Source organism: Hibiscus syriacus, unplaced genomic scaffold, assembly GCF_006381635.1.
Source record: "Hibiscus syriacus cultivar Baekdansim isolate YM2019G1 unplaced genomic scaffold, ASM638163v2 tig00110328_pilon, whole genome shotgun sequence".
Taxonomy (NCBI): domain Eukaryota; kingdom Viridiplantae; phylum Streptophyta; class Magnoliopsida; order Malvales; family Malvaceae; genus Hibiscus; species Hibiscus syriacus.
Window position 1 is genome coordinate 7,870,189 of NW_024062685.1, and position 144,179 is coordinate 8,014,367.

At 34.4% G+C, this 144,179-nt stretch overlaps 14 protein-coding genes, 1 long non-coding RNA gene and 1 pseudogene across 16 annotated transcripts; 9 read left to right on the forward strand and 7 right to left on the reverse strand.

Annotated features, from left to right (window-relative positions):
- Window positions 1-6,810: 6,810 nt before the first annotated feature.
- On the reverse strand, window positions 6,811-11,630 carry LOC120118367 (probable WRKY transcription factor 75). Its single transcript, XM_039138410.1, has 2 exons — window positions 11,335-11,630; window positions 6,811-7,018 (listed from the first exon to the last, which is right to left on the reverse strand). The coding sequence occupies exons 1-2, from the start codon at window positions 11,628-11,630 to the stop codon at window positions 6,811-6,813; spliced, it is 504 nt and encodes a 167-aa protein (XP_038994341.1).
- A 10,780-nt stretch (window positions 11,631-22,410) lies between these two features.
- LOC120118769 (transcription factor TCP20-like) lies at window positions 22,411-23,778 on the forward strand. The gene is made up of 2 exons (XM_039138753.1): window positions 22,411-23,466; window positions 23,572-23,778. The coding sequence occupies exon 1, from the start codon at window positions 22,470-22,472 to the stop codon at window positions 23,325-23,327; it is 858 nt and encodes a 285-aa protein (XP_038994684.1). The 5' UTR covers window positions 22,411-22,469; the 3' UTR covers window positions 23,328-23,466; window positions 23,572-23,778.
- A 77-nt stretch (window positions 23,779-23,855) lies between these two features.
- LOC120118368 lies at window positions 23,856-24,969 on the reverse strand. Its single transcript, XM_039138411.1, is given in 4 exon segments — window positions 23,856-23,914; window positions 24,146-24,286; window positions 24,447-24,587; window positions 24,963-24,969. Coding segments are annotated over 4 exon segments (348 nt in total).
- Window positions 24,970-42,727: 17,758 nt separating this feature from the next.
- Window positions 42,728-45,909, forward strand: LOC120118643 (mitochondrial phosphate carrier protein 3, mitochondrial-like). Its single transcript, XM_039138657.1, has 6 exons — window positions 42,728-43,157; window positions 44,390-44,751; window positions 44,840-44,883; window positions 45,074-45,288; window positions 45,373-45,497; window positions 45,591-45,909. The coding sequence occupies exons 1-6, from the start codon at window positions 42,828-42,830 to the stop codon at window positions 45,643-45,645; spliced, it is 1,131 nt and encodes a 376-aa protein (XP_038994588.1). The 5' UTR covers window positions 42,728-42,827; the 3' UTR covers window positions 45,646-45,909.
- An 8,315-nt stretch (window positions 45,910-54,224) lies between these two features.
- LOC120118369 lies at window positions 54,225-57,372 on the reverse strand (annotated as a pseudogene).
- Window positions 57,373-70,605: 13,233 nt separating this feature from the next.
- LOC120118370 (acidic leucine-rich nuclear phosphoprotein 32 family member B-like) lies at window positions 70,606-71,165 on the forward strand. Its single transcript, XM_039138412.1, has 2 exons — window positions 70,606-70,688; window positions 70,808-71,165. Exons 1-2 carry the CDS (start codon window positions 70,606-70,608, stop codon window positions 71,163-71,165), a joined length of 441 nt encoding a protein of 146 aa, XP_038994343.1.
- A 1,847-nt stretch (window positions 71,166-73,012) lies between these two features.
- On the reverse strand, window positions 73,013-74,727 carry LOC120118777. The gene is made up of 3 exons (XR_005515785.1): window positions 74,673-74,727; window positions 73,739-73,828; window positions 73,013-73,093 (listed from the first exon to the last, which is right to left on the reverse strand). It is a non-coding gene; the product is annotated as an uncharacterized LOC120118777 (long non-coding RNA).
- A 6,222-nt stretch (window positions 74,728-80,949) lies between these two features.
- LOC120118644 (protein AUXIN SIGNALING F-BOX 2-like) lies at window positions 80,950-83,705 on the forward strand. The gene is made up of 3 exons (XM_039138658.1): window positions 80,950-81,806; window positions 82,202-82,697; window positions 82,792-83,705. Exons 1-3 carry the CDS (start codon window positions 81,325-81,327, stop codon window positions 83,560-83,562), a joined length of 1,749 nt encoding a protein of 582 aa, XP_038994589.1. The 5' UTR covers window positions 80,950-81,324; the 3' UTR covers window positions 83,563-83,705.
- Window positions 83,706-84,686: 981 nt separating this feature from the next.
- LOC120118645 (GEM-like protein 5) lies at window positions 84,687-85,875 on the forward strand. The gene is made up of 2 exons (XM_039138659.1): window positions 84,687-85,174; window positions 85,257-85,875. Exons 1-2 carry the CDS (start codon window positions 84,766-84,768, stop codon window positions 85,730-85,732), a joined length of 885 nt encoding a protein of 294 aa, XP_038994590.1. The 5' UTR covers window positions 84,687-84,765; the 3' UTR covers window positions 85,733-85,875.
- Window positions 85,876-101,566: 15,691 nt separating this feature from the next.
- On the forward strand, window positions 101,567-109,369 carry LOC120118646 (histone-lysine N-methyltransferase, H3 lysine-9 specific SUVH4-like). Its single transcript, XM_039138660.1, has 15 exons — window positions 101,567-102,130; window positions 102,295-102,360; window positions 102,577-102,645; window positions 103,143-103,197; window positions 103,328-103,437; window positions 103,985-104,161; window positions 105,646-105,744; window positions 106,529-106,627; window positions 107,027-107,076; window positions 107,159-107,247; window positions 107,792-107,951; window positions 108,095-108,200; window positions 108,301-108,483; window positions 108,737-108,973; window positions 109,241-109,369. Exons 1-15 carry the CDS (start codon window positions 101,582-101,584, stop codon window positions 109,352-109,354), a joined length of 2,163 nt encoding a protein of 720 aa, XP_038994591.1. The 5' UTR covers window positions 101,567-101,581; the 3' UTR covers window positions 109,355-109,369.
- Window positions 109,370-110,339: 970 nt separating this feature from the next.
- Window positions 110,340-112,885, forward strand: LOC120118686 (putative pentatricopeptide repeat-containing protein At2g01510). The gene has a single exon (XM_039138696.1). The coding sequence runs from the start codon at window positions 110,374-110,376 to the stop codon at window positions 112,828-112,830; it is 2,457 nt and encodes an 818-aa protein (XP_038994627.1). The 5' UTR covers window positions 110,340-110,373; the 3' UTR covers window positions 112,831-112,885.
- Window positions 112,886-113,799: 914 nt separating this feature from the next.
- On the reverse strand, window positions 113,800-115,685 carry LOC120118649 (protein PXR1-like). The gene is made up of 2 exons (XM_039138665.1): window positions 115,635-115,685; window positions 113,800-114,593 (listed from the first exon to the last, which is right to left on the reverse strand). The coding sequence occupies exon 2, from the start codon at window positions 114,563-114,565 to the stop codon at window positions 113,975-113,977; it is 591 nt and encodes a 196-aa protein (XP_038994596.1). The 5' UTR covers window positions 114,566-114,593; window positions 115,635-115,685; the 3' UTR covers window positions 113,800-113,974.
- An 83-nt stretch (window positions 115,686-115,768) lies between these two features.
- On the reverse strand, window positions 115,769-119,451 carry LOC120118648 (aspartokinase 2, chloroplastic-like). Of its 2 annotated transcripts, none has more exons than XM_039138663.1 (13): window positions 118,976-119,451; window positions 118,785-118,867; window positions 118,623-118,663; window positions 118,288-118,442; window positions 117,845-117,994; window positions 117,644-117,739; window positions 117,271-117,387; window positions 116,960-117,079; window positions 116,789-116,881; window positions 116,585-116,701; window positions 116,344-116,460; window positions 116,004-116,066; window positions 115,769-115,911 (listed from the first exon to the last, which is right to left on the reverse strand). In XM_039138663.1, exons 1-13 carry the CDS (start codon window positions 119,366-119,368, stop codon window positions 115,795-115,797), a joined length of 1,662 nt encoding a protein of 553 aa, XP_038994594.1. In that variant the 5' UTR covers window positions 119,369-119,451; the 3' UTR covers window positions 115,769-115,794. The 2 variants fall into 2 exon arrangements, with proteins under 2 accessions (XP_038994594.1, XP_038994593.1); XM_039138662.1 differs by having other exon boundaries at window positions 116,579-116,701; window positions 118,976-119,449.
- Window positions 119,452-120,762: 1,311 nt separating this feature from the next.
- Window positions 120,763-121,317, forward strand: LOC120118650 (protein COFACTOR ASSEMBLY OF COMPLEX C SUBUNIT B CCB1, chloroplastic-like). The gene has a single exon (XM_039138666.1). It carries the CDS (start codon window positions 120,766-120,768, stop codon window positions 121,273-121,275), a length of 510 nt encoding a protein of 169 aa, XP_038994597.1. The 5' UTR covers window positions 120,763-120,765; the 3' UTR covers window positions 121,276-121,317.
- A 6,065-nt stretch (window positions 121,318-127,382) lies between these two features.
- LOC120118766 (short-chain dehydrogenase reductase 2a-like) lies at window positions 127,383-129,193 on the reverse strand. The gene is made up of 3 exons (XM_039138752.1): window positions 129,055-129,193; window positions 128,904-128,978; window positions 127,383-128,330 (listed from the first exon to the last, which is right to left on the reverse strand). Exons 1-3 carry the CDS (start codon window positions 129,072-129,074, stop codon window positions 127,532-127,534), a joined length of 894 nt encoding a protein of 297 aa, XP_038994683.1. The 5' UTR covers window positions 129,075-129,193; the 3' UTR covers window positions 127,383-127,531.
- A 6,903-nt stretch (window positions 129,194-136,096) lies between these two features.
- LOC120118679 lies at window positions 136,097-139,527 on the forward strand. The gene is made up of 2 exons (XM_039138688.1): window positions 136,097-136,809; window positions 138,655-139,527. Exons 1-2 carry the CDS (start codon window positions 136,243-136,245, stop codon window positions 139,378-139,380), a joined length of 1,293 nt encoding a protein of 430 aa, XP_038994619.1. The 5' UTR covers window positions 136,097-136,242; the 3' UTR covers window positions 139,381-139,527.
- The last annotated feature ends 4,652 nt before the right edge of the window (window positions 139,528-144,179 follow it).

A 144,179-nucleotide genomic window follows, 5' to 3' on the forward strand; every position in this document is an offset into this window, starting at 1 on the left:
ATCACTTTATTAGCCCATGTACACTAGTGAGAACTTAAGGTATGTGAGTACATTGAGGTTGTGCACACATATGCTGTCACCACAGCTCGATCAATGTCCCGAAGGACCAGTTCATAGATTCCGAAGAACCTAGGTAATCAGTCCATATGTCCCGAAGAACATAGGTAAACAGTCCATATGTCCCGAAGAACATAGGTAAACAGTCCATATGTCCCGAAGAACATAGATAAACAGTCCATATGTCCCAAAGAACATAGGTAAACAGTCAATATGTCCTGAAGAACATAGGTAAACCCTCGACCCTTGGCATGCCAACTATACCCTAGCTCTCATATCACATAACATGGGCATTATCATTTAACAGTTCACATTACTTGTCATTTCTCTTCTGTCACATACCACATGTATGTGTAACCATGTATTCCATATCATATATCTTATAATAGATTCTTATATCATCATTTGTTTCCTTCCTACCTATTCACTAACATGTAATGCAAGCAAGATGTATTAATACATACATGTAATCACATAACTTATATCATATCATTTCTCTTATAAACACATATCTCTTCTTTTCTGTCACGTATCACATATACGAGTAATCATTGATCTTATAATCCCATGTTCCTTCTCTTCTGTCACATACCCTATGTATGTGTAAACATATATCTCATAAACATATATTTATGAATCTCATATCGTATCACATATTCACATAAACATGTAATCCACTTTCACATATCACTTAACATATTTTCTAATATGATCACATAACTCATATTATCTATCTCATGTCATATTCTCATGTATTTACTTAATTTAGTTTCACATAACTTGTCACATAGGCATGTATTCTCATATATTATAATTTCATATAGTTCAATATCACATATCACATATACATGTAATCATGTACTCATACACACATAAGCATCATATCATTCACAAATCAAATAACATTTTAGGAGTCACTTCTTACCATAGTAACTCCATCACTGGCTCATCACAAGCCAATGTTTATTCGATAACATAAGTACAATTAAATTGCACTCACCTTGGTCTCACTAGTCAATTCCAATCTCTTATCTTTCTCTTGATCAATCTTACTTGTCAAATGTTCCGGAATTGCTTTACGCGCAGAATCTACATAAATGTACATTTTGAGGCAATCGTTAGATACCTACACCTTGTAATTGGATACTAGCAACTTAAACAAACTTATTAAACCAATATTCACATTTTTCCTTTAGGGGGGAATCGGTTCCCTCCTGTGGGGGTATCGGTTCCCCCTTGACATTCTGGAATTATGTTGTTTGAGAGGGTATCGGTACCCCTTTGAATGGGTACTGATTCCCCTTAACCCAGAAATCATTTTTCAGCAAGAAATTTACTTCATTTCCTCTCAAACACTTCATATATCATCCCCTTTTTCATTCTTAACTCTAGTACACATACTTAAACCAATCTATATTCATTTATTTCATCTTAAACCTCAAAATCCTATCTTCCATATGTAATTCAATAATTACATCAATTTTGCAACATGTTTCAAATCCAATTCTATTACTTCATATCTCTTACTTAGATTGATGACAAGTCAAATTCCTTCTCAAAATTCACTTACTAACTCTTTTCCAGAATTTCCTTAAGAAACTCATTTTCTTTAATCTTTCATAACTTCTTTATCTTTTGATTTTAGGACAACTTAAGCTTTCCATAAGCTTAAGTATTACCTAATGATCAAAACCCACTCTTAAAATTAACAAATAATCAGCTAACAAAGAATCTTACCTTTGCAAGCTTGGCTCTTTCTTTCTCTCGTACATGAAGAAGAAGAAGAAGATGAAGATAATATCTCTTCATCCTTATCCCCTCTAACATATATATCCTTATCATATTTATTTTTAATTCATTAATTAGTTAAATGACCATTTTGTCCTCTACTTTATTTGATAATTACTAACAACTTTTAGGATTTATTTCCAGATAAATCATTGAACTAATCCATTCTTCTACTTTAATCACCAAATTCTGAAACTTTACCATTTAATCACTAACCCATAGTTTGGGATGTTACAATAGTAGTCTGATAAGCAAAAATATAAACAATTGAGGCAACGACATACAAAACCGGATCACTCAAACGGCCCCGAGCACAAAACATTAAGGAGAAAAACTTGAAGAAGATCCAAAACGAACAAATGAAAAATCTTTCTCCCCTTAACAACAATCTCATCCAACATAGATATTCGATAACCAATGGATCGTCATGGACAAACGAACAAAGAAACCAGACATTAGGAAAACAACCAACCATGAAATCATGTAGAATAACATACCTAGAAGAAGACCAATAAAAGAAACATTCATTGCAAATCCCAAAATACCGGTAGCCATGATATGCTTTACCAGAAAAAGGGCAAAGAAAAAATATTATTATTAAAATATGCTAAACTACAATTGAAAGCTAATAAAAGTAGATATGAATTAACCGAGAAGAGGAACAAAAGGACAAGAAGGTGGCCGTAGAAGGCCACCACCGGTGCCTAAAAGTTGGAAAGGTGTGTAACCGAGACGGTCAGGGAAAAATAATTGCGACATGGATGCAAACATGTTTGATTATGTCGAAAAAGAGAGCTAAATTTCTACCTGAAAATTGCAAGGTGAAACAGCTTCAGCAATGATGATGCATGATTTGATGATTACGAAGCAAGTTATAGCTTTATAAAATGAGGGTCCTCTCCAGCTAATGTTCTTTAGCCATTTCTTTTTTAAAAAAATTAGGTGTAATAGAAGGAAATCAAACTTTCTCTTTCTGTATGAAATTATGCAAATTTCTTTACAAACAGCTCATTCTTTTTCCTATATAAGGCATAGATTTGGAAACCCTAACCAATCTATATTTTATTATAGTAAAGCACCACCTTCTGATATAATACCTTTTCTTCTTTCCTTTTTTCTTTCCTGCTTCATTGATCATCAATGGTGAGACTCTGCGCTTCTGGCTGCAAGATGCTCGGTGCTTGAGTTGAGAATTCGATGTTGGCACGGTTCAGTCGGATCAAATCTCTCATCACGACTGAGCCATTTAGTCTGATTGAGCCGTGCCAATATCACATTTGGCCGTATATATATGATATCACCAACAATGAAACTATGGTTTTAATTCTTTTTCTTCTCGTTATTTTAGTAATTCATTGAAAGTGGTTTCTCAGTTCACTCATTGTGTATCATCTGAAGCATGCCATAAATCTTGTTGAATTAGCATTCAAATGCTGCACTATATCAAAACAAATCCATGCCGTTGATTCTTATATCATATCTAAGGCATTCAATCTTCATAATTTGATAGCACCCCTTCGATCCATAACTGCTTCCATGAATGGTTGTTCTAGTCGATTAATTAGTTGTCTTTATAAATATTACAAATTCGAATTTAATTTAATTTTTGATTACTTTAAATAATATTCCTGAATTTTTGGGTGGAAAACGACAATATTTAATTATTTACTATCAAGAAAAACTATTTTTCATGTTTTAAAACAGTCAGTTATTACTTCAATTGAAATAAAAATATTACTATCCCACTCGAAAATTTATTATTAACTCCAAATTCAAATGCATAAATAAAAATAAAATAAAAATAAAACAAATTAAATTTATTTTTTAAAAAATTATTTTATCAATATATTCGTAAAATTTGGCTAATAGAAAATTCATTTTTCTAGTCGAATTTACCTTGATCCAAGTTAAAAGGGTATTCGTTATTTTTCCTTAACGCTTTCTAATACTTTTTTATTCTTTGGTGCCAAGCTTTTTCCTATTTTTGGTCTATGAATGCCTAGAATTAGGGGTGATTAATGAGTTGAGCAGTTCAAACTCGACTCGATCAAAATTTAATAAAAATACTCGGATTGATTTGACTTGAGACCTTAACAAGCTGAGTCAAGTAAAATCTAACTCGACTCGATAAGTTGGCGAGCAAATTTTTTTACAATTTTTTAGTAGTTATTTTAAAAATTATTTCATTCAAAAATTACTAATTTATTAATAGATTTTATTAATAGATAATAAAAACATGATAAATGGCTAATCTATTAATTTATGGTATTAGTAAATTTTACCTATAGTTAGAAAAATAAGATAAACATTTTAGTGAATTTAACGAGCAACGAGGTGAGCAACGGACTTAACGAGCAAAGAACTTAATGAGCACGAGTCGAGAAACAATTTTTTTAACGAGCACGATTCGAACAACAAAATTTTTTAACGAACGCAACTCGCTCGATAAGCACCCCTACCTAGAATTGTTTTACCAGCTTATACTCACCATAACTTCTTTAATATCGATTGTTATTCAACAATTTTAAACTTACAAGATTATTGAACAACTTTAAACTTACAAGATTAATTAATTGTGATGAGTGTTTTGATCGATGTTGGTTTGATCGGGCTTTCTTCAGGCATCTCAATTTCTTCAATCGAAAGTGCGTAGTTGGTTTGATCGATGTTGTGATCTACAACTGAGGAGGAGAATCGGCTTATAACAAATTTAATTCCCTAAGAACAATATTAGCGGGGTACGTTAAGGGAAATCAAGATTGGGTTCGATTCTCATTGAGACACCATAATCCGAGAACAGGCTTTTCCCGTTCCTAACCAGCATTGGCGTTAATATCGATAGTCGATATTAATCCAAACAAGGGCTATTTTTCAAGGATTGACTTTGGAAATCAGTTCCCTATAGAGAAGAGTAAGTTACAAGGATTGAGCCTTGTAGATTGTAACTGACAAGTATCCGAAGTAAAATCTATTTCAGTGATCGAGACGGATTGAGACGAAGCGAAGCTAGAAGTTATATCTCATCTTTATTATTTCTTTACAATTTATTTCTTCTATTTTTTATTTTTTATTATTGATTTTGATTTAATTTAATTTATCTAGTTTACCTTATTATTCAAAGCCTTCCATCTTTTTAATTTTCTTGGTTTACATATTTCTTGGTTAAAGATCAATTCAGATTGAAATTAGAAATTTTCTAATCCTTGTGGACCAACACTCTCCTTCTCTATATCACATTCTTAACATAATTATTCGAGAAAAAAGAATGATTATTTGACAATTACGAGGTTTGTCAACTTGTCTCATTGAGTATATAATTTTTATAAGGGATAGTGATGAGGTTTTGCTTTATAATTTTTTTTATTTTTTGATTTTAGAATGACTTATAGAACCATTTTACTTTAGGGTTTTAGCCCTATTTCTCTCTCTCTCTTTATCTCTTGTGCCTCCGTTAGTATCTTCTCCATCTTTGTGACTAATGGTAACACTAATCTTAATGTTTGTCGTCGACCATCATTATTCATTAATTTTATTTTATTATATCATCATTGTTTTTTATAATAATTATGCTTTTATGACACGTTTTTCTGCCTTTATGGCACGTTTTCGGTAATTTGGCTATTATCTTTGTTTATTTTTTTCAAGGTTATATTTGACATTGTCACGACTGATCAAGATTATGTTTTGTTATCATAATAATCTTTCTTGCTTTGGAGCCTTGGATTAGATTTGGATATGAAATTTCCATTAACTCTTGGATAATTTTCTCACGTCAATTGATTTTGATTTGCAGTTGATCGGTTATCTTTTTATAGCTTGATCTCTTTTGTGGTTTGCTTTATGATACTATCATATCTGTTCGTATCTACTTTTTATTTGAGTTTATTTGGTTAGGTTTTTTTAACATTTTCCTTTTATGATTTTGAGTAACTAGTTTTGCGTGTTAATGATTATAAGAAAATATTATTATTATGTGTTTAGTTTATGGTTATGATTGTAAACATTAATTTTAATTTTAATATTTTTTATTTTTAATAAAACTAACTGCTTGTATCTCGTTAAAAAAAGAGACAAGAGACGAGCAATATAACAGGCAGCAAATTACCCTGTGAATATGACTGAAATGCAATACAAAGTTAGAAAAAGTAGTGAACTTGTAGAATATGATTGATAAGTTCTAAAAAGAAACAAATGATTGTATTAATCTTATTGAATTGGTGATGTAATCCATAACTCAAACCTTGGCTTAACTGAACGGAGGATCAGAATGACAATATTATGCTCTAAAAAGTGATAATGGTGTTAATGAATAGTCTCGATGGTGTTCTGCTCATAATGACAATGAGAGTACTGAATAGCTTTGACGACGCCATGTTCATGATTTTAATGACGAGGATAAGCCTCACCTATGTTCCTCTTGTGGTAGACGTAGTTCTCGAATCTAATACTCAAAAAAAGTTCATTCATCTCGTTGGACGGGCTCTTCGTAATATATTTTTAATAGTCTAGTGTGATTACAAGATAATATCTATCTAAAATATTTCTTAATTATTAATAACGCACACACAACTTCTAGAGAGAGAACAACACTTGGATTCGGTGACTGAGGTATACACTCAAACTTTTTGAAGTACTAAACCTTATTTTAATGACACACGCAGGCTGCAAAAACTTGATGAGATAGAAGTCTTTGCAAGAGAAAATGGAGAAATGTCTCCAACATGTCTAAACAACCCATTGCCCAACAGAAAAAGAAATGATCCTTTTATCACATGTCTAAATGATCAGCAGCCATTATGCATTTCTCTCTCATTGCCTAATGAGCTAATTAAGTACAAGAAAGAAAGAAAAACAAAAGAACATTTCTATGGTTACAACTATGGTTACAACTTTATTGTTTCATATAGACGGGTTACATTCAAGAATGTCGGCATGTCCCTTAACTAAGCCATCCAACATTTTCATCTACATATATATATGTGGATGATGATGGTCTTCAAAAGGGGTGTAAATCTGCATTTGATTCAAGATATGTTCAAAATTGTCGGTTGGCTTTTGTATAGGATGAGTGTGCATTCCTTCGTAGGTGGTGACTACCACACCTTCATCTTTGCTTAGACGTTGGACTTGCTTCTTTACATTACATCCTTCATGTGTGCATCGATAATAGCTTCTGTACATATACATGCGAAATTACTCATAACATTAGTTGAGCTCAAACCCCCTGCCTTTAGAAATCTTACAATATTATATATATAATGCTGATGACATACTTTTTTTGGATAAATAAATTTTATTACCCAAAGAAAGCAGTAGCTGCTACAAAAATAACCGATCACAAAAATAATGTACAATCAACTTACAACAAGGAAAGATCGGTTTAATCTATACCCCAAGAGCTACAAAGGAAAGAGTTAATTTTATCATTCCTATTGATAGTTTTTCCCCTTAATTTGATTAAAACAACTTCTTTGATGTAAATGAAGAGGTCTTCAACAGTTCTTGTTCGGTTTTGGAAGATTCTTCGGTTGCGTTCCTCCCACATAACATAGATTGAAGCACACCAAGCAATTTTTAAAATTGTTACAATGAGAGACTTGCCTTTCCAGGTGTTTATAGCCCAAGTAACCATGTCTTCCCAAGCTGAAACAATTTTCTTAATCCCATTATGTGAAAATATTGCTTCCCATAGATAAGAAGCAGTTGAGCAATCGAAGAACAAGTGGGAACGAGTTTCCATTGATGAATTACATAGAGTGCAGTCCACGGAAATAGTAATCCCCATACGTTGAAGTCATTCTCGAGTAGGAAGACGGTCTTGGAGAGCCATCCAAGCAATAATGCTATGCTTCGGAATATGAAGTGGGAACCAAATCAAGGATTGCCAGGAAGCTTTATCCCCATTAATTCTGATTTCTTTCCAGATTTCCCTTATGGTAGAGGATCTGTTTGAAATGGCAGGAAGAGTTTCATCACGTAGCTTGAGCAATCGATTAAAACTCCAACTGAATTTCGAGCCTCCCTCAATATGCCAGAAACTACACTCCTTTAAAACATTGTTGTTGATCCAAGCAACCCATAATGATCCTTCTCCAGCAAGAATGTTTTTGATAAGTTTAATCATGCAAGCTCGGTTCCAGCATTTAAGATTTTTCAGACCCAGACCACCCTCGGATTTAAGTTGCCAGATTTTATCCCAACTGACTCTCGCACCAGTAGCTGCAGAATCGGTTCCTTTCCAGAAGAAACGGGAGCATAATTGGTCAATTTTGTTGATAACAGCTTGGGGCAAAAGAAGCTATCTGCACCAATAGTTTGCTATACTAAACAGGACAGCTCTAATAAGCTCAAGTCTGCCAGCAAAACTGAGATGTTTTCCAGACCAAAGGTTAAGTCTGGATTTAATGCTCTGAATAATGTTATCACAGTCTTTCACTGCGAGTTTTCTAGTAATAAGAGGAATTCCTAGATAATGAACAGGCAAGCATCCAAGATTAAAACCAGTAAGGTGTTTGATGGTGTTGGCAGTTCTGGTTGAAATGCCAGCAGTAAAGAAATCGCACTTTGAAGCATTGAGATTCAAACCAGAAAATTCATAGAATTTTTTAAGAACAGAGGTTACACCTGCAACTGACTCCACATTTCCTTTACAGAATATCAATAAATCATCAGCAAAGGATAGATGAGTAAGACCTATTTGTTTACATTTAGGATGGTAATTGAACAGACCTCTAGCAGCAGATGACTGGAAAGTACATTCAGAGATATAACAAAGAGAATAGGTGATAGGGGGTCACCTTGTCTAATTCCTCTTGCACCTTTGAAGAACCCAATTAAAATACCATTAAAAGATATTGAATATCTTGGTTTAGTGAAGCATGCTTCAATCCAGCCAATGAATTTATTAGGGAGATCTAAAGCCTTCAAGACATCAATGATAAAGTTCCAATGGAGTGTGTCAAAAGCTTTTTGAAGGTCAATTTTCATTGTACATCTAGGGGATATGTTTTTCTCCCATAACCTTTAACCACTTCTTGAGCCAGAAGTGTGTTGTCAACAATGCTTCTACCTTTAATGAAGGCAGTTTGATTAAGTGAAACCATTCCTGGGATAAGGCTTGACAGTCTTTTGACAATAATCTTGGTGATGGCCTTGTAAATGACTGAGCAACAAGAGATTGGTCTGAAATCTTTGACTTTGCTTGGATTAGGCATTTTAGGAATCAAGGCAATGGTAGTTGCATTAAAGGCAGGGAGAAGAGAAGAGTTCTGGAAAAAATATTTGATAGCATTGATCATATCCTCACCTACAATGGACCAAGCAAATTTGAAAAAATATGGAGTGTAACCATCAGGTCCCGGAGCCTTCTCATTGCCCTGGCTAAAAATAGCTTCTTTGATTTCTTCTGAAGTAATATCTTGACAAGGCCAGAAGCAGAATCATGAGGAAGAGAGTAATTAAGAATATCTTTTAGAAGCTTCTGATTAATGTTCTTAACCCTAGGATCTGATTTCCCAATCAGATCAGTGAAGAAAGATAAGACTTCCGCAGCCATGGAGTCAAAGGATTCAAGTCTTGTCCCATGGTCATCAATAAGCATTCAAATAGTGTCCTTCTTATTTTTAATAGCCACAACAGAGTGGAAAAATTTGAACATTTGTCACCTTCCTTGATCCATTGCACCTTTGCTTTTAGCTTCAGAAACATTAATTCAGCTTCCTCAAGGGAGGATAATTCCTTTTGGATTTGTAGTTCTTTATCAAAGAGTTCCTCTCCCTTTAGTGAAAGAAGTTGATGGTGTTCAAGCTCGAGTCTTTTTTGTTTAACTCGGGAAGAGATATCACTGTAGCAGGAGTTGTTTAAATTTTTAAGGCTCGACTTGGTTTGCTTGAGTTCGAGGAAAAGAATCTTCATGGGATTACCAAAGAAAGTCTTATGCCAGGATCTTTCAACCTCGTTCAAAAAATTTGAGTGAAGCGTCCAAAAATTGAAGAATTTGAATGGTTTTGGACGGTTAGTGGGGTGTCTTTATAGAGCCATGTGATGGCCATACAATGATCCGAGACTCGAGGGGGGAGAAATTCAACAGAAGATTTAGGGATGGAGTTAACCCAGTTGGTGTTGATGAAGACCCTGTCACGCTTCCTTGCAAGGTAAGTTTAAGCTTGTTTGTTACTCCAAGTGAATAATGGACCTATGAAAGGGTGATCACGGAGATCTAAGTCTTGAGTTATATCTTGGAATTCTTTCATTTCAGAGGTTGAGGCTGGACAGTGAAGATCAAAGTCAGAGCTCTCATTAGGAATGATGGTAATGTTAAAATCACCTCCCAATATCCAAGGAAGGTGGCCAATCTTTCTATCCAAGTCTTGCATCTGGTGCCAAAGTTGCCTTCTAATGATGCCATCATTACTTCCATAAACAGCTGTGATGACAAAAGGAATTCCACAATACTCTCCTTTGACTGTTAAGGTTTGATCAGTAACTTGAATGATAGTTAAGTCAATACTTTTCTTCCAAAGAACCCAAATTCTACCATTAACAGCACATTCATAATTAGAACAGACTTTCCAATTGGCTAATTTGGAGTCAATGATGTTCTTGGAATTTTGAACTTTAACTCTAGTTTCAAGTAAGCAGAGGATATCTACATTATTTTGAGAAGCCCTAAGGAGCACTTTATTCTGTTTTAGAGGATTATTGAATCCTCTAATATTCCAGAAAGTAATGATCATTGGGATAACAATCCCTTAGAGGACCTTCACCCTCAGCTATTGAACTCTTGGATTGGTCCACTTTTTCCTTCCTTTTGCTTTTGAGTTCTTTGACTATTTCAGCTACTCCCTTAGAAGCAATGCGTGACTTCTTTTGACTGCCTTCGATAATAGGTAAATTTTCATCAACCGAATTGAGAGCCTCAAACCTATTTTTTGATCCTGCTAAAATTGCTTTGTCTTTTATAGGCCTTCCTCTGCCTCGTTTGGGAGAAGAGTTAGGTAGTTTCACTGATGACATACTTATAAAAATAAAGATAAACGCAAACACATATTATTGGAAATACAAAAAAAACAAATTATATGAGAATTTAAAATTTTTAGAGGATGATTATTATCACCAACCCTTGAATCAACCATGTAGACACACGTACAAATATATTCCATAGACACGATTCTCTATTTCCTATTAGGTCCATTCAAAAAAATATTTCCTATTAGGGCTACATGGTTTCCTCTTCATCTCTTTGCTATATAGGTATTATAAGCTCTTAGCTTAATTTGTAACTTATCTTTTTGCTTTAAATGATTATACAAGCACATTTGACCACCTAATTATCTTCATATAAAAAGGGAAAACCCTAGACAAAAACTTGTATGTGTATATGGAAATAAATTAAGATTTTAAGAAAACCCTAGATTAAGGCAAAAACATGATAAACTACTAAATGATCATATGCATAGTTGCTCTTAGAATTAGGGGGGAAACACAAACCTTGGGAATTTGTTGTTCTTAACAGCTTTCTGCCCATATTTTCTCCAACGATATCCATCGTCAAGTATATCAACTTGGCTCCTCGTTTGAAAAGCATACCTGGGCTTCCTTATCTTCTTATCCTTATCTCCTGGTTTCTTAACCAAGTCTAAGATCTTAGACCCCAAGAACCCATCAAAGGAATTCCGACGAAAGTTGCTAGAAACATGAGAATCAGGCGCCATGTTTAATGGTAAAGGCTGAGCTGCTTCTGCAGGTGGGTCCGACGTAGGAAAGAACATTTGATAACTCTCCATATATATTATAAACACCGGTACTGCTTATATCTGTGAAGAAGAAGATGGATCAGAGAAAGTCTGTCTGCGAAGAAGAAGATGGAACGTATTGTTTGGGGAAGATGAAGGAAAGAAGAAGAAAAATGCATAGTCATATATATATGGGATTGCTGCTGAGCAGACTATATATAAAATATAGTAAATAGGCGGCACGACAATTTTTCTTTAGAAAGATAGCAGATATTGTGGAAAATTGTGGCGGCTTCATCATTAGGATTTAGGACAAAGATTAAAAAAATTGGTTGAGAAAATAGCAAACCAAGAGAGTACGTTAATTAAGATTTGTTTTAGTTAGAATCACATTATTGTTTTAATTTAATAGATTATAGATAAATTAGACAAAAATATACAGTAAGGATTTTCTCGTAAAATATTTATAAAACAAAATTTATTATTATTATTATTATTAGTATAAATTATGTTATTTGGACTCAAATAAATATATTTAAGATTAAAATTATAAATATTTTGATAATAATCGTGAATATTATTAAAGCTGATGAAAATGCTAGGGTTGTGATGGATAATGTTTTTTCTATTTTTTCCTTTTTCTTTTTCTCTGTTTTTTTTATTAATATATTTCAAAAAACCAAACAATATTGTCGATATTTACTTCAAATATTAGGTATATAATTTTTAAAAAAATTATATTAACCTTAGAGCAAAGTGTCTATTTTTAAGATTACACCAATCAAAATGATTATATATATAATATAAAATCATCCATGATATGGTCAAATTTTATTTTATTTATCTTATTTTATTTTTCCGTCAATACTAACCATTTGTTTTTACAATAGTATTATTACTTTCCGACGTTAGTTACTGTAATCTCTTTTATGTGTGAATAATATTATCACGTGTATTTATTTTTAGAAAAAGGACCTTTCATCTTTGGTTGTGTGTGAAAACTTTTGTTCCATCTATGTATTTTATATTGAAAATTTATTTTCGCTCTTTTAAATTTTATAAGTTTAAGTTCGTCCCCTAACTTAAATTCATGCATCTATCCCGACTTATAATATAGGCAAAAATACATTTAAGGCCCTCTATTTTTGAAAAAAATTAATGGTCGTCGAATTATTTTCTCACCTAATATGGTCAATCAACTCAAAAACATACCAATATGACCTTTTGGCCAATGTTTTTCATTGTTGACCTTACAGTGTTGACGTGGCAATTCACGATACTGATGTGGGTTTATGGTGGATGACGTGACAGATGGACTAAATTGTTTCTTTGATTTATTCGATGGCCAAATTAAGTTTTTTTGTTCAGGGACTTGTTTAATTTTTAAATTAAAAATTATCTTAAATTTAAAATTTAAAAATTTAAAAAATATAAAATAATAAAAATTAAATTACTAAAAAAATGTATATATATATAAGGATATATTAAAAATACTATTATTTTTTTAAATGAATATATATATAGTAAAATTAAAAAATAAAAAATATTCAAAAATAAAAATAAATTAAAAATCATAATATATGTATGTAATATATAATAATATCATTAACACTTATACAAAGTATGGGTGTTCAAATTTCAGTTAAAACTGATTTAACCAATTAATAGAAAATATACAGATTAATATATAATATGTATTATTTATAAATTTTGGTTAATCCAAATTAATCAAAATTATTAAATATTTAATATATATATATATATAACTTAGTCTTAAGAGTGTTTAAACTTCGGTTTTAATCAAATAATCAAAAATATAAAATATTTAATTCAAAATATATATTATTTATAAATTTCTAGTCTAACAACCGATTTTGGATCGTTGGTTATTTTTAAAAAAATACGGTTCAGTTAATGGTTAATGAGAAAAAAATTTGGTTGATGCAATTTTGGAAGTTCGGTTCGGTCGATTAACTGAATCGAGGGATTGAACACCCCCTAATAAAAATTATTATGGCTAAATTAGTTGAGATTTAAAAATTTTGTATTAAAATATAAATAGATTTGTGTACTGATACAAGTAACTTACGAAATTTGTAAATTTCGATTAATCTAGTCAAAGTACTTTATATAAGTGCTAATGATATGACAATATATTACATGTATACATTATGTATAATATATGTTTTTAGAAATATTTTTATTTTAATAATTTATAATTTTATATGTTATGATATATATTTAATTTTTCTAATTTTAATAGAATTTTTAGTTTTTTAAAAATATATTTAATTTTTTTAGTAATTCAATATTTTTTTAGAATTTTTTTATATTTAATTTTTTAAATATTTGAATAATTTTATATTTTAATTTTAAAATATAAGATAATTTTTATTTTTTAAAAATAGGCCCTAAACTTTTTAGAAAAATCAATTTGGCTCTCGAACAAGACCAAAAAACCAATTTATCTCATTTATTGTGTCATTAATTACTGCGGACTACCACATTAACACTGTGAACTGTCACATCAGCATCGTGAACCACCATATCAATATCATAACGGTCAACGACATAAAACGTTAATAAAAAGGTCATATTTAGTATGTTTTTTTAGTTAAAAGACCACATTAGGTAAAAGTAATAATTCAAATGTCATATTAATTTTTTTTTTTTTAAATTGCATTGGCCTCGTACAACTTTTTTACTAATATAATACATTCTTTGCTTTTTTTCTTTCATTTGGGGTGATGGGTGCCATGTCGTTGCAGTGATTGTGAGACTGAGCCGCCGCCTCGGTTTCCAGGAACTTGCTCAAATTAGCACGAAAATCATAATGCAAGAGACTTGGCCTTTAAAATTTTGGAATAAAGGCATGGAAAATCCAATGAGAGGATTCTCCACCCAAATCAGTGTTTTGTTTTGATGGAACGAGTAGTGACTATATCCTTAGAATTTGGTAAAATTTATGGAAAGTAAACAAGGCAAAGTCATTCCCACTTTTCCATATGTTTCCTCAACTTAAGACAAGATAATGACCCCCTACACTGTGTCTTCATGATATTAACATTCCCTCTCCTTTGCTTGAAAGAGAACAAGATGGTCAAGGAACCACCAATATCACACTCTACGGACATAAATTTTGACCGCTTTTCATTCATATCATAGTAGTGTCTATGTAACATCCACCGACTTCAGCGATACAAAATTATTAATGTTTTAAAGAAAAAAAACTCGAATTCGAGTCGTCGTATTTGTTAGGTATGTGTCCGTTATCAATAAGTTAAGAAACATTAAGCATATATTATATTACAATCATACCCGAGTTTCTATGAATGAATTTCTTCAAAAAGGAATTGAAAATGTTGAGATTGGTTTCTTGTCTAATTTCCACACCTTCCATACCAAATTCATTAGAATGGTTGGGGAGCTTATTTAGGACTTCTTAGTTCTTTTAAGGTATACAGACTGTTTGGGAATTGACTGTTCGTAAATTTATATATAACACTCTAAATTTGATCCGATATAAATAATAACTCTAAACTATTATATTAAATCGTCAAAATGATAATTAAAATAAAAGTTCTTTTGTTTTTAATTATCATTAATATGGTTGAATATTAGATATCCAAAATAATAATATTCATAATCATTGCAAATCGTTTATACAAAACCATAACTCCTTGATATATAGTGTAAATTAAAATATAAATCAATGTTATGGGTTCGGATTTTGGAGATTGAGTATGGAGCAAATTAGGTCGAGAGGGTCAAGTCTATAACGAGTCTTTATAAAATTCGATTTGGATTAATCGATCAATAGATTGAATACAAATTGCTATTTCAAACAATATATAAATCAAAATAATGGTGAAGTTATAAACCAATTACAAATAAGGGTGTGTTTGTTTCATGTAAATGATTTTACGGAAAATGTTTTCCGTGTTTTTAAGTGTTTGATTCGAGTAAAATAAAAAGTCAATGTAAAACAAATCACTAGTCAACTGAAAAAACACGCTGAACCGGTAATAGTAAAAGTTGAACTTACTGTGAAATCTGATAAGCTTGTTTAATGTCCTCAGTTTTGGAAAACTGGTGAAGTTTCTTTTGAATGGTAGTCGTTTGTGCTGGTCTTGAATTCCATGAAGCAGCTGCCATTGTTGAATGAGTTTAAACCCATCTAGAAACTTTTCATCTTAAGTACAAGAAAATTAAGAATAAACGAAAAAAGGACAAGGAAGTTTTTGAACTTTCAACCTGCCCCCAACAGCCGAGTAAATGAGTAATTTGACGATACGTCGTTAGAATTTGATCTAATTTAATTTGATTGAAAGTAGAAAAATTATTCTATTTTATGTTTACTAAGAGTAGGAAACATAGTCAGATTATATTTCTCGAAATGCATGTTCTCTGTATAATCAAACAACAATTCCTATACTTAAATACTAGTGATCATGGTTAGAATAAAAATTGTTCATAGAGATTCTTCTTATATTCTTTTATTTTCGATATTGGTGAAAAAAATTTATTTTGTCTGTGATTTTTCTCGAAATATTTTTTTCACGTAAAATCTTGATGTTTAATTTATTGTACAATCACTATACATGTTATCTTCTAGTGTATGTATAGGGTGTAAGTGGGGCACGTATTTGTAAGTTAATATTGTTTCCTCTTCGAAAAAGCACTTGAATTCAATTTGGTCATTATCAAGCTCAAGTTACTCAAATTGTCAAACTATTTAATCTTATATATATCTTAATACTTGTCCTAGATAGTTCCTTAACCTAGCTAAGTAATCTTATCTAAATTAGAACTCTAATTAAAATATAAATAGTTAAGTTTTGAAGACAAATATGATAATTAAAATTATTTTTCAGCTAGATTCAAGTAATTGTTATTTTGATGAATTCAACTTGAATTTTAAGAATCGAACTTTGAACTTTTAATTTTAAGTCCTCAAGGCTCAAGCTTCTTAAAGCAAAAGCCAGCGGCCTAGTTTGGTATTCATTGAATTGGCCCAATTTATGATCATAAAGAGCAAACCCATAAACACACACATATAGATGTGTTAGAACTTTATTAATTTTGTTGGTTTAACTTCTACGTCTCTACACGAACTAAGTGATCTCCGTGGTAAATGAATTGTTGTTTTTCTTGAGAACCCGGGTTCAAGCACCATAAATGTTAAGGGTATGAGCGTTCATTGTCAAAAGATTGAGAGTTGTGTTTAAATAAATATTATATCGTACTTACCCCAAATTAAAAAAAAAAACTTCCACATCTCTTTTGTCGTCATATTCATTAATTTTGTTGCTCTTCTTTTATTTATTCAGTTTCAGTGAGTTGTGGAAACATGTTTTATGTCTATTGCAGTCGCGGAAGATAATGGAGACGACGCAGCCATGACTCCCTCAAAATTTGAAAAATTATAGTTTAGATTTTTAAATTTTTAAAAATATTTAATTTGGTTCCCACAATTTTTTTAAAAATTTCATGTTAATTTTAAAATTTTGTTAATATTCTTAATTAAGTTCCTCCCATAATTTTTAAAACTTCTCATTAAGTCTCTCAAAATATCAAAAATTTTAGTTATACCCCAATTTTTTTTTTTTGAAAAAAAAAATATAAATTGAACCCTTCAAATTTTTTGAAAATTTTAAGCCTATAAATTTTTAAAAATTTAATTTGTCCCCCAAATTATATCACCAAGTTCCGCCACTTGTCTATTGGGAGTGGTAAATGAAAACACACTTCCAAATTTATTATTATTATTTTGAAATTTTGAACTCACTTTTTGGTATTATGTTCTAAAGTGAACACGAATCTTCAAATCACTCTAAGTAAGACCTGACCACTCTCGTTCAGCTCAGTTCAATTTCGAACGTTCGTCTTGGGATACGTGAAAGTGTTGTTTAGTGAATTAATGGTCTATTTTTGTTTAGATAAATGGTTACCGTATTCATTGAGTGGTGTGTTATTTTTAGTTCATCATTCCGCAAGACCTAGTACTACTAATCGTGGAAAAGTGTTAGACTTAGTTGGTGTTTATTAGCTTCTATAGGTGTGTTCTCTTAACCTATTTATTAAATTTAATATTTTATGTTATTATGTCGTATAATGCTATTTGTACGCATGCTCGTATTTTAATTATATATGTTTGCAATAAGTTTGATTTCTTATTAATGTTGCATCATTTTTATTTATACATTGATGCATTTCTATCATCTGCATGAAATCCTTTATGGAGGGCAAAATTCTTGTCTTGTTTTTATATGGGATCCTCTTTGGAGGGGTCCCTATCTCGATTTTTGTATTTTGATTTGGGTACCTCTTCAAAGGGTAACATTCTCATCTTGTTTATCTGGGACGAAAGATAATGGTGTAGAATTTCTATCATAATATTTCTGTAATGAACTGTTAATTATTGTTGTATGTGATTTGATTTACACATCATATCTTATATGAAGTATCTAATATTTTTTTATCGATGCCTTTTGTACTTAAAGGACACATTGAGTTGTATAGTTCACTCTTTTAGTTTATCTTTTTAGAATCTCTGACTTTTAGGATTATGAACGGTACTTTGAGGATTGTCTAGTAGCACATTTCTTTTTTTAGACTTTGTATGTACGTTTTCAGACTCTATTATATTTTTTCTGTTAATTTTTATTATATACTTTTATGGGAATTTCAGGAATATTATATTTTTATCAGTTTTGGATTTTAAACTCTTATTATGATATATTTTATGAACTCTTATTTTGTATTATAGGTTTATACTGATTTTCTGACAATGCATGTTACAATATGAAATTTCAAGATTTTTGTTGATCTGAATTAACGTGGTCTCTGAGATTCAATCGTAACGTCTGAGCCAAATCTAGGAGGTTACATACATTTTATGATTATCGATGACTATCTCCATGGTAAAATATAATTATGCTTGTATCTAATTATTTAGGATAGCGAAATTCAATGAAGAAACAAGCTAGAAGACAACAACAAAAAAGGTTATCACCATTGAAAGAAGGATTTAGAAGAGAGAGAGAGAGAGAGAGATATTCTACAAAGTTTTGAGTACTCAAAGCAATAATGCATGGGAAAACCACATTTCAATTGTTAAAAGTTCTTTGTTTTAAAGGGGAAGTTATACCGTGTGGTAGCCTTAATATACGGCTAAGGAAAGGCGTTATCAATTTTATTATTATTTTTTTAACAAAACCGGTAAAAAGTTATCTAAAACATTATTATTTCTACCTAAAACATTAATGTTTTTTAACATTTCCGGTAAAGTGCTCAATAATAATAAAACCGGTAGAAATAATAATGTTTCCAATAATTTTTTATCGGTTTTGTTAAAAAAATAATAACAAAACCAATAGCGTCTTTCCTTAGCCGTATATTAAGGTTGTCGCACGTGAAACTTTCCATGTTTTAAAGCTGAAAACTGATAAAACATGACTCATGACCGTACAATTCCGTTAATGTTAGATAAGATGGTGAAACTGTCGTTTTGATGTCAAAATAAATTTCTTCTTCTCAGTTAATAAATAAAGGAAATACGTAGTAAAGAGAAGTAATGGTGGATCTTCAGGGACTTAAAAAATTCCAAATTTATGTTTGAATGGCTTAAACCAGGCGATAAGTAGTAAAAGGGGTTTTGGTAAAAAAAGGATTACATAATAAAAAGGGATTTAAAGAAAAATAAAGAGAATAAAAATCGAAGGTTGAAAATGAATATGGTAAAAACATAATACTTTGTCTATAAGGGCAATCCTCGTGACTCTATTTGTATACCGAATACCCAAGACAATCTTTGATTCCGGCTTCAGAAATTGATCTGATCAACGACAATTTTCGTAGATCAATAATTGTTTAAGTTCGTGAAGACCGATTTAGATTGTTGTTTCAATAACTACTAATTCCGATCGCAATTCCCTTTTGGCAAGGCAATCTCGCCAAGTGTGTTCCCAAGAAGTCAAATGTGCTTTCAATAAGCCGATCTTCTTCCCACACATTTAATCGCAACAACATATTGGTCAATATTTGATTTTGAAAACTGTTTTGATTTTGAAAACAAGCGCATAGATTGAGAGAGATATTCCGAAGTTATTAATGTGCTTTTCAATTCTCACATTGGAATTGAGTCATCGCTTCAACTCTCGGCTTATGAGAAATTAGCTTAACATGACAAAAATCATAATTAGCATGTTTAAAAATAAAAATGAAAACGAAAACTTGAAAAGAAAAGAGAAAACTTTATAAAACTATAAATAGGAAGAAGAGTAAATTCTGAGTTGTCTGTTTAGGCTTACCCCTAAGAGGGTATTTATAGCCTCTAAAACCCTAAAGATAAACATAGAAATTAAAAAAAATCCTAAAGATAATTCTAAATGTTTTCTAAATTCAAACTTTAAAATTTAAAAATAAATTCTCCTAAGATATATCTGCTCGTCCACCTTCCAGAAAGCACTGACTAGATCTTTTAGAAAATTGCTACTGACTGGACCTTCTAGAAACTACCACGTCAGACCGTGTCATGTCCAGAGTTGTGCCCATGTCTCCAGTCGTGATCAAATAATAAAAAAAATATAGAATGCGCCCGTTTTACTGCTAATTCTGAAAAGTAAGATCCTGCACGAAAATAAGCATAACACAACTAAATCAACAATAATAAATCTATAAGATCAAAGATTTAACAAGCAAATAATATCGTTTTAGAACACTCATCAGATGGATGTGTTGGCTTTGCATCATGCTGCTGCCAAATCTAAACCTAAAGCTGGATCAACACCCTTTAGTAGAATTGATTATTTTTACTCGAATAAATGACAAACATATACACTCTCCCCGGTGGATCTATTATTACGCGAGGATATGTAGTATATTTTATACTATTAATATATATATATATATATATATATTCATCTTCAAAAATATTTTTAAACTCGTTGGTATACACTCTTTTCCTGCATTGTTCTGTTTTAAAAAGTGAGATTTCAATATCATATTTATCATGATTCTAATCATGTTTATACAATTTTCCATCATATTGTATCAAATTCTTTTATATTTTCCATGTTTGAGTTCATGTTTTGATTTACCACAAGGATTTGTTTTGTTTTTTTTACTCCACATCAAAACAAAAGCAAACAACCTATTCCCCTTGTCTCCATGATGGGAAGCACACGTGATAAACAATGCAATAACGCACCAACTCCCACCACAATCATCATCACTACACAGCCATCAAACCTAAGCTTTTAAGTTCTCAGCGAAAAAGAAAATGAACATTTCCCTTGTTTGTTCAATGGCTCACCACGAAATCGTCTTAAAGTTGCTTCCTAATCAAGTTTGGGAGAATAATTAGAAAAATGATTATGTGTCGTAATATTTTTTTACGTTCGCTTTTAAGTTTTTATCGATTTGAAGTTAAACAAACTAAATCTAATTCATGTTTTTTATTTAAATTTTTATTAATTTTTTATCAGTTTTGAAATTAGAAAAGTGGTATAAAAATAGTATTTTTCTTCAAATAAAACCAACGCCAGCGTTTGCAGGTCTTATTGTGCATTTGGTTGTTTGGGTTAGATATGGTTAAATGAAATCTTATATGCAATCACTACATGCATATAGACTTATATTTTAGACATAAGAAATCGCTTTCAAAGCAAGAATTGAAAACAATACACCCCTTTAAGAAATTAGACTTCTGGGTATCAGAAAAAGAAAAAAGAAATTGGACATCTTTTTCATGGGAGAAATTCAAGGGAATCCCTGTCTTTTTCTCGAGTTGTCAATTGGCTCCACTCAATCTAAAGGGCTAAATTACTTTGACAAACGTACCTTTATCACTTTATGATCATATCATATCCCTTAGCTTAAACATAGAATGCATCCCTTTCTCTTTATAGAAATTATTCTTATGCTAATATTTTTTTTTGGAATTGTTTTCTGTTCAGAATTTTCTAAAACATAGGCAATGCACCCACAATTTGCAAACGTAACTATTTAAACTTGGATCGTCAAAAGAGAACAACATTTCATGTTATCACTGAGATCACTTAATAAGTTATTCTACTAATACTTTTATCAAAGAATCAACATTTTCTTATAATTCAGTTCCATTTTCTTAATCCCGAGTTAAAGGATGTTCTTATAGATAAAGCACACAGCTCCATGTTTGGTGTCAAAGATTATAAAGCGACTTTTTTTTTGAAGATGGTCCATGAACTATCAAAGACTGAGGAAAAAGTTAAAATTTTCTGGATTCAGGGTCCCACCGGAATTGATGGAAGCATCATCAAATCCTTCAGTTGTAACTGCATCTGCAAGATTTTTTTTTTGGCAAATAATGTAACTGAAACCAAAGAACAAGCTTCCTACAGCCTTTCACTTTTGAGGGGTGGCTATTCCCATGATTAATTTATCGTAAAAATATTTGTTTATAGAGTGGATTAGAAGCAAACGGCCTCTTTATCCAGACCCAGTTACCAGTTGTCAAGTAATCATTCAGCCACGTCCACCGTTGAGTCTCTTACAAGAGATGACACCAATGGATTGCAAATGTAGGGGGGGGGGAGGTAATCCATCAATATATGGGAACATGCCATATGGGGATGTGTGTTTATGTGTTTTGAGGTGAAATTGGCAGTTAAAGTTGCTGTCATGTCACAAATGTTAGTCAAAATCCCTCCATTATAGTGAAGAAAAAGGGTAAGAAACAAAAGACAGGCTATATAAGAGAGGTAGGAGAAAAAATTGGCATCTTGTATGATCAATAGTAAAAATTTCGACAGTTTAGTGTGGTTTGGGATTTCAATATACTAATTTTTCAGGTCACCTTCTTCAATCAAAGAGTAGTCCACCAGCCTTTTACCTGTTCATGCCTTCATGGATAGCGAGGGCTCCAAGCATGTTCCACATGAAGTGCCCAATTTCAAACAGCAACATCCTCAAGGCATGGGAGATAACAAGGCAGCTGAAATCCAGGATTCCCAGATTGTTATTTCAGATAAGGAAGGGAAGAAACAACAGTTGTCCCCAAAGAGAAGTCCTAAGAAGGACAGGCATACCAAAGTTGAAGGAAGAGGTAGAAGGATAAGGATACCTGCTTTATGTGCAGCAAGGATTTTCCAGTTGACCAGGGAGTTGGGTCACAAATCCGATGGGGAAACAATAAAATGGCTGTTACAACAAGCCGAACCGTCGATAATCGCCGCCACAGGAAGCGGAACGATGCCGGCATCAGCTTTGGCAGCTGCTGGACTCTTCGTTTCGCAGCAAGGGGCGTCTCTATCGGCAGGGTTGCACCAGAGGATTGAAGATTTAGGGGGGTCCAGTGGGACCAGTTGGGAAATGGTTGGGGGCAATTCGGGACCCCACCATGTGGGAACAGGGTTATGGTCCCCGGTCAGTAGTAATGGTTTTCAGTCATCATCTGGTCCATCTACAACAAATTTAGGCACTGAAAGTAGTAACTATCTGCAAAAGCTTGGGTTTCCTGGTTTTGACTTGCCTGCAGCTACTAACATGGGTCAGATGAATTTCTCCTCAATCTTGGGTGTGGCTAACCAGCAGCTACCTGGTTTGGAACTTGGGTTGTCTCAAGAGGGTCATGTTGGGATGCTAAATCCTCAAGCTTTGAGCCAGATTTATCTGCAGATTGGGCAGGCTAGGATGCACCAGCAGCAACAACCCTCTCCTAGGGATGATTCCCAAGGATCCGACCACTACAGTTATAAACTTTGAGGGCAAGATTAAAAGAAGTAGCATTTCTGATATAGTAAGGCTTTTTTCTTGTAATTTTCTCTCTCAGAGACTAGAATGGTTATTCATTTGGCTCCCCTTCTTCTCTCTACACTGCATCATCCAACTTTCCATCACAGAGGTGCTTTTCTTGATTCTTGTCTTCTGTTGAACTTACACTCTCCAATGTCTAGAGAGAAGTATTAATATGTCTTGTGCCTTGTTGCTTTTTCTATGGAATGTGAAGGTGGAGACTGGAGAGCTTTTCACGGCCCGGTAGCTCGGTTTTCGGCCTAACTTCTTGTTTGATTCAGAGGTGTGTTCATTATGATGTAAGGAAAAAACTAATGGGGAGGCAATAGGGTTTTTTTTTCAAACTAAACGTACAAATTTACTGCCATCCATGTCTAGTTTCTTCTTAGAATCAATTAAGTAAGAATTCTCTTTTCCTCGAAAGAATATGTTGCTGCACATAACATGGCCAATTACTAGTAACCTCGGACTACCAGAGGCTTGCATGTTTACTAACATCTAAGAACCTGATTCTCTTTTCATCAATTCCAAGTTGTTTCCCTTTGCAAGTTTGTTGCCTATATGCATTGCTTTAAGCATTGACATCACCTTCTAATAATGTGAGAATGATTGCGCTTTAAACCAATGCTTGATAGATTGATTAGAAGAAACTGCAGACAATTTATAGTCATTCTTTGGAGTTACCAATTACCTATGCCAACAAAAGATTGAGGGACTGGAATGGAAAAAGATAAAAACTATGCACAACCTCCATTGAACAATTTGCCTAGAAAAGGATAAAAAACTACCCTTTTGAAACTCAACAACATCCTCTCCATCTGCAAATTCTCGGTTAGATTGTTCTTCAGGTTTTGTCATGAAAACCATATTGCATTGTTCTGTTAGTCCCAGATCATCAGCTTACTAGTACAGATATTCGAAGTCGGATATGCACGATCGTAATCGGAATCATCAACGAAATATTCATGACAAGTACCGAAAGCCTCCCATATAGGATCATTAGAGGCTTACAGGACAATGATGAATACCCAAAATGAGGGAGATTTTGAGATTTACACCTCAACGAGCATACTTATGTGCTAAAACAACTGTATGACCTGTTTAGCTCTCCCAACATGTTTACGAGTTCTTGTTTCCAGTCGGTAGAAATATCAACATTTCGGCATGAGGATTTAGATTTATCAGATTCCTGGAGAAGGGTCGTCATGGCTTTCATTTTCTTGTCCAAGTCTGCAAAATAGTTGATAAAGGACGATTTAGTTTAATGCATGTGGGATCAAGTTTATGCAGATATATAGACCTAGCGGCTGTTATCACTAGCACAGAGAGAAAAGAGGATATTCATGATTTTTACTGACCTGATATAGTTTGAGGCCATTGAATTGGTAGAGGATATTATTCGTTTTTCTTTAGATTCTCAAATAATTATGGGTAATTTTTATTCATACATTTATCAGAAATTTGGATTAATAAATAAATTTGTTGATTAATAGTTGTTTTTATAATAGAAATTTTAAGTCGGATGTAATTTAATATTTGATCTATTGATTGTTTAAATAAAATTTGTTAGCACTTATAATTTATTTTACTTGTAAATACTTATACCGGTCATTTACTATTGATTTCAGATTTAAAATTGTTTTAAGAAAATGATTATATATTTATTTTAATCTATTTAATTTAATAAATTTAATTTTTAGTTATAAAATTTTATTGGTAGAAAATAAATATAACAAAATTTAAAGAAACAACAAAATCAAATCAAGGACATAGAGTGGGGTGTTCGTGCACTAGCCAATGGACCAAATCTGTCACTGAATATACATATGATTAAATGTTATTTTATTTGTGAAAATTAAAGAATTTGAAATTTAGGATCCTTCAAACTAGGAATTAAAAGGAAAAGAGAAAATAACCTCAGTTGCCGAAAATGTCTTATAATATACGATTTTAACAATTTTTTTTTTGGATTTGCGAAAATGACCAACAAATTCGCAACACGAACTCCAATTTCGTAACGCGAATATGTAAATCGCATTGCGATTTTCCAAATTCACGTTGCGATCTTCCAAATTCGCAACGTGAATCTGTAAATCACAACGCGAATTTGTAAATCGTAACACAGAAGTCAAATTCGCAACGCGATAGTCAAATTCGCAACGCGATAGTCAAATTCACAACGCGAATCTGTAAATCGCAACACAGAAGTCAAATTTGCAACATAGAAGTCAAATTCGCAACGCGGTGGTCAAATTCGCAACACTGAATTTCAAATTCGCAACGCAAAAGTCAAATTCACAACGCGAATTTTATTTTATTTTCGAATTCGAAACACAATATTAATTTTGCAACACAAATGTAAACAGTATTATCGCAAATCATAAACTAAAACCCTAAATCACAATTCAGTCTCATCTCCATCTCTCACTCTCTATGGCGAAATCCGTCCCCATCTCCGACGAAATCCGTCCCCATCTCCGGCGAAATTCGTCTATCCCTCACAACCATTCACGGTCAGAAATGGAAAATCAACCACCGAGGGTTAGTTTTTTAATCTCTTATTTTTATTTTGAAATTTTTGTATTATTATTAGATTTTTCTTATATTAATGATAAATTTACTGGTAATTTAAATAATATTAAGATTAATCATTTCATTGAGATTGCTTAGTAAATTCATTCGGTTGCTGCCAATACTACTAAACTGTTTAGTCTTTAACCCTGTGAAGTTAGTAATTGTCTTTGTTTTGTCTTTTTGTTGAATAAATACAATTCATTCAAGTTTCAATTGCAGAAGAATAGTTTTTTAAACTTAAATTCGCAACACGAAAATGAAAATCGCAACACCAAAATCGCAACGCGAAAATGAAAATCGCAACGCGAAATCGCGTTGCGATTTTCATTTTCGCGTTGCGAATTTAAGTTTCAGAAACTACTCTTATTCTGCAAATTGAAACTTGAATGAATTGCATTACTTCAACAAAAAGACAAAACAAAGACAAATACTAACTTCAGAGTGTTGCTAATTTAAGTTTCAAGAATAAACTACTATTCTTTATATTGTCCTTGAACCTGCACTAAACCTATATGTTGTCCTTTTAAATGTTTATATAAGTGCTTACTTTTGGAATGTTATTTGATGCATTTTGTGAACTATGATGGAATAATGACTTGGGTGAATACCGTGCTAGTTTGAAACATATTTGACTTTGTTTTCACTGTTTAATATCATGTATGTTTATAGTGTATAATTTGTAGTTTTTGGTATATCTAACTTGGTATGTTTATTGTTTTTGTAGAAATTTTTTTCGGTTGCATTGACCTTAAGGAATAAATTAAGCCTAGCCACTAAAATTGCATCGACGTTTACACCTCTACAAAGAAAATTGTTTGAGGATACTTGCTTCGGGCCATGGCTGAAAGTACAACATACGGGTGGAGATGCTATGTTGACACATTTGTTTCTTCATACCATGACTAACGATCTACTCGAGAGGATATAACGTGATGATGAAGAGATATGGTTTCATTTTCCTTCGGCACCGGCGTATACTTGTTTTGGGAGGGAGGAGTTTTGCTTAATCACTGGTCTACACTTCGGACACGATGAAGTAACCCGGTACACTAGTCATATCTCCCGCCCATCATGGTTATCTCGGGTTTTTCCTGAGTTGGCAAAGTCGAAGCTGAGTTTACACGTCGACAACTTGAAGAGATTATTTGTTAAAGATGGTTTTACTCGGATTGATGACCTTGATGTTGTCCGAGTATGCCATTTATTACTTTTGCATGCCGGCTTTTTAGGCAAAGAGGGCAGACAACCTATTTCTGAGGACCTAATATTATTGGTAGAGGACCTAAATGCATGGAACCTATTTCCGTAGGGTTCATATCTATGAAAAGCTACCTGGAAGAAGTTGTCGTCTGCCTTTAAGGACCGAAAACGATTGTGGGGCGATGGTTCTAAATACACTTTGACAGACTTTACTTGGGCCTTTAAGGTAAGAATTTTTATATAATGTTTCCAAATTTATAATTAATTAATTATTTAACAATTACTGATGTTTGTGTATTATATTGTTTGTAGATTTGGATATTTGAGACTTTTCCCAGCATGCGAACATATGCGATAAAAAATTCAAATGATATTCCTAGGGCTATTACCTGGAAGAGGATCCGCATGTTAGATTTAAAAGAGTTACGACCATATACGTCGATTAATAATATAAGTTAACACACAAATACTACCATATAGTTAAACAAGTTATTACTAGTACACGTTTAACTTTGTTTGAGCTTTTATATTATTAGAAGGCTAACTATCCATTACAGAGGCTGACACCCATAGAGGCTGAGCATGCCACTGATTGGTGGCAAGCTAGTAAGCGGTTTTTTGATGGGACGGGTGATGAGCACCCCCCACTTCGAGAGCCATCACCTGATCAGGCCGATTCTACAGCTCGACACCCGGAGCCATCACCTGATCAAGCCTCTTCTCTACCTCCACCATCACCTATTCCATCACATCATCGAGCTTCTTCTCCACTATCACCTCATGATAGGCGACCGGCAAAGAGGCCACGGCATTTATCTCCCTGTTCTCCACCTCTACGGGATAAGTTAGGGGAGTTACGTGATGAATTCGGTGCTTTGCGTCATGAGGTCGGTACTTTATGTGAAGACAATGGTGCATGGCGTGATGAGGTACAATCTTTACGTGGTGAGGTGGATGTTTTACGCGATGACAATGGTGCACTACGTGATGAGGTATCTACTTTACGGGATGAGGTATCCGCTCTATATGAGATTGTTTCATCGTTGCAAAATGAGGTTCATACTCTACGCAATGAGGTAAATTTGTTTAATACTATACTAAAAATGCAAATAACATTTTTTGGCATTATTTATTTATTTATTTACTGATTTATGCATTAATTTATTTTCAGCGGCCTGATAAGGTAGATGCTTTACGTCGGATTTTTCTTGCACGACGGGTTTCACGCATCAAACGTCATACACGTGCCATTACATCTCTTTTCACCCCACTAGTGTCAAGACTCCGTAAGAAGAATCCTGATTCATCTATCATCGTTCAAGAGGCCCCTCCCACCGATCAAGAGGCCCCTGTCATTGTTCAATGGGTCCCTCCCACCATTCAAGAGCCCGATTCACAACACGTCATTTGTCGACATATTGATAAACCCCCTCCTGTGCCCGATATGATGGATGTGTGTTGACTTTCGTATGAGTTACCGACCAGTACTATTCCTCAGCAGGAGAGAGAAACACTACCGGACACAATTACGGATAATACCCTTTGGGCTAAGACCGCAGTTGATTTTTATCTACATGAGCAGAGCCAGGGGTGTTATTCTGACATATGCAAGCTCGACGATGTTCTGTATTTGTTTCTTGATCGGTCTTGGTGGGGTATTTTTATTAGGGGTTGAAGATAGTGACTATTTCGAAGGGGGGTCAGTCTTATATTCTTCTTATATTGCATTTTGATTAATTTTTTTTTAATTTATTAATAAATTCACTAATATATGTATTTTTTTTTATAAAACAGCATAATGATGCATGGGTGTCACATCTTCTAGTAATAAGGAAATTGAAGAAAATAAAAAATACTCGATAGACTATTATGCCGACGTCTTTTCACGTAGCTCACTTGAAGGATCCGAGAGATTCTTCATATACGTTGGCTAATGGAAAAGCTAAACTTTATCATTCATGGTGGGAGGACGATAAGGTTAGTATTTATTTTTTGAATATTTTAAAGGTGTTCATAAATTTTATTTGATGTGCGCAATTATTTATGATTGCAGGTGTTTATCCCTGTTTTGGAACGTCGTCATTGGCTTCTCGTTGAGCTTCAACTCCCATCCATGAAGATAATGGTATATGACAACATGTTGAATTACATACCATTGTTTTATTTGAGAGATATTATTACAAAGGGATGGAGCGCTCATTTGGCTAAATACTTGGATGCGATTGATTATTGGACTAATTCTGGAAACAAGAAGCCAAAAAAGTTCGAAGTTACAATGATCAGAGACGAGACTGCGCCACAATAAACACAATGAGCCATAGGGGATTGTGGTCCTCTCGTATGCATGTGCTTGGAATGCCTGACGACAGGAAGTAAACATTTTCTACCACCCCACAGATAGAGATAGAGGTGCAGTAGGCTTGTGGTTTCGGCATTTTATGGCTAGAGCGATATATGAGAGACGTTTCTTACCTGCATCCGCGTGCTGAAAGTGTGCATAAATAATTGGTAAGTTTGAGCAAGTGTTGTTAACATATATACTCTTTAATTGGTTTGAAAATATTTGGTTAAGTACCTAGAATTCAGTAATTTGCTGTTTGTTGGTTTTAGATGTGTAGAAAGTGTTGTTTGAGCAAATGTTTGGTTTCTGCAGGTTAATCCTGAAGTGAGCTGCGTGAAATTGATGTGCATAAACAACAGTCTGGGGTACATTTTTTTGCTTGTTTAATTGAATTTTACATTGAAAGTTGATTTGTTTAATTGATGAGGAAATAAGAATTATTTTTTGATTGTTTAATTGATTTGTAAAAGTTGATTTGTTTAATTTGATGTGCAAATAAGAATTATTTTTTTGCTTGTTTAATTTATTTGTAAAAGTTGATTTGTTGTTTTAAATTCAATCTGCATTATGTTGAAGGAAAAAAAGACTTGTTGAAGGTACAAATTCGCAACGCGAAATAAGCATTGCGATAGTCAAATTCGCAACACGAAAGTTAAATTCATAACGCGAAATAAGCTTTGCGAAAGTCAAATTCGCAACGTAAAAGTCAAATTCGAGTTGCGATTTTGGTTTACGATTTTGCGTTGCGAATTTGACTTTCGCGTTGCGAAATCAAGGAAAACACCTTCAAAAACAGACAACAATCTGATAAGTGATAACAACTGAACATATCATAGCAATGTTCAAACTCAAGTTACTAATGAATGTCTAACTGAAAATGTATGCATTCATACATAAAATATACATAATATAACGTTTGCATTTAAAAATCACCTAAGTTAATAAGTCCCAAAAGGTGAAGCCGTTGTGATTAGGATGATTTTGATTGCGATTTTGATTTCCTTTTGCTTGCCACCATATGAGCTTTGGATTTTGATGAGGATCCATATTTTGGTAAAGGAAAAGATGATTGTGATGGCACTGGTGATCCACATGTCAACCTTGTATGACCACTTTCCTTGCACCGACTACATGTCGATATCCTCTTCTCTTCACACTTAGACGGTATACGATCGTGATTTTTTGGTCGGCCAGGTAGCCTGCTGTCCATGACTGGTGGCAAAACTGTTTGTAAGTCATCTGGTATGCCCCACTCAGAAGGATGTGGAATAGGGTAGACAATCTCGGCATAAGTCTGTCGATATACTTCTGTAGTGTAGCAATCCATAGCGTATGCGCTTGAATCATCTTGGTTTAGATGAAGAGCAACTTTTAAAACATGGCCACACAGATAACCAATGTTTGCCATTTCTTACAACTACATGTCTTTGCATTTAGATCGACAAGCCCATTTAAGTTATTATCCAATACTTCAAAAAAGTGTTTGAACTGGTTCAATTCTCCATGACGTTGACTTCACAACACGTTTTGTTATCTTTTTTTTCAGTCCATGGTGTAACCCGTTCCAATGTTCCCGTAAATTTAAATAAATATACTTATAAAATATATGATAAGTTTAAAGAAAGAAATAATACCTGCATGGTTTCTTTTCTTGTAGTACCACTGTTGAATAGGGGCTCAAAAAACTCCATTAACATAGTAATGGGTAATTTCCGGGAATGACGACTTAGAGCGTTGATTGATTCCGCACTATTAGACGTCATGAAACCATCTTGCTCCAAGTGATGTACTCTTGACCATCTTCAAAACCCACATCTTCTAGTGTTTGAGCACATTGAGGCAAAACACGTCTTAAACAATTTATATGCTTATTAAAATCCACTTACCGATAAGCTTTACAACCTTCCAATATGGCCATTTGTGATTTTTTACCAGCAACCTTGATTTTGAGATTCTGTACAAATGAACACCACAAAGTCATGAAAAGTATTGGGAAACACCTTCTAACAGCGTTGTCAATTGAGTTTGCCCTATCGGATATGATAGTCAGACTGGTAATAGGACATATGCAATCCCTAAGATGCCCCATAAACCATATCCATGAATCAGAGGTTTTAGATTTGCTAACCCCGTAAGCTATTGCCAGTATCCCATTGTTAGCATCCATGACTACTGCTAATAAGTTTACTCCAAGGTATCGACCTTTCAAATGTGCTCCGTCAACTATATAAAATTGGGTGCATGCAAGTAATAAACGAACGAATCTACAAAATCATATACACTAGAAATATAATCATTTAAATGTGAAATGCATGCAACTAACAAAAATGAGTCAACAAAATTATAATGATTTACTAACTGCGGTACCAATGGCGATAAACAGCATCTCAAAGCGTCCATCTCTATCTGTTTTGATATGAGTACCGACCCATGATTTTTCAGCTTTTAAATTGTGACAATAAGCCGGCAGTTGGCAAACGACTTTTGGCAACCCCCCAACAATTCAAGGCATAACATTTAACTCTCCAAGCTGAGAATATGAGATACTAATCTTAAACCGAGCATTCATGTCAGTCATAATTTCATGTCCTGATATACCATTCCATTAAAAACATTAACTCAGCCCAGAAAACCCCCAACACCTTTTTGTTTGCCTGTCTATGGTGAGGAAAAACTTGGGTTCTTGAACATGTATGTTTTCAAATAAAGTCCTAACTTGAAACATTCGCAATCTTTTATCCTCTTTGCAATCATAAGCCACGTACAGTTTTTCAATCATACACTTTGTTTCATTCTTCCGGTATCTGAAGTAATTCTGGCATATTCCAGTTATACTCTTGTGGCATTTTCTTCTTTTTCTTTTCTTCGAGGACTTCTTCTTCTTCTTCTTTAGGAGAATTACAGAATGGATGTTCAACATGTTCATTCACAGTCGTAACTTTCCTCATTATCATCAACAACATCTTCCTCAGCACGGCTGTTTCATCATCAAAATTCGGGTATTAACCAAGATCAAAATCATTACATGCAGGGTCTGTTTCTTCTTCTGAAACATCATCAAAATCCGAGTATTGACCAAGATCAAAGTCCGGGTATTGACCAAGATCAAATTTGGAATACGGACTAGTACTCACAATTTTTTCTGTTGGCTCATAATCGTCTAACTGGTCAATACGAAAACCGAAATTTGGTGCTGAAAGTTGATTGGGATTTGGATTAGGAAAAGGTTGTGGGTTTTAGATTGTGTTTGATATTGTGTTTGGTATTGGAAATGTGGTGACAAAAATTTTTGGTGATGAAATTATGGTGGAACCATTAAATTTTGAGGTTGATAACAACGTTGCACATTGTGAGCACCATAAACTGGGGTTGAAGAACTTAGTGATTACTACCCCTACTGACCCACTTCACTACTTCTAGGTTCAACAACATACAATGTAACATCATCTTCTTACAAAACACTAACGTAAGAAATGAATCGTTCAACATCTTCATTGTCGGTTAACAAATAAACTTTACCTTTTCTCTGATAAGATAGCCTAAATCCACTTAGAGGCTCTAAATTCAATTTCTTTGCAACACGTAACATTAGAGTTTCATAAGTTAACTTTTTTAATGACAGTTTTAGTTGAAGATTCATGGGTAAAGGCACATATTGTAAAACACCATGAACATTCTCTCATGGCCCTCTAAAACACAAATCTATCCAAACATGATCAACATTAGATGATTTCATTCTACAAATTGTAAATTAATTTACTACACAAACGAGCTATAAACTACATATCATCACTAACTTAGAGGAAAACATACCTTTATTAAATTGATAGTTGATAATTTGGGAGAGAAATCATTGAAAATTATATAGAAATAAAATTATGTAAAAAAATTAGAGATGGGGCAGGATATCGTTGGATATAGGAACGGATGTCGCCGGAGAGAGTGATAGATGGAGAGAATGAGTTACGATTTAGGGATTTAGGTTATGAGTTGTTGTTGTTGCGTAGTTATATACCCAAAACATTTGTGTTCCGAAACTAAAACATGTTGCGAAATTAAATTCGTGTTGCGAATTCGAAAATCGAGTTAGAATTTAAAATTCATTTTCGAATTTGAAATTCAGTGTTGCGAATTTGACCATCGCGTTGCGAATTTGACTTCTGTGTTGCGATTTACAGATTCGATTTGCGAATTTGGAAGATCGCACCGCGGATTTGGAAAATCGCAATGCGATTTACATACTCGCGTTGCGAATTTGAAAACTGGTTGCGAAATTGGAGTTCGCGTTGCGAATTTGTTTGTCATTTTTGCAAATCCAAAAAAATTTAGTTAAAATCGTATATTATAAGGCATCTTCGGTCACTGAGGTTATTTCTCAAAGGAAAATAGTATTTGTATAGGAGATTTAGTGTTTCGTCCTATTGGATTGATTAATTGTTTAATTAATTATATAATTTAATATTTATCATGATTTTTATTATAATAATATTTAAACACGGATATAAAATTAAAATTTATATTATAACTAACGTTAATAACATCTAATTATTGTTAATGAATTCGTCAAATAATCTCGATGATAAAGAGAATGTTATTCTTCTTAAAGGTTCTAGGTTCGAGTAGCTATATCTGTAATATGTATGTTGTCACCTTATAATCACGCCAGTGACGGAACATCGTGGGGACGAAGAGTCTTGGCCTCCACCAATTATTTTTTTAAGTATTAATTAATATTAAAAAATATTTTTTAAATTGTTTTACCAATTCCCTTTAATTAAAAAATTATTTATGAAAAATTAAAAAATATTTTAACCCGTTATAATAAATTTCTAATTTTGCCCCTAAATCATCATAACTATTAAACACATTCATATAATTGTATTGTGTTTATATCACATTTTATTTCATCATTAATTATTTTCTCATGTGTTTATATTAATTTTTAAATTTATTTTATATAATTTATCAATTATTAAATCTAAATTTAGTATAAAAATTAATTAACTAGGATGATTATAAGTGATGAAATATGTTTTAAAAACTCCTAACTATTTGACAATGAATTAGCCGTAGTTATGAATATAATTAATATAGGGTAAAATACACAAATAGTCCCTAAACTTTTAGGGTGTTTGCGTGTTGGTCACCCAACTTTTAAAACTTGCAATACAATCACTAAACTTTTAGCTTGTTTTTAGAAAGGTTCCAGACGTTACCTCACGTTAGTTTTATATGACGTGGTATGTTACCTTAACCCTTCTCCTCCTTCTCCTCCTTTTTCCTCTTCAGAAATTTTGAAGGTGCTTTCTAAGTTCCTAATCCACCATTCTCTTTCCTACTCGATACGGTGTCGATTTCTACAACATTGATCTAGTTTCCATGTAGTTAAAAGTAGACCGAAGATCGATCCCGTGATATCTTTGATTTTCAGTTCAGTTAGCTCATATATAATCATGTTAAGGTATACTTGTATATATGCGTTCAATGCATTTGATTTAGCTAAACTAACTAGTTAACATAATCATGTTATAGGCTAAGCTACCTGGAACTTTCATTTTCGTTAAGAAAATCTCTATTTAACATTTGCTTTGTTATATTATTAAAGGTTATATTAAACTCATTTGTAATATTAGCAACTAATCTTCTTTCATATCAAGCTCGTAATTCGACAATCATGATTATTGCGAACACTGTTTCATTACAGCATCCACATAAAACATTAGCCGAATCATTCGTCATACCGCATATGTATCTCTCTCCATTGGTTAGAAGCTTCTCTTTTGCCACTGTTCATAAGAATTGCTTTCATCTTTCAGACCCCTTCAGTCTCCATCTTCTCTTCCAAACCTTCGCCTCCTCGCTTCCATTCATTTCATGATACCCGAGCATAAGAATCAGATATGCCGGACCATTTCCGGGTACATTTATCGGGACTAGCTCACTCGTCTGGGGGTCGAATACTTGTAGTATGCAAAATAACAGCTTGGTCATGGTAGTTAGAAAAGTCGTTCCAATCCTCCAAGCACATGAAAAGCTTTAAAAACAAAGTATACCATTGTTGGATTCCCCAACTTCGACACATCGGCAAGCCTTTTGTCCCTCTTATGCCGGTTTGCGTGCATGTCTTGTTATTCATAAGAAGCTTTGCTAGCCCGAAATGGGATATTTTCGTAGTGACTCATCCAATAGTATATTAGAAGAAGAAGAAGGTAACGTGTCATATAAAACTAACGGGAGATAACGTCAGAAACCTTCCTGAAAACGAACTAAAAGTTTGACGATTGTATTGCAAGTTTTAAAAGATGAGTGACCAAAATGCAAGCATCCTAAAAGTTTGGTAACTATTTATGTACTTTACCCTTAATATTAATATGGTTCATAATCTTAAATTAGTTTTTCGAAGTACAACTACCTAGACCGTATACTAATACTGTTCAAAACAGTAATTGCTTGTTCAAATTGTGAAATATTTAATTAAACGACCGAGTAGGGGGGCTTTCAAATATATGTGATGGAATATGCCATTGTTAGTTGTTACTTATGTGTCCTACCACGGGAATATGCCAATATGCCATTGTGATTTACGTGTATTACATATAATAGTACTATTCGGTATTCCAGGATATTTAGTTTTTTTTAAATGTTAGAGATTAAGTTAATTTTAATTTTAAATTTAAATATTATTTGTAACAGAATAAAAGTGGGTGTATACATTATTAATTAATTATTTAAACTTAATTTAATAAATTTAAATATTTACGATTCTAATTTTATTATTTATAAATAAGGAATTTAAATATGCAAACCCTCATGTGGTGTTTGGTTCGCTGCAATCTCTTGGAATTAGGGGAATTGGAATCCAATTCACCACTGTAACCCCCTTAGACCGATGCGGGTAGCCCGATCCTATCTGGAGTGTCACATTAGGGCCACCGGAGCGACTTTACCGTAAAAATAGCGGAAATTTTAAAACTTTTCTTAAAACATGTCAAATCATAAAATGATTTAATTATTATTCAGAAATAAAACAGGTTTTTCAAACTCATATATAAAACAAAATAGAATTACATGCACCCTAATCACATGTACCATACTCTGCAAGCAACGCCGGAAGAACTCCCTTACTGATGTTGATAATTATATTGGTACAATTCTTTTAACCTGCAATAGTGAGTAATAAAGTGAGCTTCGGAAAGCTCAGTAATACAGAACTACCAGATAATGCTACATGACATGAAGATAAATGGAAAGCCATATAATTTCCTTATTGAATCAGACGTATACCCGTTGTGGAATAATTTGGGGTTCCATCAGTAGTTCATCAAGTTGAAGCCAAGAAGATCACAGTTCATAGGAAGCATTCAAAGTATGACATTTTCAGGAGATCGAATAGGATGACTAGTGTGTTCTAATCAAAACCATTGAAAACATATAAATCTTTTAAAACCATAGTTGAACCCCCAACCAAACTCCATTATACAGTTCCCCATAACTGCATCCGTAGGGATTGCCCTCAGCACACAGCAAAAAGGGGAGCCAACATAAGGATATACCTTGGATCTACCCAAGGACATCCTTAGATACGTAGGGTTACCTTAAGCACACAGCTAAGAGAACCAACCTAAGGATATACCTTGGGGCCTACCCAAGATATCCTTAGGTCTGTAGGGTTACCTTATGCACACAACAAAGGGAACCAACCTAAGGATATACCTTGGGACCTACCCAAGATATCCTTAGGTCCGTAGGGTTACCTTATGCACACAGCAAAGGGAACCAACCTAAGGATTTGCCTTGGGGGCTACCCAAGATATCCTTAGGTCCGTAATGACTTACAGCCGGATCAAGGTTGTGCATCTATACTCCAGATTCCTATCCATATAAAAATCCACTAAAAATCAGTTTTATCCGTAAATCGTAATACCTAGATCGTGATCCAGTAATATGTCATATATGTGATTATGAAATAAATCGTAAATCAAATTTCCACCTGTACACCATAAGTAGTCAAATGATTAACCCAAGGGAGTACCTTGGGCCTGAAAGCCTACCCAAAGATCCCCTTAGGTCCGTAAGAAATTTCCAGCTTGATCAGAGTTGTACCTCCAGTCTACCCATATAATATCCCAGTACAATAGTTCGAGTATAACCAGTGAAACATAAAACCATAATTCATAAACCAGTAGTTTATGTGATTCCATAAATAAGAAACAATTATATTTTCGATAAAACCATAATCATAAACCACTTACCATGTTGTCATGGTTCATAAACCAGTAAATCGATACTTGTACCAAACTCATTTCAAAACATATAAAACTGTCATGTAATTCATTTGGAACACACTAGAGTATCCACGTATATTTTTCAGAGGCATTTATCGTTATCAATAAGGACAACATGAAACTCAAGCAATTTGATAGATTCCAGGAACAAGGTTCTATTGAGGAGAATCGATTACTAACTGATCTAGCCAGACATTTAAGGTTGATACTTTAGAATCCCACTATATTTTCGGGTGCATCAGGAAAGTGTTCCAGAATGCCCAGAGTGATTTGAGCTAATAAAGGAGAAACGAAGCTTCAAGACATTTACAATCCATGTTAATCGATCGGTTCATCAAACAATTCGAACTGAACAATCTCTCAGAACTAATGCATGTCGACTCGTCAATTTATTGCCTTTTCAGAGTATTTACTCTTTAATACCAACAATTCTTGTCCATAAATCATTTTCGTAATCATCGCTGAATATATCTTCCAATAGTCTTTATTTCATTTCCATATTTCAACGATATCAGGAAATACATACATACTTGATTCATGTTTTATGACCCATAAGGATAATTCATCATGTAAGTTCAACAGTGTTCCCAAACTCAACCAATCACCTATTTAATCCTCAATCATTGATTACTCATTTCGTTTATCATTCAAGTCTATCCTGGTTACTTCAGAGCTTTCCAGATAATCCAGACATTCTGAATTTCAGATACATATTGTACTTTCGTTTAATTTAATTTGGTCTTCGTGGTTGATTTGTCTAACAAATATCCATTTCTTATTATCGAATGCGACCTAGAGTTGAGTTGAGCTGAGTACTTTCAAAATTATCATCGAACCACACTTGAGAAGACGAACACGCATTCAAGTAACATATATACATTTCAGGTACTGGCATGTACACTAGCATTGATTGCTCGGCTAATATGTGATCCATAACTTTTAAGAGCAGTACCACATCCATGTTTATTTGGATTCCTTAATTAATCCAACACTTCTATTAATCATTCTTGAGCTTGGTAATATTCTTGAGTCTTTTTCATTACAGGGGTATTTTGGTTATTTTACAGATCCGGTGTATTTCAATTCTTTCCTTCCATTTGTCTTATTATTTAACTCCAACTTATCATTTATTCCAGACCTTTCAAATAATTATGACAAAAGAGCACCCTCGATAATTTATTCTTAACTCGGAGATTTTCAGGTCAATTGTCTTCTCAGAAGTTACCAACAGGTTATCAGAAATTTTTTGTACAAAGACAGGATCTTAACAATTAAATCCGTAATTCATTGCGTTAAGTACAAATCCTCAAAGTACTTTTTCATTCAGGGTCAACTCAAGCTATTTTTACCTTTCAAGGGTATTTTCATAATTTCTTAATCAGATGATTTTGGTATTAACTCTTAATGAGCATACTTATAATTTAGAGATCCTATGGTTAGTTGTTTCCTCGAACATTCACTGATCTTGAAATGATTCCTTAACAGACTTCTAGTATCTTGCATAAACCCTCTTAGGGTTAAAAACCGGTTATCCATAATTTCTAAGTAAAACTAACATTTCTTATGCACATCAATATATTTATCAGATCAATATATCTTTTAGATTTATTAATCCACTTCCAATGACAATTCTTGTCATTTTCCAATATAAGGGTAATTTCGTAATTTTACTTAATCAAAATATTCTCATAATTTCCCATCCAAGTACCTTTAACATGTAACCTTTGATGATATAAAATATAAGTTACTAATACATGGTTGATTTCTTTATCACTAATCACAAACTTGTAATTTAATTCTAACAATTCCTCAATCTCTTATATTAGTATTCGATTCGTATTCAGTTACAGAATTTCTACCACATTCATATCGAGTGAATAAATTATTCAACTCCACAAAAGTGACCAACATTATCTTATTCATGCTTTTACCAATATCAACATGTTCCATAAAGCATAAAGAGGTAGTAAAGTATTACCTCGATTTCTATGACATACTGATCGACCATAAAAATTCCATTCGAACGCCCTCGATCTTGAAATGATCTTCCAATATTTCCTCGGGTCCATACCAACAGAAATTACATCAAAACGGAGCTTAATTCTGAAAAACGGATCGAATCGGATGATAAATCAATGAAAATAGCTTACCGGGTTCGAATTTGGCGAGACGGACTTCGGATTCAAGACGTCGAAAACATAAAATATGACTTTTCAAAAATTTGGAAATTTTCGGTCAAAATCAAAGTCAAGGTTTGACTGGAAATTTTGAAGCCTTCGGGTCCGAATTTTGAAAAACGGACTGCGAAATCAGATTTGGAACGTTGAAAAAAGTCAGGATATGTATACTCGGTCAAAGTCAAAGGTCGTTTAATGTCCGGTCAAAGTTTTGGTCAATTGTGATCAACTTCGATCAACGGTCAACAGTCGATCATTTTACACAAATATCACCCTAACATAAATTAATTATCAAATTAGTCACATTCTGCAAATATTTACCAATCAAACACCCGAATTTTATACAAATAGCACACAGACAGAAATAAATTACAAAATTAACACCCAGACGATGCCCACTCTCGGGGGTGGCACGTGCGACGCGTGAACAGTGACTCGGTGTCGATAAATTCCCGAAAAAATTCCTAAAAATTATTTTAAGCGATTTTGAGGCACTTACAAAGCTCGGTTCACAATTTTGAACGGCGGAGAGCTCGATTCCGAAACGTCGGAAACTTTGACAGTCTCACCCCTCCACGCGCCAGTGACGACGGAGAAACGGAGAACATCGATGGACTCGGAATGATGCAAGGAACACGATGGTGCGGGAGGTGTTGTAAACAGATTGTCGGATCGTCGTGAATCGACCAAAAACCAACTGAAAACGAGTTATTTCCGATGATACTTCCGACTGAAATTAACGACTAACGGTGACGATTCACGATGAAAGGTTTAAGGGGTTTTGTTCCTCGGTCGACAATGAACACGATGGTGGTTTCAGTTCTCGATCGGAGGTCGGACGACGACTAAATCGAATATCGAAATAGGGTGAACGTAGGAGGGAAATGGGGGAAATCTGGAAACTGAGCACGGGTAAGAGAGTTATATTTCATCATATATAAAAAATAGTTAAATCATGTGTTTAGTCACTAAACTTCCTGCACTTCTTAAAATAGTCTGTTAACTTTACGATTTTACAATTTAATCTCTAATTTCTTCCAAAAATATAATTAAATTCACCACTTTATAATTTCTTAAATTTAGCCCCTAAATTGGGGTGTTATAACCACTTTCTCATGTTTGTTTCAATTTTTTAAAGGAGGAATTGGAATCTAATTCCATCAAAGGGAAATAAATTACATCCATAACATGATGGAATTGAAATCCTTTGGAGGAGGAAATGTGAAATTTGACCATACTACCCTCATCAATCTTTTGGTATTCGGATCGGATTTTAAAAAAAAATCGGGGTCGGGTTGGATTTTTTTAAGTTTGATATTCGGGTCGGGTTAGGTCGGGTTTTTTTAAGTGTGATATTCGGGATCGGGTTGGATTTTTTTAAAAAAAATGGGTTCGAGTAGAGTCGGGTTTTTTTAAGTTTGATATTCGGGTCGGGTTTTTTTAAGTGTGATATGTGGGTTCGGGTCGGGTCGGTCGAGTTTTTTTAAGTGTGATTTTCAGGTCGGGTCTGGTTTTTTTAAGTGTGATATTCGGGTCGGGTCGGGTTTTTTTAAGTGTGATATTCGGGTTCGGGTCGGGTCAAGTCGGGTTTTTTTAAGTTTGATATTCTGGTCGGGTTTTTTTAAGTGTGATATTCAGGTCGGGTCAGGTTTTTAAGTGTGATATTCTGGTTCGGGTCGGGTTTTTTTAAGTGTGATATTCGGGTCGGGTTTTTTTAAGTATGGTATTCGGGTCGGTCGGGTTTATGGTGAAAAATACCCGACTCGACCCGAAAAAAATATATAATTTTACCTTATATATTTATGAATAATTACAATAATACTCTCTCTATATATATTTTTCAATTAAGTCACTGTTTTTATTGAATAAAAATATTTTTTTTATTATTTCGGGTCTGGTTTCTAATTCATATATCCGGGTCGGGTATGGTGAAACTTTATTTGTTTGGGTCGAGTCGGGTCTCGGGTGGAGGTTCCCTTGTTCTCAGGTCAGGTCGGGTGGACCAAAACCCGACCCATGGCCATCTTAATTTGGATGATTTTAACTTATGATGTTTATTAGTATGATTTTTATAATTTATTAGAATGAATAATCAATCAATAAAATAAAATTTTAATATTTTTTAAATTTTTATAATATATTGCTACATGTAAGTTATAAAAAAACTAAAATTAAGCAAAAATAAACTTAAATTAAAGGGGAAATAAGAAGGAAATTCTGTCATTTTATATTACTAAAATCAAATTTATCTGATATGTATGTAAACCAAACAGAATATGTAATTGGATTCCAATTCAATTTCCTGTCAACAAACAGGTTTCAGATTCAAATTTTAATTCCTACATATTTTAATTCCTATATATTTTAATTCCTTCACAGATTTCAATTCCCTCATAAATATTAAACGAACCAAACCCACTCAATGTGAAGTTGTATCTTATTTTAGGACCCATCATAATCACTGCGTTCATTTTCCGGTCAATTCAAATTATAGCCAAAATATAAGAAGAGAACGTGAAACCTCTACTTGTGCTTAGCGGTCAGTTTTTTATATGGTTGGAGGTGGCGTCAGCGTGGGCCAATTAGAAAAAGCAAAAAGCTGCCGCCAAAAACCAAGTCTCTCCGGTGGAGAAAGAGAAGAAGCGATGTATTAAGAAGGTTGACCTAGTGACATTTTCGTAATTAAAATCAAACCACATGGTCAATTCGGTATCCTACGTATATTTCACGCAAGGGTTTCCTCTTCTCTTTGCCCAATAAAACCGGAAATGCCAGCCCTCAGCTATTCTAATATCGCATTTGGCAGGAACAGAAACGCAAATCCCTGAGGAATCCCAAGCTTCGACTTCTGCTTCCATTTCTAAAAATTTCTTCGTTTTTTTTCTCAACGGCGATGGCTTCTCTCTCCGACTCTTCCAAACAATCCCTTCTCCCTAACTTCCTTTACTCTTCGCCCACCTCTTTTGCCGTCGATCGGCTCCTCAATGCCAACAACCCTGCCTTCGGCGCTTCGCGCTTCACTACGCTCGAATCTCCAGCTGCATCATCCTCGCCTTCGATCAAGTCGAGGACGTTCATGATCCCCTCGCCGAATGAGCCTGGGAAGAGGATCGAGATGTACTCGCCTCAGTTCTATGCTGCTTGTACTTTCGGTGGTATCCTTAGCTGTGGTCTCACTCACACGGCGGTTACTCCTCTTGACCTCGTCAAGTGTAATATGCAGGTATATATGTAGATCTGGATCTCCTCTTTACCTTCTTTCGAACTTTGTACTTGGTTTTAAGATTAGACCTGTGTTAAGCTTGGTGTTCAATTGAGAATTCTGATTGATGATTGTTGTTTTAGATCTGTGTCTGTTTTCTTCTACTGATTCAGTTCCATTTTGATGACTTAGTTTTTACTGCCTGATTTTTAGATACGTGGAACGTCATAGGAGTATCACTTCGATTGCAGTCCAGATTGAATTTTATTTCCAAGTCTCTATGTCTTCATTTCGTAATAGATTTTGCTGTTATTCTGTCCACAATGTTATTTGCTAGAATTTAATTGTAATTGTATTTATATTTGATTGCACTCGCTTTTTCATCTAGCAGTTGTATTGTGGAAGGATGTCCTGAACCTAAGTTGGGAAGTTTTTTCAAATGAATCAATGTCATTAGTACTGAACCCTGAGTTTATTCTGGAGGGAAATAAATTTTTTATGCTTCATTTGAGAACTTGGATTTCTAAAGTCCATGTTCCCCAACGCTGCCTTAAAGCATTTCTTCGAATTCCTTCTGTTCCTCTGATTTTATAAATCATATAATGACTATTTGAGATAGTTATTTGTGTAGCAATCCTATTTGAGATAGCTATTTTTGCAAAGCAATTTTTTCTTGTACATGTTTTGTATTTATCTACCATAATTATAGGATATCCCGTTCCATGAATTACTGCATTTATTCGAGTGATCCACAAACAATGAAAATCTCTTTTTTCTCGCATCTCTATCTTGACGAACCGAAACCGAAACTCTTATTCCTTATTGAGTAATAGTAGTTCAGGTAAGTCTTGAAGGAGCCTGTCTCAATATTTTTTTAAATATTATTTTATATATTTGTACTCTTATTTCATAATAATATATGTGATTAACATGCATACATATATATAATCATAAAATTTAAAATATATATTAATATGATCAAAACTTAATTTATTTGGTACTGATTTAGTGGTGGAACAGTAACTATACACTGGTATCCATATGGTATCAATCACCATGATATGAATACTTGTGTTATTTGTTGCAGTTAATCTGCGATCATTTTTATTGTAATGCTTTGTATTTGATTCATTATACAATAATTTTATAATAGTACAGTAGATGGTACATTATGGATTTGCTTTGTCGTTAGCCATCTGATATTTTAATATGGTGGATGATCTAAATTGTCATTTGGATTGTTGTTTTGCAAGATTGACCCTGCAAAATACAAGAGTATCTCATCTGGTTTTGGAGTCCTACTGAAAGAGCAAGGATTTAGGGGCTTCTTCCGTGGTTGGGTTCCTACTCTTCTTGGTTATAGTGCTCAGGGAGCTTGCAAGTTTGGATTCTATGAGTTTTTCAAGAAGTACTATTCTGACCTTGCTGGACCTGAATATTTTGCTAAGTACAAGACCCTCATCTATCTTGCTGGTTCTGCATCTGCTGAGGTGATTGCCGATGTTGCGCTCTGCCCTTTTGAGGCAGTCAAGGTCAGGGTTCAAACCCAGCCAGGTTTTGCTAGGGGTATGTCAGACGGATTTCCCAAGTTCATCAAATCCGAAGGTGCTGCTGGGTAAGCTTCTGAGCATTGTTAAATGTTCTGTGTAAGTAATACCAGGGAATGTCTGTTTGATTGAGTTTTGAATCTATTTGCTGTGCAGATTGTACAAGGGTATTGTTCCTCTTTGGGGCCGTCAGATTCCATGTAAGTTTGGCATGCACATTTTTCGTGGATAATTCCTGGCTTTAGTACATCCCTTTATTTTTATTTTATCCTTCCCGTTTTTCTTTTTAACACTCCATTTTGGCGGTTGCTTTAGCATTTGTTAATTAGACATTCCTCCTTTCCTTTGAACAAATTGTAAGATTATTTAGACATTCCTCCTTTCATTCAGATACCATGATGAAGTTTGCTTCTTTTGAAACCATTGTTGAGATGATCTATAAATATGGTATTCCCACACCGAAGGACCAATGCAGCAAATCTTTGCAGCTTGGTGTTAGTTTCGCTGGTGGTTACGTCGCTGGTGTCTTCTGTGCTATTGTTTCTCATCCTGCTGACAACCTTGTCTCTTTCCTCAACAATGCCAAAGGGGCAACTGTTGGTGATGTAAGTTCTGACAGCCTCATATGATCATTTGAGCTTTTATAATTTCAGTTATGAATCATTTTTACTTGCCTTGTGATTATGCAGGCTGTGAAGAAGCTTGGTTTGTTGGGTCTGTTTACCCGTGGGCTTCCCCTTCGTATTGTGATGATTGGAACCCTAACCGGAGCTCAGTGGGGTATCTATGATGCTTTCAAAGTGTTTGTGGGACTGTAAGTTATTCCTATCATGGCTATAAAGCATCGGTGTTTCGTTTTCAGGTGATTATAGTGAATACTAATGGGATTTCTCTTGTAATCTTTCAGGCCAACCACTGGTGGTGTTGCCCCTGCTGCTGGCACGCAGCCTGCGAAGGCATAAAAAATAGTGGAATGTCAACTAAATACTTTAATAAACCCTTTTCGTAGGGAAAAATAAAATTAAAACATAGGATTGCTGGAAATTGCATGAATGAGGCTCAAGCGGTTGGAAAATATTCGTTTTGCATTCGGAACTTTTATCACGCATTTTTGTTTTGACCGATGATGGTTTTTGTCGGAGGATGGTTTTGGTTTCATCCTCTAAACATGCGGAGACTATTTTTTTGTAGTTAGATCATATATTCTGAAATTCCCTTTGAAGATCGATACCCCCTGTGTCTGTCACCAAAACTATTTTAGCAGATTGCGGTGGGGGCTATAATACTGATTTTAGCAGATCATTTGGAATACTCATTTTTGGGCATTCCTGTAAGCATTTGTTTTTACTGTTTTTGCATTTCTAGCAATACATTTTTGTTTAGCTGAAGTGTTGAAAATCTTAATCATCAGTTAACGAAAAAAATACATATCATACAATAAACAAACTACCACGGATTTAGCAGTTTAAGTCCATTGGAGCTGATTTTGTACAGCATTGATCGTGTAAGCTGAGTTTTAGACGTGTATTTGACTAATTGTTGGACTATTGTAGGATTTAGATATACGTTTGAGATGAACAGTATGTTATAAATTTACTATTATGAATAGTTATTTCATTCGCATGAACATGTCCAAGATACATTGTTAACACAAACACAAACGTAAATTTAGATTGAGCAAACAATGATAACAATGTACATGGATTTTATCACTTATTACTAAATGTGAGTAAAGACAAGTGAGTATATGTAAACTTTACATCAAATTAATAAAAAAATCCAAAAAGGAACAAAAAATAAGAATAAATTTGGGATTTATAATTTAGGGTTTTAAGTTAGGAGAAGAGTATAAAATGATGCAATTAAACAACTTTGTGGGTTAAATTGATGTCAAAATACGATAAGAGCGAAAATGATAAATTTAGTCAATAACAAGGTAAAAGTTACCCTCTTGTTTTTTTTTTACTTTCTCTCAACATTTCTTTTTTAATGAGTTCTTTTTCCCTTCTTTTTCGGCGAAGTTTTTCAGTTTTCAATTCATAAAAGAATAACACTATTTGAATTTCATTTTCTTATTGTGAGTATATAAAATTTTAAAGATTATATTAATTTTGATGGCAACATCTAATTTTTACTATTATACAAATTCAGATGATTTAAAAAAATAATAAATTATACTATACAATAATTAGATTTTATTATTTTATTTTATTTATTAATATTGTGATTGTTAGTATTTTATTTATTATTAGGTTAAAAATGGAGTGTTGTTTTGTTGAGTCTCTTGGCTATTAAAAGTTATAAAATGATTCTTCAAGAATGTTATTTTGTTGAGTCTCTCCACTATTAAAAGTTGCAAAATGGTCATTTGACTATTCATATGCTTCAAAATTGTCCATTTTTATAATAAAAAAATGATGGTCGTATGAGTTAGATGTTAACTTGTTATTTGAGATATGATAAAATTTGATCCAATAATCGTTTTAGTTGTATTTTATGAATCAACTCTCCTTTTACATAATGTCGTCAAGCCAATGCTTGAACCATTATGCCATCGAGCCAGTACTTTAGTATGCATCATGAAAATATGATTTTATCACATCCCAATTACATGTGAACATCCAACTCAGACAACCATTAATTTTTAATGACAAAGATGACTTTGAAATATATGAAATCGGGTGACTATTTTGTAACTTTTAATAGTCAATGGACTTAAAAAACAGTCTTATAATGGAGAGATCGTCTGTATTATGTGGGGCAAGTGCATACCCATTATTTTTTAATGATTGATTAATATAGTTCAATATAGGCTTAATTAGAAAATATGTGCCCAAACTTTTTTTGATTCATCCAGATGCCTAACATTGCAAACGTTACCGCTTTAGGTGCCTTGACTGTAACGTTCGTTAAGTGACATGTGTCACATTTCGATAATTTTGAAAAAAAATTTTAAAAATTAAAAATTATATTTTATTTTAAAAATAACCATAATTTCTCTTAAATTACAAAAAAGTCCCAAATCCCTAACCCACTGACTTCGTCTTGCATCTTCCGAGTCATATATCGTCAATTGGTTGTCGCGATCACATAGGGTCACGATTTGTAGCATCGACGTTCGTCAGGTACGCACGTCGATTGGCTGTCAATTGACTCTTATCCCAGTGGCTTTTTATGGGGTTATTGATCGTCGGGTGGAGGTTCATCGACGACAAAGGGCAGCGACTAATGTGGGTTTAGGAGTTGAAATTAGGGTTTTCAATTTTTTAAAGATTTTTTTAAACTTTTCAAAATTTTTGGTTTTTTTAAAATATAATATTTTCTAATTTTTTAAATTTAAATAAAAAATTAAAATTATCAGAATATGACATGTGTGCTTTAACTATAGAATTTAACGACCGTTAGGGGTGAGGCACCTAAAGTGGTAACATTTGTAACGATAAGTACCTGAATTAATAGAAAAAAACGTTTGAGCACTTGGGAAAAATTGTATAGTTTGAACACTTATTTTCTAATTAAGCCTTTAATATTAAAAGAATAAGAAATTAAAAAAATGCATACCCATTTTTTTTAAAATGTGTATTATTCTATGTGTCCCACAATTTGTGTCTTATATTTATTATGCATATAATTTTATGATATATATTTGATTAAGGGAAATGACAAAATTATCTTTAAAAGGTGACTGATGGATTTGACTAATTTATTTCGATAAATATAAAAAAGAGGAACATATAAGGACAAAATAAAAAATATAAATATTATTGTTTATTTACTTTTATAATAAAACATTTTCAACGAGACCTGAAAATAAAAAATATATATACATTTAGTGCGACGAGGACTCCTATACCCTTATTATTATTATGATTGTGATTATTGGTGCTATCGATGTCGTTTTGCTTGAGGAAGATCAGCTGTCTATTTCAACAACAACAAAAAATCCGTAATGAATCCTTGACTCACCGTTAAGTATTTTGATTCGAGTGAAATGAATCTCGTTGAAATTTCTAAGAAGTTGCGTAGGGGAATACCACTTTGCTCCATTTCCCCAACATCAACACCATTGTCGTCGTCAAAAGTCATGAAGAAGAAGAAAATAACTTAGGGTCGAAGAAGACATAATATTTTTCAGAGGAAGACGAAGAAAGGGAGCAGTCGTCGTCAAAAATGACACAACCGACACGAGAAATGAAAATGGCATGAAACAATGCAACAACGGTCAGTCATGAACTTTGACGTCGTCAATCTTCCTGAAGATTAAAGTGGTGTTTGTTTTCATTGTGCAAGCTCTTCAAATCATTTATGTTTGCGTCGCGCAGACCACGAGCAGACATTAGGTTTCGTAGACTGTTTGTTTTTTAGAAGACAGAAGCCCTTCAAATGTCTGCGCGAACTCTTCTTGGTGTAGACTTGATTTTATGTCTGCAAATGTCTTCAAACCTCTTCAAGAGCAATTATAAAATATAATTATTTATTAAAATAATTTAATAAGGTTATTTATTTTAAAATAATTTATTATAAAATAATTTATTTTAAAATAATTTATTATAAAATATTTATTATAAAATAAATTATTTTAAAATAAATTTAAGTTTTTGTATACTTCTGCGGTCGTGTTGGTGCTTTCAAGAAGATCCTAACGGCAGCTGTTTTCTGATTGGCTTGTCGGTAGTCACGTATTGTCAAATCCCTTCTTTTTTAAATGGTTGTTTACTGATATAATTAGAATTGTGTAGCGAAGCAGTTTGTCAAATTGTTTAGTTTGCTCATAAATAATTTTATGTATGACTTTTTGGTGACTACTGTCTCCAATTTTCTTTTTAAATACGTTATAATTTTGATTCATCCATTTTTATTAATAAAATTCAGTTGTCATTGCTAAAAAAAAGTAATATTAATATTAATTTCTTAGTTCAAATAACACACAAGATAGGACACAACACTAGTTTCATTTGATGTTTATTTTATTTCTTTCACATTGCACAATAATATCACTATATCTGCTGAGATTTGATGCAAAAAGTAGCAAAACACCAAAATAAGTGATAAAAACCTGCTCACATCCTTTGAGATTTCATGTAACAAAATATTATAAGGGTATCCATGGTGATTAATGTTGATAAATCGGGCAAAGTAAACGAAAGAACACAAGAATTTTAACGAGGTTCGGCAATGTGCTTACGTCCTCAGTGCTTAGGCGGCGCTATAAAATTTTATTCTATTCTCATAGGTTTAGGTTACATCTCTAGTTATAATAGAAAACCCTGGTACATAATTACAAAATTAACCCTGTACCGTACCGCGGGGCGTACCCCCCGCACCCCCAACCCACATAATCGTAACCCCCTCTACGAGACTTTCTTTGTAAGGACAGTTGATGTTCGCTTCGCTCACTCCGCTCCACCTTGGCGAATATCCTGCCCCTTAGGAAACATTCAATGTGGGTTGGGTTACCTTAGTTCTTTAACAACTTGAAACATTCAACAAGTCCAAGCAATGCTTGAACTTGTCTGTCGTAACTGGCTTGGTGAACATATCAGCGGCATTCTCATTAGTGTGTACCTTCTGAAACAAAATCTCTTCAGATGCAACCAACTCTCTGATCTTGTGAAAACATACATCAATGTGCTTAGTTCTAGCACGATATACTGATTCTTAGCTAAGTGAATGCACTTTGATTGTCGCAAAGCAGCTGAACCCCTTGTTGAACACCCAACTCCTTCACTAAACCAGTGAGCCATAAAGCTTCTTTTGCAGCTTCAGCCGCTGCCATGTACTCAGCTTCAGTTATAGATAGTGCCACTACAGATTGAACAGTAGACTTCTAACAAATAGGTCCTCCACCAAGAGTAAAAACATACCATGTCGTAGATCTTCTATATCCAAGTCACCTGCATAGTCTGAATCCACATATCCTACAACCAAAGATTATCTCGTTGACTACCAAAAACAATTCCATGTCCCACAGTACCCTTTAAGTATCGAAAGATCCACTTGATTGCTTCCCAATGTTGCTTACCAGGTTTAGACATGTACTTACAAACTTGACTAACAGCAGGAGCTAAATCAGGACAAGTACATACCATTGCATACATCAAGCAGCCAACAACATTAGAATACGGAACCTTTGCCATATCTTCAGCTTCCTTATCTGTCTTAGGGCACTGTTCTGATGAGAGCTTAAAGTGGTTCCAATGGAGTGTTAACTGGTTTTGCTGCTCATCGCAAACCTTTCTAGCATTTTTCAACATAACCCCGTTGAGATAGCCACAGTCTCCTTGAGTCTCTGTCCCTGCAAATTTCTATTCCAAGAATTTCTTTGCAGCACCTAAATATTTCATATCAAATTCCTGACTCAATAAGTTTTCAAACGATAACATCATCCATGTTATTCGCAGCAATCAACATATCATCAACATACAGTAATAGAAAAATAAAGAACCATCATCAAGGCTCTTAACATAGACAAAACAATCATACTCACACGGTTGTAGCCAATCTGATCATATAGGAGTCAAACCGTTATACACTGTCTCGGAGACTGTTTCAACCCGTACAATATTTCTTCAATCTGCAAACTAAATGCTCGTTTCCAGGTTGAGTGAAACCTTCAAGTTGCCGCATGTAGATGCTCCTCTAAATCACCATGCAAAAAGCAGTTTAACATCCATCTGCTCTAAATGCAAATCCCAACTGGCCACCAATGCAAGTACTGCTCGGATTGAAGTGTGCCTGACCACAGGAGAAAAAATTTCATCATAATCAACTCCTTTCTACTGTGAAAAAACCCTTTGCTACCAAACGAGCCTTGAACTTGAACTTCTCCCCTCTTTTTGTTACTGCTGGTTTCTTATATACACCCATTTGCAACCAATCGGCTTTTTACCCTTAGGAAGGCGAACCAACTCCCATGTCGATTGTGATTCAAAGACTCCATCTCCTCAACCATGGCTGTCATCCACTTGTCGTTTTCCTGACTAGTAACAACATCATGAAAATTAACGGATCATCACTACTAACAATAAGTGCAAAAGAGACCAAGTCTTCAAAACCCAATCTACTCGGAGGCTTATATTCGCCGTCTCACCTATCTCTGGCGAGACTATAATCCTGCAAATCATCCGTAGTGGAACCACCAGAAGTCGGTTGAGAAGTTTCTGGTTTCTCAACTGGAAACTGCTCGAAATCCACCATTGTCGTGTCTTTCTTCTGTTGCAACATGGATTGTTCATCAAAAACATCTCTACTGATCACAATTTTCTTCGCAACTGGATCCTAGAACTTGAATCCTTTGACACCTTTCTTGTAACCCAGAAAAATGCACTCCTTCGATTTTGCATCAAGTTTGGATCTCATCAGCAGGTACATGCACATAAGCAGGACAACCAAAATCCGTAAGTTATCAAAACTAACATCATGACCAGTCCATACCTCTTCTGCAACTTTCCCAGCCAATGATGCCCTTGGCGATCTGTTGATAAGATAACACGCCATGTTAACAACCTCGGCCCAGAAGTGTTTGGGAAGCCCCGCATTCAACCGCAAACATCTGGCTCTTTCATTCAACGACCTGTTCATCCATTCCGCAACACCATTCTATTGTGGTGTCTTGCGCACTGTAAAATGTCTCTTAATCCCGTGCTCCTTACAGAAGTGTAAGAACTGTGAATCTGTGTACTCCGTACCATTGTCAGACCGCAAACACTTGATTTTTCATCCTGTTTGGTTTTCTACCTCAGCTTTCCACAGCTTGAACTTCTCAAAAACTTCAGATTTCTGTTTCAAAAAATACACCCAAACTTTCCGTGAAAAATCATCAATAAAAGTAACATAATACCTAGATCCACCCAAAGACGATGTCGTGGAAGGCCCCCATACATCAGAATGCACATAATCAAGAATCCCTTGAGTTGTGTGCCTCACAGTCTTGAAACGGACTTTAGTCTGTTTACCAAGAACACAATACTTGCAAAAATTGAGCTTATAGCTTTTGACACCATGCAACAGATTTTTTTTATGTAATTCTGTCATACCACGTTCACTAAGATGAGCAAGACGTATATGCCACAGTTTTGTAGTATCATCACAGGACTCAACAGAATGAACTCCACCTGCAACGGTACTCCCTAACAATCTATAAATATTTCCTGCAGTCATCTTTCCTTTCATCACAGTCAAAACACCTTTAATAATCCGAATGGTTTCCCTATCCTCATCAGCCTTAGGGATAAAACCATTCTTGTGCAAAGTGCCCAAAGAACTCAAATTCTTCTTCAAATCTGGGATATGTCGAACACCACTCAACGTCCGAACAGAGCCATCATACATCTTAATTCTGACATCACCAATACCAACAATATTGCAACATCGATCATCACCCAAATAAACAGAACCAGAATTAACTGACTTGTATGTCGAAAACCATTCCCTATTTGGCGTGATGTGATAAGAACATCCAGAATCAAGAATCCACGCATCCGTCAATTGAGTCGTTGAAATAGAAAGCATATCACCCTCACTGCAATCAGAATTGTCATCCTCGACCATGTTCACAGACTTGGATGAAACATCACGCTTCTCATCAGTCTGCTTTTTCAACTTCGGACAGTCTCGCTTCATATGTCCCGCCTCCTTGCACTTGTAACATTGAATTGTCTTCTTATCCCTAGATTTGGATCTGGAATTCCGCTTGCTAGACCCTGTCTTCTCTGGCTTCCGTCCACGGTCTCGATTACCCTTGACATATAAGCTATCGGCTTGAGAGTTTTCCCCTGCATTCTGCTTCCGCTGGTTGTGAGCCAACAAGGCTGCAGTAATCTCCTCAACGTTGATAGTCTCTTTCCCATATGTAAGAGTAGTCACCATGTGTTCGTAAGAGGGAGGCAACGAACACAACAAAATTATCGCTCTGTCTTCATCCTCAATTTTTACATCAAGCCGAGCCAAATCAGAAACGATTTGATTGAAGACATTCAAGTGTTGCGCCAAATCATGATCGTCCTGCATCTTCAGCCCATACAGTCGCTGCTTTAGATACAGTTTTGTCGTTAAGGATTTGGACATAAACTGACTTTCCAACTTCCTCCAAATTTCGTCTGGAGACGATAGATGCATGACATAATACATAACCTCGTCCGCCAAGCATAATCGTATGGTTCCTGCCGCTCGTTGTTGTAATTCTTCCCAATCTTCTTCCTCCTCCATCGACGTAGGCTTTATAGGTCGCAAAGCCTTCAGGATCCCCTGTTGCGCCAACAGATCCTTCACCCTCGCTTGCCATAATCCGAAGTTACCCAGACCATCGAATTTCGCGACTTCGAATTTTGCTCCTGACATCTGATACCAATTGTTGATAAATCGGGCAAAGTAAATGAAAGAACACAAGAATTTTAATGAGGTTCGGCAATGTGCTTACGTTCTCGGTGCCTAGGCGGAGCTAGAAAATTTTATTCTATTCTCATAGGTTTAGGTTACATCTCTATTTATAATAGAAAACCCTGTCCTCTTTACCGGTATATTTATGAGCCATACCTTACAATTAAAGTTGATAGAACTCATCAAGGGACAAGTTTTCAACGGAGCCAATGCTTTCCATAGATCCCATACTTGAATAATTGGCCATCGATCCACCGAGAAAATCGAGCGGGCAGTCATTTGAGAAGATCAAGGTGGTGTCGTAGATGAATGATATCCCGCAATCCTCTATTGTAGGATAACAATAGCTGCTGAATTTCCCGAGCTCGTAATCATCGAGGAATAGGTCATTCACTCCATTTATAGCAATGTCACTATATACAACTTCGTCCGACGCCTTCTTCGCCTGGATCACCTAAAACATGTTTGTTTCGAGTGAGATTAATGGAAGGTTTTGAGCAATTGTAGAAACCGGATAATTGGTAGGTCGTACATAGTTTTGGTTTTGACTGTCTTGATACACCATGATGAAATCCCCGAGTTGTAATCCGTGCGTGCTAACGAATTCTCCTGTGGAATTTAATGCAATTACGATGAATCGAGTTGTCCCGAAGAAAACATGTTGGTTTTTCGTTGATTCTATGCAAGGAAAATGAATTACGAGGGGCGATGACGGGTTTACCAGTGTTTTCAAGCACATACATGCGGCTGTTATTATTAGGCCAAAACCTGCAGACAAAGAAGGAAAAAAAATGGTTTTATCATACTATTCAAGGACATAAAATGGACATATGGGACCTGATCCGATTCAAAAGAACATAAAGTAACTTGGCACAAATTAATTTGGTTCCCATTACACATTCCAAAGTTAAGTTTGATTGCATGGATGATAATTCTCAACCGGTTGCCAACTGGAGACCGACTCAATACAATGGGAATTTGCACTGATCTCCACTGTGTAAACTGCGGCACTAATATAGAGTCAAGGGACCACCTCTTCATGCAATGCCCACTGGCAGCAGCTCTCTGGAATGCTATTCTGAAGCTTAATGGGATGAATTCATCTTCCATGGCATGGGTTGAAATGGTTTCAAAGGCTTCTTCTACATGGAAAGAAAGGTCACTCCTTATCACCATTTTGAAAATTTCTTGGACTGCATTTCTTTACTTCATCTAGCAGGAAAGAAATCAAAGAATCTTCTTGGGACGTCATAGAACGGTGGAGTGCTTGCTCAAGGAAGTTAAAGACGTTGTTGGGATCCGTCTTAGGGGTACTAATATTAATAGACTTGATAGTACTAATCTTAAGCTTTGTGATGTTTGGGGTATAGTCTAACCAATTTTATTTTTTTTTTGTATAGATCGATTTCTTTTGATTTTGTGATTGTTGATTGGTTGATTGATTGTACTTAAACTTTCCTTTGGGTAATAAAATTCTGACTTATCCAAAAGAAAATTGTCATCGTTCTTCTTCTCGATATTCACAATACATATACACGTCTCGATATTCACAATACATATACACGTGCACACGCATGCACGTATATCCAACTTAAATGCCATTATATCCCTAAATTATGAATTAAAAGTTTTCTTGCAAGACAAGGAAGAGAGTGAGCAGAGGATAACTTGCCTATACTTGAAGCTCCAGACATGCAGACCATCTAGGTGATAAATATCCCTTCTTTCGACTCCAGCGCAGGTAAGTGAACCTCTGCTGCTCGCTGAATCGATGAGATTATTATATCACTACACCATGAAAGAGCTAAATTGCATCAAATGAATTGAGCTGAGTGAGAGGTAACGATTGAAACCGTGGGGAGTATCATTCTTCTGAGGGAGCTTACGTCGCTGTTCTTAAGTTCCTTCTGGAAAAGGAATCTCAATCTCTTTGGATCAATAATCTAGTCAACCGTAATATATAACATTCCATTATACTCAAACCGAACAAAAACATGTCTAGAGAGCATCGCCTGTCGAATTTTGGGCAAATCAAATAAAACATGTTCCTAGTCAAACAGTTTTCTTAACCTTATATTATTCCTTATACATCCCTAAGAAAATGCTTGCTAGTAGGTGGCAGTTGTATGTATTCTCCATAGTGTGGACAATGGACGAGAATTTCTTTACGTTAATTATTTATTTTATTAATAAAATTATATTATTAATACATACATATTCACCCTCAAAAATAATTTTGAATCCAATCATTTACTTATTAGCAACGCCCATATATATATATGTTATATGGGTATTTATGAGAGTACTTTCCGGGGGGGGTTCAGAAAAAATATCATAATTATATTTTGAGAGAAACAATTCCATACAATTTAATTAAGCAGCTCTTTGGCTATGGAACATGATTTTCTGATGGATAAATATAATAAAGATAAAAGTACAAAAGACAATCAGACTTCTTAGAAATAAGAGAAGTAACCCAAACTATAAAAGAGAGGAAAAAAAGATTGAAACTTTGACGAGAGAAATTGAGAGATACAATATAACGAAAGAGAGAACTCACACTTGTGGAGGGCGTGGGGGAAGGCACGTGCGAGGAGCTACTAGTGGAGGAGGAGCTAGTAAAGGAGAGAAGTTTGATGGTGGAAGATGATCTCCTCTGTCTAGCCATCCTTCTCTTCCTGTTAACACCAAAGCTCGGTACAACATCAACAAGGTCACGAGTCAACCCGGACCGACCCGATTGTCTAAGGTAGTTGTCCCCTTCCCCAGTGACAAAGGCCTCGTTTTTCTCTTGAACACTAGGAGTCTTAGCTGCTGCCATCATTAGCTCAATTGGCTGAAAACCAAAAAAAAAAAAAAAAAGCCTTCAGATTTCTGCGTGAGAGAGAGAGAACTGTTTCTGTCTGAGAAACTACCCGGTGATGGACGCTGGGCAATCACGAAATGGAAGAATTTTAGGTAAAAGAGAAAGGTGATTTTGTGCTAATTTTAGCAAGGTTTTGGTGAGCACATTCACATCTGTTCATCTCATATTCATGCCTCGCTTTTTACATCTTTGGTAACAATCTCTTTGAGCTAAAAACAAACCCTGATCTAGGGTTTTGAGGACAAATGTGCAATGTGGATTCCTGGGGTGGTGTAAATCTCTGATACAAAAGAAGAAGAACCCGCCCCAACCCCAAAACGGAAAGTAACCATAGTTGAGGTTGAAGCTGAGTTAATGTTGAGAAACGGGATGGTTTAGGGCACCCCCAAGGATTCATTGACAAGTGGAAGGTCACCACCTTCCGAGTGTTGCAAAAGTTCTGCATCTTTTTCTGATTTAATTGTAACAGAAATCAATGGCGTTTTGGGCTTATTGGGTTCTTTTCTGAATCATACTTTTAAATCAAATGAAGGTTTTTCTCCTCCATTTCAATGGCAGTGGAGGATGGAGAATTGGAGATATGAGATTTCTTGTTAAGTGTGATACAGTATCATATGCAACAGATACTGCGCATTTGGAATGTGATTTTGATGGTTTGAGCAATCAAAGTTGATGAGGTTTTGTTTTTGGTTTGTCAACAACAGGCAACAGCTGGGCATGGATTGCCACGTTGCCGCCATGCAAAAGCATTATGTTTATGTATAAAATAAATGAGAGAGATGAACCAGTAAATGGTGGGAACGACATTATTATCGACCAACGTAATTACTTTGGCTTGTAACGATATTCCAGGGTTTGGGTTTGGGTTTGGTTAAAATTTATTATTAGACATTTCAGATTCGAGTGACAGTAATATAAGTGATTGAGCGTTCGCACGGATTAACTTACCTCAATGGTTAAAAGAATCGTTGTTGTTCTTAAAAATCATATTACGGGTTTGAGCACCAACGATTGTAACAAAGTGATTATTCATTGCCAAAATATTGAAAGTATTTAAAACATATACTACTTTGTAATTATCTTATCTTAATAAAAAAGACGATTGAGCGTTCATGAGTTTTTAGAGTATATACTATTTTGTAATCATCTTAGTTTAATAAAAAAATTATATAATTAAGATTGTTTGAAGATAATTTAATGATATTTTATTTATTTTATTTTTTATTTGTTTTGGTTTATTATGAAAAAAAGCCTTAATATCAATATAAATAATATATCTATTTAGTCACTCATTTATCTCGAGTTTATATTTGGTCACTTAAATTTTTTCTATTTCGATCAATAAACCAATTATATTTTTTAATTGATTTGGGATAACTAGATTTGAATCCCTAATCCCCTTGAAATGGGTTAGGCATGTTAATTATGTTAAATTTATCAAAACATGTATTTAAGTTATACTAAATTAATTTTTATTGTTGAAATATTAATTTATAAAAATATAAAAATTATTGTTTATGTTTATAAATAAAGTAAAAATATTATTTAATTTTTGAGTTATATAAGTTAAATAATAACTTTGGTAAAATACAAATATATTCTTAATTTAGTTTGGTGGTTAAGCATCGAATGGTATTGAAAAATGTGTCCCAAGTTCAAATCTCAAAACCATCAAAAGTATTTTATTTTGTGGTGGTGTTTTATTACTAACTTAGATATATGTTTTGGTTAACCGTACCATTTAGCCTAAATGGTCGGTTAATTATTACAACGGTTATGAGATTTTTCTAATCGTAATCTAACCATTAAGAATTGGTTAACGGTTTGGTTACATGTTAACTTACGGTTAACCTATTACAAATTTTTGTCAATTTTTTCATAATTCACACTACAAAAATGTAACACTTAACACATACTTACACCGGTGTAAGTAAATAAAATAAACAAGTGTAACACTTAACACATACTACACTAGTATAAGTGAATAAAATAAAAAAAAAATGTAGCACTTAACACATACTTACACCGATGTAAGTAAATAAAATAAAAAAATGTAACACTTAACACCAGGGACGGAGCTCCCTTAAGGGCCAAGGGGCCTTGGCCCCTATTAAAATTTATATATTCGATATAATTTTGGTTTACTAATAATTTGGTTCATGTAAAAATAAATATTTAAATTTAAAAAATATAAAAATTTATTAAATATTTAATCAAGTAGGGGTCAAACTAAATAATGATAAGTCTATGTTCTCAAGTTTTTTGGTCTAATTACAATTTAAGTAATTGTATGTTTAAATATTAGACAAATTAGAAATTGTCTTTTGAGTTTTGAGTTTTTTTTTTTAATTTAGGGTGAATACAAGGTAATATCTATAAAGACTTTCAACTATTTGACAATGAACGCTCGTACCCCTACATATGTGCTTGAACTCGGGACCGCAAGGATAAAAACAATCCCTTAATCACTAAAGTCACTTAGTTCATGCTGAATTTTGAGTTTAAATACCTAATAAGTCTTTATATTTTTCTTAAATAGATTAATATTTTGGCCCATGTCAATATTTAATTCTGGTTTCGTCCTGTTTAACACATACTTACACTGGTGTAAGTATGTACATCTCCCCAATATCTTAGTACCTTACATTAAAACATAATTATATTTGTAACATCCACAATATCGGGTTAGTGATCAAATTGTAAAGTTTCAAAATTTGGTGACTATAGTAGAACCATGGATTAGTTCAATGATTTATTTGGAAATAAATCATAAAAGTTGTTGGTAATTATTAAATGAAGTAAAGGGTAAAATGGTCAATTGACAAGGAAAGATATTTTCTCCCCTTTATTAGGAGATTAACACGTGGGGGAGAGGAAGATGAATACTCTCTTCTTCTTCACTTGCTTTCTTCTTCTCCAACGTGCCCAAGCTAGGCAAAGGTGAGTTTCTTTATTTGTTGATTATTAGCTGAAATTTAAGGTTGAGTTTTGATTATTAGGTGATAATTAAACATAAGAAGAGCTTAAATTATCTTGAAACAATAAGATGAATAGAATAGAGGGGATTAAAGAAAAGAGAGGATTAAAGAAAAGAGAGGAATAAGTGAAATCTTGAAAGAGGGTTCTTTAATGAGGTTTTAGAGTGAATTTGACTTGTCATCAATCTAATTAACATGTATGAAGTATTAGAATTGGATTTGTAACATTTTAAAATTTGGGTATGATTCTTGAATTTCTTAATGAGAATAGAATATGGAGGTTAAAGAAGTGATTATTGAGTAGAAATGAGGGCAAATATGTATATGTAAGTAAGGAATATGAAAGGGGATGAAATATGATGTGCATCGATGCACTCTTTAAAGAAGAAACATCGAATGCAAATGGTGCATTGATGCATAAGGAGTGCATCGATGCATCCCTTTAAAATGAAAACATCGAAGGTAATTTGTGTATCGATGCATGGGTAGTGCATCGATGCACATGTTAAAGAATGCATCGATGCACTGTAGCATGCATCGATGCACTTCAAGGGAAATTGAAATAGACATTTCTTCTGGTCTAAGAAATGATAGATTAGATTATAACAATGGGATACTGATATGTATCAATGTATAATTATGTAGATATCGAACACGAACAAGTTTCGGGTTGTGTATCAAGTTAAGATTCGATCGAAAGAGAGGAAATCATAAAGTGGATTGAAACTTAGTGTGGCCAAGGTGAATGCATCTTATTTTATAGAATTATATGGAAATTGGACTTGTGATAAGTCTATTTCCGATAGTTATAGTGCATGAAGTCTTGATTATAAGTATGTGAATGACATGAAATGTATGTATGCTTGATTATATGTGTTGACATTTTATTTATATGTAATGATATGATGACAAGATATAAGATATGTGACGAGATATTTGTAATACATGAAAAGGTGATATAAGTTGTGTAATAAACCATGTGAATTGATATAAACAATTAGGAGAATAAATGGAAATGTGAGATAAAATAAGTAGTATTTACTTATAAGGTAAAAGGAGATTATATGAACAGATAGTATTGATAGGGCACATAAGACTACATGTTCATCTTTTAATGTGATATAAAAGTGTATATATGAAATAACATGATATGTGATAAAAATCGTGAGCCTATATGAATATGTGATGTATGGGAAACATATGAGAACAAAATATGACAATGATTTACATGTCATATGAAAACCAGAGAAGTGTTATAAGCAAAGTGACATATATGTGATAAATGAATGATATGAAAAGTGAGATAAACAAAGTATGGTTGATATAGGGTAATATAAGAATAGCTCATAGGTTATATGATAAAGATGGAACCATATAGGAACATTAATTGAGTACTTGATAATAAGTCATAAGGTTATATGCATATGTAATATAAGTTATAAGATGAGAATATATAGGAATATCAAATGAGTTATGAGATAAGTTATGTGACATTGATATATAGGCTAGATGAAAGTATACACATGAATACATATATAAGTTTATATGTTATTTTATATGCTATGGGATATACCCATGAACATATGTGATGTGATATATGTTATGAGAAATGACCCATGTGACTAAGTGTGAATTGATATAAGTATATGATATGAAGTTATGGGTATATGTGTCATATGTTATTATATGTGACATGATATATATGAGTTTATGTGATATAAAAGTGTATATGTGAAATAACATGATAGGTGATAAAACCGCAAGCCTATATGATTATGTGTTATATGTTACATGATATGACATACGAGTTACATGAACAAATGAGAAATGGTATAAGTCATATGAAACGATCTACGTGAATACATGCACTTGTGATACATGTAATATGATATGAGATATATGGTTACACATACATGTGGTATGTGACAGAAGAGAAATAACAAGTGATATGAAATGTTATAAATGATAATGCCCATGTTATGTGATATGAGAGCTAGGGGTATAGTTGACATGCCAAGAGTCGAGGGTTTACCTATGTCTTTCGAGACATATGGACAGTTTACCTAGGTTTTTCGGGATCTATGGACAGTTGTTGAGGTTCTTTATGACCTCTGGATAGTTGTTGGGGTCTTTGTGACCTCTGGATAGGTCCTTCGGGATATTTATACGAGCTGTGGTGACAGCATACTGGTGCACAACCTCAATAGACTCACGTATCTACAGTTCTCACATGTGTACCATGGGCTAATAAAGAGATAATATTAATAAACTGGATATGATGATATGTTTGTTTCCTTATGAAATGTTATGTGTGATATATGATGGTACAAATGGTAATTATAAGATTATATGATAAAAGGAATCAATGATAGTGATAAGAATGAAGATGATGATATAGTTGCTTGTGTGTTTGATTTACGATAGGATATATGTTTTACATGACATGACATGCTATTTATATATATATATATTATATGGTATATGTGAGTACATGTTAAGGTATATGTGAATGAGTATAATAGATTGACATTATGATATAATAACAAGTCTATCAGATATATAATATGGACATAAAAGATCATAGGAACAGGAGATAAGAGATATGAATGATAATGACATATATGTATGTATGTATTTGTTACATATAACAGTATATGAGTTGTAAGAAATGATTACTAGTAAATGTTTACATTATATGTTTATTGCCTCACTAAGTCATAGACTTAGCGTGTGATTGTTTCACATGTAGGTTACAAAAGTGAGAAGAGTAAAGAGCAATGTGGAGCAAGACAGGTCATTTCTCCTTACCGAAGGCCAGATCAGAAGAAAGATGAATAATATGTATGTTAACAACTAAAGTTTTAGTTGGCATGTATTCAAAATAATGTATTGTATAAGCTCTGAATAGTTTTGTAAACGTTTTGAATAAGTTATATGTTATAAAAGTTTTAAATTATTCACTAATTTTGTACAAGCAAAAGTTTTAAAAAGTCAATGTGATACCTCAGACTCGAATTCGGGTCGGATACGGGTTGGGGTGTTATATTTAATGGTATCAGAGCCAGGTTTAGCCGATTCTAGGCTTAAACCGAAGTCAAATGAGTTTTAAAAATGTGTACATGCCAACATAGAGTGAAAATTTCTTATCTGACAGGGTAAGGAGTGTGATATCTTGTTAATAGAGTTAAATTGTTATATTATATAAGAAAAGTGAATACTTGAGAATGATTTAGGATATATATATGTTATATGATATGAATTGGATGATCATATGCACACGTGATATTTGATAGAAGAAATAATATGAGCACATGAATATATGAGAGCTTCCAAACTGAAGCACAAGGCGATAGACCTGAAGGTAATAGCATTCACCTGCGCTGGCCAGGCAGGGAGAAGAGCGAAAACCTCAGGGAATGCATGTATAAGATTAGAGAATGTTTCATGATGTTGAATGAATGTATATAAATAGTTAAAAGAGTTAAGAGCACCTGAGTTCAAGGGTGAATTCGAGAAAGGTTTTGTTGTTACAGACCTTTGAATAAATGATATGAAGATAATGTTAGATGGTTGTTATTTCTCCAAAGTGGATAAGTTAAATTGAGAAGTTTCGTTATTATGAGAGAAAGCTAGAGTATGGTGGACAAATGTCACCATATGAACATTAAAAGATCAAATAATGTGGTTAGAATTGTAGAAGAGTTTAACAATAAGTGCATCAGTGATACGTTTATAAAATGAATGAAATCAGAGTTATGGATTTGAAACAAAGAAATAGTATGATGTATAAGCAAGAGTGTGGATATGATAAGGGTTTTTACTCTAGAAGAAAGAGTTAGCGTTGGCTAACGAGATTACATGCTGAAAAATATATTGATCATATGAATGAGATATAGTGAAGGAAATAACGATACTTATGGTTGGGGGAAAGTAAGGATTGAAAGAGAAGTATAAAGTTATATGAAAAGATCATGTGTATTAAAGTACAAACAAGGATTAAGAAATGGTGAAAGGTATGATGTATATGATTGGTTGACTAGGGTTTGTGCCCTAGATTGAACAGATGTTATTGACTAGATATTAGAGTAAAAGTGATAGAGTTATAAGATTAGAAAAAAAGATAAAGTTGAGTTAATATATTATGATGTGAAACTGAATATAGTTGTGTATTCTGATCAGATCACTATGATGTAGAAAATGAGATAAGTATTTGCATGAAACCTTAGGGAAGAAAAAATACAAGTATAAGAAATGATAAAGAATGAAGCTCTGTATAAGAAATGAGTGATCAAAGTTATGAAGATGCAATGGAGATTGGTACATAGAGATGAGTATAGGTGATAAGACAAGAGTATATGAATATAAAAGGAAATATATGATTTATGTATAAGGAGATTTCAATTTGGAACAAATAAAGGAATAATGGAATAAAGGAAGGAAATATTAAGCAAAGGAAGTAGCATGAGAACATTAGAAGATATGTCTTTACTGATATGTTTAGTGAAAATTCGAGGACGAATTTTTTTAAAGGATGGGAGATTTGTAACATCCTCAATATCGGTTTAGTGATCAAATTGTAAAGTTTCAGAATTTGGTGACTAGAGTAGAACCATGGATTAGTTCAATGATTTATTTGGAAATAAATCATAAAAGTTATTGGTAATTATTAAATGAAGTAAAAGGTAAAATGGTCAATTGACAAGGAAAGATATTTTCTCCCCTTTATTAGGAGATTAACACGTGGGGGAGAGGAAGATGAAAACTCTCTTCTTCTTCACTTACTTTCTTCTTCTGTAACGTGCCCAAGCTAGGCATAGGTGAGTTTCTTTATTTGTTGATTATTAGCTGAAATTTAAGGTTGAGTTTTGATTATTAGGTGATAATTAAGCATAAGAAGAGCTTAAATTATCTTGAAACAATAAGATGAAGATAATAGAGGGGATTAAAGAAAAGAGAAGAATAAGTGAAATCTTGAAAGAGGGTTCTTTAATGAGGTTTTAGAGTGAATTTGACTCATCAATCTAATTAACATGTATGAAGTATTAGAATTAGATTTGTAACATGTTAAAATTTGGGTATGATTCTTGAATTTCTTAAGGAGAATAGGATATGGAGGTTAAAGAAATGATTATTAAGTATAAATGAGGGAAAATATGTATATGTAAGTAAGGAATATGAAAGGGGATGAAATATGAAGCATTTGAGTTGAATTAAATGGATTTTCGGGCTTAAAATGCAAATTCTGGGCAAGGTGTATCGATGCACATTGAATGTGCATCGATGCACTCTTTAAAGAAGAAACATCGAATGCAAATGGTGCATCGATGCATAAGGAGTGCATCGATGCATCCCTTTAAAATGAAAACATCGAATATAATTTGTGTATCGATGCATGGGTAGTGCATCGATGCACATGTTAAAGAATGCATCGATGCACTGTAGCATGCATCGATGCACTTCAAGGGGAAATTGAAATAGACTTTTCTTATGGTCTAAGAAATTATTGGGTTATGGGGTCCAGCGATCACCCTTAGGGATTTTATCGTGTATGGACGCGATATCGGTACGTGACTACCCAACCTACCGAGGCCCACGTGTGCCTTGCGAAGCCCCTAGGCCCGTCCGTAACACGCTATAGATACGGGGCTCTGTAATGCCGTGGTGAACTGTGGGAGGTGCCCTACAAGAATCCACCTTGGCTTGGGGGAACTCAGTGATCACCCATTACAAAGATATGAGGTTAAAATGGCCCACCTACTTATCACCAATTGGTTTTAAGAAGGAATGGTGATTATTCGCTTCAAAACTATGTGGTTAAGCGTGCTTGGACTAGGGAAATCCAAGGATGGGTGACCCACTGGGAAGTTGTTCATAAATGAATGACTCGATCCTAACAACTGACTGGTATCAGAGCAGGTTGTAGGTTCGAATCCCCCAAGTGTCGCTGGGGTGATTGTTGGGTTATGGGATCCAACGATCACCCTTAGGGATTCTATCATGTATGGGCGCGATATCGGTGCGTGACTGACCAACCTGCCGAGGCCTACGTGTGCCTTGCGAAGCCCCTAGGTCCCCCCGCAGCACGTTATAGATGCGGGGCTCTGCAATGCCGTGGTGAACTATGGGGGGTGCCCCACAAGAATCACCTTGGCTTGAGGGAACCCAGTGATCACCCACTACAAAGATATGAGGTTAAAATGACCACCTACTTATCACCAATTGGTTTTAAGAAGGAATTGTGACCATTCGCTTCAGAACTCTGTGGTTAAGCGTGCTTGGACTAGGAAATCCAAGGATGGGTGACCCACTGGGAAGTTGTTCAGAAATGAATGACTTGATCCTAACAGAAATGATATTATATTATAACAATGGGATACTGATATGTATCAATGTATAATTATGTAGATATCGAACACGAACAAGTTTTGGGTTGTGTATCAAGTTAAGATTCGATCGAAAGAGAGGAAATCATAAAGTGGATTGAAACTTAGTGAGGCCAAGGTGAGTGCATCTTATTTTATATAATTATATGGAAATTGGACTTGTGATAAGTCTATTTCGATAGTTATAGTGCATGAAGTCTTGATTATAAGTATGTGAATGACATGAAATGTATGTATGCTTGATTATATGTGTTGACATTTTATTTATATGTAAAGATATGATGACAAGATATAAGATATGTGACGAGATATCTGTAATACATGAAAAGGTGATATAAGTTGTGTAATAAACCATGTGAATTGATATAAATAATTAGGAGAATAAATGGAAAGGTGAGATAAAATAAGTAGTATTTACTTATAAGGTAAAAGGAGATTATATGAATAGATAGTATTGATAGGGCACATAAGACTACATGTCCATCTTTTAATGTGATATAAAAGTGTATATGTGAAATAACATGATAGGTGATAAAAATCGTGAGCCTATATGAATATGTGATATATGTGATGTATGGGAAATATATGAGAACAAAATATGACAATGATTTACATGTCATATGAAAACCAGAGATGTGTTATAAGAAAAGTGACATATATGTGATAAATGAATGATATGAAAAGTGAGATAAACAAAGTATGGTTGATATAGGGTAATATAAAAATAGCTTATAGGTTATATGATAAAGATGGAACCATATAGGAACTTTAATTGAGTACTTGATAATAAGTCATAAGGTTATATGCATAGGTAATATAAGTTATAAGATGAGAATATATAGGAATATCAAATAAGTTATGAGATAAGTTATATGGCATTGATATATAGGCTAGATGAAAGTATACACATGAATACATATATAAGTTTATATGTTATTTTATATGTTATGGGATATACCCATGAATATATGTGATGTGATATATGTTATGTGAAATGACCCATGTGACTAAGTGCGAATTGATATAAGTATGTGATATGAAGTTATGGGTATATGTGTCATATGTTATTATATGTGACATGATATATATGAGTTTATGTGATATAAAAGTGTATATGTGAAATAACATGATAGGTGATAAAACCGCAAGCCTATATGATTATGTGTTATATGTTACATGATATGACATGCGAGTTACATGAACAAATGAGAAATGGTATAAGTCATATGAAACGATCTACGTGAATACATGTACTTGTGATATATGTGATATAATATGAGATATATGGTTACACATATATTTGGTATGTGACAGAAGAAAAATAACAAGTGATATGAAATGTTATAAATGATAATGCCCATGTTATGTGATATGAGAGCTAAGGGTATAGTTGGCATGCCAAGAGTTGAGGGTTTACCTATGTCTTTCGAGACATATAGACAGTTTACCTAGGTTCTTCGGGACCTATGGACAGTTGCTAAGGTTCTTTATGACCTCTTTATAGTTGTCGGGGTCTTTGTGACCTCTGGATAGGTCCTTCGGGACATTTATACGAGCTGTGGTGACAGCATACTAGTGCACAACCTCAATAGACTCACGTATCTACAGTTCTCACATGTGTACAATGGGCTAATAAAGAGATAATATTAATAAACTGGATATGATGATATGTTTGTTTCCTTATGAAATGTTATGTGTGATATATGATGGTACAAATGGTAATTATAAGATTATATGATAAAAGGAATCAATGATAGTGATAAGAATGAAGATGATGATATATTTGCTTGTGTGTTTGATTTACGATAGGATATATGTTTTGCATGACATGATATATATATATATATATATTATATATATATATATATATATATATATGTTATATGGTATACGTGAATACATGTTAAGATATATGTGAATGAGTATAATTTATTGACATGATGATATAATTACAAGTCTATCAGATATATATAATATGGACATAAAAGATCATAGGAACGGGAGATAAGAGATATGAATGATAATGACATATATGTATGTATGTATTTGTTACATATAACAGTATATGAGTTGTAAGAAATGATTACTAGTAAATGTTTACATTATATGTTTATTGCCTCACTAAGTCATAGATTTAGCGTGTGATTGTTTCACACGTAGGTTACAAAAGTGAGAAGAGTAAAGAGCAATGTGGAGCAAGACAGGTTTCTCCTTACCGAAGGTCAGATTAGAAGAAAGATGAATAATATGTATGTTAACAACTAAAGTTTTAGTTGGCATGTATTCAAAATAATGTATTGTATAAGCTCTGAATAGTTTTGTAAACGTTTTGAATAAGTTATATGTTATAAAAGTTTTAAATTATTCACTAATTTTGTACAAGCAAAAGTTTTGAAAAGCAAATGTGATACCTCGAACTCGGATTCGGGTCGGATACGAGTTGGGGGTGTTACAATATTGGTGTAAGTATGTTTATATATTTTCAAAGAAAAAAATATAAAAAAATATATTAAGTTACTTGTATACAATTTTTATTATATATATATATATTATAATTAATACAAACTTATATCAAGTTACTAGTGTAAAAATATAATAAATTAAAAATATAATTATAAATTTAATTTATTAACGGTTAATCATTGGTTAATTGTTTATCAAAATTTGTAACCGTAACCTTAACTGTTAACCATCATTTTTAGTGGTTCGGTTAACCAAAACCATTTAATATTAAATGTTCAATTAATTAACCTGTTAAATATAATGGTATACCAGTTAATGGTTACAATTAACGGTTTCGGGTTTTTTTTAACACCCCTAACAATTAACATGTATAACCATTGGGTTAGTGGATATCCTTAGCATATGATTATTTTTTCATCATATCAGTACCTTATTGATCGAATAAAATTAATTAAAATATCATTGATTTACTAACAATAAAAAAGTATAAAAATAATAATAGGTTTTTCAATTTTCAAAACCCAAAAAACCTAGTTTTCTCTCATTGGTGTGTCATTCATCTCTTTTTTTTCATTTTTGTTGATTAACGGCGACGTCAACTTTAATATTGGTTACCGACCGCCGGTATTCTTTATTGTCTTTCTCTTTTCTATATTGTATACTTATTTTCTTTTTCTCTTTTTTTCAATAAGTTTACATGTGTTGCAAGTTTTCATATGCTTTTATGGCATGTTTTTTATGTTTTTAGCATGTTTTTTGGTTCTTTGACTTTTTTTTATTTATCTTTTTTCTAAGGGTTGATTTGACATTGCACGACTCTTTAAAATGGCGATTATCTGATATATGATTGATCTTCCCTACTTTGGACTCTCATATTGGATTTGGGTATCCGATTTGTGTTCGTGTATAACTTTTCACGTCGCTCGAATCTGATTTGCGGTTTGTCAGTGGTTTTTCAATAGCTTGATCCCATTTTATGGTTCGTTTATCGATCATCTGATTGTTCTAGCTTGAGATTTAATATTTACTTGATCCCATATTTCTATCGATGTGATCAGATCTGATTGTATATATCTTTATTCGAGTTTCTTGGTTAGATTTAATATTTACTTATATGATCCTCACGTGATATTAAGTTGCTAGTTTTGTTTCAATGTTTATAGGAAATTTTTTTAATTATGTTCTTAATTTACGATTCTAATTATAAATTTTTATTATAATTTGAGATATTTCCTATTTTGAATAAAATTAGTTGCTTCTATAAAAAATATTATAAAAATAAAATAATAAAATATTACATCAAGAAAATCATCCTTAAATAAGGAATAAAAAAACCTTAAAATTATGTGTTTCGTGATTGCGATTAGGGATGCTTATCGAGCGAGTCGATTGCAAGTTGGACAGTGTTCAACTCGTACTTGTTAAAAAAATTTGTTGCTCGACTTGACTCTTTGCTCATTAAGCTCATTAAAATTTGCTAGACTCATGCTCGTTAAGAAAACTTGTTGCTCGACTCGTTGCTCATTAAGCTTAGTGCTCATTGCTCGCCTTGTTGTTCGTTATGCTCACCGAAAATTTTACCTTTTTTTTAACTATAGGTAAAATATATAATATTATATAACTTAATATAAACATAAATTAAAAATTAAACTAAAAAATTATCAAAAGAATATATGAAATAATTTTAATCTAAACTCCAAAACAACAATCTATAAATACACTAAAATAATAAATTTTTAAATTTATTAATATATTAAAAATTACGAGCTTTGCAATTGCAATACGCCCTCAAAAGAGGGCTGCTCTTCCCGTAAACCCTAACCCCCAAAAAGACCACAGCTTCCTTCGGATCCAATGGTGGAAACCAAGAGTTCTCCCGAACCTGCATTGCCCGCCAAACGCAAAGCCGACCCCACCTCCCAAGATCACGACCCACAGCAAAACCTCCCCCTTAAATCCCCTAACTCCAAACCCAAGATGAAACCATCCTACCCAGTGAAGAAGATCACGCTCTCCACCCTTCTGGAAACAACGATTCCTCTGTTTCTGAACCCAGGCCCCAGAACGAAGATCCTTCAGTCGACTCCGAAGAAGGAGAAGAGGAAGAGGAAGAGGACGATGACTATGAAGACGATGAAGATGACGATGAAGAGGAGGAGAATGGAAGCGCTCCAGTGGACCGGAAAGGGAAAGGGGTTTTAATTGAGGAGGAAATTGATAGCGACGATGATGATTCGAGCGATGGCGGGAATGAATCAGAGGGGGATTTATCTGATGATCCGTTGGCGGAGGTTGACTTGGACAATATCTTACCTTCGAGGACACGGCGGCGAGTGGTGCGTTCTGGTGTTCGTATTTCGAAAGAAGTCGGAAACAAGGGTAAAGCCGATGATGGCGATGACAGTGCCTCTTAATTTTGTCGAGGACTGTATTTTCAGCGAATTTTTTGTGGTTTAATTTGGAGGTTAGTGGAATTTAGTTATTAGCGTCAGTTAATTCTATGAGTTTGCTTGTTTCCTTTGTTTTTGAAATGCCTTAGAGATGAGATTGAACAAGGGGAGGAATATGCAAAACTTAGTCAAAATAATGTTCTCAATTGATGGGGTATTCGCTGTTAAGCCTTTGGGAAATCTGAACAAAATGTTAACTTTGTTTGCTCAAGTTATGCAAGGAACATCATTATGAAAAATGTGGAGGAAATCATAGCCCTTCCGCATTCGACTGTAATGTACGCATGAATAAGAAGTCCCTTTATGCATTAAAACTTAAGAATGCATACTTAAAATGTTAGGAAGATACTGAACAATTTACGAATTGAAAACAGGTGCGACTTTGTATTTTCATTGTCGAGAGAATTACTTATATCTGTCAATCTTAGCTTGAAGCCTATCAGCATGTTTTGCTCAAGTAGTTCATATATATTGTTTTATTAAGTGGTAATACTAGTGAATTGTATTTTACGTTGATTGAGATAACGTGGTTATCAGCTCATGTTTTAAAATGCACTCTGGGTTTCCAGTTCAGCAATTACATAGCTTTTCTGCTTTGCAATTGATGACATGCTTGTCATCTTGTTTTAACGGTGTGTCTGTTACTTCTGATTATGCCTGCCCTCGTCACAGTTTTTCTTAATTTGAAAACATTGCTTGGTATTGCTCCCATGTAAAGATGATTTCAGGCAGAAATTCATATGAGCTCTTATGTGGCTAGCTAGAATGCATCTAGGTTTAATGATAAATTTCATTGAAAAAGTGCAAGTGCTTTTTGAATATTCTGAAAATTAGGTTTTGCATACTGCTCTGATTATGTAGCTAAGGATCCTTGAGTATTTGATCATTTTAATTTTCAAGTTTCTAATTATTAAATGGAAAGCCTGCAAAGCAAAACCATAATTCTTGATAGGAATAATCATGCAAACAAAGCCTGTAAAGCTTCTTCTTCTTTGTTTTTGTTGAGTTCAATCTTCAAACTTCGTTTTTTAAGACTTAAGTTGTTGGACTCTGGCGTCTTCAGGCTAAGTTGGTTCAGTTTAAACTAGAGTTGTATCCGTATCAGGAACCGAGAATAGATATCAGGCCTTGACTGATGCCTTGGTAGTAATAATATACTTACCTTCTTCAAACTGCTTTCATATTTGTGATCATTGTTAGTGATAAAAACTAATTATCAATAGATATAGTAGTTCAGAAACTGCATCATTTGTGGTCATATAATAACTCTGTACGGAATGAATTGTGAATTAATTCATGCAAGTCTCGAACTAGTTGAGATGTTTATCTTTTGACAGTTGAAGAATCAATTTTATTGCATAGAACCAGTCTATATCACATTGCAATGTTTTTTTTTATCTTCCTCAACTAGCTTACTAACTGGGTGGCTGCTAAGGGAACTCTCTTTCCGTTGTTATCATTCGTCTCAAGGTTTGATTATTAGCCTTGGCTAACCTTATGGAAAGTGAATTCGCCGAACAGTCGTTGTAACACTCTCAACCCGTACCCGACCCGGATACGAATCTGAGGTGTCACATTAACTTTTCAAAAACATTTGCTCTGGAAATTATATATAAATTTTAAACTCTAAGATGTAATTTGGTGGTGAAACCCCTTATAATAAAATTTCGATTAGAAGTTTAAAATGAAAAATACATCATTTGATACTTTACATAAATTTAAAGGTGTAGGGTTACAAAACGGATCAGAACATTACAATTTAAAACGTTATTAAAATTTATTACATGCCAACAAAATTTCAAAATAAAGAACTACGTTCAAATTTATCTGATCTGACCCTCTTCAGGAATATGCTGCCCTCTTCTAGTTTTAATCTTCTTCTTTCTTCGAACCTACGTGTGGAACAATCACACTCTAAGTCGTTGATTTAGTGAGGCAATTACGAGTAAGATAAAACTTTGTAAACTAAATTCTTATCCATTTCATAGAAACATTTCATAAAGGATTCAAATTTGCTTTTCATAACAATAATGTATACTTTTATACATTGTTTGGTTTATATAACTTTGTTTTTAATAGCCCAATGTATATTACTGAGAACTCTAGGTATGTGAGTACATTGAGGTTGTGAACTAATGCAGTCACTACTGTTCACATAAATTGCACCGAAGTGCCACATAGTTTTGTCCCGAAAGACCACATAGAACCCTCGACTCTTTGCATGCTAATACCTCTAATTCTCATACATATACCTTGGGCTTTTTAACCATATAATTATTTCTCATTTCACTAATCAGAGTGTCTTGTTCACATCAGCATTTTCACATCGAGCATTTTCGTATAAGCACATTCATATATCACATATTCCTAATCATGTACATATAAAAATCAAAACATAACTTAAGAAATATAACTTGAATAAAGTATTGTAAAAACGTGACATAAAAGAAATAAAACAGTTTTCGATCGAAAACTCTGAGGTTGGCTTATTGCAAGCCTCTCTCAACTCTAATATAAAACAAGTAACTTGCACTCACCTTTGTCTCACTTAGTCCTAGCAAATTCTTATTACTCTTGATCAATATCTTATACCGTTGAATCGTCCGGAAATTTCCTTCATTCAATATCTACACAAATAATGTGATCGAGATGAATATCAAGGTTTGTATTACTATTAATCAATCATCCATAACTTAAGCTAAAAGAAGCACCTAATTCACAATTTCAAGTTGAATAGTATCGGTACTCTATACCCAGTACCGATACTTCCTCAATATGGTATCGATACTATCCTCAAGTATTGATACCCAAACTGCATTTTTGAATTTGTTTTCAAAAATGGTACCGATACTTGTCCATTATTATTGATATCCTCAGTATCGATACTGTTCTATTGGTTTATACAATTCTCACCTTATAGTATCGATACTGTTCTTCCAATATCGTTACTGTTCTTCCAGTATCGATACTCAAACACAAATTTCTCCTATTTTTTGTTTTGAAGTATCGGTACTGTTCATCCAATATCGATACCCTTGCCCATAATTTACCTATTTCATTTCAAAAATTTACCAAAACTCACATAAATCTTTCACTTTTATCTCCTTTCATGCCTTTAAACTCAACTACACTTATCAAAACCAATTTATATCACTTTAGCTCTCATAAACATCCACAATCCCTACTGAACACTTGAAACTAAAAATCATACCAAGTATTCAAACATGATCTTAATCCTTTCTAATACTTCTAACTCTTTAATTAAACCCTTGACAAGTCAAATTTATCCTTAGGAATCCAAATACTATACCATATCTACAAATCCCTTAAAGACTCATTTTACAAATTCATCATTAATTCACTCATCTTTTAGTTTTAATCAACCATAAGCTTTCCTTAAACTTATATATCACCCAAAGAACAAAAACCAACATAAAAATTCAAGAAACAAACAACTTGAAAGTAACTCACCTTATCAATGGAGTTACGGGGAGAGAAGGAAAAGAAAAGTGAACCAAGCTTCCAGAATATCCTCTTTCTTATCTTCCAAAGCTTAAAATATCTTTTAAAATGAATTTTAAATTCATTTTCTGTTAAAAGACCTCTTTGCCCTTCTCTTATTCCATCTTTGCAAACAAGTCCTATACACAAATTTCTGAAATTAGTCATTGAACTTTTCAATTTATTCCAATTAACCACTAAAATTTTAAATTATTATTTTCATCACTGACCTGATGTTTGGGTATTACAGTCGTTGCTATCACAATCGTTGCATACATCATGTAATATTCGTGTTGTCAAACGTTGCATGTGGCGGATGCGATGCTGTTTTCAGATTGATTTATCAAACAGTTCTGCCATGTTCACACCCATGTGGGAGGATTTTTGCATTTAAATTCACTGTTCACGTATGCTTTGATATAATTAATATTGCATCAACAGTAGATTACCTTGTCTTGTTGGAAGCAAATACTCGTTTTACTCCATTTATTTCCAATGAATTATCCTTTACAGCAAGGTATAGTAGAAGACAAGCACACTTGGGCTTGGAGAAAGAGTCCACAGTTTCATAGCCCACTGCAGAGCAACTGAGCTGAGAATGGATATGCAATGGCATGGCATATTTTAGCTTTAGCAGGTTGCTTTTCGCCTTCTCTCACTACCTTTTACAAAAAGAAGATTGGTTGACATCAACCGACCATTATTGTGGTCCTTAAACCTTCTTCAATTTCGTCTCAATTTTTGGTTGCCTAGTCGTTTTTGCAAAGACCACCATGTACGACTCTTGTCGTTGCATATTTCAAAATACTCCCCGTCAAAAATGAAATGTGGGACTTTTGTCTTGTTCCACTTTTTCATTGGACCGACCTTAGAGACAACTACAGAAACATGTTTAAAGTTCCTCTTTCAATCTAGAACAGTACCCCTCATCCACCTCTTGTAAACGATGATAAAAAAATAGTTGTCCCTTTTTCTCATATGTATGAGGTAGGGGGAGGTAAGATAGTAGGCTATTCCCAATATCAGGTTGAGAGCAACTTCCGTAAGAGACCTCCGAATTATGAAATGCCCTCCGTGGGACTTGATCCCACAATCTCAAGGTTAAGAACCTTGTGCTCTGCCAACTGAACTGGATGGTCATTTCTTGTAAACGATAAACAAGTTCGGCTTAAAAATAATTTGGACCACGCAGACAGTCCATCTTCATGCGTTATCATGGCCGCATGCCCCATTTGAGCTTTCATTCCAAAACCGCATACAAACTCTCGCATGAAATTATGCTCCTAAAGTTCACACTTGATTCACAATCAATCAACAAGTCTCTTATTAGGTGATAATAATTGGGAAATTGTTTTCAGCACTTTGAAATTTGGTTGAATAAATCTTTGTTTTGGGTGGTTTTTTTATACCCTTTTGTGTACTTCACGTGGTCTGCAATTCTTGCAAATGATGAGTCTCTCCCCCCCTCCATATGAAGATGGTGAAATGATCATCATCATCACCCACTTCTTAAAAGCATTATCCCCTTTTGTTTATTTATTTTCTTGGGTCAATTGTGTTTTCTCCTCTGTAATAATATTAGTTTTTTCATTATAGCCTCAATAGTCAATAGTGAAAGAGAGTGTTATTTATTTTAAAGGTTTTGGATTCAAACAATTATGTTTACAGGGTATGTATGCATTGTCAATGATTAATAATGATTCTGAACAGATATTACCTTGTAATTTTCTTAGACTATTAACAAAGATGGTATTTTTCACTAACCTCGTAGCTAACAATCCTTAACTAAGATCACTTTCAACTTACTTTTACATCGAAGTTTTAAAATAGAGAATAATTACCACATTCAATTCAACACTTCGATGTATAGTAAAAATCCCATTTGAATCGAGCTGCTTGACACACTGCTTCAAAACATGGCATTGTACAGCTCTGGTGTGAGTTGGACCCATGTTAGGCCATTGAATAATTTAAGATTTAGCAAAAGATTCATCTATTAAAATCTATTACTACTAATTGGTAGCCCCACCATCACATGGCCTTTTGAATCCAAATCCTTTTTAATTTATTTTCCTTTGTGGCGTGGTAGTAGTAGGTGAAAATCGCAGCAAGTGGTACACTGCCACTAAACATCTTCCAAGTGGCACCACCGAATTGGGGGAGGGGTGTACAGCAGCAATTTTTTGACTCCAAATTGAACATTTTCAACACTAATAAGGCCATTTCATGTCATGCCACTAAAAACCAACAAATCAAACACAGCTACAAACACCATTTTTCAGCTTAGGTTGGTTGCCTTAGTGCTGCCATGACCATCCATCCAAGCCCCCTCCCTCCCTCCAAATGTTGATTGCTCAACAATGAATTTAACATTTTCCTTGCCAACCGTTGCCTGTCAAATCCTTTCAAGTATCTTCTCTTATTGCAATCACCTTTGGCATATCGATTATCAGCCCTTATTAGTGCTGGGGTTCTCTCTAAGGTCACACAGACGAGGGAAGTTGATTTCTTTTAGGCTACGAATACTCCCACAAGCCATATAATATCTGAACAGTCCTGCATAATCAATATGAATTACATATTTGCATGTGATAAAATTCGAATTTAATTTTTTTCAGTGGTGCTGGTTTCATTGAAATTTCGAGATGATGACGATGGATGATGGATGCTTTGCACTATATACTCAAACGGGGTAAAAACTAGTGTCTCAATCATGGGTTTTTTTTTAACAGTGGGGAGTGGTGAATTCCACAAGAAAAATAGTGAAAATGAAAATTAACTTTGCCAAGGTGGGGTGGGCACTCCTGCTGCATACAAACATAATATAATTGAACTATTATATCAATACAAAATGACAAAATTTAATTCATTTGTCAGCCAAAGATTGGGAAATTTGGAACCCTTCCAGTTTCATCATTTCCCATTTGTTTCAGCCTAGTCTATCACTTGAGTCGGTCCTTATACACAGGTCCTGTATAAAAGAGTAAATATTATAATTACGTTTAGGCTTAGTATATAAAAGGTGCCCAACCATTGCATGTTTTTTTAGTTTAGTGTCTAATATTTATTTTGTTTTAATTTGGTGCTTAATATTTTATTTCGTTACTCATTTAGGTGTTCGGGTCATCAACGGCATTAATTTCCTCGTTAAGTAACACGTGTCAAAATCTGGTAATTTTAAAAATTTTATTTAAAATTAAAAAATTAAAATTATATATATATAAAGAAAACATAAATTTTGAAATAAACCCAAAACTTTGAAAACTTTCATTTCAATCTCTAAATCCACGCCGTTCGTCACCTTTTGCCATCGACGAAGCTCCACCCGGGCCTCCCCTCCCCTCGGCGACCAAAATCCCCATGAAATCGTGACTGATCAACAGTCAATTTGTCGTCAGAATTGTGATTTTCATCCTAGGACTCGCGTAGTAAAAAACGTTGATTCGTCATCGATCGGTCGTCGATCGGTCACGATTTCATGAGGGTTTTGGTCTTCGAGGGGAGGGGAGGTTGGGTAGAGCTTTATCGACATTAAAAGGCAGCAAGTAGCGTGGGTTTATGGGTTGAAATGAATGTTTTTAAAGTTATGGTTTATTTCAAAATTTATGTTTTATTTTTAGAAACATATATATATATATATATATATATTAATTTTTTTAAAAAAATTATCAGATTTTGACACGTGTCACTTAACAATCGAACTTAACGGTCCGTCACGGCTTGACCCATTTTAAGTAACAAAATGAAATGTTAGGCACTAAATTAAAAAAAAGAAACATAGATTTGGCACCTTTTGTATACTTAAGCCTTATGTTTAATATAAAAATAATTGTATAAATTATATCGTTTTTCTTAAATACTTTTTTTCGGTTAATTCATGTACCTAACGTAACAAGCGTTATTATGCTAGTTACCACGGTTGTAAATCCCATTAAAAACTCTATAAATAACACGTGTCGAGTTTAGATAATTTTAAAATTTTAAATAGTTAAAAAAATATTAAAAAATACAATATTTTTTAAAATATATATATATATATATAAAAAACTAAAAACTTTAAAATATCTTGTTGTAATTCCCTTTACTCTAGTCACCGACTATCTCACATGACCCATTCGTCGCCAACTACCTATTGACCAATCTATATTTTTAATATCATCTCAAACACTAAAATTCTCACATCCCCATATCCTTAAATCATATAAAATTTCTAATCCCTAATTCCTAAAATCACCCAAACGACGAGGGATTTGCTTCTTTGTTATTAGCTCCTGCTTGGAGTCGGCTGCTGCACATAGATTAACAAATGATTCATTGTTCGTTTGCATACATATATCACGATACATGTAGGATTTCGGATACGGGAGGAAGAGGGACGAAAACTGATGGGGAATAATACTTTTTAATGTTTTTTTTAATATATATATATATATATATATATATAATAATAATACTTTTTATTTATTATTTATTTTTTATTTAAAAAACAAAATTATCGGAATACGGCGGCGGTTACGGTCCAAACACCTAAAATTATAATATTTGTAACGTTATACACCTGAATTTATCAAAAATCGTTTATGCACCACCTATTTCAGAAAAACGATATAGTTTGAACATTTATTTTTATACTAAGCCTTATAATATAGAAAATATTAACTCTAGTAAAAAAATGATTTAAGATTTTTTTATAACAATCGACACCTGATCTATTAATCGATTATCAATCCAAGCATCAATTCCTGAAATCTTTTATCCAAGGATTTCATTGATTAATGCATTGAAGTTGATAATACTCACCAAATAATCAATTATTATTACATATTAGAAGTCTTGATTTAGATTATTGACTGTTACAAACTAATACTACTTACCATCGTTAATGATATGCTAAATTATCATAAAAAATACTAATTACAATCATTAGCAAAACTCTTAATTGAGGTACGTATATGTGTGCATTTAAAGCAAGCTTTTGTCAAGATGATTTTTCTCTGTTTTTATCAACTGAATCTCCTAATGATTAGTAGAAATCCACGTACACCAACTAATGTAAAAGTAGAATAAATTAGAGATGGTAAAAAAATTCGAATCCGACGGGAAAAATCAAAAATGGAATTAAACGGGAATGAGGAAAAATTGTTTATGTTAAATGGGAATGAAGACGGGTTTAGTAATCCCAGCCCCGATTACCCGGCTCGATAAATATTAAAAATAATTATTATATATATATATATATATAATATTAATAAATTTAATTTAAATTAAAAATATATATAATATTTATATATTTAATTTAAATATATATACCCGGCCCGATACCCGTTTAAATAACCGTTTATGCTAAACGAGGATACCCATTTTCTCGCAGTTTTCTCCGATTACCTGATGGAAATTCTCGTTTAAATCTCTGCGATTTTTTAAACAGAGACAGAGACGGAAGGACCATTACCCGGACCGAACCCGGCCGGTTGTCATTCCTATAATAAATGAAATTTCTGTCATGGCCATACCAACTTCAATTTCATAGGTAAAAAAGTAAAAAAAAACGGAGTAAAAACTAAAACTAAGGTGTTAGACCTATCAAATTACTAAATTTAATTATTTTTAACTCAATTCGATAAATCACGTCTAACTAAAAAACAAACTGATATTATCGTCCCACTCAAAAACAAAAATAGTACTATCAAATAACAAAAACTTGGGAAAATAAACAATGGAATATGGTAAGTAATTAAAATGAATCTGGCACAGTTGAATCGGGCTATGCCCCACTCACATGGAGGTGTCGTAGACTGCGACAGCGAGTATCCTATACCGGCGCGAGTGTACGAGCAATAAACCTTATCTGTTAGTTGCATTCTCGTAATTACACTGAAAAGAAAGGTTGTTATTTTTTTCTGAACCCCCACAATCGCCTACTACTGGTCGCTTTACTTTTAGTATATGGCTCGAAACCAGAGATAAAGACACATGCATGCTACGCTTTTCGACGCTTTAGATTCTCTTAATTCTCTCGTCAAACAATTACCAACCCTTCGATCATTTAACTACCGTTGGTTGGAAAAAAACCAACCATGGTTGGTTACTTCGGTTTAGCTCTCTTTCAAGTTCAACACTCTTCCACTGGTTTTGGATATGCAAGAGAAGAATGAAGAAAGACAGAGAGAGGGGGGGACTTTCTTTCTTTTCCTTCTGTTCTATCCCTTTTTTCTTTATAAGTTTTATCTTTCTTGTTTGTAAATTATTAAATTTCGATTCAGATAACGGTTTCCACTTATGGGAGCTAAAACTTCTTTATATCTATGAAAAGTTTCCTTTCATAGATTTTCCTTTGTTTTCTTTTCTCGTTTAAACTGTAATGTAACTGTAGTTCTTTGGATTTTTTTTGTTGTTGAAAGGATCCATTTATATTCTCTTCATTTTCACTTCAAAATTTTCTATGCTTTTGAAAGAGAGGCGAAATATGTTGAAGAAAAAGCTTCTCCTTTTTTCCTCCCACTGTGGGTTGTAGTTAAAATCATCAGATCTGGTCTCATCATCTTAATTATCTATCAAGTTCTTTTTCCCCCTTTTCCTTTCCCTAGTTTTCCTGGGGAAAAAGTTGAAAAAAGAACTCTTCATGTTCTGGGGAAGTAGAAAAACAATAAACATGAATTATTTCCCAGATGAAGTTCTAGAGCACGTTTTTGATTTCATCAGATCACATAAAGACCGGAACTCAGTGTCTTTAGTATGTAAATCTTGGTACAAGATTGAAAAATACAGCAGGCAAAAGGTTTTCCTTGGGAACTGTTATTCCATCGGTCCAGAAAGGCTGATAGCCAGATTTCCAGGTTTGAAGTCTCTGACTTTGAAAGGGAAGCCACATTTTGCTGATTTTAATTTGGTGCCAGATGACTGGGGAGGTTTCCTTTACCCTTGGATCAAGGCCATGGCTAAGAGTAGAATCGGATTGGAAGAGCTTAAACTTAAGAGGATGGTTGTGTCGGATAAGAGCCTTGAGCTGCTGTCTAAGTCATTTCCCAATTTTAAGTCTTTGGTTCTGGTTAGCTGTGAAGGTTTCACCACAGATGGTCTTGCTGCTATTGCCTCCAATTGTAGGTAAGCTTGTTTAAGATGATTTTTTATTATTATTTGAGTTTTGCTATAACTAGTTGTTTATGAGATTCTTAGTTATTATGATCGATTTTTAGTTTCCTACTGGTGCTGGTTCTAGTTGCAGTTTGCTGCCATGTGAGTTTTTCCTGAAAGTTTATGTTGGTAGGTTAGCAATTGCTTGGGTTGAATTGGTTGCAATTTGCCAGAAGATATTATATATATAGTGCAGCTTTAAGTGCCAATTGTTTCCTTGTACTAAGCATCTTCTTAGATGCAATAATATTATGTATGTATGTGTATGTATGTATCTTTTGGTCATTGCAGGGTACGGATATGATAGGGGTGTTTAATGGTGTGGCTTTAATTCACCTTCTATGATTGCTATTATTTAATTCTAGGTTTCTTAAGGAGCTGGATTTGCAAGAAAACGAAGTTGAGGATCATAGAGGCCATTGGCTTAGTTGCTTTCCTGAAAGCTGTACGTCTCTTGCCTCGCTGAATTTCGCCTGCCTCAAAGGAGAAATAAACTTAGCATCTCTCGAAAGACTTGTGGCAAGATCTCCCAACCTCAAGAGTTTGAGGCTGAACCGTGCTGTGCCTTTTGATACACTCCAGAGATTGCTGATTCGAGCGCCTCAATTAGTGGACTTGGGTACTGGGTCTTATGTACATGATCCATCTTCGGAGGCCTATAACAAATTCAAAGCTGCCATTCAAAGTTGCAAATCAATCAGGAGTTTATCAGGGTTTTTGGAGGTTGCCCCATGTTGTATGTCGGCAATTTATCCGATTTGTGAGAACTTGACCTTCTTGAATTTGAGCTATGCTGCAGGCCTTCAAAGTAATGAGCTTACTAAGCTGATCCAGCACTGCAAGAGGCTTCAGCGTCTCTGGGTATGATCTTTTAATTATTTTATATCCAGCTGATGACCGTGCCCATCAAAACTAACTGAATGACAATAATCGGTTTAAACTTTGAATGTTGCAGATACTGGATTGTATCGGAGACAAGGGACTAGGAGTTGTAGCTTCAACGTGCAATGAATTGCAGGAATTGAGGGTTTTCCCATCCGATCCCTTTGATGCTGGAAATGCTGCGGTGACAGAGGAAGGTTTGGTCCTTGTATCTGAAGGATGTCCAAAGCTCAATTCATTGCTGTACTTCTGCCAGCAAATGACCAATGCTGCCCTCATAACTGTAGCCAAGAACTGCACGAATTTTATCCGTTTCAGATTGTGCATCCTTAACCCCATCAAACCCGACCCTGTAACCAATCAGCCATTGGATGAAGGTTTTGGTGCAATCGTTCGGTCTTGCAAGGGTCTGAAGCGATTATCACTCTCCGGCCTTCTGACTGATCAGGTCTTTTATTACATAGGAATGTATGCTAAGAAGCTTGAGATGCTATCCGTTGCGTTCGCTGGCGAGAGTGACAAAGGAATGCTTTATGTGTTGAACGGTTGCAAGAAACTTCGCAAGCTAGAGATCAGGGACTGCCCCTTTGGTGATGCAGCACTTCTAGAGGGCATGGGAAAGTATGAAACAATGCGATCCCTTTGGATGTCCACCTGCGAAGTTACCCTTGGAGCCTGCAAGATGCTTGCAAAGAAGATGCCAAACCTGAATGTCGAGATCATAAATGAAACCGAACAGACGGATTCCAACCTCGATGATAGTCAGAAGGTAGATAAGATGTATCTTTATCGAACATTGGTGGGGCATAGGGAAGATGCACCGGAATTTGTGTGGCTTTTATAGGTGCATTGTTTTTGGCTCTGCCAATTTCTTTTCTGCTTATTTAGTGCTTTGTTAGGATGATTAAATCGTCATGGATACCCTTAGCTGACTGGTGATCTAGATGTATGATACCTTTGTTTAATTTCCTAGTGATTTGCTATCCGTAAGACTAGTTATTTTAAGTCGATATATTCTATCTGTTGCAATGAACTTGGTTTCATTCAGATTAAGCCCCATAAGTCACATTATTGGTGTATACGGTGCTGCCGGTGGGTTGACTGGATGAAAAGTTAGTCTAGAAACAGTAGGAACTTTCGAAGAGGTTTTGGGGGGAAGAAAGATCTGCAGATTTATTGAATGCCGGGTCAGTTCACCATGAACTAAGCCTGAATCATCATGATTAGGACATGTTAGGTTCATGAAATTGTAACAAAGTGGGAAGGATGACTTCATCATCTGTGGATGGAATCAAGTTGGTGATGGACTCCAATCATTTCAAATAGTAGTCAGCTCTTCGAAAGCCGAGCAATCATCCTCTAGTTGGAAAATAACAAAGTGGCCTTCACTCAAGTCCTACATCAACTGATCTATGACAAGCCTAAAAGAATCTAACTGTAATCCAAGTGGTATGGCTCTAGATTTGTTCTGTAGGAAAGAACAACAGCAAGTTTTAGATTTGTTCTGGTAATCCTAGTTCTTATAGTGGTGGGAAGTGTTGCTATTTAGGATCTCTTGATGGCTGCAAACGGGTTAAATATCGTTTTGGTATCACCACGAGTGTTGATGGACCTTGCAAAAACTCTAGAAGTAAGGCCAAACTTAACCAATCCTCTCTGATTAGGCCAACCTCGACTGGAAGACCAGGACTGCAAAAACCAATGAGCAATTAAGCATTAATCAAATGTTGATGTGGATCTCTGTGATGTTTTAATTGCTGGATTTTAAGTTTCAACAACAGAAGATTTATCAACGTCAATAATAAGAAAGTAACGCGGAATTAAATAATTGGAGACACGGCTAAGCAACCGAGATGGATGATTGCTTAAGGTGTCATCTGAAGTCGGTTTTCGCTTTCACACACGTATTTTGGCTAATCTTTTTTTGTTATTTAACCTACGGGTGGATCTATCAGAAGCGGCAACATCTTTCAAAACTAAGAAGTTCAACAAAAGCAAACCCACGGAAGAAGTTTAGTTCTGTATTGAATTCCCTGCTACCACAAAAATGAATAGCAACGGCAAAGGATCACAGCCTAATTACCCCATTATCACCCCTCCGACTGAAGACCATACCAACACTTTTCATCAACCAAGTGCTCGAGAAACACAGCCGCGGATGGAACATGCAGCGGCGGCGGAGGCGGCACCAGCGTCGTCATCCCCTCCCCCTCCTCCAGAACCGGCTGATCAGAATTCTGGGAAATGGGGGACTCATATCATGGGAGCACCAGCCGTTCCCACACGTCATCCAGATAACAAGAAGGCAGCCATGTGGGGCGATGGTAACCATAATCCATATCTCCAATACTCCCCCATAGAAAAATCAAGCAACAGCCCCATGGAATCCATGCTTCAACTCTTCAACACCTGGAGCCATAAAGCCGAGACCATGGCCAATAATATTTGGCACAACCGTACGTTGTCATTTCCTTACAATCTAGTCTTTCTTTTCATTCCCTTCCCCGTTAACATCTTCATTTTTTGTCAATCAAACAGTTGGAACCGGGTCATCTGTACCGGAAGCTGCTTGGGGGAAGATGAACGTGACGGCGAAAGCCATATCAGGAGGCGGTTTCGAGTCTCTTTACAGGCAAACTTTCGCTACTGATTCAAACGAGAAGCTGAAGAAATCATTCGCGTGCTATCTGTCCACTTCGACTGGACCAGTTGCCGGAACGCTTTACGTATCCAATATCCATGTAGCTTTCTGCAGCGATCGTCCCTTGTCTTTCACAGCACCTTCAGGACAGGAAACGTGGAGTTATTACAAGGTTATGATACCTCTGAGCAAAGTTGGGACAGTAAACCCTGTAAAAATGAGGGAGAATCCGTCGGAGAAATATGTCCAGGTGGTTACGGTGGACGGACATGATTTCTGGTACATGGGATTTGTGAATTATGAGAAAGCGTGCAAGCATCTGTCTGAGAGTGTTTCCAGTTTCGTAGCTGTTCCACCTCCATCTGTTGCTTAAACAGAGGATTGTAAACTACTTGCAGGATTTTTTTTTTCGTTTGGAGATTTTTATAATCTGGTTCCGATGTGTTGGATTTGCTTGATCTATTGTACCAGTTTTTTTTGGTAAAAATAAAAATGAAACATCTATCGTTCTTGTCAGTTTGCAATCAGACTAATGGAAAACAGTGGATAAAAAATGATAAAAAATGATTTATATACGTCGATGCCGGAGATCAAACCTAGGTCGCCCAGGTGAGAAGCGGAAATACTCACCACTACACTACAACGACCGGTTGATGTGTTATAGTAATAAAATTTATATCACGCTGAAAATAGTATTAATGTTTCTTTCTAATATATTGCTTTAGTTTTGACCTTATCTTATATGAGATTTTAGTTTATGAATTTAAATAACTTAGAACTAAAAGTAATTTTTTTGACCTTATCTTATATCGATGCCTAGCAGTGTTGATATTCCCTATCTGAAATCTCTAATCTTAGCCCCAAGTTAACTAGTATCGATATTGTTTATCTCATTATTAATACTCGAACTCTAAAATAGGTATTTTAGGTTCGGGAATCACCTAAAAATCACCCTAAACGTCTTGGGTTGGTTTCTAAACTTGTTCTGAAGCTTTAGTAATTTATTTAGGGTCTTAAGGTGTCTTGAGAAATCTAAGATAAACCCTAAAATGCTCAATCCACCAAATCATAGCAAATACTTGTAATTTATGAAATCTAATTACTCTGATTAGAAATACATTACTTTGCTAATTGTAACTCAATATTGAGATCTTTTAGCTAGAATCATCCCCCACTTTGACTTGGATGATAAAACCCCGAACTTTCTCTTGCAACCAAAGAACACATGGCTTGAATAGTTAAATCCATGATGTTTGAGGGGTTAAGAACGAAATTTAAACTTGAAGAGATAGAAAATGGTTCAAATTGCTCACCTTTGGCTTGAGGGGCTTGAGGAGGAAGAAGGAAGAAATGGAAAATGGTAGAAATAAAATGAAATGGGAGATATTTATAAAACCTCTCATATTTAAAATGGGAGAATTAAACAATTGGTCCCTCCTTATTTTCCCACTATGCAAAATTCCCTCTTAATGGCTAATTGAACCCAAGATCAACCCAATTAAGCCCATCAACTTGAATTATAAATTCAGTGGGGTTCACTTGCCTCTTAGGTAAACCTGAAACTACTAGCCTGTAATTTGGGTAGTTATAGGCTTGATAGGCATGTTCGAGGGGATTTTCGAAAAATTGATATGAAATTTTTCATAATTTATAAGATTAGTGGCGTAGTATTGGAGTTTATCTTTAAATTGAGATCAATATCGACATATACAAGATATTGTAAGTCGGGTAAAAATAGCATTGAAAATGTTTCTAAAGATTGGTTTTGTGCATGAAGAAGAAATTAAAATGGCTTGATATACATGTTCGATAGGTATTTTCGGGAAATTAATCTGAAAAATTTTGTAATTTATAAGATTAGAGGTGTAGTATTGGAACTTTTCTTTAAATTGAGGCTAATATCGAAACATACGAATATTGTAAGAGGGGTAAAAATCACATTGAAAATGGTTCCAAAGCTTGGTTTTGTACATGAAGCTGAAGCTAAAAAGGCTTAATAAGCATATTTGAGGGTTATTTTTGGAAAGTTAATCTAATATTTTTCATAATTTATAAGATTAGAAGTGTAGTATTGGAACTTATCTTTCAATTGAGGCAAATATAAGCACATACGAGACATTGTAGACGGGGTAAAAATTACATTGAAAATTGTTATAAAACTTGGTTTTATGCGTGAAGAATAAGCTAAAATGGCTTGATAGCAATGCCCGAAGGGTATTTTTCAAAAGTTAAGATGACAATTTTCGTAATTTATAAGATTAGAGGCGTAGTATTAGAACTTATCTTTCAATTGAGGTTAATATCGGCACATACGAGACATTATAAGTGGGTAAAATTGCATTAAAAATGGTTTGAAACAAAAAAAATTGAAACTAACGAATATATTTTGTTAATTACAAAAGTAGTAGTACAATGAAAAAACATAATTAATCGATACGAGGGTGTGATCGATTAGGACATTTGTATCGATTAAGACATTTTTTCTTCACATGTCCAAGATTTCTACATATAGTGCATAGTCTCGATTGTTCAGTTATTTCTCGATTTTTTATCAAATCCTTATCATAGTAAGTCTGCGTTGATTCCAGACGACCCTTTTTTGTGCGTCTTAGTGCATAATCTGGTCGTATTGTATGTTCATCATAACTTCGTCTAGATTTCATTCATTTTTTATTGGAGGAAACTTATATTGATAGACCTTGAATACGGTTTCAAGTAAGTATACCAAAGTAATGAATATTGTGTAGTGAATTTGTATAGAAAAACAATAAGCAATGATGTGCACACACGAGTATTTGATCCCAATAGCAATATGGCATAAATAGTACCAGAGATAAATATACATAGGTTGTCAAAACTAGCCCATGCATTGGATTACGTATTAGATCCCTACGCCTCTATCATAAATAAGACATATTCCACAATCTCTATCATGTAAAACATGTGATAGAACATGTCTTCGTAAGTTTTTAAAGAATAATTCTCAAGAGTCTATATCTTCATTTTTTACTATTGTGAAGGCGATGTGAATAATTTTCCTATTGTCGTCTCGTGTAACCTCTAATAATAATATTTGTATGTATATTTCGTACAACCAATTGTTGTCGATCTGAACCAATGGCTCGCAGTGGCATAATGCATTAACACACTGCAAAAATGTCCAAAATAAAATGTATAATTTATACATAAGTTGTACGACACGATCATTTTCGCATGTCGATACCGTTTCCAGTTTTAAAACCATTCTCGGTATGTGTTTCTGCATAACTTTTAGCCATGGACGTAACACTTTCCACGATTCCTCCCATTGGCCATATAATTTTTGTTGAGCCTGATACCTTGTATACCATACTTTATAGTAATCAATTGTGTAGCCGTATTGAGATGTAATTGCAATAATACATGTGTCAACTGCTATACGTGGATTCACTTTGACTAGTTTAATGAAGACGTCACAAAGTACGTACACATCCAAGTACCGATGATCTTGACTGAAGTTGATGACGGTGCATGTACGAGTTCAAACATATTTTGTCAGCTTTCATGGGTTGTTCATCGTATTCAAGTGTGATACACAAACCCTCCAATTACACCTTTGGTTCTTATGGACACATTCAGTAATGTACTTGTCCATATTTGTTTTTTTCACAGTCGATGTAACTACACGACATATATTGTAGTTTTTAATTGTTGATACGGTGAGTTCTTTTGTCATGCTAGTCATTCCAATATATAGTTAACCATTAGCACATTGGTTGTATTACTCAATCTATGGAAATTATGAAAATTTTGAGGCGTTGAAGGCTTCCATATCAATCGTTGTATAGTGGGATGTTGGCTAGTAAAAAGAAATGCAAGTGACATCATGTAGAACATTGATAGATGGACGACGAACACGATGTGAATTCTTGTGAACTAATCTATCTTCCTCATCATCATCATCATCGCTATCTATATATGGAGTACAACCATTGGCACTATGAATGAGATCGATGTAGAATATACTCTGTCGTGGCATCTGCTTAACAATACCAGATTCCAAGTCTGTTATTAATAGTGAAAATTGAAATACCAGTTATGGAAAAGATGCATACAGAAATAAATGATAATATGGTTAAACATGTATAGGAAGATTATACGAAAGGGAAACATGTCGGTGAAAAAACCTTATGTCAAATATCCTATATGTTGAAATAATGATTGAATCCCCATATGGTAAAATGGTGAATAAGTCGAGTGGGTGAATGACAGTGGTGACATCGGTGACTAAGGCTTTGTTGTTAACTGTACAAGTGTCTATGTTGTTCCCGATGACGATGTTAAAACGTGTTTTATTCTCTATATTGATTCCCCTCTGTCTCTACCACCACGTTGCATCGATGGGTGTTGCATCGGCGGACGATTTTGGAGAGACATATATATATTTCTCGAGCTCACTTCTCTTCGGTCAATATATGTAGTTTCCTATTTTGTTCATATCATATTAATCATATAAAATGCCATGGTCGAAGATGAATTCAAAAATGAGTCACCTATATAATCTTGTCACCCACTATATCAACCACGTCGAAATGATGATCCACCCAATTAACATTCGTCTTTCCTTATCACATTAAGCATTGCAATGCGTGCAAGACTAGTGGTGGTGAAATCCCTTAGACATAGTTAAATTGTCACAACACACGATCAGTAAGATGTCACTTTACTATCTTATAAAGTATCAATTGGACTGTCAACATCCAAATGCCCGAACTGAGATATATTTCATCTAAAGTACATAAGCTAATAGCATGATAATTGTACGATGTCCACAAGAACTACAAAGTTTTTTTAATCTAAGTTAGATAAACTCAAATTATAATTATAATTATTAAATTAAAAAATAAAATTGATTAAAAATATTACCTCATACGTTATCTTATCGAGAAAGAGTCTAAAGTCAAGTAGAGTTTTGATAGGTGGACGTGAGATAGTGCACCAGTCCACCTATCATTCATACAACAAAATATTATTATTTGTCATATATTGTGTGTTGTGAGTACTATAAATTGGACGCAAAATATGTGCTAGTATATACAGTCGCACATGTAATAAATAGTAAGTGAGTATCGTTCCCACGAAGATTGAAGGAAATTGCAAGTTAAGTTAAAGCACGAAAACTAAACTATCTAAGTATAGTTAGTGTGGTGATATGCACAAATAAGAATGGCGAAACACAGGGAACTGTAAGAGGATGGTTTAGGGTTAAACATAATAAAATAAAAAATTGAAAGATTTCGTTGAAATTGTTCGTTTGGAAATTCTCTGGAAAGCTAATTATAGGTTTTTCTCTCCATCAGAACAATAGGGCCGTTATGCTCATTACTAACTTGTTGAAGAGATGAAATATAACCAAGGTATCTCTTTTTGATCAGAGGTTGAATCAATCATCAGAAAAAGAATTAGACAAAAAATTAGGATACATTATGGGAAAATAAAACTTCCATCGAAGAGAAGCAAATGAAAGGCTTTCATAAAAATTCTCGTAGAATCGAGAATGAACATATTGAAGTGTAATAGTCACCCCCACATGAAAAATGAAACGTGCATATCTATGTGATGCATCTTTCTAACAAAGCATTTACCATCAATTATATTGCTAAAGTAACCAAATTTGGTTTCGTGCAAACATAGAACAAGATTTACATAAGGTGGTGTGAAAACGATTGATATAACACGTCATTGGACGTTCATACCCCTTCAAATTTAAAAATAAAAACAATAAATAAATAAATAACTAAATACAAATATTTTCCTCCGAATTTATTCGCCAAAAATCGAACACATGTCTTTGATCAAAGCCTTAGTAATCCCACAATAATACTGAATATTCAGATTTTAAAGTAATAAATAAAGTGCTTAGAGAAATTGTATATAAGAAATATAGAGAATTCGAAAGATAGTGAGGAAAAAGGTTGATGGAGACCCTATTTATAAGAGTCATCGCACCCCTTACGAAACGAGATTAAGGGACATTGCGTTCTTGATAAGATGCACTTGTAATATAATTAATTTCAATATGTCAAAACAGACATTTCGCCTTACATAACTCGAGTTCATGGAGAATTTAATTTCAATTTTAATTTTAGATTGTATTTAAATTATATTTTATTAGGAATCTTTTATACTAAATATTTTTAAATTATTTATTTTTAATCAATATATGTTTTATAAATTATATTTAGAAATTATATTTTTTTATATTGATATTTTTATTAGGATATTTTCTTATAAAAATGTTTTTTAAAAATTAGATCCTATTTTTTAAATTATAATTTTATTAATAAAGATTTATTTTTAATTTTATTAATAAGGGTTTTATATTAATTTATGATTTTTAAAGTTTTTAAATTATGATTTTTTTCCAGTTATGCTCAGTTTCAATGCTTTCCATATGTCTAAAAAGGATCTCGCTTTTTGTATAATGCAAGGTTATTGAAATAAATACCACGATAAAATGTTGAAATGATTAGATTTTTCGTAGACTTTGCGTTTCTATACAACACGAGATGTTTTATCTAAATATTAAATTATATTATCTAAAAAAATCTTCCACGTCGGATGAGTCTCGCGCTCTATATATATATTTAGAACGTGAGATAACCCTACATGTAAAATTTAGGGATATTTTTCTAAATAATTTAGGGTGGGTCATTTTTTTTAGAGAAAATAACCTCAGTGACCAAAAATGCCTTATAATATACGATTTTAACCAACTTTTTTTGGATTTGCCAAAATGACCAACTAAATCGCAATGCGATCGATAATTCGTAACGCGATCTCCGGTATCGCAAATCAGTTTCCATATTCGCAACGTGATTCTGACTATCGCATTGCGATTTTCCAAATTCGCGTTGCGATTTTCCGACTATCGCAATGCGAATATGTAACACGCAACGCGATTCTGACTATCGCAACGTGATGCTGACTATCGCAATGCGATTTTCAAAGCGCCATTATTATCGCAACGCGTATTTTTTTTTCAAATTCCAAACACAAATATTAATATATCGGAACACTGAACCGTCCACAGTATATCTCGTAATCGTAACTCATAACCTAAAACCCTAAATCACAACTCAGTCACATCTCTATCTCTCACTCTCTAAGGCGACATCCGTCCCCATCTCTGACGAAATCAGTCCCCACCTCCGGCGAAATCCGTCTATCTCCATCTCTCAGAGCCACCCTCACAATCATTCACGGTCAGAAATGGAAAATCAACCAAATCAACCACCAAGGGTTAGTTTTTTTTAATTATTTTTATTTTAAAATTTTTGCATTATTATTAGGTTTTTCATATTGAAATTGATGATAAGTTTACTAGTAATTTCAATAATAGATTAACCATTTCATTTAGATTGCTTATTAAATTCATTCGATTGCTGCTAATACTGCTAAACTGTTTAGTCTTTAAACCCTGTGAATTTAGTATTTGTCTTTGTTTTGTCTTTTGGTTGAAGTAATGCAATCCATTCAAGTTTCAATTTTAGTATTTGAAACCGAGAATCACAACGCGAAATGAAAATCGCAACGACATAATTGCAATGCGATTTTAGTTTCGCGTTGCGATTTTTATTTCGCGTTGCGATAGTCAAATTCGCGTTGCGATAGTCATTTTCGTGTTGCGATTTTCATTTTCGTGTTGCGATTTTAAGTTTCAGAAACTATTCTTCTTCTGCAAATTGAAACTTGAATGAATTGCATTACTTCAACAAAAAAACAAAGACAAATACTAAATTCACAGTGTTGCAAATTTAAGTTTGAAGAATAAACTACTACTCTTTATGTTTATTGTTCTTGGTATATATTCACAGTGTAGTTTTTGGTATATCTAACTTGGTATGTTTATTGTTTTTGTAGAACTTTTATTCGGCTCAATTGACCTTATGAAATAAAGTAAGACTGGCCAAAATAATTGCGTCGAAGCTTTCACCTGCACAAAGAAAAATATTTGAGGATACTTGCTTCGGGCCATGGCTGAAAGTACAACATCCGGGTGGAGATGCAATGTTGACCCATCTGTTTCTTCAAACCATGACTAGCGATCTACCAGAGACTATACAACGTCGTGATGAAGAGATATGGTTTGATTTTCCACCGGCGTATACGTGTTTTGGGCGGGAAGAGTTTTGCTTAATCACCGGTCTACGCTTCGGACATGATGATGATGTAGGTCGGTACACTAGACATATTACCCGCCTATCATGGTTATCCTGGGTTTTTCCAGAGCTGTCAATGGAGAAGGAGAATTTACACGTGGAAGACTTGACGGGATTATTGAATAAGAAAGATGGTTTTACTCGGATGGATGACGTCGATGTTGTCCGAGTATGCCTTCTAATACTTTTGCATGCCGGCTTTTTAGGCAGAGAGGCCAGACAACCTATTCCTAATGATCTAATTAAATTGGTAGAGGACCTAAATGAATGGAACCTATTTCCGTGGGGTTCGTATCTATGGAAAGCTACATAGAATAAGTTGTCGTCTGCCTTTGATGATCGAAAAAGTTTGCGTGGCGATGGTTCCAACTACATTTTGTCAGGCTTTATTTGGGCCTTTAAGGTAAGAATTTTGATATAATGTTTCCAAAATTTTAATTAATTATTTAACAATTACTAATGTTTGTTATTATATTGTTTGTAGATTTGGATATTTGAGGCTTTTCCCGCCATGCAGACATATACATTAAAAACTTCTAATGATATTCCTAGGGCTATTTCCTGGAAGAGGAAACGGACCTTGCAGCAATGGGAAGATTTACTACCGTATACGACAATAAATAATGTAAGTTAACACAAATACTACCATATGTTTATAAACAAGTTATTACTAGTACACGTTTAACTTTGTTTGAGCTTTTATATTGTTAAGAGGCCAACACTCTATTACAGAGGCTGACACCCACGGAAGCTAAGCTTGCCACTGATTGGTGGCAAGCTTGTAAGCATTTTTTTGATGGCACGGATGATGAGGAGCAGCCTCCACTTCGAGAGCCATCACCTCACCCAGAGCCATCACCTGATCGACCCGACTATACACCTCCACAACGAGAGCCATCACCTATTCTGTCACATCATCGAGCCTCTTCTCCACCATCACCTCATGATAGGCAACCGACAAAGATGCCACGACGTTTATCTCCCTGTTCTCCACCTCCACGGGATGAGTTAGGGGAGTTATGTGATGAGGTCAATGCATTACGTGAGGAGGTCGGTACTTTACGCGATGACAATGGTGCATGGTGTGTTGAGGTGTCTACTTTACGTGGTGAGGTAGCCGCTCTGCGTGAGATGGTAGCATCGTTACAGGAATGAGGTTCATACTCTATGCAATGAGGTAAGTTTAATATTTTTCATATTTAACTTGATGATAAATTTACTCGTAATTTCACTTATATTAACCATTTCACTTAGATTGCTTAGTAAATTCATTCGGTTGCTGCCAATACTGCTAAATGTTTATCTTTAACCCTGTGAAGTTAGTATTTGTTTTTGGTTCTTTTGGTTGAAGTAATGCAATCCATTCAAGTTTCAATTTGCAGAAGAAGATAATTTACTTTCGCAACGCGAAAATGACTATCGCAACGTGAATTTGACTATCGCAACGAAAGAATCGCAATGCGAAATGAAAATCGCATTGCGATTCTCTCGTTACGATAGTCAAATTCGCGTTGCGATAGTCATTCGTGTTGCGATTTTAAGTTTCAGATTCTATTATTCTTCTGCAAATTGAAACTTGAATGAATTGCATTACTTCAACCAAAAGACAAAGACAAATACTAACTTCACAGTGTTGAAAATTTAAGTTTCAAGAATAAACTAATACTCTTTATGTGTCATTGAACCTGCACTAAACCTATGTTTCATTTTAAATTTTATATAGTGATTACTTCTGAATGTTATCTGATGCATTTGTGAACAATGATAATGACTTGGGTGAATACCGTGCAAGTTTGAAATATATTTGTCTTTGTTTTCACTGTTTAATATCATGTCTTTTTATTTACTAATTTATGTATTAATTTATTTTTAGCAGCCGCTAAGGTGGATGCTCTACGTCAGGTTTTTCTTGCAAGACGGAGTTCACGCATCAGACGGCGTGCACGTGCCATTACGTCTCCGTTCACCCCAATAGTGCAAAGAATCCGTAAGAAAAAGCCCGACTCATCTGTCATCGTCAAGAGGCCTCCCTATTGTTCAAGAGGCCCTATCATCCCTCAAGAGTCCCCTCCCACCGTTCAATAGGCCATGTCATCGTTGAAGAGGTCCCCCAACATTCTAGAGCCCGATTCACACGGTAATATCAATTATGAGAAACCCCCTCACGTGCCGGACATGATGGATGACTATTGGCTTTCGTATAAGTTACCGGCCAGTACCATTCCGGCAGATGAAGTGGAGAGGAAATAACTACCGGAAACAATTCTGGATAATACCCTTTGGGCTAAGACCGCAATTGATTTTTATCTACATAAGCGGAGACAAGGGTTTTACGCTGACATATACAAACTCAACGATGATATGCATTTGTTGATTGAACGGTCTTGGTGGGGTGTGTTATTAGGGGTTGAAGACAATGGCTATTTCGATTGGGGGGTAAGTCTTATATTTCTTCTTATATTTCATTTTGATTAATTTTTTTTTTAAATTTATGTAATTCACTAATATATGTCTTTTTTTGTAAAACAACATATATGATGCATGGCTGTCACGTCTTCTAATAATAAGGAAATTGAAGAAAAATAAAAAAATACGCGATATACAATTATGCCGACGTCTTTTCACGTAGTTCACTTGGAAAATCAACGACAGGAATCATATGTGTTGGCTAATGGACAAGCTAAATTTTATCCTGCATGGTGGGAGGTAGATAAGATTAGTATTTATTTGTTTAAATATTTTAAAGGTGTTCATAAATAAGTGCGCAATTTGAATTATTACATTTCGATGCAGGTGTTTATCCTGTTTTGGAACTACTCATTGGCTTCTCGTCGAGCTTCATCTCTCATCCCTAAAGACAATAGTATATGACAGCATGATAAATTACATATCATTGTCTGATTTGAGAGATATTATTAAGGGATAGAGCTCTCATTTGGCTAAATTCCTTGATATGATTAATTATTGGACTTATTCTGGAAACAAGAAGCCAAAGAAGTTCAATGTTACAGTTATCACAGATGAGACCGCGCCATAACAAACGTCGGAAGCCAGACGGGATTGTGGTCCTCTCGTATGCATGTGCTTGGAGCGTTTGACGACAAGAAGTACACAGTTTCTACCTCCTACTGATAGAGATAGAGGTGCAGTAGGCTTGTGGTTTCGACATTTTATGGCTAGAGCGATATATGCGAGACGCTGCCTACCTGCATCCGCTTTATGAAATTGTCCATAAACAATTGTAAGTCAAATGCAAGTGTTGTTAAGTACCTAGAATTCAATAATAATTTGTTGTTTGTTGGTTTTAGATGTAGAAAGTGTTATTTGAGCAAATGTTTGGTTTCTGCAGGTTAATCCTAAAGTGAGCTGCGTGAAATTGATGGATGGGCATAAACAACTGTATGGGGTACACTTTTTTTGATTGTTTAATTGATCTTAAAAGTCTGATTTGTTTAATTGATGAGGGAAAATAAGAATTATTATCATTTTTTGCTTGTTTAATTGATTTATAAAAATTGATTTAAAGTTTTTGTTTAATATGATGTGTAAATAATTCTTATTTGTGTTTGTTTAATTGATTGAAATGTAAAAGTTGAGTTGTTGATTTCAATCTGCATCATATTGAAGGCAAAGACCTGCTGGAGGTACACTTTTGCAACGCTAAACTCAAAATCGCAATGTGAAAGCCAAAATCGCAACGCGAAAGTCAATTCGTGTTGTGATAGTCTAATATGCTTTGCGATTTTCTCGTTGCGATAGTCAAAGACCCGTTGCGATAATCAAATTCACGTTGCGATAGTCAAATTCGCGTTGCGATTTTCTCGTTGCGATAGTCAAATACCCGTTGCGATAATCAAATTCGCGTTGCGATAGTCAAATTCGCGTTGCGATAGTCAAATTCGCGTTGCGATAGACAATTTCGCGTTGCGCTTTTTGCTTTGCGATAGTCATATTCGTGTTGCGATAGTCAAATTCGCGTTGCGATTTTTGAGTTACGATAATCAAATTTGCGTTGCGATATTCAAATGAATGTGTAATAAGTGATAACAACTGAACATATCATAGCAATGTTCAAACTCAAGTTACTAATACATGCCTAACTGAAAATGTTAAAAGCTTACACATAAAATACATATAATAGTCAAATTCGCGTTGCGATATTCAAATGAATGTGTAATAAGTGATAACAACTAAACAGATCATAGCAATGTTCAAACTCAGTTACTAATACATGGCTAACTGAAAATGTTAAAGTTACACATAATACAACGTTTGCATTTAAAAATCACCTAAGTTAATAGTCTCAAAAGGTGAAGCCGTTGTGATTGGGATTTTGATTTTGATTGTTTTGATTGCCTTTTTCTGACACCATATGAGCTTTGGATTTTGATGAGGATCCATATTTTGGTGGAGGAAAAGATGATTGTGATGGCACTGGTGATCCACATGTCAACCTTGTATGACCACTTTCCTTGCACTGACTACATGATCTCTTCTTCTCTTCACCCTTAGACGGTATACGATCGTGACTTTTGGTCGGCCAAGTAGCCTTCTCCATGACTGGTGGCAAAACTGTTTGTAAGTCATCTGGTATGTCCCACTCAGAAAGATGTGGAATAGGGTAGATAATCTCGGCATAAGTCTGTCGATATACTTCTGTAGTGTAGCAATCCATAGCGTATGCGCTTGAATCATCTTGGTTTAGATGAAGCAACTTTTATAACATGCCCACAAGGATAACCAGATGTTTTCCATTTTATACAACACGTCTTTGTATTTAGATCGACAAGCCCATTTAAGTTATATCCAATACTTCAAACAAAGTGTTTGAAACATGGTTCAACTCTCCATGACGTTGACTTCACAATACATTTCGTTATCTTTTTTTCAGTCCATGGTGTTACACGATGTTCCAATGTTCCTGTAATTTAAATAAATAATACTTAGTAAAATATATGATAAGTTACGAATTTAAAGAAATAATACATGCATGGTTTCTTTTCTTGATTACCACTGTTGAATAGAGGCTCGAAAAAACTCCATTAACATAGTAATGGGTAATTTCCGGGAATGACGACTTAGAGCGTGATTGATTCTGCACTATTAGACGTCATGAAACCATATCTTACTCCAAGTTGATGTACTCTTGACCATCTTTCAAACCCGACATCTTCTAGTGTTTGAGCACACTGAGGCAAAACACGTCTTAAACAATTTATATGCTTATTAAAATTCACTTCTCGATAAGCTTTTACCGCCTTCCAGTATGTCCATTTGTGATTTTTATACCAGCAGACCTTGATTTTAGATTCTATAAATGAACACACAAAGTCTATGAAAAGCATATGGGAAACACCTTCTAACAGCGTTGTCAATTGAGTTTGCCCTATTGGATATGATTGTCAAATTGCTAATAGGACCTATGCAATCCCTAAGATGCCCCATAAACCATGTCCATGAATCAGAGGTTTCAAATTTGCCAACCCCGTAAGCTATTGCCAGTATCCCATTGTTAGCATCCATGGCTACTGCTAATAAGTTTACTCCAAGGTATCGACCTTTTAAATGTGCTCCGTCAACTATATAACTGGGGCGCATGCAAGTAATAAACGAACGAATTTACAAAATCATATACACAAGAAATATAATCATTTAAATGTGAAATGCATGTAACTAACAAAAATGAGTCAACAAAATTATATTGATTTACTAACCGCAGCACCAATGGCGATAAACAACAACTCAAAGCGTCCATCTCTATCTGTTTTGATATGAGTTACCGACCATGATTTTTCAGCTTTAAATTGTGACAATAAGCCAACAGTTGGGCAAACGATGCTTCTGGCGACCCCCTCAACAATTCCAAGGCATAACATTTGGCTCTCCAAGCTTGAGAATATGAGATACTAATCTTGAACTGAGCATTCATGTCAGTCATAATTTCATGTCCCCCGATATACCCTGCCATTCAAAAACATTAACTCAGCCAAAAAACAACCCAACACGTTTTTGTTTGCCTGTCTATGGTGAGGAAAAACTTGGGTTCTTGAACATGTATGTTTATCAATAAAAGTCCTAACTTGAAACATTTCGCAATCTTTTATCCTCTTTGCAATCATACGCCACGTACAGTTTTTGTCAATCATACACCTTGTTTCGAAACGATCTTTGCTTGATTTGTTAACTTTTAGTTGATAGCCATCTTCCACACATTTCGTATACAAAGTTATCTTCAAGTCTTCCTTGGTATCAAAACAATCATCTTTCTTGATACGAATAATTTTTGTGTAATAATCAACTGCTATTTTTACAAACTCTTCTTCCGGTATCTAAAGTAATTCTGGCATATTCCAGTTATACTCCCGTGGCATTTTCTTCGGGAACTTTTCTTCAGGGATTTCTTCTTTTTCTTCTTCAGGGTTATATGAATTACATAATGGATGTTCAACATGTTCATTCACAGTCGTAACTTCCTCCTCATTATCATCAACAACCTCTTCCTCGGCAGCGGCTGTTTCATCATCAAAATTCGGGTATTTACCAATATCAAAATCATTACACGCAGGGTCTGTTTCTTCTTCTGAAACATCATCAAAATCCGAGTATTGACCAAGATCAAAGTCCGGGTATTGACCAAGATCAAATTTCGAATACCAACTATTACTCACAATTTTTTCTGTTGGCTCATCATCGTCTAACTGGTTAATACGAAAACCGGAATTTGGTGTTGAAAGTTGATTGAGATTTGGATTAGGGAAAGGTTGTGGGTTTTGAGATTGTGTTTGGTATTGGAAATGTGGTGAAACAAAATTTGCTTGGTGATGAAATTGTGGTGGAACTATTAAATTTTGAGCACCATAAACTGGGGTTGAAAAACTTAGTTGATTACTACCCGCTACTGACCCAACTTCACTACTTCTAGGTTCAACAACATACAATGTAACATCATCTTGTGAAACACTAATGTAAGCAATTAATCGTTCAACATCTTCATTGCCGGTTAACAAATAAACTTTACCTTTTCTCTGATAAGATAGCCTAAATCCACTTAAGGGCTCTAAATTCAATTTATTTGCAACACGTAACATTAGAGTTTCATAAGTTAATTTTTTTAATGACAGTTTTAGTTGAAGATTCATGGGTAAAGGCATATATTGTAAAACACCATGAACATTATCCCATAACCCTCCAAAACACAAATCTATCCAAACATGATCAACATTAGATGATTTCATTATTGTAAATTAATTTACTAAACAAACGAGTTGCGAAACTAAAACCTGTTACCGGATGGGGAAGGATGTCGTTGGATATAGGAACGGATGTCGCCAGAGAGAGTGATAGATGGAGATGAAATGAGTTGTGATTTAGGGATTTAGGTTATGAGTTGTTTATGCTGCGTAGTTATATACCTAAAACATTTGTGTTGCGAAACTAAAACCTGTTGCGAATTTGAAATTCAGTGTTGCGACAGTCAGAATCGCGTTGCGACAGTCAGAATCGCGTTGCGACAGTCGTAAAATCGCAACGCGAATTTGAAAAATCGCAATGCGATAGTCAGAATCGCGTTGCGAATCTGGAAACTGATTTGCGATACCGGAGATCGCGTTGCGAATTATCGACCGCATTACAATTTAGTTAATCATTTTGGCAAATTCAAAAAAAATTTGTTAAAATCGTATATTATAAAGTATTTTTTGTCACTGATGTTATTTTCTTCTTTTTTTTTTTAAATAGAAACGCCTAAAATAATTACGTTTGGCGGGCACATTTTTTCAAGATTTGGTTAGATTCTAAAAGTTGGAAAAGCCCTCCTCACATTCCCTCCAAAAACGAAACGTTCCCTCTCTCGTCTTCCCTCCCTTTTTAATTTTTAGAAGAAGATCGCTCCACCTCTTTCCCCGCTCTGTCTTTCGTGACTCTGAGTTAGCGATATCTTCTAACTCACTGGGTCACTCCCAATTCCTTCTCTCGTGTCGTTTCGTATCCTGCACCCAACTTTCCTCCCTTCCATTTACGAAATGGTAGTTCGGTCCTTGCCCTCCGCTGACACTTCCGTCCCATCGCCAGAAAACCCTAGCAAAAGACTCAAGATCCAGTTAGAGAAAGGTTCCTCGCCCAAGGACAACGTCTCCGGACAAAGGAGAGCTAGTGCCAGACTTCAAGCTGCCAAACAAAAAGCTGACATGGAGCTTCTGGTAAAGCGGGGAGTGGACCTCCTGGATGAAAACGGAGCAAGTTGCAGAAAAAAGGACATTAAGATTTTGGAAAATCCAAACATAAATCTAAATGGTATCAAACAGCTTCCTCAGATCTCATCATATCAGACTGAACCCAAAGTGAACACAGAAAACCTAAACCTAAATCAAAATGGTACCCAACAACTTCCTCGGAGTGAACCCAGGATGACTGATAAAGTAGCCAAAATGGTGCAACTAGCTGCCAAAATTGCAGAGGGACTAGAACCTACTTGCGCTATCAATGCGACAAATGTTGTTGAGAAGAGTGCACATATTAAGGTGAAGGAGACTTTGAGGTTGTTCAACAAGCATTACCTTCACTTTGTTCAGGTCTGTTTTTATTCTGGACATTATGTTGTTGCTTTCAATTTGGGTTGGAAATCCACTATCCTCGCCTGATTATACAATATGCTTTGTTTTTTTGTTGTTCATCATTTCATATAAGTTTAGCATATTTTTTATCTTATACAATTCTTTTATGACTGGTCCATTAGGAAGAGGAAATGAGGTGTGCTGCAGTCAAAGTTAACAAGAAACCCCAGAAGGGAAAAAATGCGAAGGTACCTAATCCCCTTTTTTATGCGTTGATTGATGTCTCTCATGGTTTGTAGTATTCAAGTTACACTTTTGTGGCATCATTTATCTATCTTCGTAGCTCCTTCAACCTGTCTGCAACTGATAAGGAAATGTTGATTAGTTCTTCCACAGTTCCACGTTTGCATCCCCACACACGCACATGTTTTTTAGTTTCATTGTTAACGCTCAAATATATGCAGAAAGGAGATGCACCTGAGGTTGATGTCAAGGGAAAGAGCAAGCGACCTGACCTGAAAGCAATATCAAAGGCAAGTCAGTAACTCAGTGTAGATGCCATTGCCCTGTCTGTTTACAGTATCTCAGCTTTTTGTTTTTATATTCTGATTGTAAAATTCAAGTATCCATCATAGATTTTATTTTGGCCTAACCAAGGGTAAACTTGTAGAGATTTGGCTTGCATATTTTTTCCTTTCTTACATTGATTTAAATCATATTGGTAGATGGATTCATATGCTATATTTAATCTAAGAAAGGGTTTTCTCACAGCTCCTTGCAAGAATATCATGCTAGTCTTATTTATATTTTACCCTTAATATATTGGTGGCTATTTATGGTCTGTACATTGGAATTTTGTTGAGTTAATTGTAATGATTATGAATTTATAATGATGCTATAAATTTTTCTTGGTTATGTTTCTTCTTTTAATTGTTTTTGTTTTGCTAAAAGTAGGTGATCATGGTGTTACTACTTATTTTGATGTTATGTAGCCTAATATTCTTTCAATATTTAAAAATAAACATTTCAGATGATAGGGAACAACGAGGTGCTTTATCCCGAGAAAAGAATAGGCTGCCTTCCAGGTTGGTTGGGGAAGCTTATATTTTGATGCTGGTGTTAGTTGGTTAATACATACTCTTATGGTCATTTCAAAAACCTTGTTTTTTGAAATTAAGAAACTATTTTCTTAAGGTGTCTTTAATATAATGGCAGGCATTGACGTTGGTCATCGGTTTTATTCTCGTGCTGAAATGGTTGCTGTTGGTTTTCATAGCCACTGGTTGAATGGTATTGATTATATGGGACAGTCCTACAGGAAAGGGGTAATACATCCGTATTTTCCAATTGTTTCTACCTTGTATGTTGTAAGTACACCGTCAAGCCTTCCAACCTCCCAAAAATGGAGAAGAGTCCAGTTGTGCAGGGGACTGCTGCTGTTGGTTTGTTTTATGTTGTCCCAAAGTGCTTTTGGCAACCATTACAAGATGTTGTTGCATAAAATATCCCATGAAAGAAACATGCTTGAACATGAATCAACACCTAATGAGCTGGGTGCCACTTGCTCCTCTTTTATTTGCCAGCTCAAGTATTTCTATTTTTAATCTGGGCTAAAATCTTCTTTTATTAAGGCTTCAATTACCGGGAAAAACCTTATCTTATTTCCCGCCCTTTTAGACCATTTAGACATATATTGTTTTTCTTCTTACATAAATTTGTTTGATGTATGTTCCTTGGAAGTCCTTAATTGAGTTGTTGTTTTCTGATTGAATGGTTACTACTATTTTTTGTTAATCAAAGAAACCAGAGTTCCCACAAAATTCTTGATACCATCTCATCTAATTTTTCATATTTTGGGGTTGAAAATTTCAGGAGTATGAACACTATACATTCCCACTTGCAGTGGCTATAGTTTTGTCAGGCATGTATGAGGATGACTTAGATAATGCTGAAGATGTAATATATACTGGACAGGGTGGACATGACCTGACTGGTAATAAGCGTCAAATACGAGATCAAGTTTTAGAACGTGGTAATCTGGCACTCAAGGTGTGAATTTTAAACTCTTATTCTACGTTCTTGAATGGTTAATTAAACTTGTTACTCTTTGGAAACTAAATTTATTCAAATTTTTCTTATCTTACTAAGTATATCATGCATATGATTATGATCACGCTTCATTTGTTGTGTCTCTGCATGATTTGGCTGAATCACTATGTTCATATATGCTTTCTAACATCAGATATCTCACATGTTGGGTTCAAATGTGATAAAAGTTCTATTATATATGTGTGGATATGCATATCATGTTAGTGTTTTATATTGGTATGAGCGAGTATTCAATCAAGTTGAGTTGAATGGAAAAGATTTGAGTTTACGAGTACCATTTTATCATTCAAATTTATTTGAATGTTTTAAGTTGAATCAAATATATTTGTTGAGTTTTTATTCAAATTTAAATGTAATTATTTACTGTATCTTGGTACTTATTGGTTCTAATTTAAACATCTCTCTAATTATATATGATATTCATATATATTTCTTCATATTCTTTTTGGCATATGTAGGTAAGATTTGTATTGTCATTGAATAAATCAAATATTATCTAAAACTATATAATATATTTATAATGCTACTTTTTTAAAGAAAGGATTTTGAGGACAAGTACATATGTGTAAAGAGTCAAGGAATTGATGTGAAGAAAGAATTTGCAAAGAGTTGTAATCAAAGGATTAAATTGAATAAAATGTAAAGTGGAGGGACTGAATTACAAAGGAGGAATAGAAGCTATAGAGGTATTCTAAAGTGGTGGAGGAGCACTGGGTTCAAATTTGGTCAAAAATAGACTTAAAACAAAGGATGAAATTAAGAAACAAGGAAATTAGGGATCAAGTTGCAAAACAATTAAATTACCTAGGTAAAGACAAAAATAATATTCTGATTTTTGGTTTTCCGGTTATTCAAAATTTAAAAATTCAAATTTGACTCGAACTTGAATTTAAACCAAAACTCAAGTTGACTAAAATATATCGAACTTGAACTTTGAAAAAAAAGTTTGGTTCTTTCCAGTTGAATGAGTTTTGCTCACCCTTAAATATAGGAATGTTTTGCCTGGCATCTGATTGTAGGTTATAGATTCTATGTATAATGGATGTCTTTGTGGGCAAGACAAGAAGTTAAAGGCACCGAAGATGGAATGTTTAAGAGAAGTCTAGGATGAGTTCCAAGGTTAGGAGCTTTCTTTGGCGAGTTTGGTGGTAAGGAGCTCCCTTTGACGAGCTTCATAGTTCATATGTATTATTAATCATAGGTTATTCACAAGATAGGAATTGCAACGAAGGTAAGGCTTTACCAATCAAAGTAGGTTTTCACGTGTATCTCCTGGTGATTCAATCCATAACTCGTTAACTTAACACTATGGCATTGTAATCTTTAAGTCTGTTGAATGACTATGTTTGTCTTGGGTTGAAGAGACTCTTGTATGGCGTTTCATTGGAATTCGTAGCTTACTTTCTGCCTTATTTTCATTATAGAACTCTGTGGACCTTGGGGTGCCTGTTCGAGTAATCCGTGGTCATGAATCTGGTAGCAGTTACTCTGGAAAAGTGTATACATTCGATGGCTTGTACAAGGTAATTTCATGAAACATTTATAGGCTTGGGTTTATGAATCTGCATGACATGTCTTCATCAGTATCATGTTATATCTTGTGAAAATTAATTAATTGGAAATCTACTTTTCCCCTTTGCTGTATGAACTACGATGATTAGAACTATAATCTTGTTCCTAATCCTAATTAATCATGAACAGTTTGAATGCATAAAATTATATTTACAGTTCCTTCTGTGATAAATTGGATGGAATTTGAAAATTTTTGAGGATCGTTTTGTGTTTTATATGATTAACTTACCTTGGTGCCTTTCACTGTTTTTGAGAAAACAAACTGTGAGGCAAAATCTTTCCTATTGTTCGAAGCCAAAAAATTTGAAGTGATCAGATGACTAGATTTTGCTGAAAAGATAATTTTAAGTAGCAATTTCTTGCTTGTCTTCTTGATAAGTTACACTTCAAGCTTTTTATTTCTCATGTGCCATTGTTTGAATGATGCTCTTTGAGTGTCTTTTGCCTTGAAAAAATCTTCAGTTTTCTGGTTGATTTATCTGCTTGGTGTTGTAGCCTTGTATTCTTTGCTCATGAAAGACACGACATATCATTTTTCATAATATTTGAAATTTTGTTTAAATACTAGATGGTATTCTTTTAGCTAGTCTTCTGAAAATTAGCTTTCTTTTATATGGAGTGTTTCCTTTAGATTTATTTTGATGATAATAAATCAGTCTTTATTGATTTGAGAAATTTAAGTTACTTTATACCAATAAGATGTAATGCATTTAATTTCCTGCTCACTATTTGCAGGTTGTTCAGTACTGGGCAGAGAAGGGTATTTCTGGGTTCACTGTTTTTAAATATCGTTTGAGGCGTCTTGAAGGACAGTCAATATTAACAACTAACCAGGTTTTCTATCTGGTCTATGATTTCTTGGGGCTAATTGCTCTAATTCTATGGGATGGTTATTTTCGAACACAATGTTATTTCTAGTGTACTTTCCCTGTAACTGAACTTCTGCATGTGAACTGTAACCAACTTCTGAGGAATTGTAGTGTATGTTTTGAATAAATAAAATGAATGGGAAATGGAGCGGACTATCTAATCTTGGCAGTGACTGACTTCTAAGATCAGGAAAATATCTATTTTTTATGCAGATTGATGGAATGAGATGCTGGACACAAGTCTTCTGATATTTTAGAAATTTTGAGACAATTGTTGAAACACTTTACTCACAATTGAATGATCATATAGGATTTTGGAATTTTCTGTTGGTTATTGTAAATTTTTTGTTCATTCTTATGACAGGTTCAATTTACCTTTGGGCGTGTTCCCAAATCTTCTTCTGAAATTCGCGGGTATTGAAGCTATTATAGAAAATAACTTCTTACTGTATGTCATTATTTCCGGTCTCTCAATTCTGTTGTTTTATTGGTTAAGGTTGGTGTGTGAGGACATAAGTGGTGGTCAAGAGGATGTTCCTATTCCTGCTACTAATTTGGTTGATGATCCACCTGTTGCACCGACAGGCAAGTTCTACTTTCTAATGTGTTATTTGATTTTCATGCACAATCTAATCAATAATATATTACAAATCTAATTTGTCTATAAGAATGAATACTAGTTTCACGGCAAGAAATTTGCTCTTCTCATAACATGGGGGTTCGTGGGCTTCTGGCCAACCACATCATCCACCAATTTTTTTCTATATCTTGCACTTTTTCTCTTCTTAAATTTCAGCATGAGTTCTTGTAAACCTCATCACATGTGAATAAATAGTCGATTGATTCCCCTTTCTGGTTGTTCTCCTAGTTGGCTTTGCAGTGTGATCTGCTGAAAGAGGTCCTTTTTGAAGGTCCAACAATCCTCGTTTCTAAGTGATTTTCCCTTCTATCATCAGTTAACACTAACTATTTTCCACATGCACAATTATTTTGCACATTTCTTATGCTATTGGTACTCATTTTCTGCCTTTTCTCTTATTTTGTTCGTTCTTTTTAAAAATAGCTTCCATTTGATGCAATGATATGCATAATATATTGGTATAATTCATTTTTTTTCTTTGTTTTTCAGGTTACACTTATTCCAAGTCTATGAAAGTTGCAAGGAATATAAAGCTACCTGCTAATGCGACTGGATGCAATTGCGAGGGAGCTTGCTGGGATCCCAAGACTTGTGAATGTGCCAGGCTTAATGGTTTTGATTTTCCTTATGTGCACCGTGACGGCGGCAGGTAAATTTTTTGGAATAAGAACTAAGAAGTCTTAATAGCTAATGTCATCCTTTGTAATCTTGTTTAATAGCTAATGCCATATTCTTTAATCTTGTTGTTTAAGTTTCTTGCTTATTAGCACTCTTCCACTTCTTCAATTCTAGATTAATTGAAGCCAAGCATGTTGTTTTTGAATGTGGTCCGAGTTGTGGCTGTAGTCCAAATTGCATAAATCGTACATCTCAGAGAGGATTGAGATTTCGACTTGAGGTTTCTTATTACATTAAGAATGCTTTCTTTGCTCATTTCTTTATTTAATCTTGTGATGAATTCTGGTTGAAACATCTCTCTGACTGACCTGAATTGACAGGTCTTCCGTACTCCGAAGAAAGGATGGGCTGTTAGGTCTTGGGATTTTATACCTGCTGGTTCCCCAGTTTGTGAATATATTGGAGAACTCAAGAGGACAGAAGAGCTTGATAGTGTCTCTGAGAATAATTATATTTTTGAAATTGATTGCTTGCAAACTATGAGAGGGCTAGATGGCAGAGAGGTATAACTGACCTCTTTAGAGCACTGTGATGCATCTAGCATTATGTTTGAGGTTGAGTATTTTGTTCGGTCTGATGGTGACATCCAAAGGGTCCAATCCAACAATAAATTGAAGTTCATAGGGAATAGTTTCTTTTAATGAAACATCATCTTTCTGATCGGTGATATGCTTGATTTTACTGCTGTGAAGTGATAAATTAGTTGTTTTTACCTGCATGTAAGAATGTAATTAGTGTTTTTCTTTTCCTTGGCAGAGGCGACAACAGGATGGATCTTTGCCGGTGATCCAAAATGTGGACAAAATTGATGAACCGAGGTCAGAGAATGTGCCAGATTTCTGCATCGATGCTGGTTCTATTGGAAATATTGCAAGATTTATCAATCATAGCTGTGAGCCTAATCTTTTTATCCAGTGTGTCTTGAGTTCACATCACGATCTTAAACTAGCTCGAGTGATGCTCTTTGCAGCAGACAACATCCCTCCTTTACAGGTATTTTTCCTCCAATTCTGACGTGTGGAGAGTGAATCACCTTTTAAATTTCTTGGGAACAAGTTCAGCAGCAATTTATTTATTTTAGCATAATTTCTTGTATTTTGCTTCAAAAATTATGATAATATTTGGAGCACTAGCCTCTACTTTTAGGTCCCATGCATCATTGATATATCAGTAGGTTTTACTACGATTTCTTTATATTTTCTCTTGGATTAGCGGGAGCTTCGAATGATTGGATACTATTTTCTATAATCTTGCTTGCAGGAGCTTACTTATGACTATGGGTATGCCCTTGATAGCGTATATGGTCCTGATGGGAAGGTAAAAAGGATGGCATGCTATTGTGGAGCAGAAGGTTGTAGGAAGCGGCTGTTTTAAGTGCTGAAATTGATGTTTTCTTATGTAGCATGCATGTATGTATCTGCGTTCTGCATTGATTCGAGGTGCTGCTAGATGTTATGGATCTTTTTTGGTGACAATTTTTTGTTGCAACATCTCCTCAGTCCCCTCGCCTCGCCTGTACAAGAAATACACTAGATACTGATTATATATCATTTCATAGCTGTCTTCCGTGTTGGATAATTGGAATGAAAATTGAAGTATTTAGGGTTCTGTGAATGGGAAATTGGGGATGGGAAGAATGAATGATAATTGATAACCATGTAAAAGTATGGAGTGCATGCTAGAAGTATCGGCCTAATTGAGGCCCATGGCCCATGTTCATGATTCTAACTGAGATTAAAAACGACGATTATGAGATAAATTGTAATAAATTTTTTTGCATGAACCATTAATTGAAAAAATACTTTGAATATTTAAGAAAAAAAGATTGTATATTGAAAGCATCTATTTTTAAAAAATTTTTTTGATACTTATTCTCACAAAATGATAATTTTATGTATTTATTTTAATTAAAAATATTTTAAACACTTAGATAAAAAAATAATATATTTTAGATATTTACTCATGTTATAAGCCTAAATAAAAGATTAATTGAATAAAATTTAATGATAAATTTATTTTAGCCATTACAAAGTATAAAAAGGTATAAATTTACTTTAGCATTAGATCTCTTAAGAAATGTTAGGAGTTTGAATCATGACGATTACGAATTGAATAAACTGAGTTTGAAGGGTTATCCTTATTTTTGTTATACTTGATCTAAATTAATCGATCAATAGATTGAATACTGTGATTATAAATAAAAAAAAGTACATATCAAAATAGATAAATGAGCGTGGGGTAGTGCATGCCCAATAATTTATAGAGCATAACACTCCTGCTGAGAAAACCAATGTCGTTTTTATAGGACTTTCACCGCACAGAACCATGAAATCCAAAGGGGGATTGTTGCCAGTACAAGTGGCTTAAACGTGCCACACTCAGATCGACTCGTAATGAAACCACACACACCAACCGCTGCACTTAAAAATATCGCTTCGCTTGCACCCTCTAAACCTGCCATCTCCCTCCAAAATGTCGAAACTTTCATCGACGCCCGAAGCATCAAAACGGGTTTCGATCGAAACACCTGCCGTTCCAACTTTATGGTTGAAAGCCTCCTCAGGAAGGGAAATCTCTCGGGAGCTCGTCAGTTGTTCGACAAAATGGCTAACAGGAACACTGTATCTACAAACATGATGATTTCGGGTTATGTCAAATCAGGAGATCTTTTGAGAGCCAGGGACATGTTTGATGCCATGCTTGATCGAACTGCGGTTACGTGGACCATCATGATTGGTGGGTACTCGCAGAAGAGTCAATTCCATGAAGCCTTTAGGCTTTTCGCTGAGATGCGAAGACATGATACACAGCCCGATCCTGTGACTTTTGCTAGTCTTTTATCAGGTTGCAATAACGCCGAGGCGGACAAGGAATTGATTCAAGTTCATGCTTGCGTGCTTAAGTTGGGATACCATTCCAGTCTCTTAATCTGTAATTCGCTGGTTGATTCTTATTGCAAAAGTAATCACCTTGATATGGCTTCTCGGGTTTTCGTTGACATGCCTGAAAGAGATTCCGTTTCTTTTAATTCAATGATCAATGGGTTTGCAAAAGATGGTCTAACTGAAGACGCGATAACACTCTTTCTGGAGATGCAAAATTGCGGTATAAAGCCTTCTGATTTTACTTTTGCTGGAGTTTTAACTGCTGCTGTTAGATTAAATGACTTGGTCTTCGGGCAACAAATTCATGGGTTTTTGGTGAAGACCGGGTTTGTTTGGAATGTCTTTGTGGGAAATGCATTGCTTGATTTCTACTCGAAGCATGATTGTTTAGTTGGAGTCAGGAAGTTATTCGACGAGATGCCGGACTTGGATGGCATTTCTTACAATGTAATCATCACATGCTATGCGTGGTTTGCACAGCATGATGAAGCTATTAGACTCTTCCGTGAATTACAGTTTACATGCTTTAACCGGCGGCAATTCCCATTTGCCACCATGTTGAGCATAGCAGCTAATGCACTAGACCTGAAAATGGGGCAGAAAATCCATTCCCTGGCTATCGTGACTACAGCTGCTTCAGAACTTGTGGTTGGGAATTCTTTAGTCGACATGTATGCGAAATGTGGCAAATTTGAAGAAGCTGAAAAGATATTTAGGACTCTAGCCAAGAGAAGCACAGTTCCATGGACTGCCATTATCTCAGGTTATTTTCAGAGAGGATTCAACGAGGAAGGCCTGAATCTGTTCAATGAGATGCATAAATCTGGTGTAAGAGCAGATCAGGCCACGTTTGCTAGCATCTTAAAAGCATCTGCTAATTTGACTTCACTATCACTGGGGAAACAGATTCACTCATTTATAATCAGATCAGGCTTCGTGTCAAATGTTTTTTCAGGAAGTGCACTTCTGGATATGTACGCGAAATGTGGCTCCATAAAAGATGCTATTCAGCTTTTTCAGGACATGCCTGAAAGGAATATAGTCTCTTGGAATGCCTTGATCTCAGCCCATGCTCAAAATGGGGATGCTAAAGCCACCCTTGATACATTCGAAAAGATGGTTCAATCAGGTTTCCAGCCGGATTCAGTCAGTTTCCTCAGTGTTTTATCTGCTTGCAGTCACTGCGGACTTGTTCAAGAAGGGTTGAGATATTTCAGAACCATGACTGAAATTCATAATCTTGTTCCAAAGAAACAACACTATGCGTCGATGGTTGATATGTTATGCCGGAGTGGACAGTTTCATGAGGCACAGAAGATGATGGCTGAAATGCCATTTGAACCTGATGAGATTATATGGTCATCGGTTCTAAATTCTTGTAGGATACATAAGAACCAAGAATTAGCTATGAAAGCAGCAGACGAGCTATTCGGAATGGAGGTGCTTAGAGATGCTGCTGCTTATGTCAGTATGTCCAATATCTATGCAGCAGCCGGCCAGTGGGACAATGTTGGGAAGGTAAAAAAGGCGATGAAAGATCGCAGAATTAGGAAGGTTCCGGCTTATAGCTGGGTTGAAGTAAGACACCAGCGTCATGTGTTCTCAGCAAATGACATGTTACATACTCAGATGGAAGAAATCCGGAAAAAGATCGATATATTGTCGGAACGGATGGAGAAGGAAGGTTACAGGCCTGATACAAGTTGCGCCCTTCATGATGTAGACGAGAAAATGAAAGTTGAGTCTCTTAAGTACCATAGTGAGCGGTTAGCAATTGCATTTGCGCTGATAAGTACACCCGAAGAATCACCAATACTAGTGATGAAGAACTTACGGGCATGCACAGACTGCCATGCTGCAATCAAGGTAATCTCAAAGATTGTTAGAAGGGAAATCACAGTGAGGGATTCAAGCAGGTTCCATCATTTTAAGGATGGAATCTGCTCCTGTGGGGATTATTGGTAGTTCATAGAAGGCATATTGCCTTGTTGATTGGCCTGATAGTCCATTGAATAATTGATTTCACCCGTGTAAGATCTCTGACCCATTGTTTTCAAGACTGTAAGTAAAATAAGATATAGAGTTGTTCGAGTTCGATTTGATCAAAATTCTGTCAGCATTTAAATTGAATGGATTAGACTCGAACTCAACTGAATGCTTAACAAGCCAAAACGAAATATACTTGATATCCGACTCAAAATAAATCACGAACAACTCAAAAATAATATTATACATTAAAATTTGTAATTTTTAAATTAAATTATTAAAAATATAAACATGTTTTTTTAAATGTTTTGATTACACTATTCTTTTAAATATAATACTCTATCCATTTCATAATTTGTGTCTTATATTGACTGTGCACATAATCCATATAGTACATTTGACAAAATGAAATGATATAATTATCCTTAAAAATTGATTGATAGATTTAACGATTTGTTTTGATTCGTATAAAAGAATAAATAACATAAGGATAAAAATATAAATATTATTTGTGGACTTTTCAAAATCCAAACGAGACATATTTAATGGAACGATGGAGTATAAGAATTTCATGTCCTTAAGGTTTATATCCAAGTTTAAGTTCAAGTTTATACCCAACTTGAGTTCAAACTTCAATCATGCTAACTTTAAGAATAAATTTGAGTTCAATCTCAATTTTTTTTATTTGAAGCTGAAGTTGAGGTAAAAATTTTTAAGTTAACAAATTTTTAGATCGAAGCAAGTTCAACTTTGTACTTCAGATCGAGCTTAGCAATATTCGAGCTTTAGCTTTAGCGTTAAATCTCTAATTGTTTCCATTTTGTAATAATCCTGAGTTAAACATACAAGGATTCCACAGGTTCATTCAGTGGTGAAGCTTGTATTGAGCAGAAGATTGCTAATTGACATATTATGATTCCATTTATCTTCTCCTCTATCCATTTCTACTTTTCTAGAACACCATTGAACTCCTCAAAAGAAACCAAATACAGAATTTCAAATTCATTAATCCAAAATAAAAGCATTACTTCTTTCCAACAGAAGGAAGCAACAAGGCACATATAACAATAATAAAAGGGAAACAAAATTGAAACTAATAAAGGGGTTTTCCTAGTAATTATCATTACTTGGATTTCTTGTTGAGGAAATCATCAGGGACAACTTGAAGCAACTTCTTTTGCTTGGACTTGGCAATCTTCTTCAGAGTCTTAGGGTTTGTAATCTTCTGAAACTTAGTTCCAGACCTCAATATGTTCTCCTTCTTCTTCTTCTCCCTCTCCTCTCTCTTCTTCCTCTTCTCCAACTTGCTCTGCCTTATCTCTTCCTTCAATTCATCAACCCTCTCTCTATAAGCTCTCTTTATCTCCTTTTGCCTCTCCCTCTCCTCCAGACTCGGCCTCTTTATACTCACGTGCTTCGCCGACGCACGCTGCTTTCTAGGTTGCTTCCAGTTCCGACCCGACACCCTTCCGGCGATCACGCCATCGTAGGTGGGTTGACCGAAGGTAGGTTTGTTGGGGTCTTCAGAGGAAGGCACCGCTGAACGCTTTGCGGGTGGGGGACAAGAATCATCGACATCCATGGAGGAGGCGGCTGCGGTAGCGTCGTTGAGATTGGCAGTATCGGCAGAGACCTGAGATTCTTGGCGCTTTCGCTTGTAAGTTTTGCCGCCGAAACCCTCATCAAGGCGGCGAAAATCAATAGTGCAAGCCATGATGTGGGTTTGGTTCTCTGTGTAAACCCTAGAAAGAATTGTATTGGCCTTACCGTTGAGACTGAGAGAGTTATATAAGGGTGGATTTGACTTGGGCTATTTTTGTTGCCATCACAATAACTCCGCCCATTAAACCATTATTGCGTTTTTGGGCTGGATGGAGTGAGTCTCGGTAAGGATCTCAATCCAGCCGATGAGCGAATTTGATGGTTGTTTCATCGGAAAATATCTCAAATTTTGTGAATCTCGACTGAAATATTTCGTCTTTCTCACTTTTAATCTCAAATTTGTAAACTTCGGAGTAAATTTCAACAAAATCGAGATCGGATTCAAACTCACGGTGTCAATGATTGAATTAGCTTTCTACTCTATAAACATAGCAGCTGCTTCATAGCTTTGCAAGTTCTCTAGTACACATGCTTGAATTAGCTTTCTACTCTATACCATAGCAGTTTTTATCTGTGCTCTCCTTTTTGGGTCTTTTTCCCCTTAAGAAATACTAGGATTTCATCTATCAATGCAATAAAGCACATGTAACATATTCATGGGATCGACTTAGGGGTGAGCAAAACTCGATTCGATTCAAAAAACTCATTTTTTCAACTCGATTTGAAATGATTTCGAGTTGTAATTTCATACACTTATCTCGACTCGAAAAAATTTCAAGTTCAAATCGAGTTGTAAAGTACAACTCGAATAACTTGAAATTTTTAGTAATTAATCGATGAATTTTTAAGTTTGAGTCGAGTCCCTCAATTATGTATGATATATGTATATCACATATGAAAGAAATATACATCTATTGTATTTTTTTAATCAAAAATCACATATGAATGTATTGTTATATATATAAAATTTTAAGTCAACTCCGAATTGTAAAATAAGACTCGTTAACTTGAACAACTCGAAATTTTTTTACTCAACTCGATCGAACGTTCACCCCTAGATGGAACCCTATTCCATGTCGATTGTAAAACCCTAAACCCTTAAATCAAACCCTAAGACAATTTATTGTGTTCAACGAGAACAGCAGCAGAACCAACCATCACATACTATCATTTATCAGTACCGGTGCTCATTGTAAAGAGTTTATGAGTCTGCTACAAGTCTTAGAGAATTGAGATGGAATAATAGTTTCAAAAAGGCAACATCTAGCAACGCCAGCAGTAATTGGCTATCTAAATAGCTGCTCATCAAAATCATTCATAAAGAATTAACATTTCTCATCATCAATATGCAGAATCGCATTGATCTAATTCAGGGAGATCACTTTCAAAGAATGTTGAATGAAGAGCCCTCACACACTGCTCTGCTTCACTGTCGTGTACTATCAACGATATGTTAACCTAACAAGTGTCGACACAAACTCTGTGTTACACATACATCACAACAAATAGAGTTGGTAAATATCATGCCATTGCTAACACGATCAACTGACCTTAGATGCACCCTGAGAGATCATTTGAACATTCACTCCATTGGCCCTTAAAACGTGGAATGCCTGCCATGACATCCAGTTACCCATGTTACCGATGTTTATTTTTGCAAACAAGATTTTCATCCATTGGCAGTATTGACAGACTATAGCATATGCAGCAAGAGAGCAGACAGATCGAAACAAACAGATTTATACAAACACAAGTAATCTGCAAGGGCCCCTTGGAAATTGCAGCAAAGAAGAGCTCCATCTTTGCTTATTCTGAATATCTTCAATTAAAACTAAAAGATTATTTTCAAGTTTTAAGCTTCTTTGCATGCAATGTGATATATAGGAGTACCTTCTCAAGTATAAGTGAGGATCTCTGGACATTGCCAATGAGAGAAATGATAGATCTGTGCTGAAGAAGATTGACAACAGCAATTCTTTCAAGTTCTTCTACAACATGGTCAAGTTCCTGTCAAGTGATACAAAAAGATGTTAAAGACGGTGAAAATGGTTTGAAATCGTTCTGCAGACAGGCATAAGATCTGTACGAGGTAGTATCAATTAAAGCATGAAGAATGGAACCATACGCTTGCCTGCTGAATTAACTCTCTGCTCCAAAGTTTTGATGGATCCAAAGTCAAAGAAATACTGACTTCACTAGTAGCAACAACATCCACTGAGATACCTAAATCTTCAAAGATCGAAAATACCTGCACAGACAAAAATGATACGAACCAACTTCACAAGAGAAAAAACCAATGGATAATTACCACTAAAATTAGGAATGGCCTTCTAACCTTTGCAAGAAAACCAAATTGACCAAGCATGCGTGTGCTGACAATATCCAGCATGGTGACATTCCTTTTTAACACTATGCTGGTGAGTACTGCCTGCGATAGGGGCAAAATTATTAAAGCAGTTCAGACTTCATTAAAAAAACATTACACAAGCAACCAGCCGCTCCATACCTTACTCATATCTCTATTCCTGGTAATGAGAGTTCCAGGAGCATTTGGATTGTAAGAATTTTTAACCCTAACAGGAATATCACCCTCTCTAGCTGGTCTCATGGATTGTGGATGCAGAACCTGAAGAAGGGCATGACAATCATCCAAATTCACTCAGTTTCCCATGCTTCAATCATGTAAATGATAACTACTTCCAAGGATGGAGGGCAAAAGAGAAGTCATGCACACATTTATGAATGTGTTTCCACCAAAGCTTGATAATTGTTAAGAAACAAAAGAGGGAAACAAAAGCAGCAAAGCAATTATAGCACCTCAGCACCAAAGTATGCAAGTTCAGCTGCCTCGTCGAATGTCAGATACGGGACAGGTTCTGCATGTGGATATATGTTCGGGTCACAAGTTAAAACACCATCAACATCTTTCCATACCTGTAACGAAAAAAAGTATACTGTTATAACTTTTTCAAAAGAAAGGAACACCATACTATAATCAAGGTATAAACTTGTAAGCACTTGTTTTTGCTACAACTTTGGGTCTCCAGTACATATTGCACTTCTAGATGCATGTTGTATGAACATGGTGGCATCCATCCAGAAAATGATAAGAAAAAGAATATGGCACTGCCTATCATCATACATCAGCAGGTTTATGACATACACATTCAGAACTTGGACATGCACTGACCTGAATTTCTCGCAACCCCAATGCTTTTCCGATGGTTGTGGCTGTCAAATCACTACCACCCCTACCTAAAGTAGTAATTGCACCAGATCTCCATCCCTACAATAAGAAGTTATCAAGATAAGAAGCAATTACCAAGAGATCCTACCAAGAATCACCTATTTAAGAATGAAACCACTTCAAAAAGGCATACAGCATTTCTACCTTTCCAAGGAAACCAGTGACAATTGGGATTGCAGGATCACTGGTCCAATCTTCATTTAATCTTTTTGCAACAGCTGGGTAAGTTGCTTCCAAAATATCAGCATTTGTGAAGTCATCAGTGGTAATGAAACCAATTTCAAAGGCGTCATACTGCATACAGGACACTGACTTATAATTAGAAGTCCTTATGTTGGTGGTTATAAGGAAATGCAGAGAATAGAGTACCAAGCATAAATTAATCATGGAAAAGTCACGTACCCTAGCCAATGCTAATGTGAAATTTAAACCACAGAAATTTAACTTTAGGATTGGGAAACAGACATCAAGGGATGTTTTACTTAGAGGAATCCCATGATGAAGATTAAAAAACTGGTTAAATTATTCGATGATTATACCAACGTACACAAATTCTACATATAGGAAAAAGAAGAAGAACAACATACTTGACGGGCCTTAACACCAATTTTATTCAAATATGCTGCAAAAATCCTCGTAGACATGCACTCCCCAAATGAAACTAAATAGTCTTTTGTTCGTAATGTTAACTCTTTCATCATAGCAATTCCCTTTAAGAGCTGCTCCAGCACTTCCAAGTGACCTACGAAAGGGTTGTTCATGCAAAAAAAAAAAAAAGCATGACAGAACCCAGCATAAGTAACCCTAAGCTAAAAGAACAGAAGAAGAGACATCAACAGGAAACTAAATGAAGAAATAAGTTTCTTGAGGTTAGACAAGAAAGAAGATTTGATGTCAGCTCAATAGTAGATCATATACTCACCATCAACAATTGACCTTGCCACTCCAAGCTCATCAGCCGTCCTGGATTTTAAAGTTGACAAGAAGAGGGAGCAAATTCAAATAATAACCCTTTATCTTTAAAACCAACACACAAAGGAGTGGGAAAAAAAAAAGAAACAAAAATCCTTCCAATTGCTTTGACCTATGATGAAGCTCCTGTATAAAGCTCAACTCTTCTAAACCATCTACATTAGTGACACCACAGCTAACAGCCTTTTCTCCAGCCTAATCATCAATCAAAAACCAACTTCTTAGCAAACCCTTCACTTCTACAGTCTAAGAAATTAATGGTTAAAAAACAAATGATAAAACAGTAAATTAAGTGAGGATTACCAGCAAAAGCTTATTGGTAGTCTTTCCCATTGCAGAAAGGACAATGACTGGTCTTTCATTGGGGAAACTGAGTATAAGGTCAGCAACCTCTCTCATTCGCTCAGCCGAAGCCACTGAGGAACCACCGAACTTCATCACACACGTCAATTGATTCTCCGCTTCACCGAAACTTACAGCCTCAAACTCATTCCTTTGGACAACATCCACGTTTCCCCCTTGGCAACTAACTCTAAACACCCTACTTCCACCACAACGTCTTGGGCTGATACAAAAAGAATTCGAAGGGCTAATCGCAGCAAAACTAAGCAGAGTTGGCGACACCCATTGGCGTTTTAAATAAGTCTGCTTTGGGATTGAATGAGACGGAGCAGGACATCGCAACGAAGCCGACATCTTGCGCTCAACGGAGCTCGTAAATTAGTTGCTTCGACGAATAATAACCGATAAACAAACAGTATAGATCCTCCAAAGACCTGATTGGAGAGCATACGCAATATCAGAAGAAGAAGAAAAAGTGTGCATCGTGACATCTTTATGATTTCAAACAGAAATGAGAAAATTAGCTAACATTTAGAGAGAAATAGTTAAACAAAGATGAGAAAAAAGTGCAGACCTTTGAAGAACTGGAAAGAATGATAACACCAATAATGCAGATGATGTGTTTTTGCTTTGATTAGTTCGTTGAAATGAAACCTTTGGTAGAGTTGAAGGAAAAACCAGCAGCCAAACAGTGTGGGAAAAGAAACAAATGGTTGGTAAGAGCAAAAAGACCAGACCGCCGCCTCCCTCCCTTATTATTACCATTATATATGTAATTTGATCCGACGGTAATGGTGCAATCTATTTTTTTGAATTAATCAACAAAGAATTCGAAAACTCTAACTCACGTCTCACCATACCAATTTATTTATTTTTAGTCGTCTCTCATATGACACGAATCCATTAATTTTTATGGTAAAATAATTATTATTATTTTTTGAGGATTTAAATATAAACGTTTAAATATCTAAATGTTGAAAGTTATCTATGAACATATATTGTCTTGTATTTACTTAACGAGATTAATAAAAAAGATAAAGTATATAAATAGTCTCTGAACTTTTAGAGCGCTTACATTTTAATCACTTGACTTTTAAAACTTATAATACAGTTATCGAACTTTTAGTTCGTTTTCATTTTTGTCCCTACCGTTACCTATGTTACTTTTTAGCTGATATGGCAGTTAACCTTCCGTCAACTCTCTTCTCCTTCTCCTCCTCCATCTAAAAACCTTAACCTCCAAAAAAAAAAAATCAAAAACTCAAATGGAGTGAATATTGTCTTGGATCCACAAACGGAAGGAACTTCACTCAGGCTTGTTGAAAATTGGATGAAACGAAAATTGATCCTGAGACTTAGCTGAGGCCTGAATTATTGTTGAACCACAGCTACCATCCTTAGTTAAGGAACCTGGACTAGCTAAAGAGATACTAGTATTCACAAATGGTGTTTCCTGGACCATGATTGCATCTCAATCTTCATTGAAAAAGGTCATGGATGAAGCCTCAAAACTCCTGCAAAAAGATGCTCCCAAGCCAAAGACACTATCGCCACATCCGCAGCCTCTCTACTCTTTTCCCTTCCCTTCCAAATTCAGAACCAACCACCACCTTCACCACCCATGGCCGCCACGAGTTTCAACCCCTCCCCACAGACACCGTGTGGCTGCTCGACTCTCCTTGCACCAAACCATCGTCTCATCTTCTGCTCTTACGGACAATCTTCAACATTACCTGTAAAACCCAAATTCCATGTTTTTTGTTGCGGACACCGCGGGCTACTCCTTGTCTAGCTATTACACTTCTCTTGGTCTCTTTGTCATCTCTGCTGCTGGACTTTGGTCCCTCATCAAACGCTCTGTGAAATCAAAGATATTGCAGAAGATATTCGTAGGGGAAGGAGCTGAGGAAAAGGAACCAAATCCAGTGGCTGCTGAGATTTTATCTTTCTTCACTCGCAAAGATTTCGTGGTCACCGATAGGGAAGAGACTATCGCGTTCGAGGGAATGATGGTTCCAAGCAGAGGACAAGCAGCATTGTTGACATTCTGCACCTACATCAGACTTGCAAGTGTTGCCCTTGTGCTCACCATCACATTTCCAGATGTGGGGAATAACTGGTTCTGGATCACTGTTCTAACTTCTAAGTCCATTGGCAGGACCTTATTCCTGGAAGAAGGCATCAAGGAAGGAGCAGATCAAAGTGAAGATGCTGGTTGCCGACGACGGGACCATGTCCGAGGTTATTGTTCAAGGAGATGATCAGCAAGTAGATCAAATGAGAAAAGAACTAAGCTTAGTGAAAAAGGCATGGTCTATGTAAAGGAAGATGATCCAGGAAGGAGCAGATCAAAGTGAATATGCTGGTTGCCGACGACGGGACCATGTCCGAGGTTGTTGTTCAAGGAAATGATCAGCAAGTAGATCAAATGAGGAAAGAACTAAGCTTAGTGAAAAAGGCATGGTCTATGTAAAGGGCTTATTCGAGAGATGGCAATAGATATGCATTTCTGCTTATATGTATTTTTTTAGGCTTTTAGCCATATATACAGTCTTATGGGAATAGACTCTGTCATCTGTGTTTTCTGCTCTGCAAATTTTGTTTTCTGTTGTCTACTGCAAACGTCAGTGCTGGAAATGTTCAAGAACACAATGGAGCACCATTATTTCAAAAAAAAATCTTAAAAAAAAAATTACGTACTGTTAGATAAGTAATAATATTGAACAACGTCCAAAAGGAAATAATCAAACACAAATTTTCTTTAGGGATAAATAGGCTAAAACAAATGTTTAAGGGATAAATAAGAGAATCATTTTGTGGGGTTATGATTTTTGAGTTTTTGATTTTGTGGAGGATATGATTTTTAATGGGTTGTATATTTGGGTTTTTAATTTTGTAGAGTTTATGATTTTCAATGGAGTTATGATTTTTGGGTTTTTGTTTTTTTGGAGGTTAGGGTTTCATAAGAAGGAGGAGGAGGATGAGAGAGTTGACGGGAGGTTAACTGTCACGTCAATGAAAAACTAATAAAGGTAACGACAAGGGCAAAAATGAAAATAAATTAAAAGTTTGATGACTACATTGTAAATACCAAAAGTTAGGTGACTAAAATACAAGATGCCTAAACGTTTGAGGAATATTTATATACTTTACCCAAAAAATAGCCATCTCTCGTATGTTAATTTTAAGGGTAAATTATGTGTACAGTCACTAACTTAAAAGGGTGGATTTATTTTGATTATCAAATTATAACTTTTGCTAATCAAATCATTTAATTGTTTAAATGATGAAACTCTTAATCATTAGCTGTTAAAGAAAATATTGATTTGATAATTGATTTATATAATAATACATTTAGTCTTCACTACTTATATAATTTATTAATTTAATCTTAGTTTTAATTTAATCAATGAATTTATTTTTCTCATTAAAATTTGATCTTAATTTCAATTTATTTAATTTAAAAGAAAAAGAACTCTTAAATTAAGTGATTGACTTCTCTCAACGAACAATGCTTTTAAACCCCACTTTTTCCAAGTTCATTTTTCTCTATTATTATTTTGTTTTTTTAATTTTTGCGTCGATTAGAAAGATTATTTATTAAATTAAATAAACTGAAATTAGAATAAAATTCTTCCAATTAGATTATAACATGTGTCATCAACCGATTGAAAGATAAATTTTATTAAGTTAAATTAAAACCTAAACTAAAGTGATAAAATGTGTAAGTAATGAGAATAAAAAATATATTTATATAAATTTATTTAATAATCACATCAGTCACTAACAGTTGACAATTAATGATTTGATTAATATTATTTAAATAATTAAATGACTTGATTGACAAAGTTTATACCCACTCTATCCTATTATTTTAATAGTATAAACTATAAAATATATATTTTAAAAATCTTATACTAGTATCAATTAGTTTTCAAATGTATATAAAATTTAGTTATTTAAAAATTTAATAAAATAACTTTAATTGAGACAAAGGAATAATTTAAGGGCAAATTTCGTAAATGGTTATGTAACACCTCCAACCCGTATCCGACCCGGATACGAGTCCGAAGTGTCACATTGACTTTTTAAACATTCATTCGTATAAAATACCATTAAATGTAACACCCCCAACCCGTATCCGACCCGGATACGAGTCCGAAGTGTCACATTGACTTTTTAAACATTCATTCGTATAAAATAGTGGGTAATTTAAAAACTTTGATAACATTTAAATTATTTCAAAACGTGTACAACAGATATCAGAGTTCATACCATTTATATCTTTAGACTACATGCCAACTACACTCTGTAAACAGTACATACATTTTCTGATCTGACATTTGGTAAGGAAAACTGACATGTCTTGCTCCGCATTACCCTTTCCTCTTCTCCAAACCTACGTGTGAAACAATCACACGCTAAGTCGAAGACTTAGTGAGGCATAACGACTTACAATGCACTTCATAACATATATCAATACATGCATGTTCTGTTCTATCATGTTATACCAATTCCATGCATTCTTCATATCATATAAAATCATATCAGATTAATTACAGTAAATACATACAGACACATAATTCATCATTAACAGTTTATCATGTAATCACATACTTTTATTGTTAACCTTTTCAATCAAACACTATACACACACATCATATGGTTCACGTAACACATTTCAAACCACTTATAACCCCATCGTATACATATCACATTCAGTATGCTTGTTTAATCACTTTATTAGCCCATGTACACTAGTGAGAACTTAAGGTATGTGAGTACATTGAGGTTGTGCACACATATGCTGTCACCACAGCTCGATCAATGTCCCGAAGGACCAGTCCATAGATTCCGAAGAACCTAGGTAATCAGTCCATATGTCCCGAAGGACATAGGTAAACAGTCCGTATGTTCCGAAGAACATAGGTAAACAGTCCATATGTCCCGAAGAACATAGGTAAACAGTCCATATGTCCCGAAGAACATAGGTAAACCCTCGACCCTTGGCATGCCAACTATACCCCTAGCTCTCATATCACATAACATGGACATTATCATTTATAACAGTTCACATTACTTATTCATATTCTTTCTCTTATAACCACATAGCTTTTCTTTTCAGTCACGTATCACATGTACGTGTAAACATATATCTAATATCATATGTTACATGTAATCACATAGATCTTATCTCATAACATATACTTGTTTTCACATATATATTTCATATCATTTCACATATACACTTTCATATCACATGCCATATAAGCTCATAGCTTCTTTCACATATACATGTAGTCACATAGCTTCTTTTCATATTCTCATAGGATCACATAGTTCATATATATACATTACATAGCACATACTTCTCGTAACATTTCATTCAAAAGCATGTTAACACATATAATCATGCATACATACAATTCATGTCATTCATATACGTATAATCATATATTCATGCATTCTAACAGAGGAAATAGACTTGTCGCAAGTCCTGTTTCCATTTAGCACCATAAACTAATTAATATGCACTCACCTGGCCTTACTAGTCAATTCCAATCTCTTATCTTTCCCCTTGATCGATCTTACTTGCCAAACGTTCCGGAATTCTTTATGCGTAGAATCTACATAAATGTACATTTCGAGGTAATCATTAGATACCTACACCTTGTAATTGAATACTAGCAACTTAAACGAACTTATTAAACCAATATTAACATTTTTCTTTAGGGGGAATCGGTTCCCTACCATGGGGGTATCGATTCCCTCAAGACATTCTGGAATTCTGTCGTTTGAAGGGGTATCGGTTCCCCTTGAATGGGTACCGATTCCCCTTGCCCAGAAATCATATTTTCAACCCGAAAATTACTTCATTTCCTCTCAAACACTTCATATATCATCCCCTTTTCATTCTTAACTCTAGTACACATACTTAACCCAATCTATATTCATTTATTTCATCTTAAACCTCAAAATCCTATCTTCCATATGAGATTCAAAAATCATACCAAATTTTCAATATGTTCTAAATCCAATTATATCACTCCAAATCTCTTAATTTAACTATTGACAAGTCAAATTTAACTTCAAATTCTACTTATCAATTCCTTTCCAAAATTTCATATAAAAACTCCAAATCTTTAATCTCTCTTAACCCCTCCATCCTTTGTTTTTAAGATGATTTAAGCTTTCCTTAAGCTTAGTTATCATCTAATAATCAAAACCCAACCTTAAAATCAACAATTCATTTACAAACAAAGAAACTTACCTTTGGCTTGCTCCCCCACGTATGAAGAAGAAGAAAGGAGAAGAGCACTCTGGAGAGTTCTCTCCCCTTTTCACGTGTATATCATTCCTTGAATGATCAAATGACCATTTAACCCTTAATTTCCTTTAATAATTACTAAATAACCTTCAATATATATTCAAATAATCATTGAATTATTTCATTCTTCTACTTTAGTCATCAAATTCTGAAACTTTACAATTTGATCACTAACCCGATATTGAGGATGTTACAGGTTATTAATGTTTGAATATTTTTTTCACTAAAGTTTTAAAAGTAACAAATTAATCACTAACTTTTAGACCTGACAAACTTGATCCGAACCCGATTATCCGAACCGATTTACCCAACCCAATACCCAATATTAACCCGAACATGATCAAATGTGATCCAAAACCCGAACCATACCCGATCCAAAATTTAGCTGACTCGATATGGACTCATATCTAATTTGACTCGAATTGAAAGCAATCAGAACCAAAAACAACCATAACCGAAAATAACCTGAACTGAAAGTAATTCAAATCGAATTTAAGTCGAACTGAAAGTAACCCGAACCGAATTTAACCCGATCCAAAAGTAATCCAAACCGAAAATCTATACCATATATACTTCATTGGACTTATAACCGAACTAAGTCTAAATGATAAGATTAACAAACAAGAAACATACTTTTTACAATAATATATCAGTAATTCTATATATATTTGATTAGACTCATAACAAATTCAACCTGGATTGACTTGATCCAAAGGTTGACCCAAACCGAAAATCAACTTATTTGGTATTACCCGATTCGAAAATCAATCGATATGATCAGGGTCGTCTTGTAAATTTTGGTGGCCCTATGCCATAACAGTAAAATATGCCTTTTAAAACTAAAATATTAGATATATAAAGTTCACTAATATTTCAAAATTTATTATAACTATAAAAAAACGTTAAATAGTGGTAAACAATATCTTCATGTAATAAAGTGAAATACAAAGTAAGTTATTCTCTAAATAATGTGGGCCTTGGACTTGAAAATTCTTGGGTCAAACATCCTAAATACACATATATACAAAAAACTTAAAAAAAATTGGAGGCCCTTACAAAAATTGGGCCCTGTGCGGTTGGGCAGCCCGCACAGGCCCAAAACCGACCCTGGATATGATATTGACTTAACCCGAAATATAACCGATTCGATTTTAACCCCACTCAAAAGTCAACTGATATCAATATTGATCCAAATCGAAAAACAATCGATTCGAAAACTTACCCATCCGACCCAATACCTGGTCTGATTTATCATACACCCAAACTAAATCCAATTCAGATCCAACTAGACTCGAATAAAACTAAATCAAATATAATCTAAACCCGAAATAAATGACCCAAACCTGATTTAAATGACCTGTTTGATACCTATACTAATATTATTGATTTGTAATAAATCAATCACTTAATGTTAACATGTGTTAATGTGGTGGGGTGGGGTGGGGGAAGCTTAATTGGTCCGTTGACCACCACGCAAAAGAACCCTTGTGTGGGAAAGCTTAATTGGTCCGTTGACCACCCCGCAAAAGAACCCTGTGTTCAACAGTCACCTATTCTCAAAATAAAAACTCAATTTCTAAACCTAATTTACTCTATTTTCATTAATCATCTCTTTGATTTAAATCTTCAATTTTTGGGGGTTTTGATCCATGGTCTATGCGATTGTGAAGTTAATGGAGTTTGTACACTGGAGAAATGCCCAATTTTGAGATGATTCAAACTCCTCTGCCCATGTCTCTCCTCTTTAGTTTTGAGAGGTCCATTCTTGTAAGCTGTAGATTTACAAGTTTTGAGGTCGTCCGTGCAGTAATCAATCCTACTCTACTCTGCATGTTTATGGGACACCCTCCCATTTGGGAAATGAACAGTGAAAATGACCGGACAACACTAGGCCCTACGGATTTCAGAGTTCCGAAAATAATTAACACCAGAAGGAGGGCTTGAACCTCCGAGGTTAACAGCCACACGCTCTAACCAACTAAGCTATTCCAGCTTTTCACAAAAACAATAATTCAAATTCGTTAATGTACCAGGCTTGGATAAGAACCGTAGAAGACTAACAAACACCCCCTAAAACTTTTACATGCCCTTAATTAGGCCACATATATAACATAAACATAAGTTGATTTGTATTAGTTTTTGGTAATAATAAAAGAAAGCCAAACGAAAAGGATGAAAAGCTGGCAAGGTCAAGACGACATAGAAGGGAAACTAAGAGACTTGTAAGTGGTGAAGCCTCCATCAACAACCAGGTTATGTCCCGTTACATACTTGGCTTCATCCGACGCCAAGTACAATGCCGCCTTCGCCACATCTATCTCTTCACAGTTGGCCCCTTTCAGCTCTCCTGCCCCGTTTATAATCTCTACCACCTTCTCTTTCGGAACATCTCCGTATATCTGGGCTATTTGACGGATCACCATCGGTGTTGGGATCGGAGCAGGTGATATGCAGTTTATTCTCACCCCGGTACGACATAGTTCGCTAGCTACCGACTTAACGATCCCGGGGATCGTGAATTTGGCTATTGAATACGGATGTGGCCCGAGACCACCCATGAGTCCACTTATGCTTGATGTACATAGAATGGACCCCGACCCCGTTGGTACCATTACTCGAGCTGCATGCTTTATTCCGGCCACCATGCCTCGAACGTTGACCTTCATTACCTTGTCGAATTCGTCTAAGTTGAGCTCTGCTATGCTTGGGGGGAATACCTTCCCCGCTATGCCCGCGTTGTTGAACATTATATCGAGCTTTCCGTGATCCTCCATGGCGATTCGTACAGCTTCGGCTACTTGGGACTCGATGGTTACATCACATTGCACGAATCGAACCGAAGGGCCGAGGCCATCGACAGCTTCTCGGCCTACTTGAGTGTCGATGTCTGCAATGATGACATGGGCTCCATTTTTGATAAACTCAAAAGCAGTGGCCTTGCCAAGCCCACTTGCTCCCCCTGTGATTAAGGCTACTTTGCCTCGTAACCTGTTTTGTTCTCAAACGAATCAAGACAAAAATCTAAGCAGAAAGGAGGGAAACGAGGAACGAAACATGAGAGAGGTCGTTGCCTTGTATGAACAAATAGGTAAACACAATGTGTCTGCTCTGTTTCATCATCATGTTAAAGAAACCAATGAAGCTCGGCCAAATAACAAAACATGGACATAAAACAAAAGAACCCTAAATTATGACAGATGTTCAGTTTGCTTGCCTTGAATCCATTTTCCTCGGGAAACATGGTTTCCTAGATCAAAGGGGCGATCCATGAAAAACAACAATAATCTCCATAAATCACGCTTGCGAATCGCAGTAAACTAACAAGAAAAAGCCACCATTGAATCTTTTTCAAGTGAAAAAAGTCAAGTACCCATGTGTATAGCTACTAAAGCTATTCTGGGTAACTGTCATTTCATTGGCAAACAAATTAAATTGTTCTTTTTGGTTTCAGAAATCCAGGTGGTCTTTTATTGTTGTCCAATCAGGAGAGCTAAACACTGACAAAAAGAGAAGAAGAGAAGTAGGTGAAGGAAGTCATCATTGATGAGTAGCTTATACTACCTCTGTGTGGAAGAACCATCTGGTATTGCAGAGTAAAACCTACTTGATAAGCCATTGGCAGCAAACTTGAACCGCCTGGTAAAGAATCAACACAGAAGAGAGAAATTAAACAAGGGAATTAAGGTTAGTTGAAGGAATAGTAATAATATACCTGGCTACAGATCTAAGCATGCTGAGGAAGCTTAAGGGGAGTATAATATTGAAGAATTCTTGGATGGATGTATGGATCTGGGGATGAAGAGGAGGAAAGCGTTGTTGCAGTTGAAGTTGAGAGTGACACACATTTCCATGCAGAGGGAGCTCAACATGATTTATACCACTTATGACCTGTCCTATTTAATGATGCTTGTAATCAAAACAAAACTGGTTATACGGATCAAGATAATTATCTTTATGTAGGTCAGGTTTAATGCCAAAGCTGCTTTTACTGCCATAGTGTTGGACAGCAATAAAACTAAGTATGGTAAGATAATTATTTTTTTTAAAGTATCTGTGTCTTAACATTTTATTTCAAGCAAAATATTTATAAACGAGATGAAAATCGTTAATCGATTAATGGTAGTATTGTTGTGGTTATTGTAATAAGTACTATTTATCTAAAATGATAATGTAATATTTTATATCAACAATTTAGACATGTAATAATATCACGTCATCACATTCGACACATGATAAATATTATATAATGTAATAATTAAAGATGATACATTAATGCTCTTGATTAATATGAGAGGCGAGAGGGTAGCCAGCTGTAGATGAAATTGATGTAAATAATTGATAGGGAATATATTATTAATATGATGCGAAAGTTTTGGATTCTCATTCGTCACTTAGTCAATGATGCTAGTTTATTGGTGTAATGAGACCGACTTGTTTCACATTATATCTCATTTGTTGTTGGGATGTTTCAGGTACAATAGTTTTAATATAGGTTAAGAAAATATATTATCAGAATTATTATTATTATTTTAATATTTTGATAAAATGTTATATAAAACATTATTTTTTTTACTGAAAATGTTAATATGAGACGCTATTTAAAATGTTTAATATTTCAGTAAAGTACTACCTAAAACATTATTTTTTCTATTGGAAATGTTAATATTGGGTTATATCGAAAATTAGTTAGCGAAAATAGTATTTTCGGTAAAAAAATAATGTTTTATATAACGTTTTACTGGAAATGTTAAAAAAAATAAATTTTGATAAAATATTTTTTTAACTGTATATTAAAAAAAATATTTTTTTCGGTAAACTACTATGGTTGCTTTCCTTTGACCATTTGGTATTTGGGGTTGAATGAAGGCATCCCCTATATGATTAAAGCCACAAAAAGAGAATGGAGGAGCTTTTTAAAAGATTACCCAAAGCCTATGCCCATGCCTATGCCTATCGAGTATAGTCAGCATACCACTTTATATTGTGACTAAACTATACGTTTAGTACTCCAATTATTATTTTTATTCTATTTTGATCACCTAATTTTTTTAAAATAATATTCATTATTATGTTTTAGTTTCATTTTAGTCACATTTCATTAAAAAATTAATAAAACTACTGACGTAAAATTTTCAGTTTTTTTAATTATGGCATGTCATTACTTATGATGACACACCTATATCAATGTTAATTTTTTAACGATAGGTGACCAAAATGAAATCAAAATTAAATGTTAGACACTATTTAAAAAAAATCGGATGGCCAAAACATAATAAAAGTGATATAAGGTAAATAGTTTAAAGACAGCTGAATTTTTATTTTTTAATATTACGTAATGATTATTGTTTTAAAAAAATTAATCATTGACAACGTAAACACACACCCTATAGATTCATCTATTTGGATTTGAATCTTTTGGTAAGAACGTAATTTTTTTATTACTGAGTTTACTTGATAGATTTAAATTGACAAATCAATTAAAAGAAAAGGAATATGAGGATCTCCCAATTCCAAAATCCCAGACTGCATATGCTCCGAGAGCTGTCGACTGTTGCAGTCGAGTGTCGACGGCTCTTTACTAAACAATGGATTGAATAACAAAATTATATGTAAAAACAGCATTGATTAGAGTGATAGATGCAAATTATTGGGTGATTAAAGGAATAACAAGATTGTCATCTTATTAGGATCTTTTTGTGGAGACAACGCCCAGACAATTTCATCACCTTACAACCTGTGCTGTTTCTTGTCTCTTGTAACACGTACTTACAAGTAATAAACAATCAACTTCCTTTTTCTTTGATGTAGTTAACAACGTAGAACCCTTGCTTGGTGGCTTGAATCGCTAATTGTTTATTCTACTGACCAGCAAGCTGGTGATATTTATAGACAAGCATGCAGCATGGGCATTTCATCAGTTTAGTTAGGCAGAAATGTTGGATTAGTGGACGAGTTGATCTGAGAATACTATATTTGTGTGGTATGGTCAGGTTTTTCACGTGGAAGCATGTGGTGTTGCGCAGGACATATCCAATCAATGGCTGCTAAACAGTGTTCCATCTGACACTGGATCCGTGGCAGCGGCTGGTTCGTGAATGGAGTTCCGTACCCCCAGCCCAAGGGACACTTTTATGGAATCTCCTCATGCAATAGCAATAGCATGAGCATCTCAACTTTTTTTTTCTTTTTATTACTATTATTTTCTGATGGGGCCTACAAGATCGACGAATTATTAATAAATTGGGCTTTGTATTATGCCCTTGGAGATGTCGATATTATTTGGGCTTTCCAATTGCTGTGGCAGATTCAACCGTTTTTTGGCCCAATAGGTATATCTATTGACGACGTTCGGTGACGATCCATAATTTTCACAAATAGAATGGTGGAATAGATGAATTTAACTTAGATCAGTTGCTTGAAAATTAACTCTAAAGACAAAATTATATGGCCTTTAATGACACTAAGTCTATAACATGTTCTTCTTGATGAGCTTAAGAAATCTTGAAATCGAATTCTCAGTGAAGTTAATGAGATACTAATGCATGGTAATTTTAATATTCCTAAGGGCACTCCGTTGAAAGTAGTGAGCTGATAATCTTCGGAGGTAAGTCTGAAGAAGCTGTGGAGGTAAGTCCAAGCTTTATGAAGTGAGTTTCATTCAAGTTGTCAGTCGAAGACTTTCTGACACTTGAATCCTCTAATAAGAGGTATCCTGCTAAAGTAATGGGTCAAAGAGGTAATATTGAGAGCCTTAACTTTATGAATGGGATTACATTCAGATCATGACACCAAAGTTAATTAAATATAATTTAAGAAAGGCGGTAAGGTCTAAAGTTTGAATTGAGAATGAGTTTCGATTGAAGGTGGACTAAGAGAGTTAAGAAACATCTGTTATAGTCAGCTATACACAAGCACTCATGAATTCTATTTTTAGATCGATGTTTCTGCATTACCTATGTTAAAAAAAGTCTATGGAGCTTGAACAAATGATATATTTCTAAGAACTAAAACATAAATATAAGAAGTTTAGCAATTGAATGTACTAGTTGTGCCATTATGATCGCTTCTTATTTGAAGGTTAATACATTTCAAAAATTCACAAGGACTGAGTCAACGAACATCTTGATGATGAAAACCTGAAAAAACATGAGATAAAGTCGAACCAAATTGCATTGCCTTCCCAAATCAACTCATCGATTTTGACACTTGTTAAAGGGCTATAATTTTTGAAAAATTAGAATGAGTGATTTGTTTATTAGATATTCAGTGATTGATATTTTGCTTCAATTGTGAGTCTAAATGGACATCATTTTGCTTTATAAATCTTTACATCATTTTGCCTTCCCAAATCTTTACATCATTTTGCTTCAATTGTGATTTGTTTTTATTTTGTATCTTTATTTTTTTATGTTTTGTTTTTTAGTCAATTTTAATCTTACTTTTTAACAATTCCATCGGAGGAAAGAACCGTTGAACAAAAAAATATTTTCGAATAGATTTTCTTAAATCTATAATTCCTTACAGTTTATCAAGGAAACCCTAATATTTTTCTTTTAATTCTTATCCTTTTTATTTTAGTTTTTTATATTATATATTTATGTTATTAACATTATTTATGTTATATATATATATACAATCTTTACACGTGATGTTTTTACATATACTTCTATTTATTTTGGTATATCATTTATTATTAAGATATAAATATATGATTTTATCGACAGTGGTTGATTCAAGTAGTAAGCAGCTTGATATCGTTTAAGCAAGATCTCGAGTTCAAGTTCTTGTGTATGTAGAAAATCCCTGCTGGGAGACCACCCACCCAAACCAGGTTTGTGACGCGGATTGGTACAGAAGGAACTAGGAGTACAACCAAAAAAAGATATAAATATATGTTTTTATATTATTATATTTATTGTAATCATATCATATATTATATTATATACACATTTTTTACATGTTTTATTTTTATTCAAGTCATATTTACTTTTCATTTATATCATTTATTATTTATTATTTTTCTTTCATATTTGTACTTTTATTATTTTCTTTATTTTATATTTAATATTTTATTATTTTTGATAATTTTAGGATTTATATCTTTTCGTATTTATTTTTCATATCTTTTGGATTTATCATTTATATTTTTAATTACTTGCTTATTCTATTTATGTCTTTAATTTTGATTCTTTGTACTATGATTTTAGTTTTAATTGAATTGATCTTTTGAATTGTTTCCTTAATTTTTGTAATTAGTTTTCATGAGGTATATCGTTTGATTCCATGACATTTTTATTCATTTGAAAACATAATACATAACTAGGCCTCTTCATAGTTATTTAAAAGTAATATTATTTATTTATTTTAAATTATCGAAAATAGTTATTCTAACTCACTTGGTAGTCTGATTTTGGTAATTTCAAGTACATAAATGTCCTTAAGTGAAACCAATTTAAAGGACAACACTCTAAAATTAATTAGGAGGGTAGAAAGAAAAAATGTTTCTATATTTAGATTTAACGAGGATAGACATTTCGACCTTATTCTATGTCTAGTCTCGATACTTATAAACATTTGAATATCATCTATCTATCTTAAAGGCTGTAATTCTTATTAATAAAATATTTATTTGTTGTATGTGAATAAATACAATGTTTAACCGTAAAATGATAATTTTTCTTATTTCTTTATAGGAATGAGAAAATCAATGTTATACTTTATATCATATGGTATTTCTCGTCGGTTTAAAATGTTGAAGTGTTTTCAATTTACTTTAAATTCTTGAGAAGAAATATTAGTAATTCACTGCTTTGGTTAGAAAAGAGAGGGATGTCGTAATACTTCATAGTAGGTGGCTAGTTCTCTATAGTTAAATGCAAGGAATTATTGACTTTTTCTCTAAAATTTAAGTTGATTAAATAACGTTGTATTTATTCAGTCAAAATGGAATCAATAATTAAATTAAATTCGACTTCTTAATTTTTCATTACAAAAACAATAATTAATTAACTAGGTATCAATTTTCGAACATTATGGGGGTGTTAAATGCACAGTATTGGATTTTACAATTTGTAAACGGACACTCAATTTAGGCTTTGTATCCAAGAAGAATATGTATGATGGCTCCAAACCCAATTAAACTCGATCAAGGAAAGGCTTAATCCATTCACGACCAAACCTCTTCAACGCTCCCCTTAATCGAACTAACTTTTACTCATGTTGCCAACGTCACCTGAATTAATTCAACCTCAACACATGAGTCGTCTTCAACTTAATCTTCAGTCTTGAGTTCTCCAGATAAAATTAGGGTATTACAACATGTTTTAATAAGATCATGTTACGTCAAGTGAAATCAAATCAGATATATGTTACTTTAAATTAATTTAATTGTTCGATTTGAGTTAGGTTGGGTTCAGATTGATGTAGGATCAGATTATTGTTAGGTTCCTTTCAAATTAGACTGAGTTTGGGTTTAGATCGAGTTAATTTCTGGTTGAGTTGATATTAATTCAAGTCAAAATGGTTAGGTTCGAATTAATTAAATATTAGATTAATTCAACTTCAGATGGACTTCAGATCGGGTCACGTCGTTGACATATAAAATTCAGGTTGGATAATATCGATTTTGGTGAACTTCAAGTTCAGTCTTATTAGATACAAGTAAACTATAAGTCGAATCATTTCAAGTGAACTATTTTACGTCTTTCACGAATAACATCTAATATTTTTTCAATTAAGAATGTGATTACAAAGTAGTATCTGTTATGAGTACTCTCAACCACTTGACAATTAACGTTCAATCACCCTTGCTTGTTCTCAGACCAATGACCTTTATGAACAAGAACAATTACTTTAATCACTGAAATAATTTGATTATTGTAATAATATCTAATTATTATTTTTTTATAGAAAGCCGCTTGTTTTTATTAAAAATAAAAAATATCCATAATTACAATGAAGATTTATAAGCATAACCGTAAACATAACCTATATTATAATTAGGACATTTTCCTATAATCATTTACACAAAAAACCAGCCACCTAGATCACACAAGACCAAAAAATAAAAGATAAAAAAATAATCAATGCTCGAACAAAATAAAGGTACAAATAAATCTAACTATATCGACAAATGAACCACAAAAAAGATGAAGCTACTAATGTCCAATGACAAATCGCAAATCAGATTAAACGACGTGAGAAAACTATCCACGAATACAAAATGTGTATCCAAATCAATCCGATTGTCAAAAGCATAGAAGATCGACATGATAACAAATAAGCGTCATATTAATCAGTCGTGGGAATGTCAAATTTAACACTTAGAAAAAAGATAAACAAAAATAAAGACAAAAATCGTAAGCTACCACAAAACAAAAAAACGTGCCACAAAGACAAATAAATGTATCATAAAAATATAAATATATCAAAAAACATAAATATCCTTATATCCTTATATCCTTATGGTCATAGGCTATAGTCATGGGGTTTGAAGTTTATCATATAATTTATACAATTTGTGAAAAAATTATAAAATCTGAAGTTTATGATGTAAACAATATACAAATAAATTGATAAAAGGATATATAAATTAAATTAATAATTTACATATTGTACTAAAATTAATAGATAAGTTTTATATTTTTTTATTGAAATAAATATCTTACAGTAATAGAAGAAAAACGTGTCATCGAGAACTTGAGACTCATACAGTAACTTAGAAACGATAGCAGCCTAATAAGTTACCCATCACGGAAAGACCAAACTTCCACTCTCATCTATCTATCCTGAGTTTTACAGATTTGCTCATGTGATGTCCCAAGATGCAGTGCTTTAGCTCCATTAAATCTTCCCTTTTCCTCTCTTAGATCAACCTCAATCTATTCCCCCCCCCAAAAAAATGGGCTCCATCCAATCCGTAGAAGCGGCCGAAGATGAACACGAAGATAGCCCCGACGATGAGGAACAAGTGGACGAGGATGACGACGCCGAAGAGGAAGACAGCAATGAACACAACATAAGGCAGCTCGAAAACAACCACTTGGTCAAGAAAGTACTGGAACAGGAGCCCGAAATGTTGCCCTGTTACGCTTCGGCGACCCCTCTCTCTCCGCAGCTATCTTCATTGGGTACTCCTAGGATGGGTCCTTCAATCAAGGTTTGGGACCCTTATAATGTATTGGCTCCGCCTCCTCCGCTTCCCCCGCCGCCTGTTTTCTCTCGTTCGTTTTCTTTCGACGATGATCGAATGGTGCTTGAGGTTTTTTTCATTAGCCATGGCGAGTGTGATTTGAATTTGAGGCCTGATATTGTCGGTGGAAGATGTGACGGAGCCGCCTTGACCTCTAATGGGAAGCGCCAAGCCAGGGCTTTGGCTGTCTTCCTAAATTCTCAAGGGGTCAGGTTTAATGCTGTTTATTGCTCTCCGCTGGATCGGGCTAGATCCATGGCTCTTTCCGTTTGTCAGGTAAAACTCATCGTTTCGATTGATTCTTCTCAAAAGATTGAATTTATTTTTGAGTATGATAAGATTATAGAATTGTTGAATTGGATAAAACTTCGAGCTTTAATTGCTAATCTCTTTAGTATCCCTTCCATCGAGAAATTTGAGATCCTGCTCCTGCTACAATTGGGGTTTCCTCCTATCAAATGCCTTCATTTTAAGCTAAGAGACAAAAACAATAGGATTGGAATTTTCATTTGCATCCAGTTTCTATTTAGTGTTCTGTTTAATAGGGATCGTGGAACTACAGGAGCAATTCCTCGGGTGGAGAAAATCATATAATATTGGACTAACTAGTTACAGTGCGAACCCCTGATTTATTTGTCCTTTTGTTCTTATGATGATTGAAAGAGTGGATTTTTCCTAGTGAATCTTGATTTTTGATTGCTTTGGTAAGTGATTGTATGTTGCATGTGTTAAGTTACTGAAGTCTCCACTTCTCAATCTTGCTGTTCCTTAGTTCTAGATTGGCCTGTAACATTTGGTTGGAGTTTCCATAAGTGCATGATGGAGTGCATTAAAGTTGAATTTCATAGTCTAATATTAGTATTTAGCTTCAGCGTAGTTCTTTTTCCGTCTTATCATTGGTTTAGTTGTATTTTCAATTGCATTCTTTCATTTTTGTTCACCCTTTCTTGCAATTGTAGGGCTTCAAAATAGAAAAGAAATAGTGGGTTAAATGTCTTAGCAACTCTAAGGCTGCATATGGACAAACGTATAGACATCTTTCTCGATGCACTTTTACTTTTTTTTTTCTAATAGCGGTGCACTTTACTTGCTATGCAACTCTAAGTGCTGAATTGGGATCAAGTGGCAAGCAGCTGTTAGTTATTTTTAGAATTGTTTTGTTGTGGTTATCGGTATGTACGGACTTGTTGATCTAGGTAGTGTATGACGTACTACATGTATTAAATACTCTTGCAATTATCAAATGACAGGCTGAGTAGAAAACACTTAAGAAACAGACTATTTGATGTGTGCAAAGTTAATAAAGATTGAGTTAATGACATCAAATACACATGAATTCCTCACAAATGTCATGAAGTCTCTTTTCAAATTCCTTATTGTTTGTTTGTCTAACATATCATGAACTTACACTGGAGAGGCCCGTATAGATAAGGGAACTATGCTGAGATATGTCCTCATCTCAATTTGTTATCTGAGTGGACTATGGAAAATTTAAAGGAAATATACTATGTCAATTAAGTAGTGAATATGTAAGATATCAATGTGCAAGTGTGTTGAAGCCATCAGTGACAAACATTCACTCATTTTTGGAGGGACTTTACCGCCTATTTTATTGTTAAGTGAAGTCAACTGTACCACACTGTCAGCTTTAGTTTTGTAGGCCTGTTAAAAGACAAATGAAGTGTCCAAAGGTCGGGCTTCATTAACAAGCCAATGGTTATTATTAGTGATAAACTTCAACTGCTTTATATTTTACCTCGGGTAAGTTGTGTGAATACTTAACATTTCTGAAGGATCTTTGTTAACCAAGTGTAAATGGATATTAACTTCAGCCATTATTTCTGAAAGGATAGTTTCCTTGTTAAAGCTTAATGGTAAACAAGACATCAAGAATAATCATTGGTAGGAATCAAGACTTTGATCTGTCTTTTTTTTGCCTTTTTTTCCTAGCAGTGGTTGCAATAATTGATTCTTGAATCCAACGTTTACTTATTCAGTATGCAAGGTATAACCTAGTTATTTTTTTATGGAGGTAATTTTAATGGTCATATAAGATGAGATTTATGCATTTTCCTGGTTATATTGATTCATCTATGATGACTACCCTTTTAAATCATTCAGGAGATGAATTTTGCAGTAGCAGAGATTCAACCTTCTGATGCACTTATGGATCTGAATATGGGGCACTGGGAGGGGTGCCCTCGATCAGAAATATATACACCTGAAGTTTTGGGTCTAATGGAAAGATACCAGCCTGATTTTTCCGCACCTTCTGGAGAATCTCTCAGGCAACTGGAATTTCGAATGGTTCAATTCTTGAATGGGACGGTCCTTGGACTTCCGGAAAAACTTAGGTCTGAATTTTCCTTAAACCAGAATGAGAATCAAGGATTTACACATCATAACAACCATGCTTTAACCAACTCAGTACATGACAGAGATGTAGCTTCTCTTCAGCTACCCCATTGGGATATGCTTCAAAAGCAGCGACCTGGTCTATCAAGGAAGACATCTGCTAAGAGCAGGCTACAATTTGTGTCTAATATTGGTGAACATGATGCTGATGATGAAATGTCTCCTCGGGAAAACAGTCATCACCCTGACCTTCATGACTTAAATGTCAGGAGTTCCTCTCCCCCCTCCACTTCCTTGGCCTCCACTTCTGTTGGTGTTTTTACTCATTCCCTGCCAATTAAATGTCTTGTCACGGGCCTCCTTGAGTGTAGCCCCATAATGTCACGGAAGGTGTGCATAGAAGACTCTTCTGTGACTGTATTACAGCTTTCTTGGAAAACAGGTTGGCAGATTAAACGGTTGAATGATACTGCGCATCTTAGGCTTCTTTAGTCGGAGTTTGAGACTTGCATGATATCCTACAGCAGAATTAGCGTCCCAAAAAGTGAATTGTTGATGTTGGCTAAAATATGGCATTATTAGGATTCATCCAAGTTGATATTCTGCAACTCATGATCTCACTCGTGTTTCATCTACTACATCATAATATATTTGGTATCAAAGAGAAAAGAATTCTTTTGGAAGTTGCAGCTTTGTATCGGATGATTCTTTGTGAGTTGTAGTGTTAATGACGGTTGATTTTTATTGAGTGAATTTATTTATAAAGTACTTCCTGAACTGCATGGCATGGGTTAACAACAACTTGATGTTTTCTTTGTGTAGAAGATTGTAATGAGCTTTGCTTTTATTTTCAGTTGTTTAAGGTAGTTGTGCTTAAGGATTGGTATAACACAAGAACTGTTAGTAAATCAGTCCGAATATTCATACGTCTTGTTATACATCTCGTCAGAAAAGCCATGCATGTTCCTTTTCTATTCCTAACCTTATTATACAGGTAGGTGTCTTTAATTATCAATCTGCAAGTTCTAGTATGCTTCTTATAGGTCAGTTTTGCTCTCTGGTCAACACTTGTGAATATAGTTCACTAGCCATGACCATTGTCGGTATGTTGTTGAACCACCGAGATTGTGGTGTTTCCGAGGAAATCCGAAGAAGCCAACAAAGCACCGATAACACCGGCTCCTTGTTCTCATTCCATTCTGTTAATCCTGACAAATGAGGTGGTACATTGTAATGACGCCTAATTACAACTACCATGTCTTAGTGATGCTCTAGGGTGTGAAGGACTTGACTAGTCGTTATCCAATCGTTCACTTCTTCCTCTATTTACTTGGTGCAAGTTTTACCAGAGATTTTTTTTAAACCGCGCCATACTTTAATCGGCGAGTCAAGTCCCCTCCATGTATTTATCAGGAAAATCTGCATCATAACGGATCTGAATACGTGGTAAATTGATATTTTGACATGCACTCATCCTAGCTACCGTAGTTGATGCCTTTGTATCATCAGCTCCACCCAAGAGACGACGGCAACTTAGGAAGAAGGCCAGCCTGTCCAAATGGCATGCAGGGTTTTAAGGGTGCCACAGTTGATGAATATTGCAATCGAGCAAGGTGCTTGATCGAGGACATTCTTTGGTAGTCTTTAAGGACTTTTAAGACAAGTACACTGCCCGCCCGACATTAAGTTTCTCGTAGAAAGGAATTATAACAGAGAAGTTGGTGTTTGAGGAGATACTGAAATCTAGCCGGGGGCTGGTGGAAATTGAGACAAGACCTGCATGGGTTTCTTCGAATTATAACAAGTCCTGAGCCCCTTCTCTTGGGAGATACCCTTCTGGTCTTGTGTGGAATGAGGAGCGACGATGGAGCCCCTTTTAGCTCATGTGAAGCATGTAAACAACAATTGGGCTCTGCTTGCAGGGATTAGGGTGCCAAGGAGGTTAAGGGCAGATGGAACCTTTTGTTCCTCATGAATCGGTCCGTAGCACATTAGACGTAATCACAAAGACACTGCACAACGTACTAACACACTGCCACTCTTCCAATCTCTGAATAAATAACCCTGAGCCCTGCCAGGTAGTATGCTACCATCAATGGGAAATCATGGATTCTTCGTCGGCTATCACCGGAAGCCAACCGACCCTCTCCTCGTCGGGATCTCATCGAATTGCATCCACACAAGGGTGGTGCCTAGGAATCCAGGACAGCATTGATGGCCCTGCTAGTATTCCACCCTGATATAAATAACAACAATAATAAAACACCATCAACGATCAATCAACCAATTGAGAAAAGAGCTTACCAGTATTTGAGCAAGGCCGAGATGCACGAGGAGAGAAGGCAAGGGGAATGGCATAGGAGCAAGGGCCAATTGGAGCACAAGAACGTGTTGGGGTTCCATTGTTGATGTTGCAAATGCAGAGATGAGGGAGAACAGATGTGGTTAAGATTAAGACCGACCATAATGGCTGACAATTTGTTATAGACACAAAAACCACCAAATTCAGGGAATTCATTCATATACTTTTTCTCTCGATTTCTTTTACTAAATATCTATTCATGTAGGTGAGTTTACTGGGCTATGCAGGGGTTGAGACTTCCTTTAAGCTTTGGGCTTAGATAATAATTTTGCCCAATCGGTTAAAGTTCAAAAATTTTCTTTGAATGATTAAAGAAAGGGCAAACTACACTAGCGACCATTTAACTATTGTCAAATTTAATTTTGATGACCAGTATTTCAATTTAATAAATGAGACCATCTAACTATTTAAACGCTTCAATTAAGCCACATGTCGTTAACATAAAACAGAGTAGGTGATGTGCAATTAAAACATTTTGGTACAATTACACAATTGGTGTATGTTACTTATATATTCTTTCAATTTAATCTTAATTTTAAAAAATTAAAATAAATTTAATCCTCAAATCAAATAATCACACAAATAATTAAAATCACACACACAAGGGGGTTCAAAATTTTTCTTAGTATGATTGAAAAAAGGGTAAACTACACTAGCGATTATTTAACTATTACAGATTTTATTTTGATAACCGATATTTTAATTTAATCAATCAAACCACCTAACTATTTAAACACTTCAATCAAGCCACATGTCGTTAACATTAACGGAGTAGGTGATGCGCAATTAAAACATTTTGGTAGAATTACACAATTGGATTACATTACTTATATATTCTTTCAATTTAGTCATAATTTTAAAATATTAAAATAAATTTAATCATCAAATCAAATAATAACACAAATAATTAAAATCACACATAAGGGGAGCAAGAGGGACCAAACCAAGGCCCCCCTAAGTAATGTAGCAATTGCCAAACCATCTAACCAAGTCAACCATTTGATATAATTTAGACAAAAAATAATATATATTTTGTTTTTTTAGTATATAAACACTTTACTTAAATTCATTTTAGTTTATATTCTTAATTTTTAAAAATATATATTAAATTTTTGTCTTAACTTATTAAAAGTATTTTATCTTTGTTTTAATATAAAAATATACGTTTAATCTTATCTTCACTTAAAAGTATATTTTATTATTATTCTAATTTAAAATAATATTTTATTCTTACCTTAACTTTTAAAAAGAATTTTTAAAATATCTTAACTTAAAATATATTTTATTCTAAGTTGAAATATATTTTCAAAGTTCAGATATCTTAATAAAATGTTTTTAAAAATTAAGATAATAATAAAATATATTTTTAAGTGAATATAAGAATAAAATATTTAAATATATTTTAAATTAAGATATCTTAAAAAGGTTTTGTTATAAAATAAATGTTCAAACTATATCACTTTTATCTAATAGGTGCCTAAACTTTTTTTTAATCATCTAGGTGCTCAATGTTACAAACGTTACCACTTTAGGTGTTCGTGCCGTAACGATCGTTAAATTTTACCGTTAAGTGCACATGTCACATTATTATAATTTTAAAAAATTTATTTAAATTAAAAAATTATATATTAAAAAAAACCCTTTTGAAAAACTTTGAAAAAACTCAAAATTTTGAAAACTCCAATTTCAATCCCTAAACTCACACAGATAATCATGATTTGATGTCGATTGTACCTCCACCAGAACCTCCACCCTATAACAAGCCAAACCTGACCATAAGTGGTGCGTCTCTGACGAATGAAATAACAAAATTGCAACCCAAAACCGCGTCTTCAGTGAACCCAAATCCCTAAATTTGCAACACTCAGGCGATCCAACGACGCGTACGATGACAAGGGAGACGAAGGTCAACCATGGAGATGGTAAGGGCAGTGACGACAACAGTGGTCGTGTCTGGAAATGGAGGTTAGGGTTGGGGATTTAAGATTTTTAGGGATTTAGGGCATTTTGTAATTTTAGAAATAAATAGGGCTTTTCCCATAAATATAATATTTTTTTAATTTTATATTTCAAAATTATCTGAGTATGAAATGTGTCACTTAATGGAATTTATTAACAATCGTTACATCCCGAGCACCTAAAATGATAACGTTTGCAACGTTAGGCACCTGAATATTCAAAAAAAAAGTATGGGCACCTATTTAAGAAAGCAATATTCTTTTGGCACTTATTTTATAATTAAGCCTTTAAAAATATATTTTTTAAAAATTAATATAAAAATAAAATATTTTAATAAGCTAAGACAAAAATAAAACATATTTAATAAGTTAAGATAAAAATAAAATATATTTTTAAAATTTAAGATATATAAAATATTATTAATTTTGAATAAAATATTTACATACTAAGATATAAGATATATAAAATTATTTCTTATCTAAATTGTACCAAATGGTTGTCATGACTCAATGGTTTGTTGCTTCCCTCTGATTGGTTGGAAATAAATTTATCAAACTAAAATAAATTTAGTCTTCCACTCAATTGATGACATGTGTCACGACAGTGTCACCAATGACACATGGTTACATTTGATTCGAATGTTAAATTTATTTTAATTTATTAAAATTATGACTAAATTGAAAGAATATACAAGTAACAAAAACCAATTGTGTAATTATACCAAGATGTTTTAACTGTCACATCACCTACTCCATTAAATGTTAATGGCGGTCGATTTAATTGAAGCATTTAAATAGTCAAGCCCGGTCCTGACATTTTTAAGGGCCTAAGGCCAGAAGGTGAGGATAAGAAAACAATTGGGGGTCCATACTTAGATTTCTTCCATCATTAAAATGAGGCCCTGAATTATCATATTTTCGAGTTTTTTTAAATAAAAATGATGTTTAAAAATATTTTTTTTAATTATTGG

Bases quoted from the DNA above. Each gene is read 5' to 3' on its own strand.
- LOC120118648 (XM_039138662.1), bottom strand. From the start codon at position 119,368: ATGTCGGCTTCGTTGCGATGTCCTGCTCCGTCTCATTCAATCCCAAAG. The intron at 117,740-117,844 runs GTAGAAATGCTG...TTCTTATTGTAG, and splicing joins TCACTGGTTTCCTTGGAAAG to GGATGGAGATCTGGTGCAAT. The intron at 117,388-117,643 runs GTCAGTGCATGT...TTTTCGTTACAG, and splicing joins TGGGGTTGCGAGAAATTCAG to GTATGGAAAGATGTTGATGG.
- LOC120118649 (XM_039138665.1), bottom strand. From the start codon at position 114,565: ATGGCTTGCACTATTGATTTTCGCCGCCTTGATGAGGGTTTCGGCGGC.
- LOC120118766 (XM_039138752.1), bottom strand. From the start codon at position 129,074: ATGCTTAGATCTGTAGCCAG. The intron at 128,979-129,054 runs GTATATTATTAC...ATTCTTTACCAG, and splicing joins ATGCTTAGATCTGTAGCCAG to GCGGTTCAAGTTTGCTGCCA. The intron at 128,331-128,903 runs GTAGTATAAGCT...AGAACAAAACAG, and splicing joins GATGGTTCTTCCACACAGAG to GTTACGAGGCAAAGTAGCCT.
- LOC120118645 (XM_039138659.1), top strand. From the start codon at position 84,766: ATGAATAGCAACGGCAAAGGATCACAGCCTAATTACCCCATTATCACC. The intron at 85,175-85,256 runs GTACGTTGTCAT...TCAATCAAACAG, and splicing joins CAATAATATTTGGCACAACC to TTGGAACCGGGTCATCTGTA.
- LOC120118370 (XM_039138412.1), top strand. From the start codon at position 70,606: ATGGTGGAAACCAAGAGTTCTCCCGAACCTGCATTGCCCGCCAAACGC. The intron at 70,689-70,807 runs GCAAAACCTCCC...TTCTGAACCCAG, and splicing joins TCCCAAGATCACGACCCACA to GCCCCAGAACGAAGATCCTT.
- LOC120118646 (XM_039138660.1), top strand. From the start codon at position 101,582: ATGGTAGTTCGGTCCTTGCCCTCCGCTGACACTTCCGTCCCATCGCCA. The intron at 102,361-102,576 runs GTACCTAATCCC...AAATATATGCAG, and splicing joins AGAAGGGAAAAAATGCGAAG to AAAGGAGATGCACCTGAGGT. The intron at 104,162-105,645 runs GTGTGAATTTTA...TTTTCATTATAG, and splicing joins GTGGTAATCTGGCACTCAAG to AACTCTGTGGACCTTGGGGT.
- LOC120118643 (XM_039138657.1), top strand. From the start codon at position 42,828: ATGGCTTCTCTCTCCGACTCTTCCAAACAATCCCTTCTCCCTAACTTC. The intron at 43,158-44,389 runs GTATATATGTAG...TTGTTTTGCAAG, and splicing joins TCGTCAAGTGTAATATGCAG to ATTGACCCTGCAAAATACAA. The intron at 45,498-45,590 runs GTAAGTTATTCC...GTAATCTTTCAG, and splicing joins TTCAAAGTGTTTGTGGGACT to GCCAACCACTGGTGGTGTTG.
- LOC120118679 (XM_039138688.1), top strand. From the start codon at position 136,243: ATGGGCTCCATCCAATCCGTAGAAGCGGCCGAAGATGAACACGAAGAT. The intron at 136,810-138,654 runs GTAAAACTCATC...TAAATCATTCAG, and splicing joins TGGCTCTTTCCGTTTGTCAG to GAGATGAATTTTGCAGTAGC.
- LOC120118769 (XM_039138753.1), top strand. From the start codon at position 22,470: ATGGATAGCGAGGGCTCCAAGCATGTTCCACATGAAGTGCCCAATTTC.
- LOC120118650 (XM_039138666.1), top strand. From the start codon at position 120,766: ATGTTTTTTGTTGCGGACACCGCGGGCTACTCCTTGTCTAGCTATTAC.
- LOC120118644 (XM_039138658.1), top strand. From the start codon at position 81,325: ATGTTCTGGGGAAGTAGAAAAACAATAAACATGAATTATTTCCCAGAT. The intron at 81,807-82,201 runs GTAAGCTTGTTT...ATTTAATTCTAG, and splicing joins GCTATTGCCTCCAATTGTAG to GTTTCTTAAGGAGCTGGATT. The intron at 82,698-82,791 runs GTATGATCTTTT...TGAATGTTGCAG, and splicing joins AGAGGCTTCAGCGTCTCTGG to ATACTGGATTGTATCGGAGA.
- LOC120118367 (XM_039138410.1), bottom strand. From the start codon at position 11,630: ATGGAGAGTTATCAAATGTTCTTTCCTACGTCGGACCCACCTGCAGAA. The intron at 7,019-11,334 runs GTTTGTGTTTCC...GTATATGTACAG, and splicing joins AAGAACAACAAATTCCCAAG to AAGCTATTATCGATGCACAC.
- LOC120118686 (XM_039138696.1), top strand. From the start codon at position 110,374: ATGAAACCACACACACCAACCGCTGCACTTAAAAATATCGCTTCGCTT.